General features: G+C 45.7%; 1 protein-coding gene and 1 pseudogene across 4 annotated transcripts, besides 1 other annotated feature; one reads left to right on the top strand and one right to left on the bottom strand.

The window, feature by feature from the left end:
• The first annotated feature begins 34203 nt into the window (after nt 1–34203).
• Nucleotides 34204–138170, top strand: Iqgap1 (IQ motif containing GTPase activating protein 1). Of its 4 annotated transcripts, none has more exons than XM_006540950.4 (39): nt 34213–34281; nt 40639–40705; nt 49804–49903; nt 81288–81444; nt 82791–82868; nt 84382–84458; nt 87188–87255; nt 88825–88938; nt 89817–89995; nt 91495–91579; nt 92186–92349; nt 93489–93573; nt 97400–97563; nt 97724–97884; nt 98303–98427; nt 100766–100929; nt 105545–105635; nt 105793–105960; nt 106575–106717; nt 109793–109963; nt 110675–110758; nt 110849–110920; nt 111011–111080; nt 111431–111639; nt 113336–113491; nt 114116–114279; nt 115543–115767; nt 119371–119511; nt 119600–119684; nt 120672–120904; nt 121668–121800; nt 122912–123014; nt 123652–123787; nt 124079–124166; nt 125762–125974; nt 126625–126791; nt 128762–128884; nt 132634–132742; nt 135808–138170. In XM_006540950.4, exons 1-39 carry the CDS (start codon nt 34222–34224, stop codon nt 135919–135921), a joined length of 5046 nt encoding a protein of 1681 aa, XP_006541013.2. In that variant the 5' UTR covers nt 34213–34221; the 3' UTR covers nt 135922–138170. The 4 variants fall into 4 exon arrangements, 2 of the variants coding, with proteins under 2 accessions (XP_006541013.2, NP_057930.2); XR_001785567.2 differs by lacking the exons at nt 34213–34281; nt 40639–40705 and adding exons at nt 46213–46612; nt 120062–120109 and having other exon boundaries at nt 135808–136977; NM_016721.2 differs by lacking the exons at nt 34213–34281; nt 40639–40705 and adding an exon at nt 46422–46612.
• Nucleotides 59569–60815: an enhancer, noted in NCBI's record as "VISTA enhancer mm170". NCBI's record gives its function as "enhancer in: heart[4/5]" and the evidence as "EXISTENCE:transgenic organism evidence [ECO:0001131][PMID:17130149]".
• Gm18392 (predicted gene, 18392) lies at nt 95666–96307 on the bottom strand (annotated as a pseudogene).
• Nucleotides 138171–143513: the final 5343 nt, after the last annotated feature.

Genomic DNA, 143513 nt, shown 5'->3' with positions numbered 1-143513 from the left:
TTTTTACTGAACCAAAGAGATAAAGTTCGCCAACCCTCAAGGCTGATTTATCCTTTCCGTTTTGGAGACAGGGTCTCATGTATCCCAGGTTGGTGTGGAACCAGGATTTGGAGCCAAGGATTTGTGATTTTGAACTCCCCAAGAACTAGGGTAGCAGGTGTGGGTCACCATACCTGGAAGCCCCAGCAACTTATTTTATTTTTGAGTTGAGGCAGTCTTGCTCTGTAAGCCAGGCTAGCTTCTAGTTTGTAACGATCCTCTTATCTGCCAAGTGCTACAGTTATAAATACACACCACCACACTCAGCCCCAAAGGGATTTCTAGTACCATGTGTTGGGCATCTCTGTCTTCTTTGCCGCATCACATAAGAGGTTAGTTACTGGTCCTCACTTTCCTGACAGTGAACTTGTCAGCCTTCAGGGCAGCAACCCTCCCAACAGCTAATTCTGTTTATTTCCCTTGAAGGACTAGGAGCTAGGAACCTGTGGGAGACTCTGTGTGTGTGGCATTCCAGTAGAACAGTGGAAATGTAACTCACAGGTGTTACATCTTCAGTTCTACATAGCTAAATGAGACATACATTTTTATATGTCTATAAATATCACATATAAAAGTCCATACCCTAATTTGGTTCATTTGTTTCTGTTTTGAATGTTCTGGCAAATGAGTCTGGGCTATTGTAAATACTAACAACCATTACAACCATACAATTAACCATTGAGCAACATTCAATTCCTTATTCTGTGTGTGTTTATGTAGTATGTATGTGTGTTTGTGTGTGGTGTGTATGTGGTGTATTTTTTTTAAGTTTTATTTATTTTATGTATGATTACACTGTAGCTCTTCAGACACACCAGAACAGGGCATCCATTACAGATGGCTGTGAGCCACCATGTGGTTGCTGGGAATCGAACTCAAGACCTCTGGAAGAGCAGTCCAGAAGTGCTCTTAACCAATGAGCTACCTCTACACACACATACACACACACACACACACACACACACACACACACACACTGTGTGTGTGTTTGTGTTATTGAGATTCAGACTACAAACAGCTCGGTTGCATAGTTAACATAGCAAAGCAGACCTGGCCTCCAGGTTCTCCCAGCATCCCTCAGTCTACTTGGCAAACCCTGCCCTCTACCCTGAACTTTCTAGCCCAGAGGTTGGGCTTCCCCTCCCCCAGAGGTTCTTTCCTATATAATCCAGACATTTTGGTCCCTGTTTCTCTCTTCTCTCCCTTCTCTGCATTTTCCCTCTCCCTGCATGTGTGTGCTCTTTCTCCTTTCTCCTTCTCAGTCTCTTCCTCCTCTCCTCTGTCTCCCACCCCAAGACCTCCTTCCTCGGGACCAGTGAACTTGCCTGAGAGAGGCTTCCCCAAAAGCCTGCCATTACTTACTCTAATCTGGATTGAATTGGCTCATTTCACCAGCAGAGAAATAACTTAGCCTGAGTGTGTGTGTGTGTGTGTGTGTGTGTGTGTGTGTAGGCCAGAGATAGAAGTCAGATGCCTTTCTCAATTGCTTTTCGTTTTAAAATTTTTGATCTGAGTCTCTTACTAAACCTGGAGCTTGCCAATTTGGCTAAAGGCTTGCCAGCAAGCAAGTCCCAAGTACCTCCTCTGTCTACCTCCTCAGCACTGGAATCAAATGTCTGCTGCACCCAGATATTTATTTTGTTTTGTTTGTTTTCTGAGACAGGTTTCTCTGTGTAGCCTTGACCTGCAACTCGCTCACTCTGCTCTATAGACTAGGCTGGCTTTGAACTCAGAGATCTGCCTGTCTCTACCTCTCAAGAGCTGGGATTAAAGTTGTGCACCACTATTGCCTATCTGCACCCAGGTTTTAAGTAGGTATTGGTAACCAAACTCAAGTGCTCAGTATAAAGCAAAAACCAGCACTGTGCTTTGGAGTTATGAGCCTTAGCATTGCACTGTGTTTGCTCTGTATTCATAAGCACATCTCTCGTCTACTTGGAATTCATTTTCATCCTGAGCATAAACACCATCAGAAGCTGAGATGAAGCAGGGCAGTGGTGGCACACGCCTGTAATCCCAGCACTTGGGAGGCAGATCCAGGCAGATTTCTGAGTTGGAGGCCAGCCTGGTCTACAGAGTGAGTTCCAGGACAGCCAGGACTGCACAGAGAAACCCTGTCTCGAAAAAGCAAAAAAAGAAGGAGGAGGAGGAGGAGGAGGAGGAGGAGGAGGAGAAGGAGGAGAAGGAGAAGAAGAAGAAGAAGAAGAAGAAGAAGAAGAAGAAGAAGAAGAAGAAGAAGAAGAAGAAGAAGAAGCAGCAGCAGCAGCAGCTGCTGCTGCTGCTAAGACGGGAGAAGTTGGTGTTTCAGGCCAGCTTTGGGTGCCTTGTGAGACCCTGTCCCCTGATAGAATAAAGTGAACAGCTAGAATCACGAGCAGACAGCTTAGTCAGTACAAATTCTTGCTATCAAGCAGGAGGACCTGAGTTGAGACCCAGCACCCATGTAAAAACTAGATATGGTCTATGCCTGCCTCCCCAACATTGAGGCGGGACAGAAAGAGCCCTGGGGTCTGCTGCCCAGTCTAGCCAGTTGGTGAGGTCCAGGTTCTGGGAGAGACCCTGTCTCTAAAAGTAGGGTGGGGAGCAGTAGAGGATGACATCTGACAGTGACCTCTGACCTTGGCCTCATCTGTGAGTGAGTGCATAGGCAAGTGTATCTGGATACACAAAAAAGAGAGAGAGTCGGGAACGTTTGTAGAGAGAATCGCTTAAAAGCACCACCTGCCAATAAAAAGCCAATGGCCAATGATCTGAGGCAGGAAATAAGAGGCGGGACATTGGCAGGAAGGCAGAGGATTCTGGGAAATAGTAAGAGAAAAGAGAGCCATGGGGGAATAAGAGGAGATGGGAAACAGACTGAGGAGACAGGGGTAAACCAGCAGGTGGAGGAACTCTGAGAGACTCTGAGGAGACAAGAAGGAAGGAGCCAGTGAGTACCGAATCACTAACCAAGTGATAGACATAGAATAGATTAAATGGTTAAATAAGGTAAGAACTAGTCAGAGAGTGAGCCAAAGCTTATGGCCTAGGCATTTAATAATAACTAAGTCGTCTCAGAGTCATCACTCTGAGAGCCGAGACTGGGAAAGGAAAACTTGGAATTTAAAAATTATTTCTACACTCACTTGTAAGTTTCCAGGTAAACAATGCACAGACTGTCTGCTTCTATGATGACCACCCTCCCTTCGCCCTTAGCTTCCTTTGGAGGAGCCAGTGTGAAGCCAGAGTAAGTCCTGTGCTCGGGCGCTAAGTTCCAAATTAAAGATTGAAATGTTTGCGGAGGAAATTGTGCAGTGCCGCGGAAGCTCTTAAGCACACATCAGGACTTCAGGCAGATCTCAGAGAGGAAGAGGCAAGAAATGAATCTGCAGAGTAGCCCGAGGCTCGGATCCCTGCTTACAACCATTGCAAGTTCCTCAGTCTCCTCCTCACTCCCCGGGCCAGCCAGCTGGGAGGAAAGGGACAGGCCTGGAACGAGGTGGAGCCGGTCACACCTTTTTGTCTGAGCAGACAGAGCACATCGAACAGCCTGGAAGCTGAAGGAGGAGATGTGGGGAATTCCCTGCTTGGAGAAAGAAACCCGCGGATTAGACAGTGATTTGGGGAGACCCCGCCTACTAAGGAGGAACCAGGATGAGGAACAAACCTCGGAGTCCAGACTGCTGGGGAGGAGTAGAAAGAACACAGAAGTGGTGGGGACAAGCAGTGCTCCCTCCTGGGCCCCGGGAGGACACAGAGCCGGAGTAAGGATGGAGCGGGACTGAGATGGAAGCGTTTTCTGATGTGATTGTCCTGTGGAGGCATAAATCATAGAGTTGAGGAAGTGAAGGGCCCATGGGTGGCAGAAACATCACAAACAAGTACACCGAAGTCGCCATGGGAGAGGGCAAGACAGGCACCCGGCAGTCAGGGTCCAGAACCATCAGAGAAAGGGCAGAGTAAGTCAGGAGCACATGTCTCTAGTTCCACCTACCTAAAGGCCACCCAAGAGTTTGAGGGCAATATACTGAGGGGGGTGGGGAGAGAGAAGAAAGCAGAGGGAGGGAGCTGCAGAGTGGCCTAGCTAGAGTAGAGGTTCTCAGCTAAGGCCTAGCTAAGGCCTAGCTGTGACCCTTTGTGCAGAATGCTGGGACAGCCTCGGAAAGTGGCCTCAGGTGAATGACACCAGTGTGCTGGTTTGAATAGGAATGTGTAGCTTTAATTTTTTTCAAATCCTTTTTTTTTTTTTTTTTTTTTTTTTTTTTTTTTTTTTTGGTTTTCTTTATAGCCCTGGCTATCCTGGAACTCACTCTGTAGACCAGGCTGGCCTCGAACTCAGAAATCCACCTGCCTCTGCCTCCCGAGTGCTGGGATTAAAGGAGTGCGCCACCACCGCCCGGCTCAAATCCTATTTTTAATGATGGTTCTTAAATGCTTTAACCTCCCTTGTCGCCCACCACCAGAGGTAGTGGGAAAGAAAAGAAACGTGGAAGTGGACCTGTTCAGAAAGGTTCTTTGGAGCAACTCCCATCTGTGTTGTCTGGAAATTGGCAGTTCAGTTCACAGGTTAGCAGCAGCAGGTTGATCCACTCACAAACACCAAGCAGTCCAGTTTGGTAGAGCAAACAGGAATCAGCAGCAGTGGTATTGCCCAGCAGAGACAGCCAGGCCTCAGCCTTGGCTGGAGTCAGCAGGAGGAACCCAGAAGGAATGCCAGGCAAAGTTCTCAGCTGTGCTTCTCTCAAGGAAGTGCAGATCAGTGAAGATGCCCGACGGGTTCTATACCCTCCCAATATCACGTTTCTCCACGGGTCTTGCCTCAGCATACGTCTTGTCTCAGCACGTGAGTCAGTCTCAGCTGACATTACTCTGCCGGTCAGACTGAGTCCGCAGAAGTGGCAAGAAGCTGGGGCACACCACCAGAACTTTTTTGGTGCACTCCTGTCTATGGAATCTCAACATGTGGAGCTCAGTAAGAGATGTGAGGTGGACCAATACACGCATGTCCTTAGCAAAGAATCCTTCATCACGCGTCCTTTCACGTGCTTTCGTTAGCAGAACATCTTTTCAGTGAAACATTCCTTCACAAGTCTGCCTTAGCCTTTCACCCGTGTCCACTTTGGGAAAACATTCCTTCACGTATTTGCACCATCCAACACAACTGACTTTCCAAAGGACCATTGAGTTTCCACTTCAGGAATGGCCCCCATAGGTTTGTGTAGATTCCTGTAGGGAATGGCACTGTTAGGAGGTGTGGCCTTGTTGGAGGAACTGTGTCACTGTGGGGTGGGCTTTTAGGTCTTTTATGCTCAAACTTTGCTCAATGTAGCACACAGTCTCCTGCTTCCTTCGGATCAGGACGTAGAACTCTCAGCTCCTTCTCTCGTATCAAGTCGTGATGATATTGGACTAAACCTTTGAAACTATAAACCAGCCCCAATTAAATATTTTTTTATAAGAGTTGCCGTGGTCATTGATGTCCCTATACAGCAATAGAAACCCTAGCTCTTGGTTCCAGAGCTCTTGGAGCCGCTTCAAGGATATTGGCAGGAATTTGACATTGGGCTAGGACAAGGAAGTAGACTCAAATGCATACAGCTGAGGAATGAGTTCTTTGTATCCTGACTGTCTTGTTAAGTCCCTGAATACTGTAATCATGGGACCTTTGTTTATGCCTTGTTTGTTCCTTGACTACTTTGTCTTTGACCTAGAACTGACCCTATTCTTTGCATGTGCCTAGAATGGTATAAAAGGGTCTAGAAAAAAATATACCAGCTTCAGCACTGGCTGGGGTCATGTTATAATGTTGTCCAGTTGTCTTGTCTTTTTGTAAGCCTCACTCACTCCCATTAGAGATGGCTCAGAGGTTAAGAGTACTGATTGCTCTTCCAGAGGTCCTTAGTTCAACTCTCAGCAACCACATGGTAACTCACAACCATCTGTAAAAAGATCTGACTCCCTCTTCTGGTGTGTCTGAAGACAGCTACAGTGTACTCATATACATTAAATAAATAAGTAAATAAATCTTAAAAAAAAATTAAGGTACAACACATTAGGATAATCTCTAAAGTATATGATGTTTCTGGGTAACCCTCAAAATAACAATTAAAAATACTTAAGGTTTTCTCTTAAATAGGCCTGGCTAAACTAAAGATCTTGGGGGGAAAAAATCTTAATTGTTTGTTTTTAAAGCAGCAGTGGTTAAAAATATCCTTAAAATCCTTAAAATGTCTGTCTTTATATATACACTCATATATAAACAAGGCATATCTAAGGCATGGACATGAGTCATCCTCTTAATGTTTTCAATAAAGAGTTTAATGTCTCAAGGGAGGGCAGTTGTCTAGCAGGAAAAACCCTTCCTGCAGTAGAAAAGTCATCTTTTAGTTAGTTTGTAGCCTCAAGCAACAAGGGCCCATGTTTTAGAACCAGAACTGGGATAAGGACCAAGGAGAGAACACTTGAACCAGAACTGTGTGGTTATGTATCTTTTCCCTAAAAGCAGATTTAAAAAATTTACGTTTTATGTCTTCAAGAAAGAATTAGGACCACTAATCATTCTTTCATTTGACCTGTGAGGCCATACTGATTATATTTTTGCCTTTTATCATCATTTCTTTCTTTAAAGTTTTTTAGTAAATCTTTTTTTGAATATATGTATTTATTTAATGTATGTGAATATATTGTCACTGTCTTCAGACACACCAGAAGAGGGCATCAGTCACCATGTGGTTGCTGGGAATTGAACTTATGTCCTCTGGAAGAGCAGTGCTCTTAACCACTGAGCCATCTCTCCAGCCCTTGTTTTTTGTTTTTTGTTTGTTTGTTTGTTTGTTTGTTTTGTTTTGTTTTGTTTTTTAAGACAGGGTTTCTCTGTGTAGCCCTGGCTGTCTGTAGACCAGGCTGGCCTCAAACTCAGAAATCTGCCTGCCTCTGCCTCCCAAGTGCTGGGATTAAAGGTGTGTGCCACCACTGCCTGGCTTCTTTAAAGTTTTTAGTTTTACTATGAGCAAAATGAAGTTGGACTGAGAACTTGAGTTACATGAGCAATTGCTCACAAGCCAACTGGACACTAAGTATATTATGTAGAAATAAAGTTTAACCACATGTAGACTGATAATTCACATACACAACCACCTCTAAGACTTTTTAATAAGCAAAGAGTTTCAATTCTATTATTTCTTGGGATTGTGTTTTCTATAATCCTCATTGTTAAGTCTCCAACCCCAGTCAAATGGCTGAGGTGCCTATTTAACATCAAAGTGGACCTGGCCCCCAGGTTCTCCCTGCAGTTCCTCAGCTCCTACCTGTTACAGAGCTCACCTGGCTGGTACACCCCACCCTCTGTGCTGAACTCTCCAGCAGGGAGTGGGCTGCTCTTCCTCTACAGTCAAGCCTTTGGTTACCTTCGCTTGCACTTTGGCCTCCTGGCTGCTGCACGTGGTTCCCTCTTCCTCTCACCTCTCTCCTCACATGGCTCAAGGAAGGTCGTGTCCACTCTGCACTCTCCGTTGTGTCTGACTCTGACCATGCTCTCCCTCGGATCTACAATAAATGTTCTCTTCCACCATACCTAGGAGTAGTCAATGTCCTTTCCTTTTTATTTCTGTTTCTCAGTATGAAAAGGAAATATGTATCTATTAATTTAGTTATAGTCCAAACTTACTTTAAAAAAAACACTGCATTTAGCAGTTCTATGTAAAAAAAAAAAAAAAATGGAAAAATCTAAGTTTTATGTTACCCATTATATAAACAAGAATGTTTTTAGAAAGAAATCCTTATAGAACTCTGTGTGTATGTATAACATTAACTGTTTATGAAACACTTAATACATATCATTTTAATAGGTTTTAAGGTGTTTAGAGTATTCAAATCTATAAAAGAAGAATTTATCAGGCCTTACTATATGATCACAATATTTAAATTTGAATCTATATATGCATTTTAATTGAGCATGTTAAAAAATTAACTTTAAAACATAAAAGAAATAAATTTAAAAAGAACTGAAATGGCCACTATGTATTAAAATATATAATACAGACTGCACAATGGCCCACACCTTTAATGCCAGCACTTGGGAGTCAGAAGCAGGTGGATCTCTGAATTAAAGGCCAGCCTGGTCTACAGAGTGAGTTCCAGGACAGCCAGGGCTGCACAGAGTGTCTTAGTATCATAACCAAGGCAACTTTTTTTTTTTACTCTCTCTCCCCACTTCCCCATCCCAAGGCAACTCTTATAAGGACAACATTTAACTGGGTCTGGCTTACAGATTCAGAGGTTCAGTCCATTATCACCAAGGCAGGAACATGGCAGCATCTAGGAAGGCATGGTACAGGAGGAGCTGAGAGTTCTACATCTTCATCTGAGGACTACTAGCAGAATATTGGCTTCCAGGCAATTAGGATGGGGGTCTTATAGCCCACACTACAGTGACACACCTACTCCAACAGGGCCACACCTTCTAATCGTGCCACTCCCTGGGCCCAGCATATAGAAACCATCACACAGAGAAACCCTGTCTCAAAAAACCAAAAGGGAAAAAAAAAGAAACAGTTACAGTTACACCCGCCAGTGACTCATCTTCATCTGGGTTTTAGTCTGGTTCTGTAAGGCAGTTTGACAAGTCGCCAGGGTTGTTTGAGATCTCTTTGAGGAAGGCGTGTCTCTCTGGCTAGCTAGCACCTTTCCTTTTCCCAACATGAGATTCCTGGGAAACAGCATTATCCTTGGAATCCATTCCTTCAAAAGTCTCCTAGTCAGATGGAGAGACAAGTGTGTCTTCAGAATGTTTATATCTGCCAGAACACTTACAGGAGTGGGGGTGTCAGGTTTTACATAAACAGCGTTCCCCAGAAATGCCAAGTGCTCCTGCGTCTGGCCCAGGAGTAGAGACTGGAGGCCTAGGAACAAGCTGCTGGATACCAACAGCATGGGGGAGCTCGGGGTCTCAAGAAACCCTGCTTCAAAAATAGGGAAAAGAGGAAAATTCCCGACTCCAGCCTCAGGTCTCCATGTGCACATGTAGACATATTGAACATGCATGTGCACACACACAAGGGGAAAATGAGGCGCTGTCAAGATCACTCGGTGTGTATGGGCACATGCCACCAACCCTGGACCCACAGGTTGGGAGGAAAGAACACTTCTGCCTCTCTCAAAAAGATAAAGACAAACAAAAACCTGTCCTTTCCTCTGCTATTTAGAAAGAGAGAAAGGGGATTACCCTAAGTCTCTTGGAGGAACTTCACCTTTTGATCGCCTGTGTTACTAAGCCTTACTCAGGACTTAAAGAGAGATAAGCTTTCTAACTTTTTTTTCCCCTGACCTAGGTGTCCCAGTGTCACAGAGTTGTGTCACATGTCCATGTAATTGTTCTGGTATAACTCCAGTTGTTTTCATATGTTGTTTAGGTCAAAAGATTTTAACACATTGTGGCCATTTCAGCTTTCTTCTTAAATTCATCTCTTTTATGTGCTAAATTATTTTGTGGGCATGCCCAATTAAAATACATTCACTCACATGTAAATGAATGTACCCACAAGCACACCCCAAACAAATAACAATACAATGTAACATAAAGGAAAAGGGATCTATAATAAGGGGAAAAAATGGCTGGAAAATCCATTTCCTATTTTTATTATAGGGACTTCTTACAATTAACTAGATGGTATATTGTTTCTTACTGGAGCCAGAGTTTTAGATGTTTGTTAAGGTCAAGTCCAGGCTGTGAAACAAGAGTTCTTTCATGTGCTCAGAATGAGTAATAGCTTAGAGTAAGGCAGGATTGAAGGTTAAAGATTAACAGCTCATCAGCTCTGACAAAAAAAATGGAGGCCAAAGCCTGTAGGCAGAACCCAGGCTGGGACTCAGTTTGCTCCAGGTTAGACCCAGAGGGCCAGGATCCTTCTGGACATTTATTTGCTCCTAAATAAGTTGTAGAAGCAAATTACTAAGTAATATTCATAGCATGATTCTACTCTCATTTAAAAAAAAATGTGTGTATTTCATCAATGCCATAGCTTTGTATCTACTAATACCTTACATTTTCATGCTCTGAGACAGGGTCTAAGCCGCCCACCCAGGTTACACCATCTGGTCATCTGGTTTTTATTGCTCCAGATTTTCCAGTCAAAAGACTGGGGATTAATTTTGAACCATTCTCTATGACTGTAATGTAAAAAAGATTTTGCTAATATAGTGCTGTTGGCCAGGTACATGTCTTTAATCCCAGTAGTACTCTAGAAGTGGAGGCAAGAAGATTTCTGTGAGTTCAAGGCCAGCCTGGTCCACATAGCAAGTTCCAGGCTAACAAGGGCTACATAGTGAGTCTCTGTTTCACACAACAAGAAAACCCAGGCTATTCCTTCCTTAGCGTGCCCCACTGTCAGGAGTACTTTCTCATTTCTTCCTACACAAATCAAAAGCAGACAGGTAGACAAACAGGCTTGGGGGATGGCTCAGTGGATAAAGCACTTGGAACGTAAAAATGTGGACAAAGTTCCAACCCGTGGAACCCATGTAAGAGCCCTGAAGGCCTGCTGACTTCCTGGAACCCCAGCATTGGGAGAGAGCGCTAGGAGGTCCCTGAGAGTAAGCTTTCTGGTTAGAGCAGCTAGAATTGAGGAGATCCACATTCAGCCAGAGGCCCGGCCTCTATAGAGGACAAATGAGGAGGGCACCAGATGTGAGCCAGGCCTTCATGGCCAAACACATAAATTCAAACATGCGTACACACATATGCATGCCAGAACAAAAAGAAAGAAATTATTGAAAGTAAAAGTGTCTAACTAAGACTGGAGGAAGCAGAGCACTAGGACAAGCCTGGGTTTCAACCCTGTACATTGGGAGGGGGAGGGGGAAATACATAAATGAATGAATGAATGAATGAATAAAAATGCTTGAGGGATGAGTGGGTTGCACACACCTTCAATCCCAGCACTTCCGAGGCAGAGGCTGGTGGACCCAGTCTGGTCTACAGAGCTAGTTCCAAGGCAGCCAGAGCTACACATAGCAACCCTGTCTCAAAAAGAAAAAAAGAAAGAAAAGAAAAATGTTTGAGACTTTTCTCTTTTAAGGATGCTCACCTGGCAATTTGTATAACATTACATTTCAGAAACACCATTTCCTTGGCCGGATTTCAGGGTCTTTCTCCACCTCACAGGGAAAACGCTCTCCTTTCTTCTGAAGTCCCTGGCTCCATCCCTATTTCCCTAAACAAGAGCACATCCTCCTCTATGCCCATCTCCAGCAACTTCCTCCTCTTAGCCCTCCCCCAGGGCGTGGTCCCCCTGGCAGTGCCACCATCTGTGACTGGTTTTAAAAGGAATGTTCTTTCTCGGGTTCTAGCTTGCCACCGGCCTCTAGGCCTCTATTCTCATGTGCTGTCTGTCCGTGGGATGGCAGCAGGAAGCAGGTAGCAGAATCTCATGAAATCCGACCTCTCTCTGTTCTGCAAACTTCCCAGCCACCAAAATTCTCCTCTTTGCCCCACTCCACCGCCGCCTTTTTTTTTTCCCCCAAACTGGATGTGAGGTATACCACTGAACACAATTTAGTGCGGTATAGGTCTCAGCACAGTGGAAACTCTTTCTGCAGGACCCAGCACTTCTCCAGCGGATGATGGGGGATATTTCTGATCCCATAGCCTTCAGGGATGAGCGACTTCTCAGCTACCATTGTCTTCAGATTCATCTGCATTAAACTTGGTGAAGCTGCACTTCTTTGCGTTGTGAATCATCTGTGGCCAGGCAACTTGAACTTGGCAGGGCTTCAGTCACGTGTTCCTTACTCTGCAGCTTGGTGAGAACTGTCGGTCGGGAGGTCGGGATGACTTGGCCAATATGAACCCTGGCCACTATGCTCAGAGGCTTCCCAAAAGCACTCGACACTGAAAGTGGAGCCTGTCAGCCCCACACAGCACAGCATCTTGTTGATGCAGATGGTGTGAAAAGGGAGTGACCTCTCTCGGATATGAAAGCCATTTTTCCCATAACCCTTCACAATGTATTTGTCGCCACTGGGAACGCCTGGGCAGAAGCGAGTGTCCCGTAGTGTCTTTGTGATACCTGTAAATCAAATACGCGAGATGTCAGAGCAGGGGCTGAAGAGATGGCTCAGCGGTTAAGAGCACTAGCTGCTCTTCCAGAGGACCTGAGTTCAATTCCCAGCAACCACATGGTGACTCACAACCATCTGTAATGGGATCCGATGCACTCTTCTGGTGTGTCTGAATACAGCTACAGTATACTCATATAAATAAATCTTGAAAAAAAAAAGATATCAGAGCAAGAGATGTGAAACTCACCTCAGAGCCCTCTGCAGAGATGATGCCCCAGTTACTCTACCCTGCCCTTTAAACAACTCGAAACAAAACCAAGACACCTTAGAGGTGCACACTTGCTAGCCCAGCACTCAAAACTGAGGCAGGAGGATTTTGAGTTATGGAGTTCCAAGTCTGCATAGGCTAAGCAGAGACACCTTGTCTCAAAACAAACAAAAACCCACAAGAGATTTATGTTTTGTTTTGGTTTGGTTTGGTTTTGGTTTTTCGAGACAGGGTTTCTCTGTATAGCCCTGGCTGTCCTGGAACTCACTTTGTAGACCAGGCTGGCCTCGAACTCAGAAATCCGCCTGCCTTTGCCTCCCGAGGGCTGGGATTAAAGGCGGGCGCCACCATGCCAGGCTTGTTTTGTTTTTAAATGCAGATGTGGGTGCATAAGCAAGTTTGTGGAGGATCAAGGACAACCTCAGGTGTCATCTTCAGGACATAGTCTATCACTTGTGAGACACGTTCTTTTGTTGGCCTGGAGCTCATCAATGGATTCTACTGGGGTGTAGGTGAGATGGGCAAGCTCTTTACCAACTAAGCCATCTCCTGAGCCCCAAGAGCTCCCGATTCTGATTGGCCCAAGTGTTTGTTTGTTTGTTAGTTGTTCTTTTTTGAGATGGGGGTGGTGGCTCAGACTGGCCTCCAAAGTGCTGTTCAGCAAAATAAGTGACCTTTAACCTCCTGATCCTTCTGACTCTACTTCCCAAGTCAGGCTTGCTCCATTCTGCCTGGCCCCGCTATACAGCTTTTTCTATTACAGTGGTTCTCAACCTTCCTAATGCTGTTAATACGGTTCTTCATGTTGTGGTGACCCCCAACCATAAAATTATTTTTTGTTGCTACTTCATAACTGTAATTGTGCTACTGTTATGAATGGCAATGTAAATGTCTATGTTTTCTGATGGTCTTAGGCAACCCCTGTGAAAGGGTCATCTGACACCTTCCCCCTCCCCCAGAGGGGTTATTGCAACTCACAGGTTGAGAACAGCTGTTCCATTACAAAAAGATATGCAGCAAAACAGTAATAGGGAGTTTTGGGCTGTGGGTTTTTTTTTCCTAAACAGACATGTCTCCAACCTTTCCTTACATGTATTTATAGTTTTAGAAATGAACTTATTATGTATTTATAAAAATAAAGCGTTCTGTTGGAAGAAATGAGAAACTTCCCTGGGGAAGGGCTGTGTGAGTTCAGCATGAGTCATTATTAAATAGAGACTCAGTTGTCTCAAAAGAAGGCAATGCATGAGGGTCACGACCGCTTCATCATGGGGCTCCCAGAACAGAGAAGTCTTTTTAAGAGATGTGGAGTTCAAGGGCAGGAAAGGAAGTTGGTTTTCAGTTCTTGGCAGGAGGTAGTGGGAAGTACCATAGAAATCTACCTCCCCCCACCAAATAGAGGGTCCTTAACTCTGTTATCTGTAAATAAGTCCCCCCTCCTTTCTCTTACTCCCTGACCCTCAGGGTCTTAAGTTGTTCAAACCAGCCTTAGACTTCTGAGCCCAAGGAAAATCCCTTCACTGTCTGGAGTGCCAGAGCCTGCGTACCACCCAGGCTTAGAGGGACAAGCCCACTAACGGAGATTCCCCACCACCACCTTTGTGTATGTTTGTATGTGTAATATATGAATTTGTGTGGTTGTGCTTGCTCCTGTGGGAGACGGTGAGTGACACCAGAGGGTGACATTTGCCTGTCTTCCTCAGACACTTATCATCTTTTTTTTATAAATAAATTTATTTACTTTCATTTAGGGTGTGTGTGTGTGTGTGTGTGTGTGTGTGTGTGTGTAAGCCACATGTATGCTTGAGCCTTTGGAGGCTAGAAGCAGAGTTTCAGATCCCCTGGAACTGGACTTCCAGGCATCTGGGCTGCCTGATGTGGGCTGGGAACTGACTTCAGGTCCTGCAGAAGAGCAGTGAGTGATCTTAGCCATTGAGCCAGCTCTCCAGCCCGGAGGGGATGCATTTAGGAAGAAATGTTTCCATTATTATACTATTGTGATAATCCTCATGTGACACATTTCCTCCACTAAACATTAGATGTTTTGTTTTCAATTTTACCTAGAAGGAGAACTGGGCCTGGCCAGATGGCTCAGCAAGTGACGTGCACTTGTCAAACAAGCCTGACTAACTTAAGTTCTGTGCCTAGAACACACATGGCCTTTGACTTACACATGCATACACAGACACACACAGATATACATGCTGACAGATATAGACACACAGAGATATGCATATATACACACACACACATAGACACACACAAATAAATATATTTTTTTTTATTTTAAAAAAGGAGAAATTGGGAGGGGATATGAAATTTTCAGAGGGGAAACTAGGAAAGGGGATAACATTTGAAATGTAATAAAAGAAAATATCTAATTTTAAAAAAGGAGAAATTAATTAATTTCCAAGTTATTCACATCGGAAGTGGCTCAAGTTAAAAGGAATTTAAACTAATTGTTCTATTTTTATTAATAGTAAAAATGAAAATAAATTATTGTTTCTAAATTTGTTCACTTTTATATGAATTATCTGAAATCTCTCAATGAATAAAATTAATAAATAATTCTTAAAATTAACTTAAAATTAATGTGTCTATTCAAAGGAATTTAAACTAGAAAATATTCCTAAATTTATGTATATAAATGTGTTTGTGTATATAAACATAAATGGTGTCCTTGGCTAGTTTTATGTCAACTTGGCACAAGCTAGAGTCATCTGAAAGGAAGAAACCTCAATAGAGAAAATACTTCTCAAAGACCAAGATGTTTTCTTCTTCTTCTTCTTTTTTTTTTTTTTTTGGAAAGATGTATTTATTTTATTTATATGAGTACACTGTAGCTGTCAGACACAGCAGAAGAGGACATTGGATCCCATTACAGATGGTTGTGAGCCACCATGTGGTTGCTGGGAATAGAACTCAGGACCTCTGGAAGAGCAGTCAGTGCTCTTAACGGCTGAGCCATCTCTCCAGCCCCCTAAGATGTTTTCTTAATTAGCGATTGAAGCAGGAGAGCCTGTCCATTGTAGGTGGTTTTATCCCTGGGCTGGTAGTCCTGGGTTTTATAAGAAAGCTGGCTGATATTGCTAGGACAAGCCAGTTAACAGCACCCCCCCACACACACACACCCTACGCCCCCCCAACCCTCCAGCCCCCCCAACACCCCCCCCCCCCAACTCCCGCCTCTGCATCAGCTTCTGCCTCCAGGTTCCAGGCCTGCTTAAGTTCCTTCCTATCCTGACTTCCTTTGGTGATGAACAGTAATGTTGAAGTATAAGCTAAATAAACTTTTTCCTTCCCAACTTGCTTTTTGATCATGGTGTTTCATTCAGGTGGTCCCTCCTGTCTCTGCTCTCTGCTTCTCTTTCCAGTACTGGGATTGAAGATGTATGTTTTTTTTTTTTCTTTGTTTGTTTCTTTGTTTGTTTTTTGAGACAGGCTTTTTCTCTATAGATCCCTAGCTATCCTGGAACTCAACTATGTCGACCAGGTAGCCTCCTGTGTGCTGGGATCAAAAGTATGCACCGCCACGCCCATGCGTAGCCACGCCCATGCCACTTTTCCTGCTGAGCCTTTTCTGAGAGCTAGTGGTGTGAACTCGGGTCCCAAAGCTTGTATAGCAAGTACTTTACCCACAGAGCTATCTCTTAGTCTCCCCTCACCCCCAAACTAAGTTTCACTAGCCCAGGTTAGCCTGAACTCCTATGTACTTGAGTATGCGTATGAACTCCTAATCCTCTTGCAAATACCGGAATTACAGATGTATGCCGCTATGCCAAGCTTAGGTGGAAATTTTTAAATGTCCAGTGCTTGATCATAGCCAATCAGGCGGGGCTGGTGAGATGGCTCAGTGGGTAAGAGCACCCGACTGCTCTTCCGAAGGTCTGGAGTTCAAATCCCAGCAACCACATGGTGGCTCACAACCACCCGTAATGAGATCTGATGCCCTCTTCTGGTGCGTCTGAAGACAGCTACAGTGTACTTACATATAATAAATAAATAAATCTTAAAAAAAAAAACTTATAAAAAAAACTTATATAACCAATCAGGCTAACTTAAATAAGAAAGTAATATTTAATAACTCATAAAACAGTGTTTTTGTATTTAGAAAGAAGCAGCTGCATTGAGACAACAGAAACGGATGAACTGGCGCTGCCCTTGGAGCCCTGCACCTGCAGCAGGGAGTCTGGCGCTGGTGGAGAAGCCCCGCCTCCTTCCCGGATCAAGCCGACAGCAAGCCAGGGGCTGTGTGATTGGTGCAAGCTGCTCTTAAAGGAGCACCAGCTGCCTCTCAGCTTCTCTGCTACAAAACCTCAGTGCCCACGAGAGTTGGATCAACAGGTGGCAAGGCGCTCATCCCTTGAAATTAAGATTTTTGTCTGCTTTAAATATATAAATAACATTTGCCACTACACCTTTATTTCTGACTGCTCTTAAACGTTTACTGTGTTCTGCATGTCTTGTTTATAAAATATTGGTTTATAATTTATAATTTATAACGTACATATTGCTCTATAAATTATGGTAATGATACCAGGAATAAAAATTAAGGATTTTTTAAATTCTATATTTTATTTATTTGCATTTCAAATGTTATCCCCTTTCCTGGTTTCCCCTCCACAAACCCCCTATCCCATGCCCCCTTCCCTCTGCTTTTATAAGAATGCTCCCCCACCCACCAACCCAACCCCTCCTCATCGCCCTGGCATTCCCCAACACTGGGTCATCAAGCCTTCACAGGACCAAGGGCATCTCCTTCCATTGATGCCAGATAAGGCCATCCTCTGCTACATATGCAGCTGGAGCCATGTGTACTCCTTGGTTGGTGGCTTAGTCCCTGGGAGCTCTGGGGGATCTGGTTGGTTGATATTGTTGTTCCTCCTATAGGGTTGCAATCCCCCCCCCCTTTTTTTTTAGAAGTTTACAGCATTAACAAAGGTTAAGAATCACTGGCTCTTGAAATTCCGCCCCCACCACCACTTCCTTTCAGCTTGCTTGAGCCCTGGCAAGGCTCCAGCAAGCCCTTCCTGTCAGCCCAACGTGCCAATAACAGCTTCCTCAGCCAATCAAGGTTCTTGCCATTTTCCCATCTTGTTAACCCCTTTCCTGTGCTGACACTGCCTTCGGCTTAAACCTAATCACACGGGAAACTGTTATGCTCTATAATGATATACCAGATAAAGGTCAGAAAGGGTGGTAGTCTCTTTATGGAGTATGTTTTTGGGGTTAAAAAGTTTTATTTTGATATTAGAAGAGCTTCAATTCAAAACTGACTTTTAAGGCTCAAACATAACAGAGATAGATAACCAGTATCCTTGTAAATGATCAAATAATTTAATCTGTTCAGAAATATATAAGAAGCCATGCTAAGAACTGATGCAGTTAATTTCAAGATTAAGCTTTATTTAGTCTTCTGTTTTATATTTTCAAGGTATAGTTTAGAGCAGATAACTAAAAACAGGTAGGTACTAGCCCTCAAACCAGTCAGAGATCTCCTGAATGTGGCATTTAGTATGTTTAAACTTACCACGACAGACAGAGACTCCCAAATCCTAACAGTGACCCTCCAAGGTATCCAAGAAAATATGGGCACAACCACAAAGGACATAACTACTGGACATAACTGCCCCAGCGCCTCGCCCACTGCCAGAGCCCGGCCTGAGCTGTGGACAGAGGACAACCAGACAACTGATTGCCACACTTTGCTTAAGATGAGATGAGGACAGTCTCTCCCAAGTTCCTCATCCACAGAAAAGGCCTCTTCATCTTCTGGGCCTGATGGCCAAAGACTGCCATTGTCCTTGATGCAATGGAGACCACAGGAACTTGGGACAAATGGCCAGGTCATGAAATATGGACTAGTTTCTGTCATTTTAACTGACACATAGGCCATTTAGATAGTAGTTTATCCTTCTCAGGTCTCTGATAATATTGATGGCTAAGCTAATTATAGCTTAACAGCTAGAGAACAACAGGCAACTAGCTCCTTCAGGTAGTTTGCTGCTGTGTTAGTTCATTAGTCTATTCACTAGTTAGATTTGTTTTGTTTTGAGACAGGGTTTCTCTGGCTGTCCTGAAACTCACTCTGTAGACCAGGCTGGCTTCGAACTCAGAAATCCGCCTGCCTCTACCTCCCAAGTGCTGGGATTAAAGGTGTGCGCCACCACCGCCCAGCAGTTAGTTTTGTTTTGGTTTGGTTTTTGGTTTTTCAAGACAGGGTTTCTCTGTTTAGCTCTGGCTGTCCTGGAACTCACTCTGTAGACCAGGCTGGCCTCGAACTCAGAAATCCGCTTGCCTCTGCCTCCTGAGTGCTGGGATTAAAGGCGTGCGCCACCACGCCCGGTTTGCCTGTTCTTGAGAATGGATTTGCCCCTTGGTCTGGGGATTCTTTACCTTCTGCAATTGCTCGACAATTTTAACTTCTGTCCGAGTCTATATTTGTCTCAGCAGATTTTCACCTGGCTGACAGACTCCATCCAGGAATCACCTGAGGACCGCAAGCTGCCCAAGCTCTGGATTGGCTGAAAACTGATGTTAACCAGTCCAGCTGAGGTGGGTACTTGCACTGCCTGCAGCTGGCTCTGTCCTCAGCTGTGCCTTTCTCCTGGAGGCAACCACAGGGACAACCCACGTTTGGTTGAGAATCCAATCCATGTAAAGCATGGAGCCAGCTTGCCCACCTCTTCAATGATGTGTCTGCAGAGTCCACAAATCGGGAGCCCCGGGGGTTTCCCTGAGTCATGCGGAAGTGTGATGGAGTAGCTCACCCTCTTAGTCAATCCTCTTGCTCCTCATTGGTGGTCCCTTGGTTTCAGTTCTCTTTGACCTTCTGACCTGCGCTCTATTTTAGCCTAAATGACGGCAGGGAAGAATCCGGCTCCCACTGGTGTGGTCATGTTCCTATTAATAAATCAGCGCACAGACGTGTGCTTCTCACAATGGCACTTAGTCAGAGCACCTTGGAGCTATGGGGACTTTAGGGTCACCTGCATGGAACAAGAACTTGACACGGAAAACAGGATTTCTAAAAATCGAGATTCCTGGGCTGGTGAGATGGCTCAGTGGGTAAGAGCACCCGACTGCTCTTCCGAAGGTCCGAAGTTCAAATCCCAGCAACCACATGGTGGCTCACAACCACCCATAATGAGATCTGACGCCCTCTTCTGACAGCTACAGTGTACTTACATATAATAAATAAATAAATAAATAAATAAATAAATCTTTAAAAAAAAAAAAAAAAAAAAATCGAGATTCCTATAGTTCTCTTCCCATCAATCGCATTACTCCTGCAAGAGCCTCTGCGTATGCAAATGGGGTCAAAACAAAATCCACGCCTAAAACTCTCTTATTAGTTTTTACCTACTTAATGACATCATTTTTATTAAGGCTTGTTTGTTTGAGTTGGGGAAATGTTATAATCCAGAGCAATGAAATGTGTTTCTATGGTTTGATTCCCTACCACTCCCCTTACCCCCCCCCCCAAACCCTCTCACCCACCTCCACCCACATCCTCTGTCTCCAAATGAAAAGATTAAGTAAGAGACTGAAGAGAGGGCTCAGTGGTTAAGAGAACTGCTGCTCTTCCAGAGGACCCACACTTAAAGGCCTTTCTCCTGTGTGTGGGTTCTTCCGTGTTTGATCATGTCTGACTTCTGACTAAAACTGCCTACAGTGAAGCCACAGTAAGGCTTCACCCCCAATGTGTGATGAAATTTGAGCTTCCATCCCATAGCTCACATCTATTGGTAATTCCAGTCCTGGGGAATCCGATGCTCTCTAACGGCCTCTGTGGGAATCAAGTGTGAACATGGTATGCAGACATACATGCAGGTAACACACTTGCATACATAAAATAATATCAGAATTTTAAAATTGCCAAGCACATGACTTTAATACCAGCACTTAGGAGGCAGAGGCAGGCAGATTTCTGAGTTGGAGGCCAGCCTGATCTATAGAGTGAGTTCCAGGACAGCCAGGGCTACACAGAGAAACCCTGTCTCGAAAAAATAAATAAATAAATAAATAAATAAATAAATAAAAATAATACATTACAAACAAAACAAAAGCAGCTAGCTGGAGAGATGTCCCAGTCATTCAGAGCACACACTGCTCTATCCAGAGGACCCAAGTTTGCTTTCCAGCATCCATGCTGCCTGTAACTCCCGTTCCAGGGCATCCGATGCCCTGTTCTGGCCTCTGCAGGCACCTGCACTCATGTTCACATACCCACATGCATATATGTGATTAAGATTTAAAACAAAACAAAACTGGGAGCTGGATGTGATGTGATGACAATAGCCTAAAGCTTCACAGTGAGACCCTGTCTCAAAACACACACACACACACACACACACACACACACACTCACACACACACACACACACACACACACACACACACACAGAGGCTGAGGACTCAGCTCAGTGATGGAGTACCATACAAACAAATAAGAAAGCCCCCTATGGCAGTGCCTGATCCTTAAGGCATCCTCCGAGCAAGCTCAGTGCTCCGTTGTTTTGATGTGGGTGAGTGAGCTTGTAGGGTTGCAACTGGGGATTGAACTCAGGTCTCCCATCTCCATTTTCTTCCTTCCCTTTAGTTTCTTCCTAAGCCTGGTTGATGTTTGTTTTTTTCCCCAACTTTACTGTGTCTGAGTTCAGAACTTGCAAGAAAGTAGTTACAGACTTAATGACTTAATACAACGGAAACTCTGTCCCAGTGAATTGCCGTTCAGGCATGAGTCACCAGCTGTCTCGTCGCCATGACGAGGCATAACGATGCTAGTAGATGCCTGTGGTTTTAGATGCTGAAAGAATCTCAGATGCTCTCTGTATGTGAGCGAGTGTTATGCAGGGAGCTTCTGTGTAGGTTTTGGCCCTTCCTTGTCCTCTTCAGCAGATCCTGCCTTCTCTTTTTCTTCCCCTGTCCCACCACCCCTCCTGTCATGTGTCCGTGTCCGTGTCCGTGTCCGTGTCCGTGTCCGTGTCCGTGTGTGTGTGTGTGTGTGTGTGTGTAGTGTATGGCTGACTATGGAGTGTATGACTCAGCCATACTGCCTGGTCAGCGAGCCCCAGGGAATCTTCACGTCTCTGACGCCCAGTGCTAGGATTCCTGGTATGTGTCTGACTTATTTGTAAACACGTGTGCTGAGGGTTGAGTTCTGGTTCCCCTGCCTTTGAGGCAGTGGCACCTCACACACACCTATACTTTTTTCTTCAGACCAATCTCAAGAGCCCATCCAGGATGGCCTTGAACTCAGTAGGTAGCCAAGAATAACCTTGAACTCCTGCCCCCAAGTTCAGAGGTACTGCCAGGTACACCAGCTACTCCACCACTCCTGCGTTCATCCCTGTCCTTCGCTGTACTTCAGCACACTTGGTAATGTTCCTCCACTGGTCACAATAAGGCTATGTGTGACGCTCTCTCTGTCCAGAATGTTCCTCACCAGATCTAAACATAGGTAGGCTATTTTCAGGCCAGTTTAGCTTAAACTCACCTCTTTACCAAGACTATTCCTGGCAATTGCATCTGCCTTTGACCTCTTCCCCTGGCAGTCACTGAGACAACCTTTCTTCTGTTCTCCTTAAATGTCTTGCACAATTTCCTGTTTATTTGTTCTTTGATAAATCCCATGAAAGGAAAAATCCATTTACTATCTCCATTCTGTCACAATGGGTGCTAAAGAAATGCTTGTTGGATGGGTGAATGAATGAGTGAGTGAATGAATGAATGAGTGAATGAATGAATGCTTCTGCTTTCAGTCAAGGACCGTGTGATTCTAGAAAAGCATTGAATGAGATGAGGCTGGGAAAGAGCGAGGATGGCACTACCATGTGCTTGGTTGCTCACCATGGAGTGTGGATGCTCTACTCTGAAGAACAGGGTTTGGCCATCAGCTATTCAGGAGCAGAGACATGGTCAGGACTGGGAAAGGTAGACTTGGCAAGCACGTGTAACTCCTATTACACAGAGAGAAGCAGAGGTCATTAAGACAGCGCCTGGCATATAGGTCTTTAATAGCTGGTCATGGTAAATACTAGGGACAGCTCAGCAAACCGGCATTGACAGGAAGTCATTCTTCTAGACTCTGCCTTCCTTTCCCTTTCTGTCAAACTTCCAATCAACATATTTATTCTCAGAGCTTTTGTCCAGACCCTTTACGGATTTCTAACCCAATCACACTCCTGGAACTGGTGTCTCAAAAGTCTTCTCATTTTATTTCTTTTTTTCGAAACAGGGTTTCACTGTGTAGCCCTGGCTGTCCTGGAACTCACTCTGTAGACCAGGCTAGCCTCGAACTCAGAACCGCCTGCCTCTTCTTCCTGAGTGCTGCCTGGCTTTAAGATTGTTTTTTGTTGTTTGTTGTATACTCATGTATACCAGGCTAGTCTCAAGCTCACTATGTAGCCCAGGGTGACCTTCCCTCCTGAGCTTACTGTTTCTACTTCTCAAATGATTAGATTTTCTTTCACTTGGTTGAGACAGGGTATTAGCTCCAGCTCAGGCTGACCTCAGGCCTATGGCAATCCTTCTGCCTCAGCTTCCTGAAAGTAGGATTATAGGTCTGACCCATCACACCAGGCTCAACAAGTTTTTATTCAATGCTCCTACTCACCCCTTCTGCCAAGAGTGAGGCCCCAACCCAGGGGTGTGTGTGGTGTGTGTGTGTGTGTGTGTGTGTGTGTGTGTGTGTGTGTGTCTGTGTGTGTGTGTGTGTATATGTGTGTGTGTGTGTGTGGTGTGTGTTTGTGTGTGTGTGTCTATGTGTGTGTGTGTGTGTCTATGTGTGTGGTGTGTGTGTGTGTGTGTGTGTGTGTGTGTGTGTGTGTGTGTGTGTTTTCTTGCCTCTACTGGAATCCTTCAGAACATGGCCTGGGGCCAACAAGATGGCTCATCAGGTATAGCTGCCTGACATGGTACCATCAAACCTGACAACCTAAATTCCACGTGGTGAAAGGAGAGAAGCAGTCCTCTGAAACTGTCCTCAGAGGATGCTAAACAAACAAACGCATGAAGAAATAAGTGTAAGGCGGAAGCCATGTGGTTTGATTTGATCTTTAAGGAATTTTAGATCCCGTAAGTTCAGCCCCCTCCCCTCCCAGAACACTCCTCTGACTTTTCTCTCTGTGACCTCCTCCTGTTCAGCTTGGCTCTCTTCTCTCCTCCGTTCCTTTATATTGTTGCTGCCAAGTCTTGTAGTAGTTGCCTCTATACTGTGTGTGTTTAAACCATTGTAAAAATACCTTCTGCTTGTTGAGATTTAAAAAAAAAATGCCGATTTACGCCAAGCCACAGAATGGGAATACCATGGGTCTCCCTGGCCCCTCCCCCAGCCCTACTCCCTAGATCTCAGCTCGGTCTGTTAGGCAAGCCGGGTCTTGTTTCCAGCTCTTCTTTTCCACTCCCATGGCCATCATCTGAACCACAGAAACAGCGTTCCATCTGGTCTACTTAGCTTTCCCTTTTGGTTCATATCAGCGAACCTGGAAAGCATTCCACACAAGTCCTACCCCGAACCCTACAGCTATGAGAACAGAAGAAAGAGATCCACATTTCAAAGCTGCTTGACTTTGGGCAAGTAACTTGACCTTCCTTAATTCCTCGAGTGTAAAATGAGGGTAGTCACAGTCCCTTCCTTATGGGGTTGGGTGACGGTTGATAGGATGACACACATAGCTCTGGACAGCACCTGGAACACTATCTGCTCCATAAATGTCAATGACCACAATGCCAGTGATGACACTCCTTCCCTCAGGTGAGTTACTGATCTCAGTGCTTACCATCTAGGTGAAGAAGCTGGGTGTGGTAGCTTATGCCTGGGAGGCAGGGGGATTGCTATAAATGTAAGGCCAGCCTGGACTATAGAGTGAGACCCTCTCGAAAAAGAAAAGGAGGAGAGAGGGAGAGAGAGGGAGAGAGGGAGGGAGGGAGGGAGAGAGAGAGAGAGAAAGAGAGAGAGAGAGAGAGAGGAAATGGCTCAGCAGTTAAGACCACTGGTCTGTGAGCCAGACAGTGGTGGCACACATCTTTAATCCCAGCACTTGGGAGGCAGAGGCAGGTGGATTTCTAAATTCAAGGCCAGCCTGGTCTACAGAATGAGTTCCAGGACAACTAGGGCTATACAGAGAAACCCTGTCTTGAAAAACCAAGAGAGAGAGAGAGAGAGAGAGAGAGAGAGAGAGAGAGAACGAACACTGGCTGCTCTTCTAGAGGACCTGGATTCTCAGGACCCACATGGTTTACCATTTGTAACTCCAGTTTCAGAGGCTCTGACACCCTCTTCTAGCCTCTGTGGGTACCAGGCATGGAACTGGTGGAGAGACATAAATGCAGGCAAAACACTCATACACACAAAATAAAAGTTGTAAGAAAGAAAAAGGAAGGGAGGAAGGGAGGGAGGGAGGGAGGGAGGGAGGAAGGGAGGGAGGAAGGAAGGAAGGAAGGAAGGAAGGAAGGAAGGAAGGAAGGACTGATCTAGGTCATGAGAGATAGGCAAACTTTTTTTTTTTGAAAGGCAGAGGAACAATGTAAACAGAATTACAGGATGGATGGAGCCCGTGAGAGGGCACAGTGGGTGAGGGTGTTTGCCACCGAACATAGTGACTACAGTTTGATCCCTGGCACCCACATGGGAAAGCAGAGATCTGACTGCTACAAGCGTTCCTCTGGCCTCTACATGTGCTCTGTGACATGGGAAAACCCCACATGTCCACACCCATTCACCCCTACACAAAATAAATAAAAATGTAATTAAAAGCAAAAAAGGGAGAGACCCTGTCTTAAAAGGCCAAATACCACAATGACAAATAGGAAAACAGGACATTCTCCTGTAGACTGTGACCTTTCTACTCAGACCTCATAAAACTGAGTTATAGCGAGTGGGAGTCAATCCAAGGTTCCTGGGCCCTGAACAGACACCAAAACCTTCCTGCCGCCCAACCTTTTCCCATGTCTGTATTGCTGGGAATTGAACCCAAGCCTCAAGTGCTATGAACTCTCCCCTACTCTCTACCAGTCGGTTAGATACATGGCCAGAAGGTTTGTAATGTTTACCGGTCTACAAACCTCTACACTTGGGTCTCTTGTCTGAACAGGCAATGCCCTCACATTAGCCACCCTCGTGTGCACATCATTTCTTTTCCCCTTCAGAAAAGAATGATTCTTTTCCCAGGGTGTGAACGTTTTTACAGCTCTAGTTCTTCCTGCCAATTCTTGTAAGTGGATCTACCACTTCATAATGTTATCAGCAGTAATAACTGACTACTGCTTGCACCACGCCCTCCTCCGTGAGAAACAGCCTTGCTTATTTAACAGAGAGGAGGACTCCGTGCTGCTCACATTGTACTTCTCTGAATACTTGTGCAGCTGAACATTCCTTCATGGCAGCTACTTTACTGCCTTTCCCCTGTCCAGGGTCGTGTGCACTTCCAAGGCAGGATAGGGAAACAGAAATGTGACCGTTTGATTTTGAGGAAGTCACCTTTTTTTTCCCCCTCCTCTCCTTCCCTTCCTGATGCATCATTTAAAAAAAAAAAATCCTGAGCTATACCCACACATTTTCAGAATTATTAGAAAATACAACTGAATAAACAAGAATTACATTACCTGTGTTCATCCAGGCGTGGTGCTGAGCACCTGGAATTCCAGATATTTGTCAGCTGAGGGCCAGCCTGGTCTACATAGTGAGTTCCAGGCCAGCTGGGGCTGCATAGTGGGTTATAATAAATATTTAATCTCAACTGTGGGTTTCTACACCACCTTAGATCATTCAGTTCCCAGATTAAAGACACAAAACCTTTATATTTATGAGACGCCTATAAAGCACTAGAGCTTGCAGATATCTACCCTCTAAGCTATTAGTGTCTACTTCCGTAGCTATAACCCCAAGTTATAACTTGCCATGTTCCATCTGGGCCGCTCTTAACTCCAATTGGCCAGCCCTCATGGCCACGTTTTTATGACTCACCTACCCTGTGCTGTCTTCTCCTTGCTACACCTCTCCTTTCCCCTCACAGTCTCTGCCTCAGACCCCACACTAGGGAACTAAACCTCAGCCTGCCTCTCTCCTGCCCAGCTATAGGCTGTAGGCATCTTTATTCAAGCAGTAGTTTTAAACAAAGGAGCAGGGTTACATGGCAGCACTTGCTGTACCTGACGATTCTCTCATCCCTTAGACGACCTTGGCCAGTAGTTAGCATCACAATACATAGTAATAGACCAGACCTCAACATAAGGACCCTGTTTCAAAAACTAAACTAACCAGGGCTGGACAGGTGGTCCCGTGGTTAGGGGACCCGACTGTTCTTGCAGAGGACCTGGGTTCAATTTCCAGCACCCATATGGTGGCTCACAGCCACCTGTAACTCCAGGTCCAGGGATCTGATGCTCTCTTCTGACCTGTGTGAGCGCCACACATATAAGCGGTACAATACACACACACAGGCAAAATATCCATATCCATAAAATAAAGAAATAAAATTAAAACCAAAACAACAAACAAACAAACTTAAACCAACCAACCAAAAAAACAGCAGGTAGAGGTAGATGGATGTCTGTGAGTTCCAGGGCAGCAATGCTACGAGTAAGACCTTGTCTCAACAAAACAAACAGGCAACAACAAAAAGTGGCACTACACCCTCAAAAGTCAATAACTACATAAGAAAATGAAAAAAGTATTTTTTTTCTTTTTTTTGGGTTTTTCCAGACAGGGTTTCTCTGTATAGCTCTGGCTGTCCTGGAACTCACTTTGTAGACCAGGGTGGCCTCGAACTCAGAAATCCGCCTGCCTCTGCCTCCTGAGTGCTGGGATTAAAGGCATGCGCCACCACGCCCAGCCGAAAAAAGTATTTTTAATTAAATTTTTTGACGTATTTATTGGGATGGCTGACAAGAAGAAAGAAAGAAAAAGAAAGAAAGAGAGAGAGAGAGAGAGAGAGAGAGAGAGAGAGAGAGAGAGAGAGAAAGAGAGAGAGAGAGAGAGAAAGAAAGAAAGAAAGAAAGAAAGAAAGAAAGAAAGAAAGAAAGTCCAAATCATTGGAAAAGTCTATCCCTAGCTATTGCACAATGAGACACACAAGTGAAAATAACTCAGAGAGGGGGTGGGGCTGGAGAGATGCTCAGTGCTATCAATAACTATCTTTCTCTCACGTCCCTACTCTAAAACAACCCTTTGCCTCCCCATACCCCAAGACCTCTTGCCCTAGATCTGCCTTAGCAGTATACCTTTGCATGGGTCCCCCCAAAGCAACCCCCCCCTTTATCCTGACAGTGGCACACACATTTAATCTCAGCATGCTGGAGGCAGATGGTAGGTGGGACTTTATGAGTTTGAGGTTAACCTGATCTACATAAAAGATTCAGGCCAGCCAGGGCTCTATAGTGAGACCTCATCTTTAAAAACTTGAAGAGAAAAAAAAAAAAAAAGAAGGCCCACACTGGGTTAGCAAACATGTTGGTTTGGCGGCTCACCTAGTTTTCTTCCTAACACGGGTGGTGAGTGTCTCACCCCATTGATCGGTGCTCTCCTTCACAACCTGATGTGATTTGCTAATTCATAACCAGCACAAAGGGGAAGAGTGTGATGGAGTCAAGTCTCTGGAATGTCTGGCATCAAGGAGCTGAGCGAAGAGGTGAGTTTCACAAAGATGGGGGCCGTTTTCAGAATCCTGGCCTGCTTTTCACAATTTCCTTCTCTTCAGTATACATTTTCTTTTCTTTTCTTTTTTCTTTTCTTTTCTTTTCTTTTCTTTTTAATTAGGTATTTTCTTCATTTACATTTCCAATGCTATCCCAAAAGTCCCCCATGCCCCCCCCCACTCCCCTCCCCACCCACTCCCACTTCTTGGCCTTGGCGTTCCCCTGTACTGGGGCTTCAGTATGCATTCATTCTTCAATCTCAGCCAACATTGGATGGCTTTCTGAAGTTTCTAGTAACAGTAAATTATGGCAAGGGACAAGGGATTATTTGGTGAGAGTGGTCTTGAGATGGCCTGGGTGAGGGCCCTAAAGCAACAGATTAGTGCTCTACCTGTCTTGTTTACATGGCTTACAATGAGCCCATCATCCTAGGGACAGTCCTTTGACTGGCTTGACCTGGCTCCACCTGAATGTCAAATGTTCTTCCAGGCTATTGATCCTATTCTCTTGACCAGAGGGAGTTGGCTCTAATGGGCTTTTACTGCTCCTATAACACCCCACTCTGGAGAGGTAACTCTAAAATCATTTCGGAATCACATCAAAGGACAGAGCCCCTAAACGTTTCTGGCATCTCTGTCCTCCAACAAGAATGAGGACACCGGCTCAGTCACAGTTCTATTGCTGTGAAGAGACACCATCACCACAGCAACTTTTATCAAAGAAACTACTCAACTCAGGCTTGCTTTCACTTTCAGAAGTTTAATCCATTTTCATCATGGCGGGGAGATTGGAGGCACACAGGCAGACACAGTGCTGGGGAAGTAGCTGAGAGTTCTATACCCAAATCCACAGGCAGCAGGAGGAGAGAGCCACTGGGCTGTAAGGGGGGAAATGTGTGGTTTGGTTTGATTTTTTTCAGGAATTTTAGATCCATAAATTGTACCTCTTATTCTTGTCATCCCGTCTCAGAGGAGGCGACTATAGCTGCATTATGCACTTGGGACAACTACCAACCTGGTTTCTTCAAGCTGGATGGTGGTGTTGAGGGTGGCAGCTGAAGCAGCTTTCCTCAGGAGAGGAGAGTGGCAACTTGGGAGTAAAGGCAGGTCATATTTGCATTACAAGCGAGGTAGGGAATTAGGAGGGGCCATAAGGGAAGACAGATTTTTGTTTTGTTTTGTTTTGTTTTTTTGAGACAGGGTTTCTCAGTGTAGCCCTGGCTGTCCTGGAACTCACTCTGTAGATGGAGGGTAGTTTGGTCTACATAGTGAGCTCCAGACCAAGGCTGCTGTCTCAATATATATATGTATGTATATATGTATGTATGTATGTATGTATGTATGTATGTATATATGTATGTATGTATGTATGTATATATGTATGTATGTATGTATGTATGTATGTATGTATATATGTATATATGTATGTATGTATGTATTATATAGTTCCTTTCAGGTGTGCTTTGGTTTTGAATGAGTACAAATAGCATCGAGAAGCAACAGTGCTCAGGAAAACCTCATTGAACCGATAATGTTTACAACATTCAGCAGAAGTCAATTTGGGAAGCCCTGTTAAAACCACAGCGCTGGAGCTACTACGGAGAGATGTTTTTATTCCTCTCCGTGGACTGCCTGTCAACAGTCTCTCTCTTTTTTTAACTTGTAATTTAGAGACTACAGAAACAATAATATCTACAAGAGCCTAAAAGAGAATGACATCAGCCGGCTCTTTCAATTCTGAGCCTGTCTGTCACTATAACTAGAGAGGAAAACCAAACCAAGGGTACCCAGGACTCCACAGCACAGAAACAAAAGCAACCAGCATGGATCAGAGGAGTCTTTATTTGTTTGTTTGTTTTTGTTTTTTCGAGACAGGGTTTCTCTGTATAGCCCTGGCTGTCCTGGAACTCACTTTGTAGACCAGGCTGGCCTCGAACTCAGAAATCCCCCTGCCTCTGCCTCCCAAATGCTGGGATTATAGGCGTGTGCCACCATGCCCGGCCTTTTGTTTGTTTGTTTGTTTGTTTGTTTGGGAGCAGAGGAGTCTTGAAGAGGGAAGACTATTTTATCTCCATCAGAGAAAAACAAGCTTGGAGACTGAAAAAACAGGCTCAGACCCAGCCTCTCACCCAACAAGCTCTTTGCCTCAGGCCATTGCAGTTGCCTAATGGTTAACTGCACCTGGCGATCTATCCTTTGGGTCCTGATTGGCTCTGTGCTTTCCAAGTCTCAGCCATGGGTCACTGCAAATTCACAGGGGCTGCCTGGAAGAGTTAGATTCTGTTGCTAGCTCCAGGGCTGGAAGCATTGGATAAGTCTCCTCTAGACAGCAGTAAATACATCAAGCAACACTGGTCAGGATTTAAACAAACCAACAAAACTACCATGGAGATCCCGCGCATTACCTCCTTAGTTTGATATAAAAATGAACTGACCTTATCGCTTGTCAATAAAGTTTGTTTTTGAGTCTCCTGTGGGTCTCCCATCCCCATGATCCCACAAAGCATCCAGGAAGGTAAAACCCAAAAGGAGACAATTGTTGGGATTCCTGAGTGAATGCCTGTGGCACTGGAAATTCTAGTAATTTCCTTGAGGGCTCAATGGTGTTAGAAAGTTCTAGGGGGGGGGGGGAGGAGGGGTGCTACCACTTTAGTTTATGCCATGTAATTGCATTAACCAAGAAGGCAGTGAGGTCATATGCCCGTTATCATACTGATAAGTCACCAGCCAAGATGGTGGCAAAGCCATGTGGCTACTGTTTGCTCTTAGTAGGCTCAGCTCAATAATAAAATCCCTCATCAGGGCACAGGAGCCTGTGGGATTCACACATCTCACAGATTAAATGTGGACAGTCATCCCCCTTTCTAGGAAGTAAAGAGAAAGTGGCCTTGGGATCATTTTGTCCCATTGCAGCATGGCATAGGCAGAGACCAGATAGAACTGTGACCTCTGACCTTCCTTAGTAGTGGAAATTTAGAAACCAACTTGTTAAGTATAGTTAATCCTAGCCTGGCGGTAATGGCTCATGCCTTTATTCCCAGCACTCAGGAGGTAGAGGCAGGTAGATCTCTGTGAGTTCAAGCCCAGCTTGGTCTACAGAGTGAGTTTCAGGACAGCTGCATACAGAGAAACCTTCTCTCACAAAAACAAACAAATAAACAAACAACAAAGATAGTTAATTCTGATTTAAAATCTTAACAGCATCATCTGATGCTTTTATCAGGTAGTGAAGCAGGTTCCAGGACCCACAGCCTCAAGCAGTGTTGGAACTAAGGACAGCTGGAGCTGACTCCTCTCCTTCCCCAACCCTTATCTATCCCGAGACTCCCAACTGAGGGAAAGAAGGGAGAGTCCTGCCATTGACAGAAGATACAGAATTAAATCTAGCATTATTTAGCTTCCTGCACAAGATGGTTAGTGAGCCTGAGAAGGGAAAAAGAGAAAATAAAAAGAGACTCTGGTTTTGTTTTGTTTTCTCCTTACTGGAAGACAGAGCAACATAGCCCCAAGACAAGACAGACGAAGATGATCAATGTTGTTTTCAGAGTGCACAGCACCAAAGCTGTTACTGGTGTCCCTTTGTGGTTGCCTGATGACACAGGGGAAACTGGGGTCCTCTCTTGAAGTTCTTAATCTCACCAGTAAGATAATTTAAGAATGGATTCAAATGGAAGCCTAATGACAATTTTTATTAGAGTTTAAGAGAGCCTAAATCAGTCAAGCCTATAAGAAATGTCTCATCCTGGAAGGATTCCCATTACTGATTCTAAAAGTTGTGGGCTGGAGAGATGGCTCAGCATTGACTGCTTTTTCAGAGGACTGGGTTCTATTGCCAGCACCCAAGTGGCAGCTTACAACAGTTTGTAACTCCAGTTGTAAGGGAATATGATCCCTTTTTCTGGTCTCCATGGGCAGTATCCATGTGAGTGGTACATAAGCACTCATGTAGATAAAACACCTATACATGTAAAAAAAAATGCACTCACACACATACACCCTGTCATTTGCCTGGGGACACTGCAATGGGGCCATTTGATGTGTCTCCTCCAAGGAATGGGATCTGAACACTTTTCCAGGTGGATTTGGAATCCTAGACAAGCCCTCAAATAAATGGGAGGGCACCCTACAAACTGTTGAAAAGAGAATATTCCTAGTGTCTTACAAAAGAAACACAAAGCAGGGCGTGGTGGTCCACACCTTTAGTCCCAGCACTCAGGAGGCAGAGGCAGGTGGATCTCTGAGTTCGAGGCCAGCCTTGTCTACAAAGTGAGTTCCAGGACAGCCAGGGCTATACAGAGAAATCCTGTCTCGAAAAAACAAACAAACAAACAAACCACCAAGGAAAGTAACTCATTAAGGCAATTTATTCTTACCAATGGGTATATAACCACTCAGACCAGGTGAGCAAGCACACTGGATTGGAACATCACTTAATTTTTATCCTAACACTGTATTTATTGGTGGGATCTGGACCTCACAATCTAATGTGATTGGCTAATCATAATGGGCATAAAGGGTGTTAGGTCTCAAGGAAACCCAGGACAAATGGCTAACTGGGGTGCCTGTTTAACATATTAAATCTCTCTGAACATCACCAATACCTGTTACAAAGTTATGGCTCCTCTCAGTGCTTCTCATTCTATCCCTTCCCTGAACCTCTCTGGCCCTGAGCTTTCCCTTCCCTACCCACAGCATCTCTGATTCCTATCTTTTCCCAGCCATTTTGGCTACACGGTCTTTTTGGTCTCTGGGTTCCCAGGTACCCTATTTGCTCCCTCTCGCTTCTCTTCCTCTCATGCTGCCTGACCCTCTTCTCTCCTCTCATGGTCCAGTTCAGTCCGGACCCTTCAAGATGCCTCTGGCTGTTTTCTCCCTCCTATCTACAATAACCTTCTCCTCAACCCATTCCTAGAAGCAGCCGTGTCCTCATTTTCTCCTTCAAATGGGGAAGAGTGGGATGGAGTCAAGTGTCAGGAATGTCTGGCATCCAGGGACCCGGCAAACAGGCAAGTTTTACAAGATGGGGGCCATTTTTATAATACTGGTCTTGGGCTGACCATCTTGATAAGGAAAGAGTGCTTCTCATGGGATGGGATACCACAGTGCACATCTGAAGGGCAGAGAATAGTTTGTTGTCAGTTCTCTCCATCTGCCATGTGATTATGAAATCAAATTTAAGTTACAGGGCTCTGTGATAAGCTCCAGCAAAGCATTCGTAATGCACGGGTTACTATTTAAATGCAAGCTGCTGCTTTTGTGGCAAAAGTTGCCTTTATTCTGACAAACAGAATACAGACACATGGTTTACTGAACAGAGTTTGTGTTGAGTACAGTTTTCTTTTTTCAATTCAGTTTTAACCGGGTGTGGTGGCGCACGCCTTTAATCCCAGCAGAGGCAGGCAGATTTCTGAGTTCGAGGCCAGCCTGGTCTACAAAGTGAGTTCCAGGACAGCCAGGGCCACACAGAGAAACCCTGTCTCGGGAAAAAAAAAAAAAGTTTAGTTTTATTTTCATTACATTGGTGTTTTGCCTGTATGTATGTCTGTGTGAGGGTATTGGATCCTGGAGTTTCAGACAGTTATGAGCTGTCATGTGGTGCTGGGATTTGAACCTAGGTCTTCTAGAAGAGCAATCAGTGCTCTTAACCACTGGGCCATCTCTCCAGCCTGAGGACAGTTTCTTAATGTTTTCTCTCTAGAATGATTTCAAGCTTCAGTGTGTGTGTGTGTGTGTGTGTGTGTGTGTGTGCATGTACATGTGGAAGCCATAGATTAATCTATGGTATCATCTTCAATTGCATCTCATGTTATTTTTTGAGGCAGAGTCTCTGCCAGGGAATTCTACTGTAGATTCTGACTTCCGAGTGCTCGTAACGGAATCTAGAACTTTGTGTATTCTAAGCAAGTGTTCTGTCATCAAGTCACATCTCAATCTTCTCGTCCATTCTCCTGGGGGGGAGGGGAGTATTTCATTTGTGTACTGTATAGAAATTCTCACTTACCTTATAACATTTGTTTGTGTAACTTAGTTAAACCTTTCTGATGGGTTTCAAATTAAGTATCCTGAGTGTTTTATCCATCAATATTTTGTTTGAGACAGAATCTCATCCTGTAGCCCAGGCTGGTCTAGATCTCCTTGTAAAATTCAGGCTGGCCTCAAACTTCCCGTAATCCTCCTGCCTCACACTCTCATGTACTAGGATTTCAGGTGTGAACCATGATTCCTGGTTCTTCCATTTCAATGTCACATGGGAAGAGGGCTATCTGCACCAGTTATATGAAGAGGGCTATCTGCATTAATGTAAGTCCTTATGTTTTCACTCATTTTTGCAGCATTAATATTCAGAACGTACCCTGTGGCTTATTCATTTTCCTGCTGTCATTCAGGTCACTTCAGGAGGGGTCAGTGTTACAGACATTTTTCTTGAATGTTTTGTATGGTACATCTTATGTAAACATTTCTCTGGGAATAGAGTTCTGAGGGCAAAGCATAAGTGTGTAACTGATCAGATTATTTTCAATTTATCAACCGAAGTGGTTGTATTGAGTTCCTTTCTCAGCAGCAGGCATCAGTAAACCCTTGATTTTGTCAGACCAGCAAATATGATGTGTGCAAAGTGATATCTTATTATGGGTCTAATATACATTTCCTTAATTAGTAGGAAGATCAAACTTTTACAAGTTTATTTCTTGTTCATATTATCTCTTTGGAGAATTCTGTGTGCATTAAGGAGCCATTATCAAGTCCCTATTAATGTGACAGACCCTGGGTTTAATCCTCAACATCATACTAAATAAGCAAATCAATAATAAGCAAGCAACAACAAGTATTTTGCTCTACTTAAAATATCCCTGACAGATGGGACGTTCTTTGAGCTCTGTAATTGGTCCTTTCTACATCTTGGGCTCAACTCATCGTTATTTTATCTGGTTTCACATTCATTTGAGTTCCTGTCTTCAGGGTGGAGAGTATGTTTAGGTTCTTTCTTTCCTCTAATCATATTTCATCTCTGCTTGTAAAATCTAAAATACATTTCATTTAAGACAGGGTCTGTTGTATCCAGGCTGGCCTTGAACTCTTGATGTACCCACAGATGACATTAAATTTAGGATTACCCTGCCTCTACTTCTACAGCTGGCAACCACCACCCCCACTTCCCCCATAAACAGCTACATCCCCTGATGTACTTTTTAAACAGGCTGTTCTTGAACTCACAATAGCTGAGACAGCTTTGAACTTCTGATTCTCCTGCATCTTCCTTCCAAGTGCTAGGATTATAACCAAGTACCATCAGGCATGGCTTACTTTAGGGTTGAACTTAAGGCTGTTTCAAAGGTACTGCCTCAGCCTGACTTTCCTGCCTCCTGCCTTACATCTTGGATTCTTGGTTTATAATGAAGTCTCACTCCTAATGCTTGACTCCTTGCTCTGCAGCCAGGATAATAAAATAGGTGGCTATTTTAGTTCCTATCAGATTCTTTCTACATAAAAAAGTTTTAAATTAGATCTATTTATTTATTTATTTATTTATTTATTTATTTATTTATTTCGTTAGATATTTGTGTGTGTGTGTGTGTGTGTGTGTGTGTGAGTGTGTGTGTGCTTGCTTCTACATGTGTGTGCACTCCCACATGTGCACTTGCTGGCATTCCCTCATATATGCCACAGTATGCATGTGGAAATGAGAGTACAATTCATGGTGGGTCCTGGGGATGGAAGTCAGGTTGTCAGGCTTGGTGACAAGTGTGTTTACCTGGTAAGTCTTCTCCCCAGCCCCTAATGAGTCATCACCCCCCGCCCCCCCCCAGCCCCGTCCTACTTCACACTCACAGAGACACCCACCCACCTCTGCCTCCCGAGTGCTGGGATTAAAGGTGTGTGCCACCACCGCCCGGCTCCTTATGAGATTCTTTAAGATGCTGTCTAGGGCTCCAGAAGCCAGAAGTTTGCTTTTATTTTCTGTGCAGGAATTTTGCCCTAAATCTGTTATTTCTGTCTGGGTGAATTGGACTCAACTGAGGAAAAGGAGAAACACGTAAATGTCAGGCCTTCATTTTGAACATAGGCCTCAGAAGATTCTGCTCTGACGGAGGCCAAGGCCTGTCAGACCTCGTGCTTGCCCAACTCCACTCTGTGGCTCTTTATCAACCTTAACTCAATAGAAGCCCATGACTCATCTGTCACATGTAGGCCCAGGCCAGGCTCCTAGAGACGCAGATATAAATGTGACAACTATCTTGAGGAGGACCACATAAACTGGTTGGGAGAGACAGAGGTACAGCTAAAAAAAAAATTTTTTTTTTTTTTTTTTTTTTTTTTTTTTTTTTTTTAAGATTTAACATTTTAGTAGGGCCTAACATCACAGGCCTTTAATCCAACACTCTAGGAGAGGCAGGGTGGATCTGTATGAGTACGAAGCCAGCCTGGGCTACAGAATGAATTCCAGGCCTGCCAAGGCTAATGGTCAGACGCTGCCTATCTCAAAGAAATTTAAGAATGTTATGTGCATGAGCGTTCTGCATATCATGGTATGTAAATTTGTATACCATGTATACATGTATGCTCGATGATGCTCTCAGAGATTGAAGAGAGCATCCGATCCCCCAAGACTGGAGTCATGGATGGTTGTGAGCCACCATGTGGGTGCTAGGAACCAAACCTGGAGCCTCTGCAAAGGCGACTTGTGCTTTTAACCACTCAGCCGTCTCCGGGCCCTGAGCCGAGACAGCCTGGTAGAAAGCCTCAGCCCAGCATGGAGCTGCCTCCCAAATTCTGGCATTCAAGGTGTGCACCACCACTGCCGGCTTGTCTGCTTTCTAAGAGCTTTAAGTGTTCGCTTGTTATTATTGTGCGTGGGCACGCACATGTGTGGTGGTCCCAGGACAACACTGTAGAGTTGGCTTTCCCTTTCACCTTTATGTCGATTTCAGGATTAAACTCAGATTGTCTGGCTCGAGGAGGGGGTCTTACCCACTACCCTACTCCAGTAGACCTGTTGTTTTGTTTTGTTTTGTTTTGTTTTTTTCTGGCAAAGGGTCTGTGCTGGTTAATTTATTGTCAACTTGACACACAAACTGGAGACACCTGGGAAGAGGGAACCTCAATTGAGGAACAGCATCCATCAGATTGGCCTATTGGCAGGTCTGGGGGATATTTTCTTGATTAATGATTAATGTGGGAGGGCTCAACTACTGTGGGTAGTTACACCCCTGGGCAGGTGGTCATGGACTGTATAAAAAATAACAAATTAAAAAACAAACCAACAACAGCAATAACAAGCAAGCTGAGCAAGCTATGGAGAGCGATCACTCTAAAGCAGCATTCCCTTTATGCTTTACAAACCAGTTCTGCCCGCAGGCTCCTGCTGTGCGGTCCAGCTTGGCTTCTCTTGATGATGAGATGATGAACTCCAATCATAAGATGAAATGAACCCTTTCCTTTTCAAGGTGGTTTTGGTCAATATGTTTTCCTTTTTCTGTTTTTGTTGTTACTTTTCTTTTTCCAAGATTTAAAAAAAATTTTTTTTAAATAGTGTGTGTATGTGTGGTGTGTGCCTGAGAGGCCCATGTCATGCATTTGTGAATGTCAGTGCAGTTGCCCATGGAGGTTAGAGGAGCAGGACCTGCCTAGAGCTGGGGTTAGGGGCAGTTGTGAGTTGGCCTATGTGAGAGCTGGGAATGGAACTTGGGTCCTCTGCAGGAGCAGCCTGCAGAGCTGTTTCTCCCTCTGCTTGGTCAGTGTTTTTCACAGCAACATAAAAGACTAGGAGAGGATCTTATGTAACACAGGCTGGTTTTGAACTTGCTATGTAGTTGAGGCTAGCCTTGAACTTCTGATTCTCCGACCTCCACCTCTCAGTCACTGGGATTCTGTGTGTGTGCTGCCATGCCCATCAGTACCTAGTTTAGCCAATATCAGTCCCCAAGAACAAGAAGTATCAAAGGAGAAAAGCACTCTAGCGCCTCTCATCCAGAGCATCCCCCATCATCCAGCAGCCCAAGGTACATAACAAAGAGAGGAGATGACACTCTCCCAGGGGCACGGCATGCTTCCAGAGTCCACTTTGACTTTAGGAAACATTCACAGTGTTTCCTAAATGACTTCTGCTCCTGGAGAAGACTGGAGTGAGGACAGCCAGGCAGTCAGAAGGGCCATATTCACATGGTCACACCCACATGTACCCTCCTGATTTCCTGGCTTTGTTAACTTCCCTTCCATAACTCTCTGTCTCTCTCTGTTTCTGTCTCTCTCTCTCTCAGTCTCTTGTCTTCCCCCAGCAGTTCTCAACCTGTGGGTCTCAACCTCTTTCAGGGTTGAATATCAAATATCTGGCATTTCAGATATTTACATCACAACTCATAACAGTAGCAAAATTACAGTTATGAAGTAGCAATAAAAATAATTTTATGGTTGGGGGTCACCACAGCATGTGGATTAAAGGGTTGCAGCTTTAGGAAGGTTGAGAACCACTGCCTGAAAACCTTAATCAAGCAACATTTCTAGAAAACCTCTTTATATGACCTAGTAAAAAGTTTTTACTGAGGTGTGGTAGTATATACACCTGTAATCCCAGTACTCAGGAAGTAGAGGCAGGAGGATTGTCACAGTTTGAGACCAATTTGGTCGACAAAGAGAGTCCTAGGCCAGCCAAGGCTACATAGTTAAACCCTGTTACAAACAAATAAACCTGAAAAACAAAATGAAGCAGAGATGTGAAAGGACTGAGCGAGGAAAGGTGCTTGTTACCAAGTCTAGGATGTGGTAGAAGGAAAGAAGTGATTGATCCCTGAAAGTTGTCCTCTGACCTCCTCATGTATGTATAAGTACACACACACACACACACACACAAACACACACACACCACCACCACCACCCCCACCACCCAACCCCACACTATACAGCAAATAGTAACAGCAAAGTTCCTGGTATGGTGGCACACACCTTTAATCCCAGCACTCAGGAGGTAGAAGCAGGCAGAGCTCTCTGAGTTTGAGGGAAGCCTGGTCTACAAAGCGAGTTCCAGGACAGCTAGGACTGGTCCACAGTCCTGTCTCAAAAACTCTGTCTCAAAAAACCAAACTAACCAACCAACCAACCAACCAAACCAAACCAAAAACAAATAAACAAACAAAAAGACCAAAACCAAAACCAGTAAAGCAAAGCAAAGCAAAACAAAACAAAACAAAACAGCAAAAGAGTACCATCACTAAAACTGCAACACAACACAACACAGCACAACAACAGCTTTAGTCCCAGATCTCCGTCACAAAACTGGAAAGTTCCTTGAGAGTACTTTGACCATCTGTGGCCACTACATCTTCTGTCTGTTTGAGACAGGGGCTCACTATCGGACCCTGGTGGTCTGGAACTCACTATATAGACAACTGCCTCAAATTTGTGACAATCCTGGGAATAAGGCCTGCACCACCACACCTGGCTTGTGACCATCATATTCTTTGCTGAGGCTTCACAGATCTGTCAACAAGACTTGTAAGGTGGCTGCTGCCTGGAAAGACACAGTGTATCCGTGGAGAACAGAGCTCATTCTTGGAGGGTTTGGGCCAAGTGCAGTTTAAATTCTGGCAGTGTTCATATTTAATCTTCAGAAAAGGAGTTAATCTGTCAGATCTCGGTTCCTTGAATTGCAGAATTCTACACACACTCACACACACATGTGAGAGCACATAGACATACAGACACACACCACATACACAGAGATATACACTAAATAAAAATTTCTTTTTAAAAAATGAGATGGTACATATCAAATACTCATAAGAGGACCTAAATGGCTGGGCATATAGTGCATGTTTGATGTGTATGAGACCCTGGATTTGGTGGCCAGAACTACCAGAACAATGTCGTGTTACAGAAAAAACAAACTGCATCAGAAGGCCAGTGCTACGAGTTAGCTATTGATACTTATAATTCATTGACATCCCTGGAGACCTGCTGGGGCAATCTTGTCTCAGAACCTGCTCCGCACTGAACTGTGCTATCTCTGGCTCTAATTACTTCCCTTCTCCCACACTTTAGAGAGCCGGTAGAACAGAAGTCTATAACAAGGCAGGTGCATTGACTCGTTTTATGTGAGTCTACCTGCACGGTTCGAGGGTGGGGAGCCTGAAAACACCACAGCTGCTCAGTCTGCACAGCTGGATGCCTCAGTAGTCCTAAGTGGTGCTGACTTCCTGGGTGACTCCTGGACAGCCCTGGTCTTCAGTCTGCATTGGGAGGCTGAGGCAGCTGCATGCTAATGGCAGGGACAGTGGCTTTGACCAGACAAAGGAGATCAAACAATTGACACCTTTTGTGGAACTTCCCTGGAGGTGGACCATCCTGGGAGGTCCTGCCCACCCTGGGTGGGCTTTCTTCCTCAGTTGTCCTTCATGGAAATATCCTATAGACCTTCTCAAAGAATTTTTTAGTTGAGTCCGGAGCCAATCAAATTGGCAGTTAAGATTAACCATCACAGAGCACCTTTGATCCCAGCACTCTAGAGGCAGAGGCAGGTGGACCTCTGAGTTTGAGGCCAGCCTAGTCTAGAGAGAGAGAGAGAGAGTTCTAGGGCTTCAGAAAGAAAGGCTGTTTCAAAACTACTCCTTCCCCCAATATTAACCAACACAATTTGTCTCTCCCTCTTTCTGATGTTTTTAGTTGAGATGTCAACAAAGACCAATGGCGGAGCTCGAAGGAAGCCTTGGTGGTGGTGTCCTGTCACTTGGTAGGTGCAGCTCTCTTCCTTCCACCTCTAGAATTATGTTATCCAGGGTGTTCAGTGAACAGGACAAAGAAATGAACTCTACTTGTGTAACCAGATTATTATGGGCTACCTCTAATCTGTCAGAAAGAAGCAAGGGGCTCAGCTAGCTCATAGTTTTTATTTATACAAGCTTTTCTCATTAGTTTATTTGACAGTGCTATTTAGGAGCCACCTCAGACTCCTCTTCAAATATCCAAAATGTCCCTGGAAACTTATATTAGTTTTCTATCAAAATCCAAGTACGTGGCTGCTTCCTCTCTTCCTCCTTCTCCTCCTCCTCTTCTTCCTCCTCTTTCTCTACCACCATCTTCTTCTTCCCATTCCCATTCCCATTCCCATTCCCATTCCCATTCCCACTCCTATTCCTATTCTTCTTTGGAGACAGAGTCTTGCTATGTCGCCCAGATTGGTCTCAAACTCACAGCAATCCTCCTGCCTTTATCTCCTGAGCACTAGGATTATAGGCATGAACCACCATGCCCAGTTTATCAAGTTCCTGGGGACTAAACACGGGGTTCTAGCATGCTCTCTATCAACTGAGCCACATTCCATCTCTGATGTCACCCATCTTTAAGCAATGATAGGTTTCTTCTCTGTGCGCTTTTTTCATGTGGTGCTTAGCTATTTGGCTTCCGTCTGTTCGCTTTGTGCTGATTCTCCACCTCCCTTGCTCTCAGAAGCACATACATGTGAGCAGCTTTCCATTTAATTTTGGGGATGTATGATTTCTGAAATGTTATTGGGAACCCAGTAAGGAAGTGACTGAAGGAAGGCAGCAACATCCCATTTGGGGCTGGGACGTTAAGTGGGAATACCCCAGGCAGATGAGAAGCTAAGGTTATTCCAGGCTATCTTAGTCAGGGTTTCTATTCCTGCACAAACATCATGACCAAGAAACAAGTTGGGGAGGAAAGGGTTTATTCGGCTTACACTTTCCACATTGCTGTTCATCACCAAGGAAGTCAGGATTGGAACTCAAGCAGGTCAGAAAGCAGGAGCTGATGCAGAGGCCATGGAGGAATGTTCATTACTGGCTTGCTTCCCCTGGCTTGCTCAGCCTGCTCTCTTATAGAACCAAGACTACCAGCCCAGAGATGGTCCCACCCACAAGGCCTTTCCCCCTTGATCACTAATTGAGAAAATGCCTTACAGTTAGATCTCATGGAGGCATTTCCTCAACTGAAGCTCCTTTCTCTGTGATAACTCCAGCTGTGTCAAGTTGACACAAAACTAGCCAGTACACAGGCCAAGGGAAACCTCTGTCATGGGTGCTTATCTCTAGCCATTGTGTTAATATTGCCCATTCCCATCAGCTTATAGATCTCTTGAGGTCATGAACCCATGTGAGTTCCTAAAATGACCAGATAGCTCATTATTTTGCCATTTGATGCCTACTTATGGATTGATTTGGTATGTAATGAACTTTCTTTGTGTTTGTGTTCACTGTGATATTGTATTTCTAGTATTTCACTGTAAAGAACATAGAGACGTAAACAAACAAGGTCCACAAGTCCAGTAACCTCACTACCTAGAGAGACTACTGTTAATATATTGTCCTGGGTGCTTCTCTTTTCTTTTTTGAGACAGGATCACATCATGTAGCTCTGGTTTGTCTAGAACTCTCTATGTACACCAGGCTACCCTGGACCTCATAGCTATCTGCCTGTCTCTGCCTCTAGGCATGAAAGACAAGCACACCATCATCCCCAAATCTCTCCCTTCTGACCAAGAGAGGTTCTTGAACCTATTATTCTTCTGTCTTAGCCTCCTGAGATCAGGGCTATACAGATGCATGTCACTATTCCTGACTGTTTTCTTTCTTTCTTTCTTTCTTTCTTTCTTTCTTTCTTTCTTTCTTTCTTTCTTTCTTCCTTCCTTCCTTCCTTCCTTCCTTCCTTCCTTTCTTTCTTTCTTTCTTTCTTTCTTTCTTTCTTTCTTTCTTTCTTTCTCTTTCTTTCTCTCTCTTTCTCTCCCCCTCTCTCTCTCTTTCTTTCTCTCTCTTTCTCTCCCCCCCTCTCTCTTTCTTCTTCTTCTTCTTCTTCTTCTTCTTCTTCTTCTTCTTCTTCTTCTTCTTCTTCTTCTTCTTCTTTTTCTTCTTCTTCTTCTCCTCCTCCTCCTCCTCCTCCTCCTCCTCCTCCTCCTCCTCCTCCTCCTTCTTTCTTCTTCTTAGAAAGAGTCCGAGGTATCCCAGGCTGGCTTCAAACTCAGTATGTATCAAAGGCTAGCCTTGAGCTCCTGATCCTCCTGACTCTTCCTCCCAAGGACTGGGGTTATAGGTGTGTATTACTGCCGTTGGATGTCTTTATATTTTAAAGCAAAAATGGTATCATAATTTGTGAGTTCAGAATTTATCTTCATTTAAACATCACTTCAGAAATCCTGATGTCTCTTGCTCACCCAGCTTCCCACTAAAGAACTGCAGATTCTCTTCTGCGTATGGTGGCATGTCTCAGACCACCCACACAAGTTGAAAACACAGTGAGCTGAAAAATGTGCAGATGCCACGGCTTAATCTCTCTGCCCAGAGTAGGGATGCTATCCTTCAGCACGACATCTGCTCACTATCTCTAGCCCAAGGAAGAAAATTACAACTTAAAATTTGAAGTCTGGTTCCTATTGATCATGTATCTTTTACAGCATCAAAAAAATTGAAAAGAATCTCTTCATTTGTTACTTTGTGTTGCTACAAGTTCTTACTATGTGACTCAAGCTGGCTTCAAATTTGCTATTCTCCTGTCTTAGCCCTCCCACGTGCTATGATTAATGTATGTGTACCTCCATGCTGAGTGGTGATTAGAGCCATTCTAAGACCAGGGGCTATCAACTCTAATATCCAGTTCCGTATTCTCTATTCTTAATTGCCATTTATAGTTCAAGGGCAGCCCACCTATGGACTCATATACTAGTAAGGTAAAAAGATGAGCTGAAATAGTTACATGTCACTCCTGATCCTCCTGCCCTCTCTCTCCCAAGGAACCATTACCACAGACTTTGTATCTGTCTCTCTACAAATCCCAGGCTGGAAATCACAATGGAAGGCAGGCCAGGCTGGAGTGGCCCTAAAGAGCTTCAACCCTGTGCTCAGTGACCTTAGACCAGAATTGCTCTAATTTTCATAGCAGAGATGGCAGGACTAATTCTCACATTCAAGATGGCTCCTATTAACCTAGAATTGTATAGCATAGGACCTGGACTGCCCTCCTTTGAACCTCACGAATTATACACCTAGAGCTGTACACACACACAAAAAACCCTCATCCTAACATAGGAAGACACCTGTCTCTTTGTCCCATGTGACCCCTTTACTATTAACCTACAGGTAGTTCTCGACTTGCCATTAGATAATTGGATAAATTAAAAAGAAAATCAAATATAGTTTTGTAGACATTCTTTTAAATGCTTGAAGATACAGAAGTAACCAAGTTACTGAGTGTAACCCAAATTGTTTGGTTTTCAAAAAGCTACTGGTATTGTCTGGATAGATGCCTCAGAGACGGAGGGAAAGCAGTGGCTGCTCTTCCACAGGACTGGGGTTTGATTCCCAGTGCCCAGATGGGTTACAATTGGCTGTAACTCCAGTCCCAGGGGATTTAATCCCTTTCTCTGGCATCTGAGGGCACCAGGAATGCACATGGAACAGAGACACATGAATAGACAAAGCATCATACACTGGGGCTGGAGTTAAGAGCTGATAAGGGGACCTGGGTTTGATTCCCAGTACCCACATGGTAGCTGACAACCAACTGTAACTCCAGTTTGAGGGGATCTCCTACCTTCCACTGACCTCAGATGCCAGGTAACCACAAGGCACACATACGTACATAGATAGAACTAGGGCCTCATGCATGCAAGGCAAGTAAGTGTTTTGCCTCTGAGTTTTATCCCCTGCCCTCTTGTATGCTTTCTCTTTCCTGTTTCTTTATAGACAGAATCTTGTACACACCTGCCTACCCCAGGTTTCGAACTTGCAGTGAGGACTTCTGCCTCTGCCCCAAGAGTACTAAGATGACTGGTGTAGTGCAGCTGCTTATAGATTGTAAGTTATCTTCTTCCTTTAGGAGCTCAGGGCTATGGGTGTAGCTTAGTGGCAGAGGGCTTGACTAGCGCATGTCAGGGCATGGGCTGTATCCTAAGCACTATATAAAGTTCTTAACTTTTCATTTATTTATCTTGACACACAGACACACTCTCTACACATTTCTGGCTGTCCTGGAACTCACTATGTAGACCAGGCTGGCCTTGAACTCACCGAGATCTGCCTGCTATTGTCTCCTGAGTGCTGGGATTAAAGTCGTGCCTCAACATGCCCAACTAAGAAGAAAGTTTGTAAGGAAAGAGCTAGTAAATTGAAAATGGCTGGAACAAAGAGCCTGGAATTGGGTTGTAAAGGTGCCCACCTGGCATGGGAAAGTACACAAACTGCACTGTGAAGGGAGTAACAGGAAAAATTACATCTATGACAAGAACTCGGAAGCTGGGTGTGGTGGCACATGCTTTTAGTTCTAGCAATCAGGAGGAAGAGACAGGTGGATCTTCAAGGGTAGCCTTGCCTATTTAGTGGGCTCCAGGACAGCCAGAACTACATAGTGAGACTTGTCCCCCTTCCCAAAGAACTCCGTACTTTGGAAAGAGCATGCTGGCAATCATGATGATCTGGTTGGCACAAGTGAGAATAGAGATTATGATGATCAAAAAAGTGTTATCACAGGTGGGGACAGAAACAAAACTAGATGCTTCAGAAATAGAGGTGAGTCGAGGAACCTGGGGTGTGTGTGTGACTGGTGATGGAACACTTCCAGAGAGTGGGGCAGGAACAGGATCAACGTTTGACAGGTTTTAGTGTCTGTGAGAGGTCCAAAAATGCACGTTAGATAGTTTGGAACTACTGAGGGGCTTCTAGATGGTCTGGATTGTAAGTAGAAGCCATCAACTGTTTATGGTGAGGGTAAGAGTCCTGAGAATGGGACTTTTACTTTATTATTATTATTATTATTATTATTATTATTATTATTATTAGAGCCAGTGATTCACTCCAATCCAGGCTGGTTCAGAATAGAATTCGGTTGAATACTGGCACTTTAAAAGATCACAAGGGTAAAGAGACGAGGCATCCTTATTAATAGGGTCAAGATAACCCCCCTAAGATCTTGCAGATTGTAAAGAGCTGATAAACAGCTCTTCCGCGTGAGCATCGTCATCCCCCAGTTTAAGAGATTGAGCAGTTCTATTCTTTAGCACTGTTGGGGAGAACAGAGGTCAGATTGACAGAATGTAGCAGAGAGTAGGAGTGGGAGTCTTTCCTGACAGTGGGTCCTACTTGCTTCCAATAATCACACTCTGGGCCACTTGCAACGGCTCCTTGAAGGAGCCGCGGTGCAGAGGGGGTTAACTCAGTTGTCAGGAGAAGGCAGGCGCCTAAAAACATTTGGATTTCAAGCTGTAGACATTGGCGGCCTTTTAGTCAGAGCCGCAGATAGGGCGACAGCGGAGGAGTGTCGGGACAACGGACCAAGCCGGCCTAGGGACTCGCTACAGCACCCCGCCTCCTCGCTTCCGCAAGTGGAGAGCGAAGAGGGCAGGGGCGGGTCCTGTAATACTGACCACGCCCCTTCCGCTCGCTCCGGGGAGCGCAGCTGGGCGTGGACTCAAGGGCGGGGTCTGCGGGGCGGGACCTGCAGGGTGGGGCCGATGGCGCGGGGCGGGGCTCTGAGGACAGCGACAGCCCGCGCACTGGGCAGGAGTTACTGCTGCTACGGTCGCCCGCGTCTTCAAGGTCTCTGCGCTTCCTCACCGGAGACCTGGACTCGGCCGCCATGTCCGCCGCGGAGGAGGTTGATGGCCTGGGTGTGGTCCGGCCGCACTATGGCTGTGAGTGCCGAGGGCTTGGGGGTGCGCGGGCGAGGGACCAAGCTCGGGTTTTCCCAGGGGCTCAGCCGGGCGGGTGCGCCGGGTGGCTTGGGACCGCACGGACCCGGAAGAGCAGCTGGCTGTATGGCTGGTAGCAAGGTTGGCGCCCGAGCCTTCTCGAGCTCCGGAGGCGGCGGGTAGAAACCTGGAGGCCTCTGCCTTCGCTAGGCGCTGCGGCAGGGGAGCCCCACCCAGCTCCTCCACCGGTTAGTTCTACTGAGATTGGGGAAGACGGCCTAGGGTGAGGTGGCAGGAGAACTGACTGTGCAGGGCGTGTCCTGGGCACTGGACCCAGGGGTTCTGCTCGGGCGTGGTGGGAAGGTGCTGCCCGGATTGCTGCCTGCGAGGGTGACCCAGGGCGCAGACCCGCGCAGCCTCAGGCTAGCTGCGAGGTGCAGTTTTAGGCAAGCAGCTTATGCTTTCTCCTGCTGGGTTCTTTCTTTAGCATTTCAAAAGTAAAATTAAAACATAAACACACCCAAACCGGCTCCCCCCACTTCCTCATTTTCTGTGACTATCCCTGCAACCTTAGTAAACTAACCAGCTGTACGTGGGATAGTAGTTACAAGAGGATCCCTTTGAGTCCCAGGTTTAGATTTTATGTTTTGGGAAAAGTACTTTCTTAAAGGATACTTTAACACATCCAGTTATGCATTGGATAGTGTTATAATGTGTGCTACGTTTGTGAAATTAGGGATGAAAAAGATCAAACAGTGCCTTCAAAACCTGTCCGAGAAAGAGACAGGTGTACAGAGATTGATAATTAGATGAGGGGTTGGGAATTTAGCCCAGTGGTAGAGTGCTTGCTTAGCAAGTGCAAGTCCTCAGCTCCAAGAAAAAAACCAATAAGGTGCAATAAAGATAAACGATGCATGAACTAACTCTAACTGGGTATAAAGAGTAATGGGGGTGAAGAGAAGGGACTTAACAAGGCCATGGGAAGGTAGGTGCTGACTTTTAAACAGAGGCTTGGAGGATGCAGTGTGGGGCAGGGTGAGCAAGACATGACTTTGAGAGGGCAGACACAAACTAAATATGGTATTGGAGAACATAGGGTTACTGTACGTGGAAAACCGAGGGCATCGAAGTGCAGAGGTGGAATTGAAAGGGAGAGGAGAAAAGTAAAAAGGATTTCCCGAAGTAGCCCAGGCTAGAGTGAGAATAGCTCTGATTGCCTTCCCAAGGAGTTATCCCTTGGGAAGACAGTGGAGAAGGCAGATGGCTACAAGGTAAAGTCCACAGGCCCTGGAGTCAGGTGGGCTGCAAAGGCCCTTGATTAGCCCTCTGACTGAGTTCTTCCAGCCTCAGTATCCTCAGCTGTCAAATAGTGGTGATCACAGGATGGGTCTGGGCTAGAGTAGGAGCATGTGTGTAAACTGTGTAGTCCAGGAGCTTCGGTTATGAAGAGAGGGGAGAGTGTGACCAACAAGGATAGACTATAGTTGATGCCTCTTGAAGCTACAAGAAAATGTAGTACATATATATTTAAAACACTTAAAATTTTGGTTCCTTGATAATTTCTTTTTTAAAGATTTATTTATTTATTTTATGTATATGAGTACACTGTAGCTGTACAGATGGTTGTGAGCCTTCATGTGGTTGTTGGAAATTGATTTTTTTAGGACCTCTGCTCGCTCTGATCAACCCCTCACTCAGGCCCAAAGATTTATTTATTATTATAAATAAGTACACTGTAGCTGTCTTCAAACGCACCAGAAGAGGATGTTAGATCTCATTATGGGTGGTTGTGAGCCACCATGTTGTTGCTGGGATTTGAACTCAGAACCTTTGGAAGAGCAGACAGTGCTCTTACCCGCTGAGCCATCTTGCCAGCCCCACATAGCATGTGTTTTTTTTTTTTTTTTTTTTTTTTAAAGATTTATTTATTTATTTATTTTATGTGAGTACACTGTAGCTGTCTTCAGACACACCAGAAGAGGGCATCAGATCCCATTATAGATGGCTGTGAGCCACCATGTGGTTGCTGGGAACTGAACTCAGGACCTCTGCAAGAGCAGTTTTGACTCTTGACCACTGAGTCTACTCCTTGAGAATTTCATAATATAAAAAATGAAATGTGATCATATCTATCTCCTATCTCTTCCCTCCAGTGATTTATCTGAAACTGTATCTCACTGTATAATTCTGGCTGACCTGAACTTACTGTTTAAGACAGTCTGGCCTTGGACTCAGAAATCTGCCTGCCTCTGCCTTCCAAATGCTGGGATTACAGGCTTGTGTTATCACACCTGGATCTTTTTCTTTAAGGAAATTCTTTTATGTGTTTGGGTGATTTACTGGCTTGCATAATGTCTGTGCACCATGTGTGTACCTGGTACCTGCAGAGCCCAGAAGAGAATGTCTGATTCTCTGAAACTGGAGTTATAACTCATGAGCCTTCCTGTGGTGTGCATGCTGGGAATTGAACCTAGGTCCTCTGTAAGAACAGCCAATCCTCTTAACTGCTGAGCCATCTCTCCAGCCCCTAGGCTCTCTAAAATAAAAAATAAAAAAACCCCACTAAGTTCAGCTAGTGCTGTCCCTGTGTGTATGCGTATCTTGACTGTCCATCGGGCATGGGCAGCTAGCTAACCAGTGGCCTCTTTCCCATATGTACATAAAGAAATGATTTTATATGTATGAGTGCATGCATGTATGTATGTGCAGGACATACATACCTGGTGTCCTGGAAGGTCAGAAACAGGGCATTGGATCCCCTTGAACTAGAATTACAGATGCTTGTGAGCAGCCTATAGGTGTTAGAAACCCAGGTCAACAAGTGCTCTTAACTGCTGACATGTCTCTATGACCCCTTACCACCCCCCACATATAATATATAATATATAATATATAATATATAATATATAATATATAATATATAATATAATATATAATATATAATATATAATATATAATAATGTGTATGTGTGTGTATATATATATATATGTGTGTATATATGGTAAGATGAATGTAGTTGAAACCATATGGTTTGTTTTTAGGAAAATCATTTGTAGTGCCCCTGGCTACCCATATATCCACTAGTTAGCCTGCCTTTCTAGGTGACTAGCAGCAATTTGATGGTGGTGGCCTTCATTTATTGCTGAGGAAAGTTACAGAGCTTGGTGTTTACACTCTTTCCTTTCTGTTTTAGCCGTCCTGGATAATGAGAGGCTCACTGCAGAGGAGATGGATGAGCGGAGACGGCAGAACGTGGCTTATGAATACCTTTGTCATCTGGAAGAAGCAAAGAGGTATGGAGGGACTAGTTGGAGAGTGGCCTGGGAGAAGGAGCTGATGTGCTGTGCCTTTAAAAGAGTTGTTTTCATTTCTGTGTATGGTTTCTGGTATCCATGTATGGCTGCCAGTGGAGGTTAGAAGGCCTTAGATCTCCCTGGGGCTGGAGTTACAGTCACCTGATGTGGGTGGTGGCAGCCCAGCTCTGGTCCTCTGAAAGAGCAGCAAGTGTTCCTAACTGCCGAGCTGTCTACCCAGCCTCCACAGGTGGCTCTCTGTGTGCATTATGTTTTAGGTAAGAGTGTTGGCGGCTGGCAGTTGAAAGGGTAAGTAGGTAGGATAAGTGTAGAGTGTTTATTCATGGGAACAAGTGGGCCGTGGTGGGTTATGATGAAACACTCTGTCGAACACTTGTGCCTGCTGAAAGATCTCCACAGTTGTGTTTTTCAGCCTTTCTGTTTGTAGTGGTTGTTTTGGGTACTGCCAGCTGTCAGAAATAACGTTTTAAGTTAGGGTTTGATGTTCTTGATCTTCTCAGTGGTTCCTAATTCTTCAGGGTTTTGGTTTGTGTATTGAGCCCCATCTCCTGGTGACTCATGGAGTGGGTATTAGGTTTAGGGGGCTGGTAAGGGTGGAGCTGAAAGGGGCTGAGGACATACCTGAGTGGTAAAGTACTTGTTGAGTGCTCAAGGTCCTGGGAGACACCCAGTGCCAGAAGAAAACTGCAGAACCTTCTTACGAGGGTCATGCCGTAGCTATAGATCTGTCCACCAGCAGCATGGCGAGGCCTTTCCGCAAACTCAATGCTGCCACACATTTTTTTTTTTTGAGATGGGAATCTCAGCCCTAGGCTGGCCTCAAACTCATCCTGCTGCTGAGGCTTCTCTGGTCCTCCCACTAGCATCTCCCAAGTGCTGAGATTACAGGCATGCGCCACCACACCCATCTCCTCTGCATTCTTTATGAGGAGGATACTCAGCTGCTGTTTATCTTCTCCAGATATCTCAAGACCTTGTGATCTTAATTTTAGGGTGTCAGTTTGTTATCAGTGGTTCCTTTTGTTGTGTTGCTTACATTTCTTTGCAAGGTTCCAGAGCAGATAAACACAATTATAGGTCGTGTACACTGAAGAATAATGGGAGATAATTGTCATCCAGGCTTAGTGAAAACCAGGGATGTTTTAGATGATTAAAACAAGAGTGGAAATTTGATTTGATTGTCAAGAGCTGGCCAGGAAAGTTGGCAGTAAATATGAGCTCCTAGGCCCAAGAAGCCCTTCAGAGCTCCCTTTTCTTTAAAGATGACAAAAACTGCCCCAGATATGGTCCCCTTGGCACCCTGCCCTGGACTCTTTATAAGACTGAAGTAGCGGCTTCCCTGGAACTGGAGTTGAAGGAGATTGTAGGCCAACCTAGGAGTTCCTAGGTGCTAGAATGGGACCTGGCTCTTAACTCCAGAGCCATCTTTTCTGTCCCCTATTTGTCTTTTTGAATCTCAGCTGCCTCTCTGAGTTTAAAGCCTTTTCAGAAAGTCAGAGAAAGATATTAGTGGTAAGGTAGGTGAGGATTATCGATAATGACACTAGTCTTCCCCAGTTGTCACCACCACTGCCACCACCTCCTCCTCTTCCTCTTTTTCCTCCTCTTTTTCCTTCTTCCTTCTCTTCTTCCTATTCTTTCTTCCCCCCTTATCCTTCTCTCCCTCTCTCTCTTTTTTTTTCAAGACAGGGTTTGTCTGTGAAGCCTTGGCTGTCCTAGAACTCACTTTGTAGACCAGGCTGCCTTTGAACTCAGATCCACCTGCTTCCGACTCCTGAGTGCTGGGATGAAAGTTGTGTACCAGCACTGCCCAGCTGACACTTGTCTTCGAAATGGAAGCTTAGTACGATGGTTTTGGTAGTGCCCAGGGAGGGATGAGGCATAAAGAGCAGTTGCTGCCCCTCCGAGCTGCTTTCCCCATGTGATGGCAAATGGAACTGCAGGGAGCAAGAGAAGAAGGTACTGTGAGAAAAGGGACATTTCCTCCTAGGAAGTTTGTAAGGGGATACAAACACTTAAGTCCTCTGCCACTTAAATTGTGAACTTCTCCTTGTGGAAGGTCAAGGAATTTGTAAGCTGCAGCTGGTCTCAGAAGCCATCTTGTGTGCTCCCTTGAGCCATCGGGAATGAGAAGGAAGACATCAGCTTGCTGAGTCCCTCTCCTACCTGTAAGAGTTTTACTTTTCCAGAAGTGCTTGAGGTTTCGAGCCTTGTGCCTGCTAAGTGTGGGGCTCCATTCCTGACACTAAGTCAACTTCTGTCCCGACTAGCCACCTCATTTCAGTGAGAAAACCAAGGCCTGAGCTTTCTTAGCCTACCTGTAGCTTCTCTTTTAGGGGGAGGGGTCATGTAGCCTAGGCTGGCCTGGAGTTCACAATGTAGCTGAGAATGACAGAGCCCTGAGCCCAGTGCCAAACAAAGTTGTCTGCCACTACACCTGGCATAGTTTCCCATAGTTTTCTGGCTAAGGAATGTTCATTGTTTGCGCAGTGGTCCTCAACTGGGTATGTGGTATGTGCATTAGAATCTCTTGCGAAAGTTTTTACAAATGCGGATAATCTGGGTTTTACTGCCGAACACTCAGTAAGTGTCCTACTGCCGAGCCATACCCCAGCTTCATACCTAAATATTTCAAATACCTTAAGTGATTTAGATCGGCTTTCTTACCCTAGTTGAGAAGTAGGATATTCGTACTTTTAACACGTTTAAATTTTCTTTGAATGGTTTTAGACTCTGACCTATTAGAAGTTAATGATGCTCTTCACACTTTCTTTCCGGGTGCAGCGCTGGCAACATTTTATTTGCAGTACGTTAGAGCATGTCCTTCCTGACAGGCGTGTTTTCCGGGATAGAAAAGTAGCCTGATTATGCAACCCATCGAGAGACCACTAGTCCCTGAAGGGTTTTTCAGTTGGTTGTTTACTTTAGGCAGTAAAGATGTTTATGATATTCTTATTTACTTCCTTCTTTACTTAAAGCTCTGGGCATAATAGCTGTGTATTGCCTTGTTATATTCTGGCAATGTGGAAATGTTGCCTGGTTTATTTTAGGGGAGTAAATGGTATCAAATTTGCATTCTGTACTGTTCTCCCTGCACCCCCCCCACCCCCCCCCAAAAAAAAAACATTCAACAGCCACCTCTGGTTAGAAAATCAGTTATGGAAGAGAGTGAAGAAACCTGGCAATGTTATGGTGGGAGTAGTATTTCTACCGTCGCCTAATGTGATGCCTGCTGGCCAGTCCGCATCAGCCAAGATCCTCTCCCTGCCCCGTGCCTCACCTGGGCAGCTGGGTGGTGTCTGTGTGCTCCCGGGGCTCATTTTCCCTCAAGCAAAAGCCCAAGTGGCCTTGTTGGATTGGCCTGGTCCTATTTCCTCCCAATTTGGAGGAGCCCCAAGGTCTGGAGTTTACATCAACTTGGAGGCCAGGAATAAAGATGAGAGAGATCCAGGGGAGAAAGGCTCCCTCATACTTCTATTTATAACACCTCTGCCCCTCCTGCTGGAGGCTCTACCTTTAGTACAGAGGCGCTATTGTGTATCCTGAGGCTCTCTTTCTCCTGTACCTTTCACAGAGTTTGTTCTTGGGGAAATGAGGAGTTTAGAGAACGAGACTGAATGCATGGAGACTGTTGTTTGTCTGTATGTCTGTGTGTAGAAAGTAGAGGATGCTGCAGGTATGGGTTTGGGTTTGTAGTTTCCCAAAAGGTTAAGTGAGGACATTAAGTGTGAGTTTCAGAAAACTGTATACTGGGAATGGTTGAGACTCTAATGCAGAGATTTCTGCTTTATTGTTTGAAAAGTGGCTTCAGTATGGAACTTAAACTGATGCTCTAATAAAATATTTTAGGATGCCAAGATATAGCAGAGCAAAGGCTGTCAAGGGATGCTCTTTAGTGCTTACACCTATTTCCTTACTTATTTATGTGTGTATTTATGGCTCTTCCGATTGGGCTTGACGTTTATTTTAGCTAAGGAGTAGCTGTATGAGAAAGGGATGCCATTTCATCTGTTGACGGAGGTGACATTGACCTGTGAGGTATGAAGGTACTCAGGTCTTGAGACGAGAATGTAACAGAGACGAATCAGAAGGTGGCTTAGGGAGAAAAAGAGAAGGAGGCAAGAGAGAATGTACTGGGTAAGCCAGAGGAGTCGGAGAGCATGAGGGGCAATGCAGGCAAAGGAAACGTCAGTTAGGGTAACGGTCACACAGACAGTTCATTCTATACTCGTCAGTCATCGATTTAGTCGTGTCTTTCAGGGCCTTTCTGGTGGATCCCTTTGAGTCTTCCCTGGGCTACCTTCTTCCTGAGCACCCACAGCCCAGCTTACAGAGTGAGGACACTCCCCCAACTCCCTCTGTAGAAAGGCAAGTACAGGCTGTGGCTGGCTGGAGATTGTCTGAGACTACGTGATATTAACAAGAGCTTAGCATTAACTGGAAGCTCTTTACTCCACTTGAGGGGAACTGGAGAGGTATTTTGGAAAGAAAACAGCTTTTGAAAACAGATTCCCTTTTGTGTGTACATCTTTGCTGTTGGCATAGAACATTTTCTGGGTTGGCCTTTTGAGATGCCTCTCCAGAATGGTATTAGAATTCCAGAAAAACATCTGGATATTTCCCAGTTCAGACTCTTGATTTTGAAAACAGAAGTTGGGATATTTAATTTAGGCAAAATCCCTAAGTGTATAGGCAAGGTACCTAGGAAAACCAGCATGCCTACCAGCTTTTGGAGTTTTAAGATGGAGAAGTATAGCTTAAGGCTGAAGGAAGAAGCAGTTGTGCTACCCACAGGGTAACAGCACTACTCACAGTAACAGTGTTACTCACAGGGTAACAGCGCTACTCACAGGGTAACAGTGTTACTCACAGGGTAACAGCGCTACTCACAGTAACAGTGTTACTCACAGGGTAACAGCGCTACTCACAGTAACAGTGTTACTCACAGGGTAACAGCACTACTCACAGTAACAGTGTTACTCACAGGGTAACAGCGCTACTCACAGTAACAGTGTTACTCACAGGGTAACAGCACTACTCACAGTAACATGTTACTCACAGGGTAACAGCGCTACTCACAGTAACAGTGTTACTCACAGGGTAACAGCGCTACTCACAGTAACATGTTACTCACAGGGTAACAGCGCTACTCACAGTAACAGTGTTACTCACAGGGTAACAGCGCTACTCACAGGGTAACAGTGTTACTCACAGGGTAACAGCACTACTCACAGTAACAGTGTTACTCACAGGGTAACAGCACTACTCACAGTAACAGTGTTACTCACAGGGTACCAGCGCTACTCACAGTAACAGTGTTACTCACAGGGTAACAGCGCTACTCACAGTAACAGTGTTACTCACAGGGTAACAGCGCTACTCACAGTAACAGTGTTACTCACAGGGTAACAGCACTACTCACAGTAACATGTTACTCACAGGGTAACAGTGCTACTCACAGTAACAGTGTTACTCACAGGGTAACAGCACTACTCACAGTAACATGTTACAGGGTAACAGCGCTACTCACAGTAACAGTGTTACTCACAGGGTAACAGCGCTACTCACAGTAACAGTGTTACTCACAGGGTAACAGCGCTACTCACAGTAACATGTTACTCACAGGGTAACAGTGCTACTCACAGTAACAGTGTTACTCACAGGGTAACAGCACTACTCACAGTAACAGTGTTACTCACAGGGTAACAGCGCTACTCACAGTAACATGTTACTCACAGGGTAACAGCACTACTCACAGTAACATGTTACTCACAGGGTAACAGTGCTACTCACAGTAACAGTGTTACTCACAGGGTAACAGCACTACTCACAGTAACATGTTACTCACAGGGTAACAGTGCTACTCACAGTAACAGTGTTACTCACAGGGTAACAGCGCTATTCACAGTAACAGTGTTACTCACAGGGTAACAGCGCTACTCACAGTAACAGTGTTACTCACAGGGTAACAGCACTACTCACAGTAACATGTTACTCACAGGGTAACAGCGCTACTCACAGTAACAGTGTTACTCACAGGGTAACAGCACTACTCACAGTAACATGTTACTCACAGGGTAACAGTGCTACTCACAGTAACAGTGTTACTCACAGGGTAACAGCGCTACTCACAGGGTAACAGTGTTACTCACAGGGTAACAGCACTACTCACAGTAACAGTGTTACTCACAGGGTAACAGCACTACTCACGGTAACAGTATTACAGGGTAACAGCGCTACTCACAGGGTAACAGCACTACTCACAGTAACAGTGTTACTCACAGGGTAATAGTGGTACTCACAGTAACAGCTACTCACAGGGTAACAGTTTTACTCATACAGCAACAGTGCTACTCACAGGGTAACAGCGCTACTCACAGGGTAACAGCGCTACTCACAGGGTAACAGTGCTACTCACAGTAACAGTGTTACTCATACAGCAACAGCACTACTCATACAGCAACAGCGCTACTCATACAACAACAGCGCTACTCACATAGTAACAGTGCTACTCACAGCTACTCACACAGCACAGAGCTACTAATGTGAGTTTTCTTTCCTAGTATAACTGTCAGTCACTTTTACCAGAGTCCATTGTAAACTTTACAGATGTGAAGCTGAGGCAGATGATGTGTCACAGGCTTCAGTCCTAGCACTGGGGATGGATGCAGGAGGAACAGACAGGCCAGCCTAGTCTACACAGTGAAATCCAGGCCGGCCAGGGCAATAAAGAGACTTTGTCTTCTAAAAAAAAAAAAAAGGTGAAGCTGGGGCTGGAGAACGGCTTAATGGTTACAGGGATTAAAGAACACTTAAGTTCAGATCCTCAGAAAAATGCCAGGTGGGTATGGCCTGTCTGTAATTCCAGCCCCAGAAAACAGTCGAACACTAGCCATCTTCTCAAGCTCTGGGTTTGATTGAGAGACCCTGCCTCAATGAATAAGGTAGCAGAGTGATGTCGGATGATGATTCCTGTGATAAACCTTAGGCTTCCATGTTCACAAATACACATGTGCGTGTGGCCCCATATGTGTATACATACATAAAGAGAAATATGAATACACACACACACACACACACTGGAAAAAAAATACAAACTGTGAAGCTGTCTGGGTAGCTCGAGTTGTAACTCCAGCCTTTGGGAGGTAGAGACATGGAGGACTAGGAATGAGAGTCACTGTCAGCACCATCATCTCCAGCATGAGCCACAGGAGACTCAGAGAAATATGGAGCTGGGTGGCATGTGACCTGAGCCCTCGGGGAGACTGAGGCAGGAAGATCCTGAGTTTGAGGGCAGCCTAGACTACATAGCTAGGTTCTGTCTAAACAAAACAAAACAGGAGGCTTGTGGGGTTGTGCATGCTTACCTAACCTCAGGATTTGGAGACTGAGGCAGGAAGATTAAGAATTTGAGATCAGCATGGGCTTCCAAGTGAGACCTGCCTCAAAACAAACAAACAAACAAACAAACAAACAAACCAGAGCAAAGTGAAACAATTTTAAAAGTCTCTGAGTAGTTACTGTCATTGCTAAGTCACACAGCTGCCCCCATGTTACTCACAACTGCATAAAGCACACTGAAAAAGCCTGAAACTCCTTGGAGTCTTGGCTGCTGAGGTAACTGGGCCATGGAGAAGAATGTTGAGATGCTTGGGTGAACTGGAAAAGATTGGGACTTTGAATTTGAGCAGGTATAGGCTTTGATTCCGGCTTTACAAGCTGTTTAACCCCAGGCAGTGAGCTGCATGACTCTGCAGAGGGAAAAAAATGTTACAGAGTTGCTATGGGAGTCAAGTAGTAGCCCCGAGAGATACAGAAAACACTCAACAAATGCATTTTTAAGAGATTTACTTCTTTTAGTTTCTTTTACATGAGGGTTTTGCCTGCCCATACTTGCATGTGGGTGCTGGGAATTTTAAACCCACATCTTCTGCAGGAGCCTTGAGCCATCTCGCCAGGCCCAATGGATACATTCTTTAACCTGGTCTGTGGCCAAAGGGAGATGTAAGGATGGAGGGATAAGACACGTTAAGCACGTTTTACCAAGTATGTAGCCTAGGTTGCTATGAATGTGGCCCAACACATTCGGGCACAATCTTATCACAGTGGTGGAAGTTAGACACTCCTGTAAGGTTGGGAGCCCTCGTTTCCACTGGAGACTTCAGTGATTTTTGGAGAGGAAACCCAGTCACAGAGAAGAGTGGAGGTGGAGGGAGTAAGGAGGCTGCCCTTTTATTGACTACTATACTGCTGTATCTAGCATCCCTTTACACTAAGATAGCAATAAGGGACGGCAGGGATCGAGGGATGCTCTGTGTCAAGTGCATAGTTTTAGGTAGTTGTATCATAAGTTCAACATTTTTAAAAGATTCAGTTTATTTTTATAGACATGTGCACATGTGTGATGGGGAGGTCAGATGAGGGAGTTGAACCTCCTGGAGCTGAACTTGTAGGCACTTATGGCCTCCTGTGTGGGAGCTGGGAACTGAACGCATGTCCTCTCTAAGAGCCATTGAGCCATCTCTCCAGCACCACAAATTCCAAAATTTCTCACTGTTTTTAACATCTATATAAAATTTATTTAGATCTATGCCAATTTAAAACATTGCTTTGACTATTGGCTACTAAGCTGAACATTTTGTTACGTTTTTGTCTATAGTTTTATTTTTATATCCAGATTTTCTGTTGTTGTCTGCTTATCTTTTATGTCGTCTGCTTATCTTTATGTTAACTTTTGTAAGCTCTCCAGTAGTGTGTCTGTGTGCACGTACATGTGTGTGTACGTGAGTGTATGCACATGTTTTTGTGGGTGAGAGTGCACATATGCTCATATATGTGGAAGCCAGGAGACAACTCCAGGTGTCAATTCCTCAGGCAAATATCCACTCTTTTGGAGACAAGGTCTCATTGTCCTGAGGTTATGTCAAGTAAGGCTAACCCTGAGATTACAAGCTGCTACTATGCCTGGCTTTTCCCTTAGGTTCTGGGTTTGACTCAGCTCTTCAGTTTGTAGTGAATGCCTTCCTGCTCTGCTTCCCTGTGCTCTGGTCACAGGTATACTCAGCCTGCTAACTTCTCTGTGATTTAATAACTTTACTTAAGATTTTCTTTAATTGTGTGCGTGTGCGTGTGAGACCCGGTCTAGCTCTGGACTTGCCTGTCATGGTGAGTTAAGGACTTCTCTTGACTGCCCAGCACTTCACTTGCTTTATCCGTTCTTACTGAGAAACTGCAGCAGTTTTATTTTGGCTCCTTCTCAAGAACTGTGACTTGTTAATTTTTTTACTTTTATAGAATTTTTGTTCCTTTCTGATTGGCATTGTGTTAGCAGTTTTGTCTGTAATGTGGGCTTTTCAGTGGGCCTCTTTTAGATGTGTATGTGTGAGAGACAGGCACCTTACTTCCAAGTCAGTCCTCAGTCAGACTCTTTTTGATTTATAATGTATTTTAAAAGCTTTCCCCCTCCCCTTTTTATTTCTTTTTTTAAAATTTATTTTATTTGTTTACATTCCAAATGTTGCCCTCTCTTTTATTTCTTAAAATTAATTTTCAAGTTAGCACACACGGTAATGGGGTCATTGTCTGTTGTCATCTTTCTGCAGATGTGTCATTATATTTTGTTTTTCCATGTGCCCTCTGCCCTCCTCCTGGCTGGTCCCTTCTTGCAATATCTTTTTATTTATTTTAGCTCTAGGAAATTATCCATTTTACCTTTAATAATTGCTTCTGATTCATTAGTTCTGTCTTGAGGGTGAGCTGCACAATCTCTTTATGGCTTCTCTTCATTTCATTTGTTTATGTAAAGTCATAGCAACCAAGTTGTGGCGTAAATCATCTGCAGTGGTCATCCTAGGTGTGTGTTCTGCTGTCTGTTTGCTGCTGGCTTGGTTTAGTTCTCTCTGGTTCTGTTGTCTGACTTCTTAGAGCGTTCATTTTGACCTGTAAAGTCTTTCTATTCTTGTTAGTAGTTAAGAGGGCCTTCATTAGTTCATGAAGAGCAGAGGGGTGCATAGCAGTCCCCCCAGAGGTGGAGAAAAGGAGGCTCATGGGAGGCGTGGGTTTGACATTTTACAGTTCTCCTTACAGACAGTGTGGAGGTGGACGTGACCACACACCAGTGTTAACCCGGCGGCTGAGTGTACAGACTGTTGACCAGTCAAGATTGAGAAAGTCTTTGAGAGCTAAGCAGCCTGTTCATTTGACCTAATTTGGTATATATTTCTCCTGGATTTAGAGATCAAAGCAGTGATTGTGCTCATGTATTTTAAACCCCATGAGACAAAATGGTGAAAATGTATTTGAAGTCTTGAGTTAGCTTATTCTAGGAATTTCATTTCCTGGTCTTGCTGGGTGATCTGTTTCTGATTCTTTATAATTTATTCTGCTTCACTATGAACTAGTTCAGAGATACCTGTTGGTAGATAGCAGGGCCAGTTTTGAGTACTAGTAAATGATATGATATTAGATGGACCTCTGGTTGCTTCTAATTGGAGTTGCCTAAAATAACCCTGTGACAAGTATTTGTGTAAATAAAGTGCTGGTAGGCAATGTGAGACCTTCAGGAAGTGATTCATATCACTCTGCTGTTTGTTTAATTTGGGACTCCGTTGCTTAGAGACCATATCTTTGAGGAGGCTGAGTGTGAAATACTAGCTGAATGCCAAGGGCCAGGGGCTACCTGATCAAATTAATCACAGCCCTGCTTCTTCACTTTAGTTTTAGAAGGCTCCTTATAGTGGCTTGGCAGTGTTTTTATTACAAAAATTAATATAAAAAACATATAAATGAAGGATCTGGCTAATGATTTAATTTGAAATGCAAATATTTACTTAAATTTGAATTTTCAGGAAACATTTTTTTTTTGGATAGAATTGGTTATTTCTACCAGGCATTATATATATATATATATATATATATATATATATATATATATATATATATATATATATATATATTTTAAAAGATTTATTTACTTATTATATGTAAGTACACTGTAGCTGTCTTCAGACACTCCAGAAGAGGGAGTCAGATCTCGTTACGGATGGTTGTGAGCCACCATGTGGTTGCTGGGATTTGAACTTCGGACCTTCGGAAAAGCAGTTGGGTGCTCTTACCCACTGAGCCATCTCACCAGCCCCAGGCATTATATATATGAAATTTAATTCATTTTGTGTAAGACAGCTAAAAGAAAACAAGATCCCCATGAAACCCAGATCCCCTGCTATTTGCAACAATATGAAATTTTCCCCGTGTGTCCCAAAGTCAGTGACTTCCTCTTGCTTGGTCCCCTCTCCCTTGTGGTCATCTGTACTATTTCATGAGCCCTTTCTCTGTGTCTACAGTGCACTGAGTACTTTATACACTGATCTGGTCAGCTCTCTGGATGCCCCAGGAGGGGCTTGTTATGTTTATTCAGCAGATAAGACAACAGAGCTCAGAGAAACTAATCCCTCATGTAGTGGATTTGCAGTTTACCAGAACTCCGAAGCCCTTGCTCTGTACCACATGCCCTCACTGCTTCGATGTGGCCGGTATGTGTATAAATAACCACAACAGTTGTAACTATCACTAAGTACACTGAATGATGATGCCGCTTCAGTGGAACCTCACTGTGACAGAGGCATGGAATTCAAAACACGGGTTCCAAGGCTACTTAACTGTCTGTGTAACTCCGGCCTAGGTATGTGTCACACCAACTATTGCCAGTGCTCCTGACCTCTGCAGACATGGAAGGGGCAGCAGTAAGGTCGAGGTTCTGAAAGATCCTGACAGAATGTAAAAGGTCACAGAAGCCCTGAAATTGGCAAGATAGATGTCACTGTTAGCAGAACTAGCTTCACTGATTTAGAAAACTAGAGGTGCACAATGCTCTGTCCACTCCTTGAACCTGTGTGTCTGCCAATGTTTTGACCATTCCTTGAACCCATGTGTGTGCCCACTGATGAAGCCCATTGCCAGGTGTTTGTGATATTGGTTGCTGAGAAAGAGTCAGAAAATCTCCCCAGCAACCACAGCCGGGCCAATCCTGAGTTGCTACACCTGCACCAGACTCTTTCCTTGTACCCCTCCCATACCCATTTCTTGAGAATAGACATTGTTTAGATCTGGAAATCCCCTACTCTCCCCTTCTCCTTTCTCCCCTGAGGGCCTATAAAAACTGGGACCTCTTTCCCCTCGAGGTCGACTCCTCTACCTCTGCATGGGATATGAGTCGTCCCCAGAGCTCTGGCTTTCCCCGAATAAAGCCTCATGTGGTTTGCATCAAGCTTGGTCTATCGTGAGTTCTTGGGTGTCCGCTATTGTCCTGAGGCCTGAGCGAGGGGCTCCTCTTGGAGTCTTTCAGTTCCAGACAACTGGTGTCAGCTGTCATATGGCCGAGGACTGGAGCTGTGTCTGCTCATTAAAGTCTCATCCACCCTCAAATGTCCAGTTTGTCTTTTGGTTTGTTTTTTATATTGAGAACTGAACTGAGAGTCTCACAGATGCTGGGCAGATTACCTGCTGCTAAAACACACCCCAAATCCCAGTGATTAGACAAACCAGTTTGAAGCAGGGTCTCCTTAAGTCGTCTGGGTAGCTTCTGGTTTCAGTCCGCTGTGGTTCAGGAGTAGGTTGGGTTTACAGGCATGGTCCACCACACCCATTTCGTCACGTATTTGTGCTTTTAACTGGATTGTTGGGCTATTCCTCACCGTTTTTTTTTTTTTTTTCCTACGTTCTAACCTGGTCTCTGCCTTTGGGTTTAGCTTGTGTCCCACCAGACTGTCCTTTGCTAAATAGTGACCTCATGCAGACAGGAGTGGCAAGTTGGATTGGAAATTGCCTTACATCGTTTTGGCAAGAGCCGTGTTTGGGGGGTGTGGGTGGAGGAAGGACTTGTCTGAAGGCCTCTATTTCTTCTTTACTGAGAATGCTTTCCTGTTGACTCACTGGAAATCATAACGAAAAGCAGAGGAACACTGGAAAGGCAGCTGCCAGCCCAGGGCTGTGCTGCTGCTGGGCAGCTGCTGAGGGCCTGGGGAGACACCAGGCGCCAAGATTGGTGAGATTTTTGAGGAGAGAAAATAGAAGGGGATTCTGGTATTATTGTGAAAGGTAATTTTTCAAAAAGTATAGTTATGGCCCAGATTGAACTTTTCTTTTTTAATTCAAAACCAGAGTGTGCCTGGCTGTGGTACATAATTCAGAGGGGATGGGAGATCCAGAGAAGAAAAAGCCCACCTGTCTCCTCGGTCCTGTTTCTCCTACCCTGTGCCATCTTTTCCAGTTAGATGGCTGTTAGCATTGTCCCCTGTGTATGCCATATGTATTATAAATATTTATTCCACGTTACCCTTTACACTTTTATTTTTGTAAGGTGTTTATAGTAATAGCATCTTAAGACATGTTTGAATTTATTAATCTTATTTTTTAGCTTCTGAAGTCCTCTTCAGGCCATTTTCATACAGTCCTAGTATATATATGAAATTATAGAAAATCATTTGAGTTTGGAGAGATGGCTAAACAGTTAAGAGCACTAATTGTTCTTCCATAGGACCTGAATTTGATTCCTGGCACCCATACTGGGTGGCTCATAGTTGTCTTAATTCTACTTTCCTGGGCATGACTCCTTTGGCCTCTTAGATGCCTGTAATGATCTTGCCCATGTGTACTTCACAATTAATGAAAGCAAAATAATAGCAAAAAGCAAAAAGAAAAAAAAAAAAAAAGGAGGGGGGTGTTGTTCAATGTAGCCATGTTGGGAAGGGAGACAAAGAAAGCTAGCACCACGGTTCCTAAAGTCCTAAAGTCCGTCCTCAAAGGGTCTGCCCTAAAGGTAGGAAGCAAGATACATAACTAAGCAGTCCAATAAGATGTGGTCCAGCCCACCATCTCAGCTCCAAGCCTCCTGCAGGGTCATCTGAGGGGCGCCAGATATTTTTCCTGGAAACATGTGGATGCCCCCAGGGTGGCATTGTTTCCTCTTTTAGCAGGAAGGAGTCCTGGGAACTCTCCAGTTTCTTGGGGTCCATTCTTTCAGTAATCTGACAGCCAAAGATGGAGCACACACCTCTCTTTAAGAGCATATCCTGCTAAACAGGTTCATTACATACTCATACATACACACAGCTAAAAATCACCCAAAACTAAGTCTTAAAAATACTCCCTTATGGTTTCCTCCCCTTCTCCCTTCAGTAATGGAGCTTGAACACAGGGCCTCGACCATGCTAGGCAAGTATTCTGCTGGGCTTTACTTCCAGGCGAGCCCCTGCCTAATAGTGTTTTAAAATATATATATACATGTATATGTAGCATCACTTAATATTTACATGTGTATTATAATATATTAAATATGAATGTATGTAATATATATATATATACATACACACATGTAACATGTAAGTGATAAAACTGGACATGTGTATATATGTGTACACACATATATGTAGCGTTTTAACATTTCATTTAACTCTTTGATTCATTTAGGATTTTGGCATGAGGACTTGGGTAGATATCTTATTTATTTTGTTTTGTTTGAGGCTTGGTCTCACTATGTAGCCCTGGGTGGCCTAAAACTAACTCACTGTGTGGACCAGGCTGGCCTTGCACTCAGAGATTCACCTGCCTCTGCCTCCTGAATGCTGAGATCAACAGTGTGTACCCGCCTTTGATCCCAACATATCCAACATGTGTATTTTATTCTGTTCTTGTTCAGACTTTTGGATAATATCTTCAATTTTGTGCATCACTATTAGCTGTCTTAAAAAACAGGCAGAGGAATGTGCTACATATATATATATCTTTAGTATCTGAGTTGAGATCTTAAATTTAGTGTGTTTGTGTTCAAGAGAGAGAGAGAGAGAGAGTGTGTGTGTGTGTGTGTGTGAGAGAGAGAGAGAGAGAGAGGATCTAAATGAAAGACTTTCACTGTTTGGGAAATATAATCGCTGGGCTGTTGCCCATCATCTTTAGGACACTGTTTTTGTCAATTACATGATCTCATGTAGCCAAGGCTACTCCTGGTTCTCCTACTTGTACCACCTAAGCACTGGAACTACAGGTGTGTGCCGTATGCCTAGCTTCTTGAGGCACTGTAAAGGACAGAGTTGTGAGTTCTAAGAGTTAGGATTGCAAATGTACTAATCCTAATTATTTCAAACAAAAAGAAAACATATCACAAAATCTGATCTAGTGAACTAATTTCTGACAAAATACAGGAGTGGCAAAATTCCAGGGTACATTATCAGATAGCTGTCTTCTGAGGACTTAGTAAGACCAGAATGACATGATGCTAGGAGCCACCCTGGCTCCTCACTGTGGACTCCTTCGGAGAGCCATGCTGCAGAAACGTCTACTCTTGAACAGGGTCACCACATTGGTGAGTCAGAAAAACATGTAAAGTCTAGAGTGTAGCAAGGCATTTGCAAGTGTGTCTTGTGATACTTTGCAGAGAGATTGGTTAAATATGAATTAGATTTCAGTGTAATTAAGATGATTTATAGCTGCCTGAGTAAACCAGATTTAAAAGGGCCCTTAGAGGGGCGTGGCTGCTGGAGGGATATAGGTTTCTTTTAGGGTAATGAAAGTTTCTGGGACTATATTGTAATAGTGGTTGTACAACATAGCGAGTATAACAAACCAAAAACACCACATTGCTTATGGTTAAAAAGGGTGAACTTGCAAAGTCTGGCTCAGAAAAAGGGCGATTGGTTTTGTTTGGTTTTGCTTTTGAGATCTGTGTAGCTCACACCAGTCTTCCATGTGTTGTGCACTGAGGATGGGTGACCTTGGCCTTCTGGTTTTTCTGTCACTGTCTCTCCAGTGATTGAGAGCTAAGCAGGGCTTCATGTGTGTCAGACCAGCAGTCTACCAACTGAGCTGCGTACCCAGCCCCGGCTTGTTTGTTCCTTTGGTTTTTTTGAGATAGGATCCTATGTAGCCCAGGCTGGCCTCAGACTCCTTGTACACTTAGAGGATGACCTTGAACTCCCGATCCTCTTTCCTCTACCTTCCTAGTTCAGGAATTACAGGTACGAGCCACCTGTCATCCCTCCCAGCTCTAGTTGCTGGATTTTAACGCAACGGAAGCTCTTTAGGGCCTCTTCTCACAAGGGATGTGCCAGTCAAATTTGGACTGCTAGAGAAGTGGTTAACACAACAAACTGTGTTTAAAATACACCAGGTTACCACAGTGTAATAGGATAATGGTTTACGTTGTGGTAGAAAAGGTCTAACTGCAGAGTAAAAGAGAAGCAGCATTAGTAGGAAAAGCAAACGACATCAGAGATACTTGTTAACCATTAAGTCTGGTGACCTGCATTTGACCCTTGGAAGCACTGTAAAGGTGGAAGGAGAGAGCTGCCCCAGACCTCCCATGTGCATTGTGGCCTGGGATACACATACGTACAATAATTGCAAATTAAAAACAAATCACGAGGTGGACAGGACAGCACCCAAGGGATGATGTTTGAGGTTGACCTCTGGCCTTCACACACATGTGCAAGCATGTGCAGATGGACCCTTTCTAAGAGCACATGCACAAAGTCGGAGCCACTGTGGGAACCCACGTTGTAGGAGACTTTCAAACACAGATCCACAGTTCCAGGGAAGCTTCTTCCTGTGCTCTAACCCATTTCTGCAGTTATTAAAGATTCTCTGTAGATTCTCTGTAGATCGTACGCACGTATATGGATGTTTTGTCTGCGTGCCCATGTGCACAAGAAGAGAGCATAGAACCCACTATAGACAGTTGGAAGATGCCATGTGGGTGCTGGGACCTGAATTCAGTCTAAACAGCTGAGCCATCTCTCTAGCCCCTGTTTCTGAAGTTATTTAAAGATAAGTTTTATTTTTATTTTTTGTTTTATTAATAATTGTTTTGAATGACATGATATTTCGCTGCCTGTTTTTTTTTTTTTTTTTTTTTTTTTTTTCCTGATGTGGAAAAGGGATGAGAAAAAATGTTTTATTGACTTAAAACAAGTGAAAAGCACTTTTGAACACTTGCATCGTTCAGGACAGTTTGTTCATAGTACCGAGAGCTGTGAAACACTAAGCCAGCCTTGTCTTTAGGAGTCTTCCATAGAGAGCGGCAGAGCTGGCTCAGCTGGCTCAGCAGTTAGCTGCTCCTCTAACAGTTCTGTTCCCAGCTCCCTGTGAAACTCGAGCTGTAGGGCAGTCTGTCCCTGCACTTATGTGTACAGATCCGATACACTTAAAAGCAGTACGTCTGTGTTAAAAAGAGGTCTCCATATTGATTGGACAGACAAGACATAAGCATTGAAAAGTTACCCAACAAGAAAGAATAAAAGGCCTGACTGTCACAAGGCCACATGTGGTGGCTGTGGGATGATGCAAACAGTTTCTGTGTAAAAGTTTAGAGAACAGGGACGTCATTTGGTGGTAGGGTTTTGAAAGAAAGGCCAAGATTGTGAAGAAGAGCAGGAAAACATGTCGTCCATATTTTTGGTGCCCCTCCCCTTCCCTTTTGGCTTCCAGTTGCACCTCTGACCACAGCGCTGCTCCGTAACCAGGCGCCCAGAGCCGTGGCTCAGTTCAGAGTGCAGTGTGCAGCGCAGGTGCTGTGGTGGCTTAGCGGTATGATGTCATGCCTGAGCTGTAATTTTCTGCCTCTTATTCGTTTCTTGTTTCTTATCATTTGGTCAGGGGTAGTATGTTCCTTAAGCAAGACACGGAGAGATCTTCCAACAGTTAGAGCACTTTGACTCAAAGACAAAGGAGGGGCTGCCTTTATGTAAGTAAGCACTGGTTTTAGTAGGTGCAGATGTAGAAACTCTAGGTACAGCAAAGTTTAGAAGTTGGATGGTGTTATTTGTGATCGTGGGGAAGGTGACTTTGAGGCTTCCTTGGAATTGGCAGGGATGGGCGAGGCTGACCAGGAAGTGTCGACAAGCCTTTATTCTTTGCCGGCAACTCCATCTCTAGCTTCCTGTATCATGGCTTCTCCATAAAATTCCTCAAAATCTGTTCCCCCAGCAGATTTCCTGTGCCATCTTGGGCTCCCTTCCTATTCTTTCCCGTCTTTAGGGCCTCCTCACAGTGTTGTTTTCTAACAACGCAGGCATGAGAAGGCACTCACTGTGTGCTCCCTCAGGCCTGGCCTCTCCTGGTGATTGTCTTCTTCCTCTGTGTCCTCTTCATCCCAATCCAGAGGCTGCAGCTGGTGGGCCTTTCTCTTCTCACTGATCGTTCTTGCCAAGATCAGCAATGACCTTGGCTCTGTGTCCAGGGGAGCTTTCTTGTCTCACTGTGCTGAGCGAGCCTTGTGTCTGTTCCCCATGCCACGCCCTCTCCCTTTTAACTGAGGGCAGGCTGGCTGGCTTTCTTTCTTTCTTTCTTTCTTTCTTTCTTTCTTTCTTTCTTTCTTTCTTTCCTCCTGCTCCTCCTCCTCCTCCTTCTTTCTTTTTCAGATTCTGGATTTTGAATTGTGTGTAAAAAATGTTTCTTTTCTGAGAACATGAACTCCAGAGTTCTCTGGACACTAAGGGAGTGCTGAGCTTAGGGCTCCTCTCTGTAGCTTTCTTAGAGCCCTTCACACCCCTCTCTCTTCCTCAACTGTTGCAAACCTTACAGGAAAGAGCTGTGTCCTTAATAAGATTCATAGTTGGGCTGGAGAGATGGTTCAGAGGTTAAGAGCACTGCCTGCTCTTCCATAGGTCCTGGGCTCAATTCCTAGCAACCACATGGTGGCTCACAACCATCTGTAATGGGATCCGAAGCCCTCTTCTGGTGTGTGTCTGAAGACAACTACAGTGTACTCATATAAATAAAAATAAATCTTTTAAAAAAATCCATAGCTAGCCACTCCTCCTAATTTGTTGTTACCAAGTCATAGATTTGAAAATTAAAATTTTGGTGTGTATTACTATATACTCTAAGGTGTATGTTACCTTATCCCAGGGCTCTCAGAAATACTGTTCTTATTAAGAAATGGGAGCCTGTTTTCTCTCTCCTATAGGAGCTGCTTATCCTTTTTATCCACTCTCCCTTTTTGGGAAGAGTTCTTGGGGTGACTTTAGGTAAGCTCCCTCCACTGAGCCCCGGGTCACAGCTACAATAACTGATCTAGAGTTGCAGACACTTAGCTATTGTCTAGGTTTCATTCAGTTTCCGTTTTTGTTTTTGTTTTCGTTTTTAATTATTTAAAATGAAACATTCTGGAAGTTGGCTCAGTGGGTAAAGGTGCTTTGCTTGCCTTGCCGCTAAGCCCGACACTTGAGTTCAGTCCCTGGAACCTCCTCTTGCAAGTTGTCCTCTGACCTCCGCACATACTCTGTGGCACACACATAAACAAATAAATAAATTCAATGAAAAAAAAGATTTGTAGACTTTAACTTAGATGACATAAAATTCATTTGTAATATTCAGTGAATTGTTAGTTTTTACCAACCCAGTCAGACAGAGGACCCGTTGCTATGAGAGACACCTTTTCTGATCCAGCTCTTAATAAAATCATTTGCTCGCTGAGCAAAGTGGTGGCACACGCCTTTAATCCCAGCACTCGGGAGGCAGAGGCAGGTGGATTTCTGAGTTCGAGGCCAGCCAGGTCTACAGAGTGAGTTCCAGGACAGCCTGGGCTATACAGAGAAACTCTATCTCAAAAAACCAAAAAAAGTATAGATGCCATCCAGAGTTCTCATTTTGCTCGTTAGCCTGGAAACAAGCTTTTGTGTTTTCCCCTCACTACTGTAGAATTTTCTTTCATCTCATGCCTTCTCCTCTGCAGGCCCCTTCTTTTTATTCCTACTGCTCAGAATAATCTTTTAAAATCAAAGTTCAAAGTTTTTTGTTTTTTTTTAAAGACTGGCTCAGGTAGTTTGGCTTGTAGCTAAGGGTGACCTTGGACTCCCAAGCCCTTTTTCCCTACCTCCCAGTGCTGGAATTACAGGTGTTTGACACCACACCCGACATTAAATCAAATTTTATCCCTTCATTCCTGTTTCAAATACGCAAAGAGTTTGCACATTTTCTTTGTCTCCTTCAGCCTGACCTGTTTCTTCCTATGAAACCCCTTTTCTGGTCCCCTCAACCCCAAAGGCTTTCCCTGGGAAGCGGGCTGCCCAGGGAGCCTCCTGTGACACACAGTGCTTGCTGTCTTCGGCTTGCTGGTTTTCTCCCTGGCCTGTACCTGGCACACACTGTCGATTTCCTCAGGCCGCTTGCACACCCAGGGGTTGCGTGTAAGGGTGGTTTAATGGAATCCCCAGTATAGGACTAGCTGACCATATTTGGGAGGTTTCTAGCATAGGGTAATCCTGGCCTGGAGTTCCACTGGGCAGGATGGGTGTGGCAGCTTGAGTTTCTGCTCCTGGAGGAACTGATTCTCAGCGGTTGGGGCAGCCAGTTCCGGCATTGGTCGGTTCCCCTTCTGTATTGCACAGAGCGGGGAAACCACTGAAGTCATGTGCTCTGCAGAACTTGTTCCACTGGTTTCCTCTTCACAGACCCCTAATTCAGATTCCCACCCTGATGCTTTTCTGCATATGTATGCTCTTGGTCCGGGCTTGTTTTAGCCTTGCCACTGTAGCGTTCTGGGATAGGCACGGCTTTGTTTCCCTGGTGGCAGAATGGGTAGGGCCAAGAACTGAAAAATGTTATCAGTAGGACCAGGTAGACAAGTATTATGTAACCACGGAGCTCCGCCTCTAGAAGATTTATTTCTGGGAATTGAGCAGTCTTACATTCTCTCTCTCTCTCTCTCTCTCTCTCTCTCTCTCTCTCTCTCTCTCTCTCCCCTCCCCCCCCTCACACGCACATCCCACACACGAATATATAGCTAACTTACTTATTAACACACACACACACACCCCACACAGATATATAGCTAACTTACTTTTTTTTGTTTTGTTTTGTTTTTGTTTTTAGAGACAGGGTTTCTCTGTGTAGCCCTGGCTGTCCTGGAACTCACTCTGTAGACCAGGCTGGCCTCGAACTCAGAAATCTGCCTGCCTCTGCCTCCCAAATGCTGGGATTAAAGGCGTGCGCCACCACTAATTTATTACCACACACACACACACACACACACACACACACACACACACAAACACAAACACACACCACATGGATATATAGCTAACTAACTTATTACCACACACACACACATATATAGCTAACTGACTTATTACCCCCCCCCAACACACACACGGATATATAGCTAACTAACTACTTCCCTCCTAGCTCTTAGTGTGTATGACCTCCACTCCTCACACCAACTTTAGGAGGTGTTAGGTGTTGCTCCTGTCCGTGTTACAGACGGGAAACGGAAGTCCAGTGGGGTCAGATATCGTGTCATTCTTGCTTACTCTTGCTTCCTTCCCTCTTTGCTCAGGTAGGGTAGGGCATGTTCCTATCTTAGCTGTTGTCACCTCCACTCTTCCCAGGCCTGCTTTCTTTATTGAGTCCTCCATCTTTGTTCTTTTCTTGTAGGCACGCCTACATCTTCCTCACAATGACTGAACACACACAACCCTGGCCCTGGATTTCCCCCCATCCTGGACTGATCCCCACTCCTTCCCCACTTCTTGTACCCCCCTTTCTGTATGTCGTGTCTCTTATCAACTCATACATCTATGGAAGCGACATCTTAGACACTCGCCATGATAGTGTCTGTCCAGGTGGCGGGCCAGCAGCCTTCACCTAAAAGGCAGTCTCAATGAAGACAGCTAGGTTCCGATCACAGGGCCTCAGGAAGGCCAGCTGAGCTAATTTACTCTATCCTCCCCCTTCTCCCCCCTCTCTCTTTTGTTCTCTCCCTCTTCTCCCTTCCTCTCCCCAGGGTCTCTGTGTAGCCCAGGTTGCCCTTGAACTCAGAAATCCTCCTGCCTCTGCCTCGATAGTGCTGGGATTGCAACTCAGTTCTGTTGCGGTTTTGGACTTGTGTCCTTTCTACAGCGGTGTCCTGAGTCTCCGGACAGGTGAACCAGAGTTACCTTCCCCGGAGATGGCCCTGCTGGTGCTTTTGTCTGAGTCCAGCCCCTTTGGATCAGAAGAGAGTCCTTATTCTGGATTCCCATTTCTCTGTAGTATCTGAGGGTTCAGTCCTGTCTGAGGGTCTTCTCTGGGTTGTTTGTTTGTTTGATTTGTTTTTAAGCTCGAATCCTGGCTGTGGCTGGCAAACTCTTCTCTGCTTTAACTTGAAAACGATCTGCCGCTTGCCATTGCCAGTTGGCCTTTGCCACCACCACTCCAGTATTTCCCACCTTTCTGTTCACTGCGAGCTGACTCCTGCTCCAGAGTCCCTCTACAGAGGCCCTGGAGGAGTTTTTCATTTTCTGTTCTCTTTGCTGTCCCTTTTTTACAGCGTCTGACGGCGGTGATGACAGCCAGATTCCTGGAGTGTTTCTCTTCTTTGATTACCACCACATGATCCCCTCTTGATTTCTCGTCTTTTTGCAGGGACTTTCCACCCTCAGAAGGTCCCGTCCTTGGCTATCTCCCCGTTGTATTTGTCTTTACCTTGTCCCTAGGCTTGTAGATGGCCTCATATCCGCTTGGGTTTCCAGGTGCTTGCAGGATGTCACTCTGGATGGCTGTCCCATTGACATTTCAGGCCCAACATGCACTTGTCATCCTCTTGTCTCCCTGTCTCGGTGTGGCTTCATGGATCTATTTAGTCATCCATGCCACAAGTCCCCAAGTCATTTTTAAAAAAATAAAACCTTTTCTCTTTCCTTTTATAGAAGTTTCTTTAAGTTGCTGTAGATGGTTTATGGGGCCAGATTTTTTGTTTTGTTTTGTTTCTTTCTGGGACTGTGTGATAATGTGGGATTTTCCCACAGAGTGAATAATAAGTTATTATTTTTACTATTTGGCAGTCGGGCAGATGGTGATATTGTTACCTTAATTTGCATTTAATGGATGACCAGTAATACTGAACATTTTTGTGAGCACTGGCTATTTCTATTTATTTTATAAGTTGCCTGCTTGTGTTTCTAGCTCATTTTTTTAGGGAAATATTTGTCATTTTAAGTGTTTAAAATATATGTATAAACCCAGGAAATTGTTCTATATTTCAATTTTACCTCTCCAGTTTATTTTTGTTTTTGTTTTGTTTTGTTTTTTTTTTCTGTTTTTTTGGACCAGGTCTTGGCTGTGTAGCTGTGGCTGGCTGGAATTCACCATTTCAACCAGACTGGCCTTGAGCATAGAGGAAAAAGGCCTGGGCCACCATGTTTGTTGTGGGGTATTTGGGAGGGTGGCGGTCAGTAGTGGTTTTCTTTGCTTTTGTCCGTTTTAGAGGCAAGGTCTTGGTGTGTAGCCCAGGCTGACTGGTCCTACCTCATCTCCTGAGTACAGGGTTGTAGTGAGGGTTACAGACACGTGCTATATTGCCCTGCTTTGCTTATTTATTTTTTGTTTTCTGAGGCTGCCCCCAGCTTGTCCTGTAAGCCTGGAATCTGTAGGCCAGCATCATTACACCTAGGTGGATAGTGGGAAATGATTTCTTTAATTTGTTTAGTGTGCATGTGGGTGTCTGGGTGCGTATGCGCCATCTGCTCAGTGGAGAGACAGCTGGGGAAGTTGCTTCTCTTCTTCTACCATGAGGGTTTGGGGCATTGAACTCCAGCCATCATGCTTGTGGTCATGTGCCTTTACCCGTGAGCCATCTCACCTCATCTCCTTCCCTCTGATGTCTGCCTGTGTCCTCTTGTTTGTAAACTCTTTTCCTCTTTAAGATTATATAACTTCACACATATATGTATGTACACATTTAAATCTCTAAATCAACCTTGGTTTTCATATTAATTGCAAAGTGTGTGGTCAAAAGTTAGCTCTAAGTTTTGGGCATAGTGTACTTACTTCTAATTCCTGAATTTAAGAGGCAGAGATGGGAGGATTGGGAGTTTGAAGCCAGCTTGGACCCTGTCTCAACATGCACCCTCATAAAGAATTTCTTAAAAATCATCTTGTAATTACACAAGCGCTCAGTTTTCCTACTAATTATATCAGCAGCAGTCACCAAGGTTTCATCCTCGTATGGCTTCTCTCTGAGGGCTTGAGGTCGGGAACTGGGCTGCTGCTGGCGTGAGGAAGCCCAGTGCTAGAGCTTGAGCTTGTGTGGGAGGGTGAGTGTTCAGTAGGCTGTACCTGTCGCTGTCCCGGAAGGAAGGACTATGTTGTGGACTCGAGGGCTGTGGACATCTTCAGCAGTTAAGAGCAAGTTGTTCTTCCAGAGGACGTGGGTTTGAATCCCAGCATCGGCATGGTGGCTCACCACTGTAGGGAACTCTAGTCCCAGAGGATCTGATCTGATGATATCCTCTTCTGGCTCCCACAGACACTGCAGACACACAGTGCACAGACATACATGCCAAATAACCACATGCATAATAGAAAAAAAAGACCGGCTTAAAGAAAACAGTGTGAACTTCGAATCATGGTCAAGCGAGAGCTGCCCAGCGGTGCTCTTGGGTGACTTTCCGTTCAGTTTGTGAAGCGAGGCCAAGCTACTTAGTTTCCTGAGGTTGATGCAAAGATCACATGAGGCGATGCGTGCATTTAGTTTCGGAGCTGCCACATGGTGTTAGATTTTTTTTGTTTGTTTGTTTTTGTTTTTGTTTTATATTTACAACAGGCCTTTCAGTCTAGTACTCTGTGAAGTAGTTCCAGATAGATAGAACTTTGAATATAATTCCCATATAGGTTACATGCAAGTAGTTTGAGGAGAAAATAATGAATATTTATACCGTTTGTGAGAGGAGGAACTCTACTTTCTATAAAAATAGCAATTTTGTCACTAAGCTGTATCTGTGGCTGAATCCTGATCACATGTAGGATATTCTTAGTCATCACTTGGTATGATATTTTCTGAACTTAAGGAAAAAAAATAAACTTTCTGTTCTGTTTTTTTTTTTTTTTTCCTTTTAAAGACAAGGTTTCATTTGTAGCTCTGGCTGGCCTAGAACTCACCAAGTTCAATTTCATTGTGCCTTCTGAGTACTGGGATTACAGATGTGTGCCACCATGCCTGGAAGGAGGGTTCTATTTTAGTTTATAGTTCGAGGGTGCAGCCCGTTATGGCGACAGGAGTTTGAGGTCACATTGCAAGCTCAGTGAGTGGAATGATGTCCACTGGTGCTCAGCTGGCTGTCTCATTTTGATCAGCCTGGGACGTAGGCTGTGAAGTGGTACTGCTCACAGTAGGATGGGTCTTCTCATCTTAGCTAACCGAATTGAAAAATTCCCTCACGGACACGCTCAGAGGCTCTCTCCTTGTGGCTGTAGGTCTTGTGTTCAGTTGGAGAATGTTCAGAGATGGGTGGGAAGGATGTGAGGGTCCCGAGGAGCAGGCCCCACACGCCTGTGCCTTCTCTGTGCCAGCCGGTATTCCTAGCAATTATATATACTGTGTCATCATCCAGAACGCTCTATGGGCATGCGCTATTATTATTCTTTTTACGGGAATACTTGACGGAACTGGAATCATTGTACTTAACGGAAGTATCAAGTAGCGAGTGTGACTCACAGGAGGAAAAGGCACAGACGTCTTTAATCATCTGCCAAGCACTGGGCTAGACTCCAGTCACAATCTTACTGAATTCTTAACAACAAACCTATTTGGAGGTTTTTGCTACCATCCTCTGTTAGCAAATGAAGAGCAGAGTGCCATGGCACAGGTCTCTATAAACCACCATGTGATCCTAGTACTGAGGAGGACCACAGGTTTGAGGCCGACCTTGGCCACACAATGAGACTCCGACTTAAAACAAAAACCAAGAGGAGGAGGACTGGTTGGTCAGGTGCTGGGTGTCTTGTTAAGTGTGGATCTTTCTAGGTTCCCGGGTGATGCTGGTCACATGATGCCCTCATCCTTCTGCCATGTTCCAGAAGGCAGCCTGAGTGGCCTGCAAAAAGCTGGTGGTGCTGGTGTCAGAAAAGCTTTCTGGCTGCTGTGTCCACAGAGGAAATGCTTTCCCTCCAGTGTTTTTGATCTCTGTGTGTGGCAGTGCCTCTCATGCTTCACTTTAGCTGTTTGGGAACACTGTTTGAGGCGGCATCACCGGGGTTGCGGAGAAAATTTTGCATTGGCTGATGAATTATCTTTTATGCATTGATTATTTTTTTAACCATTTTTTTATTCCCCATTTATTTGTCTATGTTTCACAGTGCTGGGGATTGAACGTAGGGCAATAAGCGTGCTATGCAAACTCTCAACTGCTGAGGCACAGATACTAACTTTTAAATGTATCTTAAATGAATTTATAAGGACAAATTAAAATGCTTAAATTAAAAATAATATTACATGTATTTATTCATGTATTTATTTGGGGGAAGGGTGCATGTGCCATAAGTGTGTGTGTATGTGTGTATGTGTGTATATGTGTGTGTGTGTGTGTGTGTGTGTGTGTGTGTGTAGATCAGAGGGTAGCTTTTGAGAGTGGTTCTTCCACCGTGTCCTGGGGATCAAACAGAGTTTGTCAGGTTTGGTGGCAAAGTACTTTTACCCACTCTACCCTCTTGCCAGCTCTAACTGCTGTATTTTATGAGAGAGTTTGTGTCTGAGTTGAGAGTTATGGGTGGGTCTGCTGTTGAGATGAACTGTCTGACCCAGTGTTAAAGAGACAGTCCTGGGGCATTCCCAGCCTTCCCCTGCATGGGATTTCTGACACTTCCCTCTGTGTAGACCCCTGTGGTACCCAGTTCTGCTGGATCCTGTCTCATGGCAACAACAACAGTGGTGCCCTGTGAGAAGAGTTCCAAACCAAGAGTGGGTTCATCTTTGCCACTTAGTAGCAGTGACCTTGGATAAGTCATCCATAATTTGTAAATGAGGGATTGTGCAAATAAGGTACAACCTTGGAGCAGCCTCTTGGGCAACCAAAAATACTTGTTTATATATGTGAGGGCAGGAGAAATGGCTTAGTGGTTAAGAGCAGTCGGTACTCTTGCAAAGAATCCTGGTTCAGTTTCCAGCACCTACATGGCAGCTAACAACCATCTGTAATCCCCAATTCCAGAGACTCTATCCTATGCCTTCTTCTGATCTGTGTGGGTACCCAGCACACACATGGCACCTGTACACACAGGCAGGTAAAACAGCATACACATACAACAACTGAAAGGGGCAGTGGTGGCACATGGCTTTAATCCCAGTTCTTGGGAGGCAGAGGCAGTCAGATCTCTGTGAGTTTGAACCCAGCCTGGTCTCAGAGAGTTCCAGGACAACCAGGGCTACATGGATAAACCCTGTCTCGAAAAATAAAAACATCATCATAAACAACAACAGAATATTAAAAACTATTTCCCATTTCAATGTTTTTTTTTTTTAAAGATTTATTTATTTATTATATGTAAGTACACTGTAGCTGTCTTCAGACACTCCAGAAGAGGGAGTCAGACCACATTACAGATGGTTGTGAGCCACCATGTGGTTGCTGGGATTTGAACTCCGGACCTTCAGAAGAGCAGTCGGGTGCTCTTACCCACTGAGCCATCTCACCAGCCCCCATTTCAATGTTTAAGTCATCCTTTTGGTTTTGCTAGAGATTAAACCCTGGGCTTAACACATTCTGAATATGTGTTCTATCTTTCTAAAGTTCTTTCCTCCTCAGAATCAATTCTAACACTATTCAGTATTGTTTAATGGTTAGAAATGTTTATATATTTATAAACATAAATACTAATAAAAGTGACGAACCCTTTGGTGGGCTCCTTATTTAACTTAAAAGTCCTGAGAAACTACATAATAACATGGAGAATAGTCATACAGTTTTGGAAAATGTTGGGTGATATTCTCTAATGTTTATTTTATGTTCAAAATCAAACAACCCAGAGAACAAAATCAAAGGGATCTGTGCTAAGGCCCTCTCGGCCCTCAGACTTTAGGACGCTGCTGTGATGGCAGAAGAAGAGATTTCCTGTGAGCTATGGAGGACTGATAAGAGTCTAGAGGTTGAACATAAAAGTTACAATAGCATAGCAGGGTCTGGTACTGTACTCTTGTGACTGTAGTACATTGGAGGCAGAGGCAGGGAGAGCCTGTGTTTGAGGCCAGTCGGAAGCCTGGGCTTTGTTAGAGATTCTGTTGGTCAGTCAATCAATCAATCAGTTATCAATCCACCAACCAATCAATTCTGTTGGTCAGTCAATCGATCAATCATTCAGTCAGTCAGTCATAATATCAAGACACTGTACTTAACATTCATAATTGGAGTAATACAGTATGCTGGCTGGTTTTATGTCAGCTTGACACAAGTTCTAGTCATTTTGGAAGAGAGAACCTGAACTGAGAAAATGCCCCCACCAGATTATTCTGTGGGCAAGCCTGCGGTACATTTTCTTGGTTGACGATTGGTGTGAGAGGGCCCAGCTCACTGTGGGTGGTGTAACCCTTAGGCTGATGGTCCTAGGTACTATAAGAAAACAGGGCAAGCAAGCCATAAGGAGCAAGCCAGTAAGCAGCACTCCTAGATGGCCTCTGCCCCACTTTCCGTTTCCAGGTTTCTGGTCTGAGTTCTTGCCCTGATTTCTCTCTGTGGTGGTAAAGTAAACGCTTCCTCCCTGAGCTGCTTTTGGTTATGCTTTATCACAGCAATAAGAAGCAAACTAAGATGCACAGAATCCTACTTTTCCCAAATCTGATTTATTTTATTCTCAGAAACAAACCATTGAGGAATAGCTGACTCGAAGGTGAGCGGAACATGCGGTGGTTGTCGTATGTGGGGTGTTTGGAAGCAGTGCTTGCATTTCCCTCTCTTTCTATTCTGACTTCTGCCTCTGCTATCCGGCCACCAAATCACAGTTGGCTTTTCTAACTCTGGGCTGGGGTGCTGTGTCTAGTATCCTACCTTACTGCAGGGAACTTGTAAGTGTTGGCATTAATGAGGACTGCTTTATAGCTATTGGACCACGGAGGGCAGAGACAAAAGATTATAGGAGATCACCTAAGTCAGTCCCGCCTTTTATTTTCAATCTGGTCTAATAACTTCAGAGAGGAGGAAGATCTAATCAATCACCTAAGGGAACTGTGGCCCTCTCACTTGGGCACATGAGCCCATTATGCTATTATCCACAGTCTGCCCTATGGATTGACATCATATCAAGCAAAGAGTAAATATTTTTTCTTTGTCTATTGTGTGCTGCTGCTTTTGACTTTAGCTTTTGTTGTGAGGCTTGTTCCTGTTAATGAGAACCCAAGTTAGAAGGTCCCCTGAGAGCTGGGGGTGCCAGCAGCTGTTCGTCAGAACGATCCTGTTCACCCTCCACTCCCCAACACTGGTTTCTGAGACAGGGTCTCTCTCCATAGCCTTTGCTGTCCTGAAACTCAGTATGTAGACCAGGCTGATCTTGAACTCACAGAGATCCACCTGCCTCTGCTTCCCAAGTTTGGGATCAGAGCTGTGTGCCAACACAACTGGTCATCCATTTTCTTTTTAGCAGTAAACTCTTAGAAAGAAAATGTTGTGGCATGCCCTGTGGTGACTGCTCTCTGTCCCACAGCAGCCAGCCTGCCTGTCTTCCTTTCCTTTCCCTTTCCCCTTCCCTTCCCCTATCCCTTTCCCTTCCCTTTCCCTTTCCTTCCCCTTTCCCTTCCCTTTCCCTTTCCCCTTTCCCTTCCCTTTCCCCTTTCCCCTTTCCCCTTCCCTTTCCCTTTGCCCTTTCCTTTCCCTTTCCCTTTCCCTTTCCTTTTCCCTTTCCCCTTTCTTTTCCCTTTCCCCTTTCCTTTCCCTTTCCCCTTTCCCTTTCCCCTTTCCTTTCCCTTTCCCCTTTCTCTTCCCTTTCCCCTTTCCCTTCCTTTCCCCTTTCCCTTTCCCTTCCTTTCCCTTTCCCCTTTCCCCTCCTTTCCCTTTCCCCTTTCCCCTTTCCCCTTTCCCATCCTTCCCCTTTCCCCTCCTTCCCCTTCCCCATCCTTCCCCTTTCTCCCTTCCCCCTTCCCCCTTCCCCCTTTCCCCTTTCCCTTTTCCCCTTTCCCCTTTCCCCTTTGGTCCAGCAGATCAAGCAGCGTCTGATGTTTGGATTTCTTCCCAGTATGGACAAGAGAATGAGGATAATGCTAGCCGTCATAACTTGAGGGAATAATGTTAAGCTATGAGTTCTTACTCCCGGTTCATTAAGTCAACGAAAGCTCTGAGGTTATATGGAGAATTTCAGTATATGAACATTTGGAATGTGCACTCTATAGCTTCCCTTGGAGATTCAAGAGACTCGGGCAAAAAGTGGTTAAAGGGCTGTCAAGATGGCATGACAACAAGTGCATGAAAGTGTGATAATCCCAATTCAGTCCAGGGTGGTGGGGGTGGGGGCACACTGTGGAAGGAGAGAACAGACTCCAGCAAGTTGTCTCCTGACATCTACTCAAGTGCCATGGCTTGTGCTGCTTGTACACACAGACACATACCATGCACACACACACATGCACGCACACACACATACACATGCACATACACACACGCGCGCGCACACACATGCACGCGCACACACACAGACATGCACACAGACACACACAGACATGCACACAGACACACACACAGAGACACACACGCTCACATACACATGCACACATTTACTTACATGTGTATTTATTTTAAGTGTTAAAAAAATGAAAAGAGGTTAAAGATCATTACTATGAACAATTTTAGTTATCTGCATTTCTGTTAGAAATTTGTTTGGGGCTGGAGAGATGGCTCAGTGGTTGAGAGCACTGACTCTCCTTCCAGAGATCCCGAGTTCAATTCCCAGCAACTACATGGTGGCTCACAGCCATCTGTAATGAGACCTTATGCCCTCTTCTAGTGTGTCTGACAGCTACAGTGGACTCACATACATAAAATAAATAAATCTTAAAAAAGAAAGAAAGAAATTTGTGTTTGGCTCCCACTCCCTGAACTCTTGAGATTAGATTCCAGTGGGAAAGTTTCCATTTCCCTTCTGTAGCCATGCCTTTCCTGCCTCCAAGAAGCCACTTAGAAATAATTCATTATTCAAAAAAAAAAAAGGGGGAAAGCGGGAAAGAGAATTTGTTATTTAAGAGAAAGCTTGTTATTTTCTTTTTCCTTGGGACTTTCCTCCTTCAGAATTTTAGCTGATTGACTGTTAAAAGCAACCTTAGTGCCTGAGCCTAGAAGGTCACCGCCCTGAAAAAGCCACCAGTGACAGCCAGTAAGTGGTTGAGACAGTGGCTTCAGTTGCAGATGGATCCTCCCAGCCTTGCTAAGAGCTAACAAGGACTTAGAGGCAGAATTTGAGGTTCATGGAGCGGCCCCATGCCGGTGGAAAAGGTGGCTTTTGTCCTCTGCTTAAGGTCCCAGCCGCAGCTGGAAGCCTGTCTGTGCTGAATGTGTTCGAGAGCGGTCTTACATTTGGTTCAGGAGAGTAGAAACTGAAGTCCACAAAGGGTTTCTGACCGTCCTTTTCTCCTGTGCAGGTGGATGGAAGCATGCCTAGGTGAGGACCTGCCGCCCACCACAGAGCTAGAGGAGGGCCTTAGAAACGGAGTCTACCTTGCCAAGCTAGGGAACTTCTTCTCTCCCAAAGTGGTGTCCCTGAAGAAAATCTATGATCGAGAACAGACCAGATACAAGGTGAGTCCTTTGCTTGGTGCTTAGAATATAACTGTGAGCGTGAGAGGGTTAGCACGCGTGTTCTGTGCGGCATCTGTGGAGAAGTCCATGCAAGGTGTGTGCTGGTTCCAAGCAAAGCCCACCTTTAAGAAGCCCAGAGTACAGAGTAGCACACAGTGAGCACTGCGGAGACGCTGTCAGCCAAGCGGTTCTGGTAGCACGTTAATTAATTAATTTCTCAGTCCTGGATGATTTATATTTTCATTCTTAGAAAGTAGAGGAAGTGACTGGGGGGAATTACCATTGTCACGGAGAACTAGGCACTGAAGTGTAGCTATGGTGACTTTGGGAAAATTCCTCCTGCAACGCTGGAGGAGTTCAAGATAAAATGAGAAAGAGCCTTAATGTCAAAAAGCTTAAGTGAGTGGACGGACTGAGTCTGTGGCCATCCGGGAAGAGGAAGAGGATGGCTGGGATGTTGAGAAGGACCAGATTTCCCATCTCTAGAGCCCCTGACAGGAACTTGCCCCTGGATTAGTTTGAAAGACAGTGGAGGATTGCATAGCCAGAGTGAAACGAGCTGACTTTCAGGACTGAGCCGAAAGCCACATGAGCTTAAAGCTACAGACTGTGAAAATGGTTTTTATGTTTTAGGTTTAAATTCATGTCAAGGAGGTATAGGTCCTTAGCCAAAAATCACTATATGTATTGATCATCTGAAATGAGAACAATCAGAGTAAGAATGATTAATGTGGCCCACAGTTCCCTGGGGTCTGTGGTCATTTTGCTCCAGTCTTTCTTGGCTATAGCAGGGAGCAAAGCTCACAAGACTTGCCTCATGGTGGCTGAGGAGTGAGGGGACTAGGGGAATAGGACACTGAACGAGTGACCCACTCCCACCCCGCCGGGCCAATCAGCTATGAACTTAGTCAATGGATCAGTCACTGATGACGTTAGGACCCTCATCACATTACAGTCACCTCTTTGCACTGTTAGCTGGGGACTATCTGCTCAAACCCCACACTAGCCTCCATGGTTTGTGTGTGTACCTTCTCGTCAGGCTCACAGCAGATGCATGAAACCACTATAGATGAAGTGACTCAGACTGCAAGGTTGAATGGCTTGCCAACTGTCACCAGCAGATGTCTACGCCCGAGAACAGAGTCTCGGGTAGTGTGATTCCAGACACCAAGCTATAAGCACACTGCTGAGGGAGGTTCACCAGGCAGTTTCTAAGTGAGAGGAGGGCAGAGCACAGCTTCCTGGTACTGAGATGGGAGTGTAGTGACGCTTAAGGGAGGGAATGGTGTAGCAACTCACAGCACATAGCGCTTGCCAACAGCGGATGCTCTTGTGCTTGCTTCCAGGCTACCGGCCTCCACTTCAGACACACGGATAATGTGATTCAGTGGCTGAATGCCATGGATGAGATTGGGTTGCCTAAGGTAAGCTGCGGTACCCACCCGTGCCGCTGCCAATTGGCATAATAGCTCTCATTCAACCTGCAAAATCATTCTGCAAAGCAGTCGGTGATCTGTCTGTCCTTCCTTCTGTTCTTCCTTCCCTCCCTTTATGCCTCTCTTTGTTGTTTTTGGGATAGTAGCTCAAGCTGTACTCTAGGCTGGTTGGAACTCACAATGCTTCTGCCTCAGCTTCCAGAGACTAGGTTTATAGGTATGCAACACCGTGCTACCTAATTTTGGCCTGCTCCTTCTTAATGATAAGGGTTCTTTTCAGTTTGACTCAGGAAAAGAATATATATATGTATATATGTGTATGTGATATATATATGTATATATATATATATGTTCTAGGTTTTTGGAACTGAGAAAGAACAAGGGTACAGGTGAGCTGTGGAGTGCCGCACAGTGAGTGACCAGCCTCTGGTGCTTAGCAGAGTGAGTGCTCAGGTCTTGGTTACACGTGGGTCTGCTGAGCTGACTCAGATGCTGAGCTGACTCAGACGTGGATTTCCATCTGTGTGAGAGGCCAGCTTTCATCCCCACTTCCTCAGAGCAAGCTGCTGGGCTGCTCTTCTCTACCAAGGGTGCTTTTGAGATTTCTGTCCCACAAATGTCAGGAAATGCATTGCACCAAGTTGCTATGGTTACCTGGCTTTTCTGTGTACCTATACCTCCTGTTCCTGTTTTCTGTAATGTAAAATGCACACTAGTGTAAACTACTACACTGTGAACCTGTGACTTCCTGCCTTTCATACAGTGTTGTCATCTATGAGTGATGACAATTTAGTGTCCTTTGGATGGTATTTAGAGTGTGTTTATGTTTGCAGTTGCTAAGGTTTTTTGTTGTTTTGTTTTGTTTTATGGTGTCACTAGAGAAGGGCCCAGGCCTTAATGGTAGCTAGGCAAGTGCTCTACCCTTGAGCTGTGTCCTCAGCCTGCACTGGTTGATGTTTTCAGACAGTCTCACTGGGTTTCCCAGGCTGCCCTTCAGCTCACTATGCATCCAGGCAAGCCTTGAGCTTAGTCTCTAAAGTTTGGAGATAACCTAGACCCTTCATCCAGTCCCTCCCCAAACTTTCTCCATTTATCTGAAATGCCTCTTTTATCCATCCACCATCACAACAACTTTGTAGCCTGCTTCTCCAGCTTCCTTCTCTAGTGAGTCAGCATAGCCTGGCTCCCGCCTCCTGTGCGCTCTAAGCTCTGCTTTTATCCTTCTCTCCAAAGCCAGGCTCCATCCTTGTCCCACTGGTGTGGCTTTGGACATGATAGCAATCGTCTGATTTCACCCTACTTAACTACCTGGTTTCTGTTACTCTCTGCCTTGCAGAGAGCTTTAGGCTCTCTCCTCACTCTCCTGCAAATGTTGATGTTACTGCTGTGTTCAGGAAGATCTTTTCCTGAGGTCTGGTCTGTCTTAGTAAAGGTCTTTCTTTATTCCTTTCCTGATTCTTCTAACCAATCCATTCAGTCTACTTCTTTGATTTCTTCCTAGATTTTTTACCCAGAAACCACAGATATCTATGACCGGAAGAACATGCCAAGATGCATCTACTGTATCCACGCCCTCAGGTAACCAGGGCTTCTTAGCAAAATAAGTCACCTAAGGATAACTGCGCAGTCCAGCGTGTATTTTTTGTCTGTGCTGCAAGAATGAAAGGGGTTTTATATCAACTCGAGGATTTTCAAACAGAATAGAAGGCTATTATCCTTACCGAAACACCTGTGTTTTTCTAGGGAGCAGAGAGAAGGGATTTGTTTATCCCCGTAATATATTATTGTTGCAGAAACACGGTATTAGCTTTCATTTTTTTTATCTGGCACCTCTCTGAACTCTGCATCTTAATCAGGGTGTGATGTCCTTTATCCATTCAGCCAGCTGGGACCTTCCATTGTTATTTGTTCATTCAACAAGTAATTTTTATACCAACACAAATATGATAGGAAGTAAAGCATAATTTCATGGAAAATGACTTAATTGCAAGTTCCCACTTCTTAGAACCAGCAGGGTACTGAATTAGCAAGAGACAGGGCTGTGTCTGAAGAGAGGGTAGGGGAGAGGAAGATAAACACTTGGGTAGTTGGGAATGGTGGTATAATGTGTTATCCGATTCCTTCATGGCTCTAGGACTGGGAAAGGTTGGGGAGGAAGTGGGACGTGAGGGTGAGATTTGTTTGCTTGGATTCCGCTTGCTATATATATATAGCCTCAGTGTTAATTTTACAAGTGAAAAGGATAGCAGGGACCTGTAAGAAGCCGCTTATCTCATACCTTCTTCCACCGAGCTGCCCCATCTCAGTGCTTTTATGAAACTTGGGTTGGAACCTAGGTATCACCAGCATCATTGTGAGCGTGCAGAAGAGTGACTGCAGGTGGCTAGTACATTTCTGTGTTAAGAGCGTAATGAATTCAAATGCTTGTGTCTGAGCCAAAGCCTGATTAATTCTCGGCATTGTGATTGGCTTGGTGTGCTGAGGTCTGTCTGGCGATAACCTTGTAAAGGCCATGCCTACAGTGGCTGTCTGAACTTGGCAAGCACGGGAGGCTAAGCTGGCAGAATTCCTCTCTGCTCCTTCTGTAGCCTCTGATGTAGCCTGCGTCCCAAGCCTTCAATTCTTTGAAATACAGAGATGAGGAGTTCCTGTGCCTTCCTAATGATGGGATCAGAACAAAGGGAGGAAGTCCGCCATTGTTCTCCACTGCTCTTGCTTATGCAGTCTTTGCTTAGAAAGCACAGGCAGGGCAGAGTGTTCTGGCTTGGGATTCATGGTTTCTTTCCTCCCACTTGGTGTTTTTCCTGAAAGGTAAGTTGGCAGCCCTTGGTTGTATGCAGGAAGAGGGTGTTAACCACTCAGGACCTCAACAGCAGCTCTCGGGACAGAGTACCACCTCACTGCTGTGTGGGACTGTGTGGGACGCCCTCTTCCTTTGGACCAGCAGTAACACAGGACCCTCCCTCCCCCAACTTGATGTAGTGCTGGAGTCTTACCCACACCTGGCCCGTGGCAGGCAAGTGTGCTGTCACTGAGCTATGCTCTGGCTCTGTACCAGAGGTGGTTGTTCCATCGCGGTGGTACTCAGTTGTTTTGTGGCTGACGTTCCGTTCTCTGGGGTGTGTGTGCTTTCCTTTCTTTCCCTAAGATTTTATCCTTCTGAGCCCTGATGCTAGCCTGGAGTTAGAAGGATCCGTGTTCTAGGTCATCCTCGGCTACATAGTGAGTTCCAGGCCAGCTAGGACTGCAGAGTGAGACCCCACCACCACCATCACAAAGGAAACCAAAGTAAAACCCCACTGATTCTGATTTTGGTGTTAAATAGGCCCATAATCCTTTACCTTACATTAAGAAAAATAAAAACCCTTCATGTTGTGAAAATTGAGTTTAAGTTAGTGTGAGTTCATTTGTTGCTAAAACCTGGTAAGAATTAACTGAGATTATCTAGAATATTTATCTATAGGCATGGTTATTTTGGAAGATACCTGGATTTATAGATTAGCTGCAAAACTGTGGATGACCCTGTTGCACTTTTTAAATTTATTTGAAAATTATTTTATTTTATATGTGCACAAGGGTGTGCAGGTCAGGTTCAGGGCATAACTTATAGGAGTCAGTCGGTTCTTCTACCATGTGGACCCTGGGGGTTAACTTCAGGTGTGGTGGGGAGATGCCAGGCCAGAGCAGTGGCCCCTTCTGATGTGGTGTGTTTGTTTTGTTTCTGTGTCTTGCTGAGCCACTGTCTGTAATGTCGTCTGATGTCTTCTAATTCATTGATTCTGATCTGCCTGAGCACTAGGACCAACCCAATAACACAGGCTTACAGGCATTTCTCTCTCAACGGTGGGTGGGTGAGGTTTGTCTTTCCCTTCATGGAGTCTAGAGTCCTGTTAGTCTCTAAAGAACAAAGATAAAATAGCACAAACTCTTAATTAACCTGCGTTGAGCTTCTGTGGCAGTGACAGGAATTCTCACTGAAGCAAGAGTCACTGTCTGAGTCATTTTCATGAGGCTTGTTTAAAATGTCTTATTACCTAAAACTTACGAGTGTGAAGGACTTACTGGTGTGAATACCATGTTATATTAACATCTATGTCTCGGCATACATTAGCTTTGGGCCACAACTGGGACATGAAATTCCAGCCTAAGGGAAATCTTTCATCCTATTGTACCTCTCACTGTGACACGAAAGTATGCTGGGGTAACAGTCCCGGTGAGGGGGGCCTCTCTTCTCAGTCTCACCCCTCCACCTGAGCTACAGCTGCTGTGGCACGAGGCCTCACTCTTTGCATGTTGGTGTCTTCTAGTTTGTACCTGTTCAAACTGGGCCTGGCTCCTCAGATTCAAGACCTGTATGGAAAGGTTGATTTCACAGGTAAGGAGTTCAGAGGCTTGTGGAAAATGTATGACTCATTCGGTAATCGCCTGGAAAGTTCAACAGTGCCTGTCTTAAAGGAGAAGGGCTCTAGGAAATACTCCACACGGAAGGTGGGCGGAACATAAGTGATCTGCCCTTGTCAGTGTGGGGGGAAGAGCAGGGCCTGGGAATTGCAAACTGCTCTTTCGCTACATGGGGACGGCTGGTGGATTTAAGGTTTTTGGTTTTTTTTTTTTTTTTTGGTTTTTGGGGTTTTTTTTTGTTTTTTTTTTTGTTTTTTTTCCCCCGAGACAGGGTTTCTCTGTGTAGCCTTGGCTGTCCTGGAACTCACTCTGTAGACCAGGCTGGCCTCGAACTCAGAAATCCGCCTGCCTCTGCCTCTGCCTCCTGAGTGCTGGGATTAAAGGCGTGCGCCACCACGCCCGGCTGGATTTAATGCTTTTATACGTACTTTTGTATGTGTGTCAGCTATTTGAGAATAGTGACATCTAAGATGTAAAATGGTAGTATGTGGGGGCTAACGTTAATCGTGTACAGGTTGTTTTTAAAAAGGCTTTATAACTAGCACCTGTTGGAGAAGAATTAAGGGGCAAAACTGGAGAGTGAGGTGACTCAGAAACATGTTTAGCTATGTTAAAGTCTAAACTTGTTTGGTCCGTATTTCTTGTGTATCGTAAGTGATAAAATGCCTTATAGAGGCTTCGGAGACTGGAAATGGAGAGTCAGACAGTGAGGGACTGATAGCAGACGGCCTGGTGGAAGTGTGTGCACCGAGACTATTGTAAGACTAGAACCAGAAAACTCGGCGGCTCAGGCCTTCTCTGAGAACCAGTAACCTTAATCCTTCCCAAGAATGGCGTTTCCCATGACACCCACTTCCCATGACTTCCCACTCTTAAAGGGTTCTGTACCTCTCAGAACCCCACAGTGTGGACTGAGCCTCTGTCATGAGCCTTGTGGGAGAAGCCACAATCCAAGCTGTAGTTTTGTGTGTTTGCTATGGTCAGGTACTTGAAGCGGTGAGGGCCAGGGGAGAGAATGGACAGTGGTAGCACTGGTCAGGAGTAGGGGTCAGATCTCTCAACTGCTGCTTATTTATTCGGCCTTGGAGTTTGAAATTGGTATTATTATATCTATAATGGTTTTCCTTCCAGGAAACTCATTTACTAGACTCAGGTCAAAGCCTCCTTTATCATTTGGCTTTGTGCCTACGAAAGGAAACTGAGTAGCAGACATTGATTTGGATACCAGAGCCTGAGGTAGCAGGTTGTGACTTAGTCACTAGTTCCCCGTAAAGCCTCTGTTCATCTGTAGATTACCGTAGGGAGGGCTGGGAGTAGCAGTTCTTAAAAACTATGGCCCCTGGGTCTTTTCTGCCTTGTAGTTGTTTTATGCTATTGGTAATAGTAGTGGGCAGATGTTTATTGTTGGCATGTCGTCTAGCAGGTACTAAGTGCTTTCCTACTGTGGCTCCTTAATCCTTAGTTAGAGGCAGAGGCCATTTTGTGCCTTGAGTTGTGAAAAGGTGCTTAAGTTGCTTGAGCAGGTCTTCATCCTTTTCTGCAGAAGAAGAAATCAACAACATGAAGATCGAGCTGGAGAAGTACGGGATCCAGATGCCTGCCTTCAGCAAGATCGGGGGCATCCTGGCTAATGAGCTCTCAGTGGATGAAGCTGCGCGTAAGCGGGGAGCTTTGCTGGGCTGAAATGGGCATACTCAAGCTGGCTATTGTTGCGATCATAAAAAGAGAAAGAAATATAAGAGTATATCCTATGGGGGAGTGAGGGAAAGGGGTGCCTCCTCAGGCCTGTGCCAAGGCATCCCTTCCCCCTGAGGGACCAGACACAACGATGACAATATAGCATAGAGTAGAGTTTATTCAGGGCGTGGGGAGGGGAGTCAAGAGAATAGTAGAGGCAGAGAAAGGCAGAGAGGAGAAAGTAGAGAAGTGGGGCTGGCCATGACCACCAGAGAGAGGGGTGAAGGGAATGGGGAGGGAGGGGGCAAGCGGAAAGCAAGAGTAAGACAAGAGAGGCAAGAGAGCGAGGAGGGGGCAAGCAGCCCCTTTTATAGTGGGCCAGGTAACTGTGGGGTGGAGTCCAGACAGAATACCAACAGATATACTGTGCTGGGGTTGGGCACAGCACGAGCAGCTTTGCTAGCAAGCTTTGATCTGTGAATAGTGTAGACCCTGCACTAGCCTGTGCTATGGTTGTTTGGAAGTAGATTATCCATTTTTATTAAGGGCCCCACATTTTGGTGCCTTTGGGGGCTCTTTCTCTTATGGTATTTACTATGTAATTCAGGGTGAACATTTTTTCATACCAAATATACTTGGCCAGGGTAAATTATGAATATTCAGCATGGTGAAAATTTGCTGTGTGCAAAGGAGGAGATGTGGAAGGAGGGCCAGCTGGCTGTCCCTCCAGCCCTGGGCAAGGGGTCTACGATGTCTGTGGCAGCTGGTTGCAGTATCATTTTGTCTGTATAGTGTGCACCTATTGCCATCTATAATTACAGTATGCTGTGTCTTGATTCAGTTTCTTTGTTTTTTTAGTACATGCTGCTGTTATTGCTATTAATGAAGCGATTGATCGCAGAGTTGCAGCTGACACTTTTACGGCTCTAAAAAACCCCAATGCCATGCTCGTCAATCTTGAAGAAGGCCTGGCTCCCACGTACCAAGACGTGCTTTACCAGGCCAAGCAGGACAAGATGACAAACGCTAAAAACAGGGTACAAATGCAATGTCTTTTTAATTGGCTTGTGTTCTTCCATGTTTGGTAAATCTGCATTTTAAAATCCATTTTATTGAGATGTAATATATGCGCAGTACAGTTGGCCCATTTTGAGTGTACAATTGAGTTTTGATAGATATGTATGTGTTTATTTAACTGTCCCTGACAAGAGTTCTGCTGCCCACCTGCCATCAGTCTGCCTCCCCACCCCACCTCCAGGAAATTACCCGTCTGTTTTCTTTTTACGAGACAGGGTTTCTCTGTGTAGCCATGGCTGTTCTTGAACTCATTCTGTGACCAGGCTGTCCTTGAACTCAGAAATCTGCCGGTCTCTGCCTCCTGAGTGTGGAGATTTAAAGGCAAGAACCAGCATGCCAGGCCCCAGTCTGTTTTCTTTCTCACTACATTTTACCTTTTTTAGAAGGTAAAATTCCATAAATGAAATTCCCTAGTACATAGTCTTCTGGCATTGAACTTGTTTTGGCCATTTCACACTTGTATGTGGTCATTTAACAACAGTTTGAATAGTGTTCTTTTGAAAGATGATATGATATCGCTATGGTCCTTCTCTATTTTCTTCTCTGGGATGAGATGTATTTTTACTATTGTCATAAGTATGTGGAAGTTAGCAGAATGATTCCAGTCAGTAACGGTAGGCCAGCCTGAACCACAGATGAGACTCTGTCTCAAAAACAAAACCTCTGTGGTGCATACCATTGATTCCAGCACTGGGGAGGCGGAGGCAGTGGGTCTCTGTGAGCTTGAGCCCAGCCGGGTCTACAGAGTACGCTCCAGGACAGCCAGGGTTCCAGAGTGAGACTGTTTCAAAACAAAAGCAAGGGCTGGTGAGATGACTCAGCAGGCAATCACAGAATCACTAGAACCCATGCATGTCAAAGGTGAGAGGAGCAGGGCAGTGGTGGCGCACTTGGGAGGTAGAGGCAGGTGGATATCTTGAGTTGGGGGCCAGCCTGGTGTACAGAGTGAGTTCCAGGACAGCCAGGGCTACACAGAGAAATCCTGTCTGGGGGGGGGGGGAGTGAGAGGAGTGTTAAAGGAACAGGAGTGTTCTCAGGCTGCCACTCGTGTACACCACACCCGCCTCTCCATCATACCTGTATACAACAGTAATAAATGAACAAAGACTCCACACACCTTTATTTAGTCCTGGTACCCACAGAAGGCCTCTGCTTTATGGCAAGGATGCAGCTCAGCCCTCTGACCTTAGTAGGCAGGGTGGTTCCTCCAGGGGCTTCCTTCCTGGCTCCTGCCTCCTGGCTCCTGGCTCCACTCTGCAGGAACCCATTACTGTTTGTACCAAGTGTACCTGGTGTTTAGGGATAGTTGTGTAACTTTGCCACTTACAGAAGATCTGGACTCCATACTTAGACTTGTTCTTGGTTTTGTCATGTTGGTGGGGTGGGAGGAAGCACACACACACTTCTCTGGGCTCTTCAGAGACCCGGGCTCATCTCTACTGTTCTTACTCCTCCTCAGACGGAAAACTCTGACAGAGAAAGGGACGTTTATGAGGAGCTGCTCACACAAGCTGAAATCCAAGGGAATGTAAACAAAGTCAACAGTAAGTATTGCCCCAAAGCAGGAGAGTAGCTGCTTCTAAAGATACCTGAATTTTTTTTCTTTGTGGTGCTAGGGGCATGCACTTTACCACTGAGTTACACCCCAGCCCAAGGAAGTTCTTTTTTTTTTTTTTTTTTTTTTAACCCCTAAGGCTTTTAGTGAGGAAACTCCAGAGTGCAAACTTAAAAGGTTTTTTTGTTTCTAAGCAAAATTTTCCAAAGCTGTAAATTGTCACGGAAGACTTTCTGTTCTGTGTCCTTTTCACAGTTTGGAAGCATCATTGGAAAAGACGATATTTTGAGTATTGTGGGCATTGCATGTGTCTGGTTTAGCGGGGCCATCTTGGTGCCAAGTCATTCACATCTGGAAGCATCTAAGTAGGCCTGGAATGTGGCAGGACTTAGCCTAAGGACCAGTCTGCTTGGAGATTCTCCACTTAGTGGCATTCAGGTTCTCTGACTCTAGACTCTTGAGCTGCTGAGCCATGGCAGCCCTGGGACTGGGGCTGTTTGGTGTGCAGTCTGGAGCTGAGGTTGTCTGGGGGAAGGAAGATTCTCTAGGCTGTTGTGTTACTGTCAGTGGTTTTACCCCTTTGCTCTCCCCTCAGCATCTTCTGCCCTGGCCAACATCAGCCTGGCTTTAGAGCAGGGCTGTGCAGTGACCCTGCTCAAGGCTCTGCAGTCACTGGCTCTGGGCCTCCGAGGGCTGCAGACCCAGAACAGCGACTGGTACATGAAGCAGCTACAGAGTGATCTGCAGCAAAAGAGACAGGTGGGCATGCGGGTGGAGCTGTGGGCTTCCTGGCCTTCTTGGTTCTGTGCTGTCCTCCAGGTGTCTGTGTCCCTAGCTTCCATGCCATGTCCGCCCTGGTATCTAGTCCTTACTTCCATGCCGTGTCTGCCCTGGTATCTAGTTCTTACTTTCATGCTGTTCCCACAAGTGTCTGGTCCACACTTCCATCCTATCTATCCCTCCAGGTATGTGGCCCTCGATTCTATGCTGTCCCGAGGGCTGGTGGTGCTTTTAATCTCAGCTAGCATGTACACTCTCTAAAGCCGCATTTCCCTGGAGATGGGTGAATACTCTTTGAAGATGCCCAGTGCCTCCTCTCTCCATTGCTCACTCCCAGTCCTCCTCCAAGGAAAACCTCTGTAGGCAACCTTAAGTTTTTCCATTTTTACTTCAGGAAATTCTACTTTAAAAATATTACCCCACATCTTGCAAACTTTAAAAGCCTCAGTACAGGGGAACGCCAGGGTCAAGAAGTGGGAGTGGGTAGGTAGGGGAGTGGGGGTGGGGAGGGTCTGGGGGACTTTTGGGATAGCATTTGAAATGTAAATGAAGAAAATACCTAATTTTAAAAAATTAAAAAAATAAAAATAAAAAGATTAAATTTAAAAAAAATGTAATCACAATAAAAGTGCTTTAATGATGAAAAAAATATTACCCCACACCAGTAGTTTCCCTTGACTGACACTGGAGAATACTTTAGGTGCTGCAAGATTGGATCTTGTGGGATTAGACTTGTAGGCTTTCCTCTAGGAACAAATAGAAAAGGTTTTGTCTACTACGTAAAGACAAGTATACATTTTACAAATTCCCAGCATACATTGGTGGGAATGTACAATGTGGTAAGCCACATTAATGCCTTTGTGAGTCCATAAATATTTATCTATAAAACATTTTAGGGCTACACACACACACACACACACACACACACACACACACATATTAATAGCCGCTCTACCCCAGATTTGGCAAGGGCTTTGGGCTCTATTCAGTGTGGCTGCATTAAGCCTGGAGCTTGCTTAGTTCTTTGTCCCTTGTGACTGCTGGGAAGAGGACTTTCATTCAGGTCTAGAGGCCTACGCATGAACAGCCATCTCATCAATATCCTTTGCTTTCCTTAGAGTGGCCAGACTGACCCCCTGCAGAAGGAGGAGGTACAGGCCGGAGTGGATGCTGCCAACAGTGCTGCCCAGCAGTACCAACGACGTAAGAGACCCTTAGCTCCAGGCCACAGAAGTGTTCAGGGGAGGGCAGTTGTGGCTTTATGTCATTAAAGGGTCTGAAGTTATATCACCTGCCACCTGAGCCTACTAGTCATGATGCAAAACTCAGTGTCTTTGGTGGCAATAGCATTCTTCTGGTTTTAAAAGCAGATCTAGGGTCTGGGCACATTCACTATGGCTGATAAACCCTTTTGGGTAGTTAGGGAAGTATCTGGAGAAGGCAACATTAAAGGGTGGTAAGTTTTAGGCTGTGGAAGAGGAAAGAGCACCCCTGATCATAGGAGAAAGGAATTGGGGCAGACAGTGCTGCAAGGGAATGGTGAGTTCCAAGCAGGGGCTCCTGAGAATTCTGGTACCTGTTTGGCTGAGTTGAGATGCAGTTGAAGGGCGGCCTTACTAGAAGGCTCCTGGGAAAGGAAGGACTGTTGAGCTGGGGTAGTGGAAGCACACATGACCAGTAGTGCAGACTGACAATGGAGTGAAGAGGGAAGTGTCTTTTCTAGACCCAAGCTGGCTTTTACTGAAGAGCTAAGAGCAAGCACATGTCAAGGTAGCCAGGGAAGTGGGGTGCAGAGGTGTAAGCTGTGAATGATTGGCGACATGGCCCTGCGTCTCCCATCAGCCCTGGGGTGAGTGATGTGCTCTCCCCCGCATGCTTGGTCCTGCAGCACTCCTGCTCCTGGGCTGTGCTGTTCCCAGGTCCAGCTCGAGAAACGCCAGGGGTTGATTGGTTTGCTTGTTTTGTTTTGTTTGGAAAGGAAAGTTTATTTCATCTTATATCTTACAGTACATTATGAATGGTAGTCAGGACAGGAACTCAAACATGAACTTGGAGGCAGGCACTGAAGAAGAGGTCATGAAGGAATAGAATTACTATCTGTGCAGACTAATTTCTTATTCCAGCTGTTCAGGATGGCACTTGCAATGTAAATCATCAGTCAAGAAAATACTCAATGATCTTTTGCCTACTACACAATCTGATGGAGACAGTTTCTCAACTGAAGTTTCCTTTTTCAGTTTGATTCCTGTTAGATTATATTTGATAAAAAAAAACAAAGAATAGCCAGGCGTGGTGGCGCACGCCTTTAATCCCAGCACTTGGGAGGCAGAGACAGGCGAATTTCTGAGTTCGAGGCCAGCCTGGTCTACAGAATGAGTTCCAGGACAGCCAGGGGAACACAGAGAAACCCTGTCTCGAAAAATTAAAAAAAAAAAAAAAAAACAATAAAACAAACAAAAAAAACCCCAAAGTATACGAGGAAGGGAGGGAGAGAGGGAGGGAGGGGAAGAGGAAGGAAGGAAGGGAGGGAGGGAGAGAGGGAGGGAGAGAGGGAGGGAGGGGAAGAGGAAGGAAGGAAGGGAGGGAGGGAGAGAGGGAGGGAGGAAGGAAGGAAGGAAGGAAGGAAGGAAGGAAGGAAGGAAGGAAGGAAGGAAGGAAGGAGAGAGAGAGAGAGAGAAAGAAAGATTGATTGGTTTTTCAATTTTTCTCAAAGAACCAGCTCCTGGTTTTGTTGATTCTTTGTATAGTTCTTTTTGTTTCTATCTGGTTGATTTCAGCCCTGAGTTTGACTATTTCCTGCTGTCCACTCCTCTTGGGTGTATTTGCTTCTTTTTGGTCTAGAGCTTTCAGGTGTGCTGTTAAGCTGCTAGTGTGTGCTCTCTCTAGTTTATTTTTGGAGGCACTCAAAGCTATGAGTTTTCCTCTTAGCACAAAACACCAGGTTTTTTCTCTTACTCCTGAGGACTGCAGGAAAACAAAGGGCGCAGTCCACTGCAGAAGTGGCCCTTCCCTTGAGCATGCTCAGCTGGAGATCCTGGGCAATTCAGGGAGGCTGAGGGCCTGGCCTGTGGGCAACTGAAGTCAGTCCTGCACAGAGGGCAAACATTTTAGGGAACCAAAGGTGCAGACAACTCTGAAATAAAGTAACTTTCAAAACCTGGGGGTTTGGCTTCTCGGAATGAGGAAGAGGAAGACAGGAGGAACTGCCTCTAGCAGTGGGGCAGATGTTTTTCTGAACTTGGCCCTGCTATCTGAGTGCATATGGCTGACAGTCTAGCACTAGCAAGACATAGGCATTGTTTGCAAACTGGAGAAGCTCTCATATAAAGTGTGGCAGAGGTGCCAGCTCTTAATCAGCTCAGGAGACAGACAGGTAGAGGTGACTATTGGTTTATAGGTAAACAGATCCTTAATGCCTGTAGCCTAGATGGCAGAATCAACCTACAGGAAACCCAAGCACTGTATGAGGATATCTATTTAAATACATATGACTCAGTGCCTACTCTCTCTGGCCCATGAGGTCACCTCAGGCTCCTAAAGCTGCCTTTCAACCACAGACCAGACAGTGCTAGTCCGGCATAGTCTAGCTTGAAATTAGGTGCCAGGTAAATCAGTCACTTGCCTGAGAGCAGATATTGGGTGATAGCCAGCTGGCACAGGGTACCTGGCATGATGGCCTGCTGGTCTGTACGGCCTCCTGTGCTGCCTGTGGGCTCTGTGTTTCAAACTTAGGGGAGGATCCTTGTTCATAGAGCCCAGTCCATAGGCTCAGAGTTGGGCAAACAAGAATCCTTAGGGTAGGTGGTTTGAAATGTGGGTGCTTGGCTCTCTAGATCTTCAGTTCAGCCACAAGCTTGGTGCAACCCTGCAAGAGGCCTGTGTCCACTCCATGGCCTCTGCAGCTACTGCTCAGCAGTAAAGCCATTCTCTGGCTTTCTGCACTCTGTGCCGGGCTCAGCTTTGGGCCTGGCTTCATCCCTGACCAACAAGACCCTGTTCTGCTCCTACTGGAGTCCATGCCCCTGCTGCTGCTACTGTAGCCCACCCCCACTGCAGGCTGCCACTGCCATCTTCAATGAGGGTTTTAGAGAAAAGTTCCACAGCAAGCATCATGGTGGATACGATAGGTACAGACTGGAGCTTTATTCTATAAAAGTTGGGACCCCCTAGCCAGATCTGGTGCCCCATACCTATAATTCCAGAAACTCCTGAGGTAGAAGAGTTCCTGTGAATAAAGGCAGACTAGGGCCACACAGTGGTTTTTTGTGGGGCTGGGGTGGCAAATGGGAGTGTGGGTTTCTAGCGAGATGTTTAGCAGGCCAGACGTTCCTTGCTCAAGCTTGAGGACCAGGGTTCTAATCCTAGAATCTGTGTAAAAGCACAGTGGGCATGACAGCTGCCCTGTAATCCCAATGCATAGTTGGCAAGATGGATGGGCAGATGAGCCTGAAACAAGCGGGGACCCTGCCTCAGTGTCTCAGAGAGTGGTCAAGGCACCCAATATCAAAGGCCTCCACACGTGTCCTGCCACATGCATCTATACACGTGTGAACATGCATATACACATATATTCCACAATCCTTTTAAAGCAGGTTGTGAGGGGTTGGTGTGTGGTGTTGCTGGCCCTGGGGTTGAAGGCACTTATTGCTCTGTAGAGGACCAGGTTCTGTTCCCAGCACTCCCATGGTAGTTACAGGCTTACAGCCACCTGTAACTCCAGTTCTAGGGGACCTGACACCCACTTCTTATCTCCATGGACACCAAGCACACACACACACGTAACCAAACATCATACACAACATAAAAATAAATCTTTTTTAAAAAGCAGCTGGACATGGTTGTGCACCCATTTAATCCCAGCACTAGAGAGATAGAGCCAGGTAGATCTCTGTGAGTTCAAGGGCAGCCTGATCTACATAGTTCTAGGGCAGCCAGAGCTACATAGTGAGACCCTGTCTCAAAAACCAAACAAGGCACTGTTTCTGCCCAGGGCTCTCAGCCCACTGCCCGCTGACCTGTTTTCCCTCAGGGTTGGCAGCAGTGGCAGCAATCAACGCTGCCATCCAGAAGGGCATCGCTGAGAAGACCGTGTTGGAGCTAATGAATCCTGAAGCCCAGCTGCCCCAGGTGTATCCATTTGCAGCTGATCTCTATCAGAAGGAGTTGGCCACCCTGCAGCAGCAGAGCCCTGAGGTCAGTGAACTGAGCCTGCATTGTTTGGAGCAGGATGGGGTGGAAGTGAATTTAATACCCACATCTCCATGGGCCTGGGAGAAGCTTTCTCCAGAAACTCAGCTTTCCCTTGGTGTCGGGGAGAGTCCCTCCTCACTGTCCTCTCCTCCCATCCTCACAGCATAGCCTCACCCATCCTGAGCTCACTGTTGCTGTGGAGATGCTGTCATCCGTGGCCCTCATCAACAGGGCGCTGGAGTCAGGAGACATGACCACTGTGTGGAAGCAGCTGAGCAGCTCAGTTACGGGCCTTACCAACATCGAGGAAGAAAACTGTCAAAGGTGGGGCCACTGCATGGCGGCTACCTCTGACCTCTCATGTCTATACCAATTTTCACTCCAGGCTTTGTGTCTTCATACTGTGACTTCATAATGTCAGTACATGACAGACGCCATGATATTTGGTTTTTGTTGGTGCTGGGGTTGGAACCCAGGCCTCATGCTTATTGAAGAGTACTTTACCACTATGTTCCTCTCAGCTTGGCCCTCTTGTCTGTCTGTCTTTGGATGAGTCCCTGCTTTTAGAGTTGGTCTGCTAGAACTTAGAGACTAAATGTGTGTTTACATTTTAAGGTCACTCTGCAGTCCCAGAACTTATATCAAATACTTCCCATATTCTAGAACATTTATTCCTTGAATAGTCATTCTGAAGGGCTTGGGTTTTTTTTCACCCTGTCTTTTTTGATTTGGGCTGGGGCAGGTATCTCGATGAGCTGATGAAGCTGAAGGCTCAGGCACATGCCGAGAATAATGCATTTATTACATGGAATGACATCCAGGCGTGTGTGGACCATGTGAACCTGGTGGTCCATGAGGAGCATGAGCGTGAGTAACCGTCACGTCCCCTCAGATATGTTACCGTTGAGATGGTGTGGTTTGGGGCTGGGAGATGGCTCGGTCAGTAAAGTGCCTGCCCCCTAGGCATGAAGACGAGAGTGCAGATCTCCACCACCCAGGTAAAGATTGGGTGTGGCAGCAAACATCTGTCACCCCAGCACTGGGGAGATCCGAGGCAGAGACATGACACTCCCTAGATGCTCATCAGCCAGCCAGCCTAGTGACTGGGGAAAAACCTGATGTTAGCTTCTGACCTGAGTGCATGTCCACATACTGCACATACACCTACCTACCTGCAGCAGGCAGAGGCACACGGTGCTCACACACACACACACACACACACACACATACATACACAAGAGCTGGTTCTAAATACTACTACAAGGGCTTTTGAATGAAATATCGAAATACAAATGTTTAAATATTCACACATGTTTGTATAATTATATAAAACTCAACCAGCTAAGGTTGGGTACTGTTTTCAGTACACTTATTATTGGCTATGTGTCCAATACATAAGTTTTGGACCAGTAGTGGGGGTGAATACCTTTAATCCTAGCACTCTGGAGGCAGTCTCTATGTGGATTGCTCAGTTCAAGGCCAGCCTTGTCTATACAGTGAGGTCCAGGACACAGAGCTGCACAGAACAAAAATAAATAAAAATTGGGGGAGGTGAATCAAGCATGATCTGTTATAGCTATAAGTTATAACGATATAGCATGTAACTATATAGTATATAACAAGAATTCTAATAAAAACTGCCTGAATTGTGACATCTGGAACAGGTTGAGGGTGTAGTCTTCCACAAGTCCACTTGTGGTCAGACACCAGCTGCCAGTTCAAACTAGGCCTCTCTTCTGCAAAGTTGAGGATTCCCTCTGCCTCCTCAGGTTTAATGGCTTGCTAAAAAGGCTCATAGAACTCACAATCATGCGATACTCAGGATTACAGTGTGATTATAAAGTTGAAAGCCAGGGAGGGTTCTGAATGCAAAGCTGCTGTGGCCTCTCCTCCATGTGTCAGCCTCCTGACAATAATCACTGGTCAGGGACTCACCTGAGCGTTGGGTATCCAGAGTTGACTCTGTTACCTACACATGATTGGCTGATTACTGACTACAGGTCTGGCAGTCAGGAGGCCAGGCTGAAGCTACGTGACTCTTTAGATCCTGTGTGGTCAGCCGTGCCTGAAACCGTCCTGAGGCCCACCATAGGATGCTTCCATTGGCACCCGTTCAGGGGTGGTGGGAGGCACCATAAATGACAGATGCTCTTCAGCACAGCACAGTCCTCCCCAAAGGAGCCTCGCTGCCCGAGCGGGTGTTTCCAAGTCTAATTTGAATCTCCTGTGAGAAACACTTACTGATTTGTGGGAAGAGATCAGCGAGGAATGGAAAATCCTGGGCTTAGATCTTCACTCTGCCCTTCATCTGTTGTGTAATCCTGGGGAGGAGTCTCCACACCTCTGTTTCATTCACAAAGAATGATGGATGACTCTGATTGCACATCTGAAGGTTTCTGAAAGCTGTGAAGCCAGTTTAATCTCCCCTCATCCCTTCCTCAGCACGTGGTGACCCAGGCTCCAGTGTCAGCACTCAGGAGTCCTGGGCAAAAGCCTACCTGCGCTGTACAGTGTGACTGAAACTAAAAAATCCCCACCACTTTAACACTTTAAAAATGAAACAGAAGAACCCATGCTCCTGTAGGAATGGATAGGGTGAGGGAGTTTAGATTAAACAAATATTAAATTATTTTTTGAAATACAGTGCTGCTTGGGGCTGGAGAAATGGCTCAGCGGTTAAGAGCACTGACTGAGCCGGGCTTGGTGGCGCACGCCTTGCCGAGGCAGGTGGATTTCTGAGTTTGAGTCCAGCCTGGTCTACAAAGTGAGTTTCAGGACAGCCAGGGCTATACAGAGAAACCTTGTCTCGAAAACCCAAAAAAAAAAAAAAAAAAAAAGCACTGACTTCTCTTCCGAAAGTCCGAATTCAATTCCCAGCAACCACATGGTGGTTCACAACAATCCGTACCAAGATCTGGCTCCCCCTTCTGGAGTGTCTGAAGACAGCTACAGTGTACTTACATATAATAAATAAATAAATCTTTAAAAAAAAAAAAAGAACTACAGTGCTGCTTAGTTGTAGTTTGAGTCATGATTGCTCTCAGCTGAGCTCACGGAGTTAGCATGGTTTTTCGCTGATCTTGAACTTGTGGCCCATATGATTCTCTTTTGCCAACCTCCCGAGTAGCTGAGACTCTAGGATTGATTTTTCCCCCCCCCCCAAAATTTCTAACTACAACATAGCCTCTTGTCTTTGCGTCCTTAGGGATTTTGGCCATCGGCTTGATTAATGAAGCCCTGGATGAAGGGGACGCTCAGAAGACTCTGCAGGCCCTGCAGATCCCTGCAGCCAAGCTCGAGGGCGTCCTTGCAGAAGTGGCACAGCACTATCAAGACACGCTGATCAGAGCAAAGAGAGAAAAGGCCCAGGTGAGCCACCCCCCACCTCTACCTCTCCATCCCCCATCCTTGCTGAAGTTGTTAATTGAAATATAAGATCCTGAACAAGTCAGACAAAGTATTCAGTTGTATAAACTTTCAGAAGCAAATGTACCTGTGTGATTAATGTATAGCAAGAGTTATCAGCACCCCAAAACTCTCACTCATGTCCCCTCTGTCCATACCCATCCACTCCCCATTTGGTGGCCCCCACTATTGCAGTTTTAGACACTATAGTTGACTTTAGCCCTGTATTTAAGTGCATCCATACACTGTGTGCATCTCTGTGGCAGGCCTCCTTTCTCTAACACGCTAGTGACGTTCATCCACACACTGTTGTTGTGTACAATCCTGCTGTGTTATTGTTTTCTGTTCCTGGAAGTTCTAGATTCCGGGTTTTTGACTTCTCAGTTGGTTCTTCTTTGAGAAGCCTAATCCGTACCTTTTGGTCGATAGATGCCTGTAAGTGGTGCTGCTCAGTGATGGAAAGCTTGCCTCTCGTGGATAAGGCTGTGCGTCTCGTCCCCTACACCTCAAACAAAACCCAAAACCAGTCATGTACAGATTTAGGACAGCCATTAGTGGGTCAGAGGAAGAACATAGAAGCTGAACTTTAGTGGAGAAAACCATAACTCTTGCTTTACAATACTTTTATTAAGATATAGTTCACGGGGCTGGAGAGATGGCTCAGTGGTTAAGAACACTGGCTGCTCTTCCAGAGGTCCTGAGTACAATTCCCAGCAACCACATGGTGGCTCACAACCATCTGTAATGACATCTGACGCCCTCTTCTGGTGTGTATGAAGATAGCTACAGTGTACTCATTTTATACATAAAAATCAAAACAAAGATATAATTCTCATACCATGTAACTCACCATTTTAAAATGCATGTCAGTGGTTTCCAGTATAATGCTAGAATTGTGAAACACTCACAATCACTGTTAGGGTGTTACCATCCACAGAAGAAACCTGTACCTCTTAGGGGTCCCTCATTGCTCAGTCTCCCCCAGCCCCAGGCAACCATCAGTCTCCTGTTCTATGGGTTTTGAATTCAGAACACTTCATATGATGTATTGACCTTTGTGTTGGCTTCATTTAACTTTGTGCAAGTTGTAGCCTGTGAGTGGTGGCATTTGAAGCATTTCACTTGCTGTGGAAAGGAGAAAAGGCGTAAGGTGACTACAGGGAGCCTGGAGGAACATCCTGGCGCACACACTGCACTTCGGGTAGAATTGTCTTTTTTTAGGCATTTGTTAGCTTCCAAGTCCTACAAACCATCTAGGGAATAGCGTTAAAAATAGTTATTGAATTCTAAATTTAGCAAGCATAAAATTGTACTTTAAATTTAGTCTGTAGCTGGGTGTGGTGGCACATGCCTGAGCCCCAGCTCTGCCGAGGAGAAGCCACATCAGGAATTCATGCTCGCTCTCGGCTACACAGTTAGTTCAAGGCTAGCTTGGGCTCCATGAGACCCTGTCTCAAAAGTCAAAAACAATCAAAACCCCACATAAAGTATTTCATGTGCAGTTCTCTCGGTGCTGTCTTTGTGTCTGTGGTGATCCCGGGGCTGAGAGAAGTTTTCCAGAGAAGCCGAGTCTCCTGGGCCCTTATTTTGTTGTGCATCCTTTGTCACTGGCTCGACGTTACCCTGCCACCCTGTTGCAATACTCACTTCTCTCTCCCCTTTTCTTGTTAACTTTCCCACTAGAGCATCAGAACTGACCTGTCTTCAAGTTGACTTTCTCCCTCCTCGTACACAATCAAATCTGCTTGAGTTATTGTACTTTCTGTGTTTAAGAGTGTGGTTTCTCTCTGTTGATGCTCCTAGGTAATGTTGTCATACTTTAGTGCCTGCCGCAATCCCCACTAATTCTTTAACATATATAAAATAGCTGATCCGAGTCTTGGCCCACAAGTTCACCTTGAGGCACTTCAGTGGTAGCATCTGTCTGTCGTCTGGTGGGTTTGTATGTCTGTCCAGTCCCTGCATGCCTTATTTTTGTTGTTGCTGTGTGTTTTATTTGGCAACAAAACATTCTACTGATAATGTGTTAACTGCAGAAATCAGATTCCTGCCCTCATGCATCACTTATTTGGTGTTCTAGGGTTTTTGTTGAGATGGGGGCTTGCTTCAGTGAGATTGCAGGTGCACAGCTGTTCAAGGCGTTTCTGAATTCTGTGAACTGTCTTTGTCATGTACATGCAGGAAAATCTCCCTAATCAGCTTGTGATTTGCTAACAATTGGACAGGTGTCCTTGAATCCCTAGACCCTGTAAAGCCTCCCTGCCCTGCTGAGGGGCCTCCCTGCCCTGCTGAGGGGCCTCCCTGCCCTGCTGAGGGGCCTTTGTGCTTTCCGCTCAGTAGGCAGGCTGTTTACAGCTGTGCAGCTTTCTCTCCAGGCTTGGTCAGACACGGAGCTTAGAGCTTTCGATTTTATTGGAATATAATTTGCAGGCCATATGATACATCATTATAAAATTTGTGTCATTGCCTCCCCTATGTTCACAATCACTTATAGAAGAGTCTCTGCACCCCATCTGTACCAGGTGTGGCCCTCTCGGTTCCCATCCAGGTCAAGGGTCTCACAGCTCACACCTCTTCTCCAGATTTGCCTTCTCAGTGTTTTTGGTTAGTGGTGGTGGTGGTGGTGGTGAGACTGTACATTATCACCACAAGCATCAGTGATGCTAAACAGCTGGGGAAGGCCCTGGTCATCCAATGAGGATAAGGGATGGGGGGGGGGGGAAGCACTGGTGACCTCCCAGGGAGCACCAGATAGGTTGTGGGAAGATGGAACAGCACCGAGCTCACGTTCTTTCTCACTCAGTGGGAAATGCCTTTGTGTCAGCTCTTAACTGTTACAAACCTTCCTTCATCTTGTCAGCTTACAAAAGCTAATCCATGCTATTTTTAGCCAGGATTTTTAGTGAGAAGTTTCTTAGAAGTCCCGAGTCTGCCATTTCATTTCTTTCCTTACTTGAAGTTGGTGCCTTTGGAGCACTTTGTAAGAATGATCACCAGTCCCTGGGTAGGAGAGTCTTAATGCCCAAGGTGAGCATCACTTTACTATTATGTACATGCGTGACTTTTAAAACTCTCTTCCCATCTGTATACACATGCTTGTGTGTAAGCCACCAGGAACTAGTTAGAGCATATGCCAGACCAATTTCTCTTCATTCTCTTGCCTTTCATACCTTAGCTCCATTGTTTGGTCCTTATGTGTGAGGATTATGTGTGAAAGAAAGGTTAACCGTAGCTCTTTGTTTTACCCTGCATGGGGCAGTGGGGGATAGGACTGTGAATAGTCAGAACGCTTGCAGAGCGCTCTCTCCCTGCAGGGGAAGGCTCTCCCTTGGCCTCCCAGCTCTGCTGTTAGCTGATTCTTCTTGGAATGCATGTGAGATCAGCCTAGCAGTGAACCCGCAATGGCTGGATTCCAGCCCACGGAAGTGCCTTTGCTTTGGTCGTAGCGTTTGTGGGCAGTTTCTCTTGCAGACTAGGACCATCCGCCCTGTTGCCTCTGACTTCTCAGCTCTTGGAGTCACAGCCTGTGGCTGCCGCATTGTGGCTTCACCCTGCAGTTGATGTTAGCATTTACAGTACTTTGAGGACTCGGAATTGTGTGTGGCCATTCCCCATCTTCAGTATATGTAACATGAACACATGAGGAAAAATATTTGAAGGGAGACAAGAAACCAGCAAAGGGGGGGGGGATCAGGGAGGGTGGGGGTGAATAATAAAATGGTATATGCATCAGAATCCTATATTGAACCCTTACATGTTAGCTTAAGGAAAAATAAACTATAGCAAGAGTGAAACAAGCCAGTTCTGCTCCATCACCTCTGACACAGGAGCCCGCTCAGACTGTACAGCTTTTCTGGCTATCTCGTCACCATTTATTAGAATCCTGTGTGTGGACATGTGTGTTTAGTTTCCAGCAAATGATTTTAAAATGAAAGGCTTAAGCAGGGCATGGTGGCATACACTTTTAATCCCAACTTTTGGGAGGCAGAGGCAGAGGCAGGTGGATCTCTGTGAGTTTGAGGACAGCCGTGTCTACAGAGTGAGTTCCAGGACAGCCTGGGCTACACAGAGAAACCCTGTCTCAAAAAACAAAGCAAAACAAACAAAAAAGAACTCTTGCAGTAGCAGTAACTCCAGGTTTTAAATCTGAGAAGGAAAAGGATCCGGTTACATAAGACATAAGCGTTGGTTGTATTGGAGAATTTGAGCTGCCTCTGTGTGTGTTTCAAGGGCAAAGGAAGCTTTCTGGACCTTGTGTATTAATACACATACTCTGGCCTTTGTCATACGGTACAAGTCCCTGGGCCCCTTCCCAGTGTACCTGCTCCTGCGCCCTCCACGGCTGTCAGCTTCCTGAACAGTTTGAGTGGCCTTCATTCATTCATCCATTGCTTACATTGGAGCCATTTCCTGTTTAACTTTAGGGCAGGGTATTTGATGCCTGGCTCTTTTCATTCACTTAATCCACGGCTCATCTGTGGAGCTTTTTCTTCTGTAGCTGAGCCCCAGAAGGCCCTCATCACACATACCCTGATGTTCACCATGGCTTTCGTACTGTTTTGCTTTCAATCATATGTAGGAAACACAGGATGAGTCAGCTGTGTTATGGTTGGATGAAATTCAAGGTGGAATCTGGCAGTCCAACAAAGACACCCAAGAGGCCCAGAGGTGTAAGTATCCATGTGTCTGTTGTCTGGCTCACGTGTAGGTGGAGGGTGAGGTCAACAGGTGCTGGGCAGGGTAGCTGGCCAGTAGGTATGCTGGGTGAAGTCATGTGAACACAGACAGCCCCTAAATTGCTCCATTAATAACTCTCTTCCGAGACAGTTGCCTTAGGAATCTCTGCCATCAATGAAGCAGTAGACAGCGGTGATGTTGGCAGAACCCTGAGTGCCCTACGTTCTCCCGACGTTGGCTTATATGGAGTGATCCCCGAATGTGGGGAAACGTACCAGAGTGACCTTGCTGAAGCCAAGAAGAAGAGACTGGCAGCAGGTGGGTCATGGGGGGGTACATATGTCCATGAGCTAAGCCCTTGAGCATATCAGGAGACAGATGTAGGCCAAGATACGCAGTGTGGATAAACAGTATTTAGGCTCACTTTGCAGGAAATAGTCCTAAACTCTGAACGCTTGTAGATAGCTGCGTGAACTAGACCAGTTTTATTGAGAGCGTGGAAAGGATCCGAGATACTTGGCTGTTCGCATTTCCTAGGATGTCAGCAGCTCTGACTATCTGAGTCTGTGGACGGCTGACAGAAGTTCACAGCAGAGAAAATGTTGTAGCTCTCTCATTCCTGAACGGTAGTGCTGAAGGGTGCATGGCCCGTCTTTTCTGGACGGTGTTTTGACTGCAGGATTTAGACAGAGGAGTTGTAAGAATAGTATGATTGGTTCTGTGATGGACCCTCCTAGGCAATATGACATGCATGACATAGACCAGACATTACTCAGCCAAGGCCCAGGGGACACACGAGATGTTCCTTTACTGTTGGATCCAAGGAATAGGTTTTAGAAAGTGTGTAGGTTCTCAAAGCTGACCAGAGTAATCAGTGTGGGGGTGTGGCTCTGGGTTACTGTCTTTCCCCCTCTGTTTTCTGCCAACAACAGGAGATAATAACAGCAAGTGGGTGAAGCACTGGGTGAAAGGCGGGTACCATTACTACCACAACCTGGAGACGCAAGCAGGAGGATGGGCTGAGCCCCCAGACTTTGTGCAGAATTCTGTGCAGCTTTCTCGAGAGGAGATCCAGGTAGGCCACCTTTCTTCTCACAAGAAAGACCTGAGAGAAAGTGCCTCAGGGTTACTCTTGGTTCAGAGGAGAGATGCTTGTGGCTGGTAGTCCTGGACTCCAATGTAGACTGGGCAATGAGTAATTCTGAAGTAATCATGCTTTAGTGGTTTTGGAGGTGATGAAGTCTGAGATGGAAAACATGTCAGTTGTACAACTCAGTGAGTTTCACTCTGTGGTTCTTAAAAGTTGGGTGGCCCAGGGCTCTGCCTCCTGGCCTTTCATTGTTGGGGAAACATCAGGCCCAGAACAGAGCCAAGGAGTGCGGGCAGAGACGGGGCTCTAGCACAGTACTGTCATGTTAGGGAAAGTTTAATTCTGTCCTGGAGGAAGGCAAACCAAGAGACATTTTAAACAGGTGAGGAAAGAGGAAAGAATGTTTGGGACGGAGAGGGGAAAGTCACTGAGGGTGGAAAAGCCAGGACCTTGTGTGGAAAGATACACATGCGGCTGTCTGATGGGGGTGCAGCCGAAGGGACCGCAGTGAGGGAGGGACCAGTGCTGGGCTGAGGACCTCCTTAGGCACAGCCAGGCCTAGACAGTGCTTTACATGTGGGTCCTGAACTGATGTACAGGACGGGAGTGATGGTCCTCCCTGACTTTAACACATGACCTAATCTCTTACTCCTGTAAAGCCAGTGACTGGCAAGGACTGCACCCCCCATACCCGACTCTGCACTTGTCATTGTATGGGACAGGCACCCTTCAAATGCCCTCAGGAGGGAAGTCTCTCACCGGCATGTTATTGCTTAATGTCTGTTACCATCCTCTCTGGTTCCCGCGAGTCTCACAGTTTCTGTTATTATACTTATCCAAATCTAAAGTGCTGGGTGTGGGGGTTGATCCCGAGGGTCTAAGGCAGAGCTTGGGAGGCCACATTTCTAACAAGTTCCCAGGCAGTGTTGCTGCTGATACTCTAAGGACTGCTTGTGAGTATTGGCCCACATACAGAGCATGTCTTCCTTACCCAGAAATAAAAAAGAAAAGAAAACCAACCAACCATGACAATTCACATCTTCAATCCCAGCTCTGTGGAGGCAGAAACAGGCAAAACTCTGTGCATTTGAGACCAGCTGGTCTACATAGTGAGTTCTAGAACATCCAGGGAGACAGACAGACAGACAAACCCTGTCTTCTAAAAAAGAAAAGAGAAGGCAAAGCCCGTAAGGTTTCTCTGATTTGACCTAACCTGCATTCACACCCTGTCTAAGTGCCTTGCAAGTTAGTATGCCCCAGGACTCTCTCTGTTGCCATCCACTTGTTAGCTCCCAGGGGGAAGCCTGGCATCTTTAGTGAAAATGCCTGCCTTGGTATCTGGCACAGTCTTCGCATTGTCAGATGCCGTTAGGAAGTCTCTGCAAACCCTCCTTGCAGTTCTTTGCAGACCTCTGCCTCTGAGGCCCCTCAGAATCTCTCCTGCTGCCTTGTCTCTGCTTCTTCCTTGGCCATCGGCCCTCTGTCACTCCTTCACCTTATGGGGTGATTAGAGAGGACACTGTCAGGCACCAAGTCCAACACCACCATGGTCTCATTTGAACCTGTGACCCTGTGTGTTGTGACCCATACCGCCATATCTTAGACCTTCCCCACACCAAGAAGGTGACCTTCCATCTAGAAGCCCAGATACTTCAGCCAGTGAGGCAGAAGAATAGAAACTGAAGTAAGGGGTTAAAAGGGGCTGGTGACACTATGGACCTCAGCCGTTCAGGGAGGGTATGGTGGCCTCGGGACATCAGAGCTCCAGGAGCCTGCAGGCTTGGTGCTCCCTCATTAGAACATCCTCAAGGACAGCTTGGAGTGCTGCCCACCAGAGGGAAGCAGAGAGAAAAGGGAGAGCAACAGGACGTGCTCTCAGCTCCCCCTTGTGAGCTTTCCAAAGCACTTAACATACCGAAATTTTGGTGTGCATGCTAGGGCCCAAAAAAAAAAAAAAAAAAAAACGTCTCTAATACTAAGGAAAGAAAGAACAGGCACTTTGGCAGGTAATCGGGTACATGGACATTCCTAAACCTCCTCGCAGCTGAGCTGCTGCCTCAGTCAAGCCCAGTCCCTCTTACTGGGGTCACAGTAGAAGCATTCTAACTCCCCTCATTCTACTCGCCTGCAGATTCTTTCCCAGTGTGCTTGTGTGTGCACACGTCTGCATATGCATATATAATCCTATAACCTACACATATAGCCTATATATAAAACATATATAACCTGTAATTGTGGTACTTGGGAGTTTGAAGCAGAATGATAAGAGATAAAAGCTAGCTCAGGCCACATACCAAGACCCCCATCTTAAAAACAAAATAAAAATAACTGTGTGTGTGTGTGTGTGTGCGCGCGCGCACGTACGTGAGAGGGGAGGTGTTTGTGTGTTGGGGGATGGCACACATGAAGACAACTTTTTCTCTAGTCTGTTAGCTGTTCTACCAACCGTGCTTTTTTTTTTTGTAAGATTTATTTATGTATATGAATGTTTTATCTGTATGTATACCTGCATGCCAGAAGAGGGAGGGCATCAGATCCCAGGGTAGATGGTAGTAAATCACCAAGTGGTTGCTGGGAATTGAACTCAAGACTTCTGGAAGAACAGTCAGTTGGGAATTGAATTCAAGACTTCTGGAAGAGCAGTCAGTGCTCTTAACCTCTGAGCCATCTCCAGCCCAGTGCTGTTTTTAAAAATAAATTTGATGATTTTATTCCTCTATTCAAAAGTTTTCATCAGTCGAAGCCCCCTGGGCTGCTGAGCAGTGTGCGTTGGGGGGTATCCTGCATACTTTACTTGTAGATTTTTCACTAGTGCTTTGTGCCAGTGTGGATGGGGGTCATGGATACAGGAATGAGGAATGAATTAAAGGCCTAGCTTTTAATTACTGAGTTACTAATTAGTGAGTCAGCCTGCCCCTGGGACCCACACCTGAGGTCTTCGTGCCCAGTCCTCAGCTGACTACTTGGCCATCGGTGGATGGAGAGTGGAGGCAGCTGTGGGCTCAGGTGATGCTCTGTGTCTCTTCTCTTGTCCCCGAATGTGACCAAATGCTTTTTCAGAGCTCCATCTCTGGAGTAACCGCTGCATATAACCGAGAGCAGCTTTGGCTGGCCAACGAAGGCTTGATCACCAAGCTGCAAGCCTGCTGCCGTGGGTACCTCGTTCGACAGGAATTCCGATCCCGGATGAATTTTCTGAAGAAACAGATCCCTGCCATCACCTGCATTCAGGTACTTCCTACAGCGAGCGGGCCTCTAGAGCAGGAGGAATAAACTGTCACTCTAAAACTGAATGTGTGAGTGTGTTTCTGTGACCTCTTCTCTCATATGTGGACAGTAACCTTCTGTTTGTGACATTACATTACTGTGCTTTGGTAGCAAGAAGCATTAGTGAGCACCACGTCTGTGGATTGTACCTGCACCTCTGTAGTGCATATGATAGTGATATATCCTAGTCACAGTAGATAAAACAATAGCGCTTCAGTAACAGTAATGGAGAAATTGAATTAGGAATTTGGCTCCATTGCTGCTAGACACTGTGGGTCTCTTACGTTTCCTTATCTGTGAAATGTGGTACACTACTGTGTATCTCCCTCACCTGTAACAGTAAGGGTGTCAAATAAGTGAATCGATGTGACTCACTTTAAGATGTGACAAGTGTGGACGAGGGATACAGCTCAGTGCAGAGCACATGCAAAGTGTACACAAGGCCAGGCATTAGGTCCCCAGCACCAAAGCCCCCAGACAAAACTGTGTGTGCTGTTGTATCAATGTCAGGGAAGTAGAACATGACGGCTGTGATCTCAGGGAGGTGTGGTCTCTTCCTACAGCGTCATCAGGAAATTGTGCTTGGAGAATAGCAAGCTGAGGGTTTTGTTTGTTTGTTTTAACTTTCACCGATTCTTTGAAAATAATGCCATGTATACTGTGCGGTGCCTTTAGTCACAGTGGAGAGGATACAAACAGAAGAAGGCATATCAAGATCGGCTGGCTTACCTGCACTCCCATAAAGACGAAGTTGTGAAGGTATGGTAGCCCAGCAGGGTTTGTCCATGTGGGGTGCAAGCCTGACGTGTTAAAAAGGCCGCTCTAAGTTCCAGGATCCCTTTTCCACAGATTCAGTCCCTTGCCAGGATGCATCAAGCTCGAAAGCGCTATAGAGATCGCCTACAGTATTTCCGAGACCATGTAAGTAGCCTAGGACAGCAGGCTGCTCAGGTGGCATCTTCTGTGTATGTGATGGCCAAATGAGTAAAGAATTTCTTCTTTGTCCCTTAGATAAATGACATTATCAAAATCCAGGCTTTCATTCGGGCCAACAAAGCTCGTGATGACTACAAGACTCTCAGTGAGTAGCCATGGCTCAGCGGTGAAGAGTTGAGGCAGTGCTTGGGAGCCCTCAGGTCCTGGGCGCGCTCCACGGATCTCTTTGGTTGTCCTGAAGGCAAGGCTTGGGAAGGGAGCCACTTGTGATTAAGCCCCCTTGCTAACACGTGGCTAGCTGTCTTGCTGCTTGCCGATGTAGCCCCTGTGGTAACAGCAATAACCCGACTACGGACTGCACTTGACGATTGTCTGAGCACGTTCAAACCTAAGCATTAATATCTCGTGTGTCACTAGAGCTTTGAGACAGTACTGACCCGTCTCAGACTTTGGAATGTTTCCTGGTAACTCAGTGATCCATATTTTCTTTGTCAGTCAATGCTGAGGACCCGCCTATGATTGTGGTCCGAAAGTTTGTCCACCTCCTGGACCAAAGTGATCAGGACTTCCAGGAGGAACTTGATCTCATGAAGATGCGCGAGGAGGTCATCACCCTCATCCGTTCCAACCAGCAGCTGGAGAACGACCTCAACCTCATGGATATCAAAATCGGACTGCTGGTGAAGAACAAGATCACGCTGCAGGTGTGCACGGGGCCTGCCTCCCTCTTCCCAGCAGAGGGTGGAGTCCAGCCTTGTCTAACAGGGAGTGTGGAGTCCAGCCTTGTCTAACAGGGAGTGTAGTGGCTGATATATATATATATATATATATAATTTTTTTTATAGATAACCCTTTTCTAATTCCACCAACTATCATTTTCTGTTCTTTTTTTGCCTACTTAGAAACTAAGACTCCATTTCCAGATTTTTTGGTTCAGTGAATCATCTCATTTGTCTGCCTGTTATCTATGCTTTTATTATAAATAGCATCCCAGTGATGTCCAACTATACTGAGGACTGGTTAGTTTACGACAAGTTCTCTAACTGCTTACCGTCCTATCCACATGGCTAGGACTGCAGACTCACCACTCTGCCCAGCTGACATTGTTTCCAGAATTTTGTTCTGGGTGATTTTGTCCTTTAGGGCTTTAACTTTAGATATTTCGAGTTTAGGGTATTTATTAATTATTTCATTTATTTGGGGGTTGGATACGTGTAGATGTCACAGAACAAGTTGCAACTTGTTCCCGTCTAACATGTGATATCGCCCTGGTTGCCGGGCTTGGCAGCAAGCACCATTACCTATTGAGCTTTCTCACCAGCCTCCCCCACCCCCATTTATTTGTTAGTTTATATGTCTATGTTTTGCCTGCTTATCTATCTATGCATGCCTAGTGCCCAAGAAGGCCTGAAGAGCGAGTCAGATCTCCTGGAACTGGAATCACAGATGAATGTGAGCTGCCGTGTGGGTGCTGGGATTTGAACTCAGGTCCTCTGGAAAACAGCCAATGCTCTTAAGCGCTGAGCCATCTTTCCAGCCCCCACCAGCCTTGTTTGTTTGTTTGTTTGTTTGTTTTTAAACCTTGGTTGTTCATTTGTTTCTTCGTTCTTTACAGTGTGGGAAATTGACCCAAGGCTTCACACATACGAGGCTGAGCTACATATCCAACTGCCCCTAGTTGCTTCCTACCCAGCTTTGTGTAAATTTTACTTAGTGACAGTATCTTGATCCGTTGTTCACATTGGATAACCTGGTAGCCCTTTTTCTTGACCTCTTGAGTAACTAGGATTACAGACGCGTGCCATCATGCACAGCTAAAGAGTATGTTTATGTGTTTGTTTATTGTGTTGTTAGACCTGAAGCCAGGGTATTGGGCATGCTGGTTGGGCACTCTGCCCCTGAGCTGTAGGCCTGTCCCTTAAGATATGTATGCCCTTAGTTGGTGGCATGCTTGAAGCTGTGGGTTTCCCCTCACAGACTGCATAAACTAGGCATGCATGGTGTTACATGCCTTCAGTCCTTGCCCTTGGGAAGTGGAAGCAGGAAGATGTTCAAGGTCACCTTTAGCCACAGAGTAAGTTGAAGGCCAGCATAGGGACAGGAGGCCCCCCCCCCCTTTTTTTTAAGAGTCATGATTTTTAAGATCAACTCCTAGAAATTGACTTGCCAATTACATGGACATTTTCCCTCTGATCCCATGGGGAAATCCATGGCGTGGGTTCTTCACACAGGCGGGTGGCAGTAGGAGCTTGTGTTGTGGGAAACAGGATGAAATCGGCCGTGTGGTGGGATGGGCCAGCGTGGTGCATGCAGCTGGACAGGTGCACAAGTCCTTCCTCACAGCGCCCGTGGTCTCGTCTCTGTCAGCCTTTTGATCAGCCTGTTGGTTTTTGTTTCTAGGATGTGGTTTCCCATAGTAAAAAACTTACCAAAAAAAATAAGGAACAGCTGTCCGACATGATGATGATAAACAAGCAGAAGGGCGGGCTCAAGGCTTTGAGCAAAGAGAAGAGGGAGAAGCTGGAGGCCTATCAGCATCTCTTTTATCTCCTGCAGGCAAGTGGCTCCTGGGTGGCTTGTGTACAACCTGGTTGACTGACTTCTCCGGGGGAACCTCCCACAGATCCCTGTAGGAGTCCTACCTGGTTTCCACTGAGGGATATGTGAGGGGCTGTCTTGTTTTCCTTCTGTAAATTGCAATCCTTGAAGTTTTACAAAGCATGAGCTTGGGAGGGGTAAGTTCAGGAGGCCTCGACCTTAGCCAAAGAGCTACAGGCAACTATGCTGAGAGCAGGAGAAACGGCCTTCCCCAGGGGAGAGTGGACTAACTCGTTATCCAGTACCAAACAGTCAGCCTGAAGATACACACACACACACACACACACACACACACACACACACGGACACACACGCACACACACTCTCACACACATGAATACACACTCACACACACACACACGCAACACTATACAGACTGAGCAGGTTGTAACTATGTATTTATAGATCAACAATTAAAGAAAAAGAGGCCATGAGTTTGCGAGTGTAAGGGTGGGTGTATAGGAGGCATTGTGGGAGGAATCAGAAGGGAGAAATAATAAAATTATACTTTCAAAATTAATATTTAAAAAAGACAATGAAAAGACAAGCCTAGAAGTTTCTGATGTGTTGGCTTCTTTTCAGACCAACCCTACCTATCTGGCCAAGCTGATCTTTCAGATGCCACAAAACAAGTCCACCAAATTCATGGACTCTGTGATCTTCACGCTGTACAACTATGCATCTAACCAGCGGGAGGAGTACCTGCTGCTGCGGCTCTTCCAGACAGCTCTGCAGGAGGAGATCAAGTACGGAGAGGGAGGGCGGGTGGGCCTGTCGCCAGAGATGCTCACAGTTCAGACGCAGGCAACCTTTGCCTTTCCTTGGTCTCAATTTATGAGAAATACTGTTTTTAAAGTATCTACTTTTTAATAGCTAGTATCAAGTATTGTTAGCCTCCTACCATGGCCGTGCAGTCCTGAAATCCCAGCATTCTAGAGGGTGGGCAGGAGGCTGATAGTTAACAGGATTAATGCCCAGGACAGGTCTTCACACCACGGTGTCTTAGTTAGCTTTCCATTGCTGTGAGGAGGCACCGTGGCCAAGGCAACTCTTATAAAGAACAACATTTAATTGGGGCTGGCTTATGGATTCTGAGGTTCTGTCCATTATCATGGCGGAAAGTGTGACAGTGTCCCGGCAGGCATGGTGTTGGAGGAGCTGAGAGTTCTACATCTTGTTCTGAAGGCGAACAGGAGAAGATTGACTTCCAGGCAACTAGGATGAGGGTCTCAAAGTCCAGCCCCACAGTGACACCCGTCCTCCAGCAAGGCCACTCCTCCTAATAGTGCCACTCCGCAGGCTAAGCGTACACCACACAAAGCATTACTGTGTCCAGTGTGGTCACCTGTCCATCCCTGTCTAGTTTCCCCATCATTTAGAGGCACGGAAGACCTTTTAATCTTGCAGCTGAACTAGACAGTAGCTAAGTCTCAGCAGTTACTACTATAGCATAGTTGTTACAGTTATGAATGACTCTTGAGAGACAGCCGGGAGTAGCTGGCAAGATGGCTCAGTGGGTATAAAGTGCTTGCTACCAAGCCTGATGACGTGAGTTCAGTCCTCAGAGCACATGGTAGAAAGAACTGACTCATTCTCTGACCCTCGCATACATTCTGTTCTAGATAAATAACTATACATAACTTTTAAAAGGAAGAATGGGCTGGTATGGTGGCTGTAATCCCAGCATTCAGGAGGCCAAGGCAAGAAAATCAGAGACCCTGTCTCAAATGAAACAAGTATTGTCAGGAGGCAATGACAGAGGCAGGAGGATTAGGAGTTTGAGGCCAGCCTCAGCAACATAGACTATCTCGGGGAAACGATGTGACAGTACTGGTCCCGATGTGGAGCTCCGGCCATGACTCTTACACCCGAGTGGGCAGCTACCAGAAGGTTCTGGGAATGCTGGGAAATGCTTCCAGGGGAAGACTTGACCTGTTTCCATAAGAGCATCTATAGGTCGATAGATCCTGAGGTTAGTTTAAATGTTGTTTGTGTTTGGCATCTCATAGGTCAAAGGTGGATCAGATTCAAGAAATCGTGACAGGAAACCCTACGGTTATTAAGATGGTTGTAAGTTTCAACCGTGGTGCCCGGGGCCAGAATGCCCTCCGGCAGATCTTGGCCCCTGTCGTGAAGGAAATTATGGATGACAAGTCTCTCAACATCAAAACCGACCCTGTGGATATTTACAAGTCTTGGGTTAATCAGATGGAGTCGCAGACAGGAGAGGCGAGGTTGGTGCTCACAGCCCCTTTCTTTTGTGTTTGCTGTTTTCGTATCTGTTTAAAAAAAGCAGTTCCTTCTGATTTGCAAAGTAATGATTGTTCAAAGGACGTTTCCTGTCAGGCATGATGGCCCATGTCCACAGTCTCAGCACTTGGGTTCTAGAGGCAGAAAGGTCAGTCTTAGCTACACAGTGAGTTCCAGGCCAGCATAGACTACAAAGAAATACACATGCGCGCGCGCACACACACACACACACACACACACACACACACACACACACACTTTCCCTTTGAGAACTATGCTGTAAGTCGTCAAATTGATAATTCCCCTGTTTAGCAAATGCATGTAGGATCAAACCTAACAGTGAACGAGGCATGGATAGCAGAGCGCAGTGGGTAAGGCTCTTCTTCCTGTGTGATTCTGGAGAAGTGAATTTCCTCTCAAGTCCATGTGAACATGGAGAGAACCAGCCCCACGTGTGCTTTGTGCCTCACACCTCTCCCCATCACCATCGTCATCACCACCATCATCATCGTGAATGAAACAGACTTCTCCCCTTACCCATTCATAGCTTACTAGGGAACAGAGACAACAAACAGGTAAATAAAAGTTACAACCAAGGAAAGGTTTTTAAAACTTTCTGTAAGGTATCTACCCGAGTACAGGAGAGCGCTAATGCTGGCAGGCATTAGGGAGAACCGTCTGCAGAGGTGGGACTTCTTTTAGCTGGACCTAGAGGATGAGAAGGTAAGTGCTAGGTGCGGAGTGTGCGTGACTGACCGCCCTGCCAGCTGGCTGAGGGCCTAACAACCGGAAAGGATCTGGCTGTAACTGAAGCAGTTGAACAGCGAGGGGCCCTTGGCCCCGTGCAAGAGGGAAGGGCGTGAGGGTGAGTGGTGATCTCTGCCTGGGTAAAGCTAAGCCAAATGAATGTCTTAGTTATGGGAGAAGAACCTGCCAGGGTAAACTCTGTCCACCGCAGACAGACACAGAGCAAAGGCTTGTCCATCACATCTGGGCAAAGCTGAGAAAAGCAAGTGCAGAGAGCTGAGCCGCTGCTTTTACTCAGGTGGGGGAGGACCAGAGACAAGATGTGCGCAGCTGGGATGGGTTAAATGGCATCGAGCTCACTGGTGCTGGGTGGGGTAGCTCTTCACACCACTTGCCATTTGACCTGCAAGCCTGGCATGGTGGCGCATGTGTGCAAAGCCAGCCCTGTGGAGGATGAGGCAGATAGACTCAGAGTTAGCTGCAGAGTGAGACAACCAAACCATACCAAGCCAAAAATGTGTCACCGCAGGTGAGCCACAAAGCCTTGTGTGGCATTAAGGCACGCCATTGAGTTCAGTGTTCTGTCAGTCTGTCATTGGGATTCTGATCTTTTTCTGGGCATCATGAAACTTTTCTCATGCTGGGAATTGAACCACTCAGCTAAGCTCTAAGCTCTCCCGACTGCCTCTCCTCGCTCTGCCTTTGTCTGTCTGGGAAGCTGGGCTTGTCACCCAGGCCATTCTTAGATAGCAGCCTCATGAACACAGCTCAGGGTCACTAAGTTATTTTCTTAGATGATCAATGAGTCAGTTGGTCATTTACAAATCAGAATCCTACTGGCCAGTTCAGGATTTTTTTTCCTTCTTGTTGCCTGTAAGAAACTAGTGTTTCCTGATTTCCATAAAATGGAAATTGAATGCTTTTTCAGTACCAGTGCCTATGAGGTGTGTGAAGCCACCAGCATGTAAGCATCATGGCTCCCAGCCTTTCCCATCTACTTAGCCTCCCAACACAGTGCTTTATTGTAAATTACAAATGCCGTCCTGGAACTCAGTCAGTGTGCTATGACAATCATGCCCTGCCTGCTTATCTCGGCTTGCCATAGTGACCAAACCCAACCTGCCACTCACTGGTAGTTGAAGCAGATGAAATTTAATCTATCAGAATTCTTGAAATAGAAATCACTGGGCTCAATCAAGATGCCAGCAAAGAACATCTATCCGTTCCTTGGCTTCTTCAATTTCTGGTGGCCTTTGGCCCTGACTGACCTGTGGCCATGTGATTGTAATCTCTGCCTCCCTGGTTGCCTCTCCTCCCTTCTGCATACTAACTCTCCCTCTGTCCCTCTTATTAGGTCACCTGGTTTATATTTAGGGAGCACTTGGATTATACAATAATCATTACTCCTTTGTTAACCTTGAGAATACCAGAAGCCTTCTCCCTGTATTTGTCTTCTTTCAGCTCCTTGTCTCTATTTCCTTCCTGTTAAGTATAGGCCCATGTTGTAGCACATCTGTCATTCTTATGCCAGTCTCAGCCAGTCTGTCTGTCTGTCTGTCTGTCTGTCTGTCTCTCTTTCTCCTTTCCTTTTAGACAAGTCTTTATCCTAGGCTGGCCTTAAATACCCTATGTAGCTGAAGCTGACTTTGAACTCCCGATCCCTTCACCCCCACCTCCCAGGCATGAACTGTAGAGCCTGATTTATGTGCTGTTGGGATTAAACCCAGGGCTCAGTGTGTGCTAGACCGACAGTCTGTCCACTGGCCCATACCCCAGCCTCGTCTGAAGCCCAGTGCTTCAGTTCTGCGTCTGGCTGTCTCCCCTGACATCCAAAGGTGCCACGTCATTGGCTATGCTGTGTCTCCAGTGCCTGTGGGTGTGCCTGGTCTGCATGGCTGCACCCTCGTCTCTGTTCATACTCATCGTTTCTGGGTCAAGCTGGGACGCTGCTTTCCCACGTCTCTCATCTGTGTCTGTCTGTCCATCTTTAATTTATTTTTTACGATGAGCCTGAGTGGTCTTTCTCAGTGTATGTCTGTATGTCTTTGTGTGTGTGTGTATGACTGTGTTGGGGTGGGGGGTGGGGAGTAAGTGAGCCCATGGAGGTCAGAGGATAACTTTGTGAAGTTGGTTCTCTGTCTACGTTTCTGTGGGTTCTGGGCATGAAACTCGGGTCTCCAGGCTCCATAGCAACACCTTTACCTGTGAGGCATCTCCGTGCCCCAGAACTTTTACCTTTCAGTGGCTACTTGCGGCTTCTGAGCAAGTCCAGACTTAGTGCATATAGGATCCTCCAGGGCCTGATCCGTGTTAGCTTTTTCACTCCCTTTTCTCTTCCTTCTGTTCCTCCTTTGTATGTAACACTGCACGTACCCCCAGAAGACCCTTCTCCTCTGCTCTCTTGTCCTTGGGGTCGGGCGCCTTCCTTCCTTTCTCCGGGCTGAGAAGAGGCTCTTTCTCTGACCTGCAGCAGTTCTGATCAGCTCACTGTTTATAAGCATTGCTAGGGGTTAACCTGGGGTCATGGGTATGCCAGGCAAGTGCTATATCACTGAGCTAACCTCTAGCCCATATAGTATGTTGATGATTACCTACCTGCTCATAGCCTCTGCTGCTGTGAGAGACTCAGGAGAAGGTATGATGGCTCCCCTACATTTTGTTGCTAAGTGCTTATCAGGGTGTGACACATGATACAAGACATCCAGATCACAGCTTGTGCAGAGGAGCCTAAGTTAGCTAAGCTTCCTGGATCCTTCTATTTATAAACAAGACAAGCTCCTGCCTCGAACTATTCCTGGGGGTCGATCTAACATTGCTGGGGGTCATTTCTGTTTTCTCAGCAAACTGCCCTATGATGTGACTCCTGAACAAGCCTTGTCTCATGAAGAAGTGAAGACGAGGTTAGACAACTCCATCAGGAACATGAGGGCCGTGACAGACAAGTTCCTCTCAGCCATCGTCAGCTCTGTGGACAAAATCCCGTGAGTGCCATCAGTTGTGACTCCAAATAAAGCCTGGCTGGTGGCATACTCTGTGGCCTGACCTCACTCCATTTTGTCCATCCCACAGTTATGGGATGCGCTTCATTGCCAAAGTCCTGAAGGATTCCCTGCACGAGAAGTTCCCTGACGCTGGTGAGGACGAGCTGCTGAAGGTAAGACTCTGAGAGCTACCGGGTGCCTGCCCTCTGCTGTCAGATGCCCAGTGACCACAGACCAGCAGGAAGTGCCTGAGTGTCCTCCACTGTGAGCCTCACGAGCAGCTGTAACTAGAAGACGGTGCCTTCTAAGCAGATAGTTTCTGTTCATCTTCATCTTTAAAGGCACTGTGTACACTAAGTATAGGTAGTGGGAAGTTTTCCTGAGCCCTCTTTTCTCTGGAGCATTGCTCCCTCTGCTGGTGGCCAGGTGAATAGCAGCGAGCGCAGTGCTCTGCTGCGGATTCCCTGCTAACTCTTCTTACTTGGCTATACTCCCTCCTACTTGTGTTTTTACCTTTTAAATCTGAACGCTTCTCTCTTCTCTCTCCTAGTTCTGTGCTTTCCTACAGTGAGGCCTCGATTCTAGACTTTCTGTCCAGGTGAATTCATTTTATTTTTTTTCTGGAACTCTAGGGGAGATTCCATGATTGTCCTTGCGTTCCCCTGTGGAAGACATGTGTGCTGAGTGAATCTCATTTCATAGGCATGAACGTGGCCTTTGCAGTCTGTGGCATGTGGGCCGTGGGGGTTAAACAGACAGTAGCTCATCTAAGGACTTACTTTCCCTGTGCTACATGGCTTCCAAAAAACCCACCTACAAACCCCACAGAGGTGGTCGACATCAGCCTGGGCTGCTGCCGTAACATATGAACTGAAGGCGTCCTGGAGCGTTGGATCACATACCTTACAGTGCTATTTATATGTTCTAAATCTGTCCCTTTTTTCATCTCTGGTGCTAGTTTTCAGTTCTCTTCCCCCCTTCACACATCCCCCAGTTTATTTGGAATTTTAGGTCTTGAGGTATATGTGTGCATGTGTGCATGTTGCTGTATGCTCTTTGTTTACTTCCTCACAGGATTATATCTTCTCATTTTCATTGCTAGCAAAGCCAGGTGTGGTTTCCTCAGTGGGCTGCTCTTTAATGCCGTGCTTCTATTTCAGATTATCGGTAACCTGCTTTACTACCGATACATGAACCCAGCCATCGTCGCTCCCGATGCCTTCGACATCATTGACCTGTCAGCAGGGGGCCAGCTCACCACAGACCAGCGCAGAAACCTGGGCTCCATTGCCAAGATGCTCCAGCACGCGGCGTCCAACAAGATGTTTCTGGGCGATAATGCCCACTTAAGCATCATTAATGAGTATCTCTCGCAGTCCTACCAGAAATTCAGGTAAGGGACAGAGTAGACGACTCAAAGGTCTGTAGGTGTGTTTTCATCTGAGTGGTTAACCTTCTCCTCACTTCCCCAAGTCCTGAGTTGCAGGATGTGAGTGTGTGTATGCGTGTGCATGTGTGTGTGTGTGTGTGTGTGTGTGTGTGTGAGAGAGAGTATGAGTGTGGTGTGTGTGTGTGTGTGTGTGAGAGAGAGAGAGAGAGAGAGAGAGAGAGTATGAGTGTGGTGTGTGTGTGTGTGTGTGTGTGTGTGTGAGAGAGAGAGAGAGAGTATGAGTGGTGTGTGTGTGTGTGTGTGTGTGTGTGTGTGTGTGTGTAAGGCTCAATGGCTCCAGAAATGGGTGCGTGCATCAGGAAGATTCTCATATGCAGTAGATAGTAGTATTTGATATAAAAGGAGTGTCTGTGCATTAAGCCCATGCTCACTATAATCAAGAACTGCAGAGTGCTCTTGATATTTGGAAATTAACACTTACTTTTGAATGTAGTGCCTGGAGCAGTTCCTTAGAGGTGAAGCGCACAGGTGTGTGAGGGCCATTTGAAGTTGTGCTTGAATGCTTGTTGTGGGTGGAAGCAGAGCTGGCAAGAGAACTGTCTCAGCATCCCCAGGCTGCCGGGCAGGAATTGAACAGCAAACACGTGGCCACTTTTCTAGACTCCCACTGTCGTGTGGCTGGTTTGTCTGAACACAGCACTGGAGGGGTCTGTGTGCCCTTTCCTTAGCTGCCCTGCCAATGCCACCTGCTGGTGTTTACTTTCAGACGGTTTTTCCAAGTGGCTTGTGACGTCCCAGAGCTGCAGGATAAATTTAACGTGGATGAGTACTCTGACCTAGTCACCCTCACTAAGCCAGTTATCTACATCTCCATTGGCGAAATCATCAACACCCACACTGTAAGTGCTTCCCCTTAATTGCTTAGCTGCATCCCTCTGCCCTTAATGACTCCCTGGCACCTGCCTCCTCTCTGATGGACGGCCAGGCATCTCGCCTTGCTGTGATCTTAACTGACACCACAGCGCCTTGGCTTTTTCTCTTCCTTTGCTCTGCTGCTCTTTGGTGGTGCTAGAACTCAAATCCGGGGCCTACTGTGCACTAAGTGCTCTGCCCCTGAGCTGCACCCCAGCCCTGCTTCATACTCAAAATATCTACTGCTCTGCAAATTACTCCTAAGCCTCCTGCCTCAGAATCATCCACACTGACACTGAGAAGTGATGTTTGCCAGCCCTGTGACAGGTATCCTGATCCACAATCCCTCGGAATGGACTCCCAAAGTGCATTGTGAGCACAGACGTAGTGGCTTGGTGAAATGCTCTCTCTTATACCAGCCATTCGCCTTACTCCTCTCACATGACCTAGAACACCAGCTTCTTCCTCTCTGCCTGTGGATTTTTCTTTTGGAAGCTCTCTGTATAGACTTTTTAAACAGTTTCCTTCTCCCTTTGGGGACATGTAAATCAAGAATTACATATATGATGATGTATGTACATGTTTGATGGCATTTCATGTCCTGTCCCCTCTGAAGACATTACCAGGGATCGTAGCATGCCTGGGGCTTTGTTGAGTGGCAGGAAGATAATGGCAGTGTGGCTCTGGGTGCTTTTTCTGAGTAAGAAGATACTGCATGTTGGCAGAGTTTAAAACCCAGCACTAGGAAAAAACAAAACAGCTAGCCAAAGCGACCTTTGTCCCTGGGACACTGAGAAAATCCCAGTATATCGCTGAGCAATTCAGTATCGTTGGATTGGTGCTTGCCGGGTGCAGTGATGACTTTAGTTTGCGTCCCATGCTTTCTTACATGGGAGCATTGGATCTTTTTTGACCAGGCCAGGAGTTTTACAACACGAGCGGTTGGTTCTGTGAAGCCCAGTGTGCTGCTCAGGGCCTCACGCTGTTTACTAGGTTAGCTTGTTTGTCCTCTGGATGTGGCAGTTTCGTTGTTTGGTGTCTTTTGGTGGGGACAGAGGGTTGAGGGTGAAAGTGGGACCAATCACTGGTTCGTTACAGCTCCTGTTGGACCATCAGGATGCCATTGCTCCAGAGCATAACGACCCCATCCACGAACTTCTGGACGACCTTGGGGAGGTGCCCACCATTGAGTCCCTTATAGGTAACGATCTTAACTAACTAGCCACTGAAAAGCTGAGAGAAGGACTATTGTCGTTGTACCTCTGATTTTGCCCTGTAGCAAATTCTAGACACATTGTAGGAAACAAACCAGCATAGGCCCCATCTGGGAGGAGCTGAGTCCAGTACAAGGTATTTCCAAAGACAAAGACAAATGTTAGCATATGTAATTTGAAAGTATACATTTTCCTAAAGAAAAGACTATTTTGATAGAGAATTTTGATGTTACATTGTTGAATTTTTTTTTTTTTGATAAGGGGGTCAGAGTTGGGTGGAGGTGTATGTCTCACTTTATAGTCGTATCTGGCCTGGAACTCGCTAGAAGACCAGGCTGGCTTCAGACTCCCAGCGATCCACCAGTCTCAGCTTCCCGAGGTCAGGGATGAGAGTTGTGCATCACCGTGTCTGGCAAAATGATCCCCACATTTATGAAGCTACCGTATAATGGCTTTTCCTTAGCCATTTGGCATATTGGCTTTTACTTCCCAGTGAAAACTGCCTGCCACACTAAGTGTGTTGGTTTATCAAGAATCACATTGGGCCTGAACCATATTTATTTGTATTATTTTCCCTCCAAAGTGTTTATTGCATTGATTCTTTCTACACTCCCAAAACTGCAGGAGAAAGCTGTGGCAATTCAAACGACCCCAACAAGGAGGCTCTGGCTAAGACGGAAGTGTCTCTCACGTTGACCAACAAGTTTGACGTGCCTGGTGACGAGAACGCAGAGATGGACGCTCGGACCATCTTACTGAAGTGGGTACTGAAGGGAGAAGGGAGTGCCTTGAAACTGTATTTGCTGGGCCTCACTTGCCCATCACAGTCCTCAGCACCCTGCACGGCGTTTGGACTTAGTTTGCTGGTATTGTACAGTCACAATCTTGGGAATTCTTCCCTGCCCCCGCTCCACTGTGGGTCCCTGCTCCTTGTGCAGCACCCCTGTGGAAAAGCATCTGTGGGGTAAGGGTGCTTCAGCTGCTGCTTAGATCCGGTGACAAGGAGATAGAACATACCACCATGTTGAAACACATTCCCATCTCGTTACAGTACAAAACGTTTAATTGTGGATGTCATCCGGTTCCAGCCAGGAGAGACCTTGACTGAAATTCTAGAAACCCCAGCCACCAATGAACAGGTACAGATGAAGGTTTCACACTCATCTTCTTAAACATGATAAGCTTTTCTGTGACAGTTGCGTTCCTGAATGGGGTCAGTGGGACAGGGAAGGGATTAGACCCTAGGGTGAGCATGGGTCTAACCTCGGGACAGTAATAATTAGGGCTCATTTGTCTGGGAAGTTGGTGACTCCTAAATCCAGATGGTGCATTCAGGGCACGACAGCCCCTTTCCCTTCAAACAGAAGAGAAATGGGGAGGGAGGCGGAGAGGGAGAGGGAGTGAGTATAAAATGAACAAGAATTTAATCTGGGGCACAATCAGTCTGTCTGGTAATTTAATGATTGTTTTGCAGTTGTAATTAGATGTAGTACCTTGGTTGTGTATATACAAGTGCAGGATGTGGCTCCACTCTTAAATTCCAGTTAGGAAAATAATGATACATATATCTGAAATCATAGTGCCATTAGAAATTAACTATAGTATTGATTATTAAAATGCCGGAAGTTGCTGGGTATGGTGGGCATGCCTTTGATCCCAGCAAATATCTCTGTGATACCTAGCTAGTTCCAGGCCAGCTAGGGCTACACAGTGAGAAGCTGTGTGTCAGGAAGTCACAACAAAAGAAGCAGAGCCCAAGCCACACACTTAAAGGCCTGAAGGATTTGAGTGTGATGGAAACCAAGAGAGCCCACAAGAACAGCGGGGCTGGGGAAGCAGGGATGCACTGAGAGAGATCAGCCTGAGTCTGGGAGGGCAAGGAAGGAGTCAGAAAAGCCGAGCTGAGAATGGGATTAAGGAGGACTCCAGAGCTGAAGTTGTTAAAGAAGAATCTATGGACTTGGCAGTATGTGATATAATCCTAGCTCCTTAGGAGGTTGAAGCAGGAGGAGTGCCACATTCAAGGCCAGCCTGTGCTATCCAGCAAGACTTTATCTCAGTGTTTTTATAAAATGCAGGGGAAAGGGAAAGGGTAAGGAAGGATGGCGGAGTCTGAGGAAGGATGGCAGAGTCTGAGGAAAGATGGCAGAGTCTGAGGAAGGATGGCGGAGTCTGAGGAAGGATGGCGGAGTCTGAGGAAGGATGGCGGAGTCTGAGGAAGGATGGCGGAGTCTGAGGAAGGATGGCGGAGTCTGAGGAAGGATGGCGGAGTCTGAGGAAGGGTTCCTTGTTGCCAACCAGTGTTTGTAGCTGCTTGGGAACAGAGGGCAGCAAGAGCCTGCTTCAGCTCAGGCGGCCTGTTGGGAGGAATTAGCAAGGGTTTACTGGACATGGCTGGTACATTAATTTGTGTAGTTGTATTGAGCCACATCTAGAATAAAGTAACAGGGGCTTCAACATCCTGAAAAGCTGGGAAAGATAAAGACAAAGGACATTGTAGCTCGGCATCCTCTCCTGACAATTCCTAGTGTCAGGGAGGCTGAGCATCTGGAGCCACAGATGTGCTTTGCTGGGGGAATGAGACGTCTTCCTTCATGCTGTTCTTTGTCCGGCATTGCTAGAGGGAGGAAATGTCTGCAGGAATATCTGCGTGCAGATATGCTACGTATGTCTAAGTTCAGGGCTCTGTGGTGAACCGACAGACACAGTTTTTGTTGTTGTTTTCCACCTGTAGGAAGCTGAACATCAGAGGGCCATGCAGAGACGGGCTATCCGCGATGCCAAAACCCCTGACAAGATGAAAAAATCAAAGCCCATGAAGGAGGATAACAACCTCAGCCTCCAGGAGAAGAAAGAGAAGATCCAGACTGGCCTAAAGAAGCTAACGGAGCTTGGGACGGTGGACCCAAAGAACAGATACCAGGAACTCATCAACGACATTGCCAAGGTACAGCACCTGTGAGCAGTGGTGGCCTGGTGCAGCACCTGTGAGCAGTGGTGGCCTGGCCTCATTTCCAGATGTTTTAGGAGCTCTGAGATGTGGCCCCTGACTCTCACACCAGGACTTCGCCTCTGGGGTGGACTTTTTTATGTGGTCTAAATTAATGGGGAGACAGCCTTCGTTTACTAGAGTTTCTGGTGTCTGAATTTTTAATTGCTCTTAAAGAATCCTCCAGACCCTTTTTATGATTGCTATGGAATATATAAAGTTGGTAGTTGCATGACCAACTAGATTCGTATGCCTCACCCCAAGCCAGGGCTCAGGGTTCTAATTTGACTGGGGTAATGCTCTTGCACTAAGGAACTTGGTTCTTTCTTTTCCCCCTCTCAGGAAAGAGTGTTTATGAGGTCTAGACCAGCTTTGTAAGTAGAGTCTAAGCACACAAAAAATCAGGGTACACACTTCCCTGTTGCTAGTGGATATAGGCCGATGCGATTGGCATCTCTTTTAGGTTTCGAGATCAGGTCGCTGCCTGTTAAGAACAGCTGGCATGTTTGAGTTCAGCCCAGATATGTTGTAGTGTTCATGAACGGCGATGGTTCAAGAGGCACGGGCTGCCTGTCATCTTTTTCCTAATTTTCATGGTTGTGCCTCAGGATATCCGGAATCAGCGGAGATACAGGCAGAGGAGGAAAGCTGAATTGGTAAAACTGCAGCAGACGTACTCGGCGCTGAACTCTAAGGCCACCTTTTACGGCGAGCAGGTGGACTACTACAAGAGCTACATCAAAACCTGCTTGGATAACTTGGCCAGCAAGGGCAAGTGAGTCTTTGTTTTTCATTATTCCAGGGTGGGAATTAGGGGATGGAGAGAATTAGAAACAGCTTCTAACGTGACAATGAGACAAGTGTTTTAGTTTTTATTAAATGTCCTGTTGCTACCGGGGAGTGGTGGCACATGCCTTTGATCCCAGCACTTGGACAGGTGGATCTCTGAATTTGAGGCCAGCCTGGTGTACAAAGTGAGTTCCAGGACAGCCAGGGCTACACAGAGAAACTCTGTCTCGAAAAAACAAAACAAATGTCCTGTTGCTAATGTGGGGAGGGAAGGGGAGGGAGTGTGTGTAGATGTCAAAGGACAACTCCAGGGCTGGTCCATCTGTCTGCCCCGACTCCCAGGACCTTCTGAACTCTGTCTCCAGGCTCTTGCGGCAAGGGCTTTACTGGCAAAGTCATGTTGCTGGCTTGAGGTTGGATTTTTCTTTCTTCTTTTTTGAGATAAGCTCTCACTGTCTCCCGACTGGTCAGGAACTCAGTCTGTAGACTAGGCTGGGCTCAAACTCAGATATCCTCCTGCCCCTGTCTCCCAGGTGCTGGGATTAAAGGTATGTGTCACCGCCTCACTTGACTGTCACTGAACTACAGCACCCAGGACCTACCTGCTGCATCACTTCTTGGTTTTGCTTCTGATGTCTGCACAATTGCCTGGCTCCATCTGTTGGTGTGATGTGGGGGAGATGGGAAGGGGCTTGGAGATGCTTATTTCTAAGTACTTGTTGTAAAGTATTGGTTTAGTCTAGATGTCAGTGAATCCTGGAAGGGGACCATCTAACTTGGCTTCCAAATCTCCCACTAAGCATGATGGTGCACACCTGTAATTCTAGCATGAGTCAGGCTGGCCTCCAAACCGACCAACCTCTGAAAGACTTTATAAACATTTAGGCTCCCGATGCCTGTAGGCAGGATCACAGGCTCCAGGGAAGGCTTTCCTGTGCTGGTCACAAACCTGAGCCTGCGTTTTACAGGGAAGAAACTGCAAGCTCCCACCCTTTTCTTCTTAGAAATTTCAAACCTCAGAACGGTTGAAGGAAGAAGACACCCATGAGCCCTTCCCATGGATTCTCTGGAATTTAAATTGTGTTTCCTACACCCCGACCCTCTAGCTCACATGCGCATCCTTGGGTGGGGGGGATGGAGCTAGTATGTAGAGGTGGTCCCCTACTACCCTGGAGCCTTTAGCGGCGTGTTCGTCCTTGTTGGGGCTGTCTTTTGTGCTTTCTGGCTTTCTGATGAATTCTGTGTCAGGTTTAATTTGTAGTTTGCTCTGTTCAGGCCTAGAGTGAAGATCTCTCCAAGCTGCCCTAACTTCATTTAGAAACCAAGGTCTAGCTGTCCTCCTTGCCCCGTTGACATTTTTAGGTCTTCTAGGCAGACACAGTAGGTCTTCACTTTGAATGGCTGAATACTGTGTCATATCGAGGAACTTTTGTTTAATCTTTAAAAACAAAGCAAAGCAAAACCAAACCAAACAAAACAAAAACCAAAACCAAAACCGATGGATGGAGTTGGAGAGTGGCACAGTGGTTAAAATCCCTGGCTGCTTTTCCAAGGCAACCAGCTTCAATTGTCAGCACCCACGTGGAGGCGCACAGCTGTCTGTAACTGAAATCCCAGGGACTCCGATGCCTACGCAGGCGTACAGGCAGACAAAGCACTTACACACATAAAATAACAAATCTCAAATTTTTACTTAAAATGTCTGCACCAGCTTCTTTAAAATGTGCTGCTCTGCCAATGTAGGCGTTTTCTGAGAGTAAACTGGAAGTGCATGGGCGACAGAAGTTGTCTGTCACGGTCAGTCTTCAGTTGTCTTTGCTGAGGACCACCCCCACTCACACCCCGCCCACTTCCCTGCCACCCTGTGGAGGCCCATCTTCTCCCCATGGTTACTTTTCTTAGCTTTGATGTCCCTGATGCCCATTAACATCCCTGTCTTTTTCCTAATCTTCCCAGGGTCTCCAAAAAGCCTAGGGAAATGAAAGGCAAGAAAAGCAAAAAGATTTCTCTGAAGTACACAGCAGCGAGGCTGCATGAGAAGGGCGTCCTTCTGGAGATTGAAGACCTTCAGGCAAACCAGTGAGTGTTTGCTTTGTATGTTACGTAATGTTTCTGTGTGTGTGTGAGAGAGAGAGTGTGAGTGTGTGTGTGTGAGAGAGAGACAGAGACAGAGACAGAGAGACAGAGAGTGTGTGTGTGTGTGTGAGAGAGAGAGAAAGAGAGAGAGAGTGTGTGTGAGAGAGAGAGTGTGTGTGTGTGTGTGTGTGAGAGAGAGAGAGAGAGAGAGAGAGAGAGAGAGAGAAAATGAAGCCAGGTGACCAGTGTCAAGTGCTCTTTTCCTCTTCACACTCCACCTTATCGTGTGTGCACACATGTGCTAGTGTCTGTGTGTAAGTGTGCCATTGTTGGGCGTGCTGTTCCTCTTCCCACTGCGTTGTTTTTGGGGCGAGGCCTTTCACTGAACCTGGAGCTCATCTGTTCTGCTAGGCTGGCTGGCCAGCGAGCTCCTGGGGTCTGCCAGTGCTCACCCCCCTCACTCCCTGCTGTGGTTGCAGGCTTGCGCTGCTGTGCCCAGATGTTTACATGGATGTTGGGCATCTGATCTGAGGTCCTCATGCTTGAGCAGAGTGGACTTCACCTGCGGAGCCATGGCCTCTCATATGTCCATTCTGACTTTGTTCTAGAAGCTGGTTTTAAAATTTGAATTTATCACATCATTATCTCATTTTTCTTATTTCTCTTTCTAGGTGGCTCTTTTATGTATTTTATACATTTATATATAAATGTTTTTTAATGTGCAGAGTGACATTTTACAAAGTTCTGAGTGCTGGGATTAAAGGCACGCGCCACCACCACCCAGCTGAAAATGTCTTTTTTTTTTTAAGGATTTATTTATTTATTATATGTAAGTACACTGTAGCTATCTTCAAACACACCAGAAGAGGGCATCAGATCACATTACAGATGGTGTGAGCCACCATGTGGTTGCTGGAATTTGAACTCAGGATCTTCGGAAGAGCAGTCTCAGTGCTCTTAACCGCTGAGCCATCTCTCCAGCCCTGAAAATGTCTTTTTTAAAATTGCGTCTATTTTATATGTGTGCACCCGCATACACCATGATTGATATATCCGTGGAGCTGGGTGCAGGAGTTGGTTATCTCTCTCTGCCTCATGGGTCCCAGGGATAGAACTCGGGTTATCAGGTTTGAGGACAGGAGCCTTTATTCCCCAAGACTTTGCCACCTGAGAATGAATTTCTTTTCCTCCGTTATGGGCAATAGACATTATATCTATTATTAAAAATGTCTCTTTTATAATAATTACAAATTTCCTTTGTTGGCCTGGTTTAGAACTAACTCACTCTCTCTCTCTCTCTCTTTCTCTCTCTCTCTTTTGTTTTGTTTTTCAAGACAGGGTTTCTCTGTGTAGCCCTGGCTGTCCTGGAGCTCACTCTGTAGACCAGGCTGGCCTCGAACTCAGAGATCTGCCTGCCTCTGCCTTCCAAGTGTTGGGATTAAAGGCCTGTGCCACCACGCCTGGCTTAAAACTCTTAATTATACTTTTTGACTATGTTATTGTAACTGTGATAACACTTATATGTCAGCCAGTGCTTGCATTAGATTGAATGAGGGCCACCTTTTTTTTTTTTTTTTTTTTGAGATAGTGCCTGGCTCTGCTGCCTAGGTTGATGTGGCCTCAACTTATCTCCCCCCTCAGTCTTCTGCACAGCTAGGGCTACAGGCACACAGCATCACGCTCAGCTTTTGGTTTGTGGTGGTGGTGATGAGGCCTCACTGTGTAGCCCAAGCTGACCTTCAACTCATATCCTCTTCCCTGAACCTTCTCTGTGCTAGGATTACAGGCATACACTGCCACTCTGGGCCATGATTGCTTTTTAAAATAGTAAATGCCTACGGTTGAATTTCTAATCCAAGAGTGGTTTTTAAAGCCTCCGGCAGCCACCACGCTCTTTATGGGCCTTGCATCTGACTGCATTAGTTACCTCACATAAGTGAAGCTGTGGACTTTTTATCTATTGTCACTGGCTTGGCCATTCACTTAACATAATGTCCTAGAGATTTAACCACATGACAGGATTTCCTTCATTTTTAAGGCTGAATAATATTCTATTGTCTGTGTGTACCACATTTTGTTCAGCCCTTCATGCATTGATGGGCAGGTGCTGTTTCCGACTCGAAGCTATTGTGAGCAGTGCCGCACCAAACAGGTGCGGACCTCTCCCTGCGTGCCTGCTTTCTTCCTGTGTGTACCCACAAGTGGGGTGGAGGGAGGGCCACATGGTAACTCACGTTCTGGCTGTACGTGCTCTGCAGTACTGTTTGTCATTGTGGTTGCAAATCATTCTGATATATTGTTGCCATAGTGGTTGCAAATCGGGCTGATACCTTGTTGCCATAGTTCCAGCAGGACTGGTGAATGTGGGTAAGAGCCCAAGCTACTGCTCCCTGCCAGCCATGATCGTATAAAATACCTCCGTAAGGGCTGGAGAGATGCTCAGTGGCTAAGAGCACCCCGGCCAGAAAGCTGACAATCATCTGTAACTCCAGCTCCGGGGGTCCGATGCCTGATTCTGGCCTCCATATAAATACATGCTCACACACGCAGACTACACACACACACACACACACACACACACACACGCACACACACGCACTCTTTTTTTTTTTTTAAGTTTATGTTTCTTAGATTTCTGATTGAGGGGTTGTGTTTTTAGCAGGTTTGATTTTGGTGTGATTTGAGTATGGCTTGTGATTCCCCCCCCCCCCCCCCCCCCCCCCCCCCCGCCAACCCCCGGTCAGTTTTTCGACTGATTCTGTTGTGGTGTTTGGTTTTTGTGTGGTTGTTCTGACATTTGCAGTCCCCCAGTCTCTGACCTAGATTCTTCCCGTCTGTCTGTCATCATTTCCCACTAATCTTCCTGTGCCCCTCTGTTTGCATCTCTTCTCTCTCATTTGCTGCTATGGGCATAGACACTAAAAGACTTACCAAGTGCATTCACACTAATTACTGCACAAAGCAATTATCCGTAGGAAGGAGGCGTTCCAAGCAGGTAAGGTGAAACCACCCCGTTTCTGAGCACGGATGCTGTGAGCGCTCCTTTATCCCCTTGGAGACCTCTTGGGCACCCTTACTGGTTCTTCACTGTCTGTAGTGGGCCACAGCTCTACGGAGCTCTGCAGATGTGGAGTGATTGCTCTGTTCTCCTGGGGAGCAGCATAATCGTACTTATTGCTGGTGCTGTGTGGTTTCCTGCCTAGGGCCGTGTGTACTCATCCTTAAGTACATACATTCTCAGTCCAGTAAAGCAACCTTGCTGACCCCTCTGCTTCCTCACTCATCTCTCACAATCCTCAAACACCCTCCCCTTCCCCAAGAACTGGGTTTCTCTGTGTAGCCCTGGGTATCCTGGAACTCACTCTGTAGACCAGGCTGGTCTCAAGACTCAGGTATCTCCCTGCCTCTGCCTCCCGAGTGCTGGGATGGCAGGTGTGCGCCACCACACCCTGCTCCTTTTCTCACTGACTTTTGACTGTTGCTTCAGGGCGGGGCCATCTGGTCTCACCATTTCAGGCTTTGGTGGCCTTCTCATGGGCCGTCTTGGAACAAATTGCAAGTGCTTCAGGGAGGGGTGACCATTTCTCTCTCCAGGTGTCAAAGCAGACACCACAGCAGGATGCTTTTGCCAATGGCGCTGCCGCTCCAGGCGAACTTAGGTCCAGAATCTACCCCTAGTGCCCCCTCCCCCATCTCAGAGTCTCATTACCTAAAAACTCAAAGCTCACACATACGGTGTTGTGTTTCAACAGATTTAAAAATGTTATCTTCGAAATTGGTCCAACAGAAGAAGTTGGAGACTTTGAAGTAAAAGCCAAGTTCATGGGAGTTCAGATGGAGACTTTCATGTTGCATTATCAGGTGGGTGTGCACAGGCTCAGGCGTGACGCTCTCCGATGAGGTGGGAGAAAAGATAAGGGAAAGCCTTTGGGGAGAGCTTTGTGTATTCAGAGAGCTCGGTGGGCGCCTAGTTGGGAGAAGCTAAGGGCTTGGGGAGTTGGGTGTGGTCTGTGTCCTCTGAGAGTCGTCCTGTGCGGATGCTTTAGAGTGCTCTGACACCTGAATCTTCACTCCAGCCCTGATGAGCTGGTGCCCTGGCCTTGAAGGAGGTACCTAACCACCAGTGTTAGCAGTAAGAGATTCTTTGCTGCTCTGTACTTGAAATCTCTCTTTGTTTTCATTTTTATTTGATATGGATACCTTTTGTTAGGGATATTACTAAAATTTGTGAACACATTGCCTCGTTGTAACTCTGAATCACATTTTAAATTCAAAATTAACTCTGTAGCCGTTTTATAACGTAGCTGCCCCTAATTTATTTTTAAGTTTCTTTTTTTTTTCTTTCTGGTGCTTACATTTGACCCTCAGCATTGTGCTTGCAGGCTGTTTCCCACTGAGTTCAATTTCCAACCCCAAATACCTGATTTTGGGGAGTGGGAGGAATCTTATGTAGCCCAAACTATCCTCAAATCCACTATGTAGTTGAGTCTGGCCTTGAACACTTGACTCTCCTGTTTCTCCCAAATGCTGGGATTATAGATATGTGCCACCATGCCGAGCTGCCTAAATATCTATTTTTGCACATTAAAAAATGTACCAAATAAGGATGGTGACACGCACCAGTAATCCAGCTCTCAGGAGACAGAGGCAAGAAGATTCAGAGTTTGAGGCCAGCCTGGACTTCATTGTAATTCCTGGCCAGCCTGTATAGTGAAAGCAATCTTCAAAATCCAAAGCCAGAAATAATCAGACAATTGAAAGGATTCATGAGCGGTGTCCAGACCCAACTATGTGTGTACCACATAGTAGACCTCTTACGGTTTTTGTTGGTTGGTTTCTTTTTCTTTTCTTTTTTTTTTTTTTAAAGATTTATGTATTTATGTATGTAGCTGTCTTCAGACACACACCAGAAGAGGGCATCAGATCCTATTACAGAAGGTTGTGAGCCACCATGTGGTTGCTGGGAATTGAACTCAGAACCTCTAGAAGAGCAGTCAGTGCTCCTAACCAGTGAGTGACCTCTTCAGCCTGGTTGGCTCATTTCTTTTGCAGTGCTGAGAATCAAACTTTGAGCCTCACACATGCTCTACTGCCAAACTGCTCTTCCATGTCTTGCCACACCCTGCCTTGCTTGCCACTGCCGTGGTCTAGCAAACCAGGCTGGTGCCTCTCTGTGAGCAAGCGTTCCGCCTTCTGCACAGGATGCTCTCCCCTCCTGGAATCAGCCTCCCTCCCTCTGCTCCCTACCTGCCTCCTGCCTCCATCAAACAGTGAGCACTGGCCCGCGCTGCCCCCCTACAGCCGCAGTGATGGCCCTTCCCCTTGACTCAGCAGCCCTGAGACATCCTCTGTTGACAGTGCGAGCTGACTCATTTCCCTGCCACCCCCAAAACTGGGAACTCCTAAGACAGTATGTCTTAGTCATCTGTACCTCCCTGTTGGTAACCAGTAGTCTCTCAGCGCATATTAATTCAGTAACTGTGAAAGGATTTCTTCACACACTGTAACTAAGCATACTGCATACAGTCCCTATTCCATTGGTTTCACTGCCAGTGCAGGCCAACCAGTCTGCTAAGGAGACTGTACACTGCTGCTCGGATTCAGGAACTGGTCTGCCTCATAGGTGCCTGGGGTTAGGGTTAGGCTAGGCAGAGAGGACACACCATGGTCCCCATCCTTGGGACACTGCGGTCCCTTCATGCCCTTCCTCACCACCACTCACCAGTTTAGTGGTAGTGACGACAGTGCTGTCGTAAGCCGCCAGGACTGCAGAGAACATTAGAAAACAGCCGATCATACCGATCACCCCAGAGCCAGCTCTTTCCTGATGGCCTTGCCACCCAACACTTTGAGCCTCAGCAGCTCATCTCTAAAGTTCAGATAATTATGCTTCATAAGGTTTTTGTAATGCCTTGAAAAAATAGTGTGTAAGGTGCCTAACCGAGGCCACACACAGGCTCGGTGCTGGATGGTTGCTCCTCCTGTTGTACTTGCATTTACGTTAGACAACCTTTCTCATGCGGAGTTGAAGTTGGAGTCATATTCAGTTTACAAGAGACCCTGGGCTCAGTCTCCTAAAAACAAAGGACTCCAGTAGACTGCAGAGCTGGAGATGTAGTTCTGTTGGTAGAATGCTTGTTTGGCAGGCACAAACCCCTGGGTTTGATCTCAGCACTGTAGAAACTGAGCCAGGCAGCACATACCTGTCATCCCACCATGGGGTCAGGAGTATTCGGTCAGCCTGTGCAAAAGTGCCAGGGGTGGAGGCGGGGCGGGGGCAGAGCAACTGGTAGGTACTGAGACATTACAGGTCATTCTCATTTTCATTTCTCATTCTCATTGGCATATTTCATAAATTGAAATGCCTTTACTTTTTCTATGTGTATTAAAACCTCTAACCTACATCTGAAACAATGGGGAAATGCCATCATAACTTCTTTTTGATTAATCATTCCTTTACATTTCAAATCATATCCCCCTTCCAGTTACCCCTCAACAAATCCCATCCCATCTCCCCTCTCCCCTCTCCACCCTCCCCTTTGCCTCTTGAGGATGATGCTTCACCCACTCATCCATGCCCTGCTCACTGCTCCAGCGGCCCCTACCGTTGTAACTTTTGAAATAAGCTTTAAATGTATTTTAACTGAACATAACTCCTAATTTCCCTTTGTGTTTAGAATCTTTTACTATAAACTAAATGATAACCTAAGACTAAGTTGTAGGCTCCCTGTTGCTCCAGCACCCAGGGTAGCTGGCCCCAGGGCAGTCGTGCCCCGTAAAGCTCTGCACTGAGAAGTGTGTCTGACCTGCTGCACCATTTCACACCTGGCACAGAAGTCCTGCCTCTCCTCTCCTGGATCGTGGGGTCCTTCCTTTTCTTGTTCTGGATTCGATGGTGAAATTGTTTTGTTTTGTTTTTTAAACAGGACTTGCTGCAGCTACAGTATGAAGGAGTTGCAGTTATGAAATTATTTGATAGAGCTAAAGTGAATGTCAACCTCCTGATCTTCCTTCTCAACAAAAAGTTCTATGGGAAGTAATGGGTCGCTCGCCGCCCAGAAGAGTTAACAAAAAACGGCAGCACCTCACGGCTGTCTTTCTAGGATCCTCCATTATTCCTTAGAAGCAAGGACCTGGTCCAGTGGCGGTGCCTCAGTTCACACTCCCTCTGACGGACGGACGGACGTCAGTGCCCTCTCCCTTCTCCTTGTGAAGCCATAAGCCTGACTTCCCCTCAGCCCTGCTCCCTCATTTTCTCTCATCATGTAGGAAAGAGTGGGACCCCCTCCCAACCCCTTTCTGTTAAAGCCTCCTAAGTGGTCATTACTACTTTGTAGACATTGGTATTTGTTTTACTTAGCAATAAGAATGGTGAAATTCAAATTCTCGTTTAGAAGTGAAAGCTGTCAGGTTGATAGCAAGCATGCACATCAAATTCACCAGAAGTACAACCCATCGGCGCAGTCAGAGGATGGAGTCTGATGTCTTCCGGCTGCTGCCTTTGTGGGCAGAGCTAATCCAAGTTACTGTTCTCTGTTCAAATGAAGCAGCTTCAGGAGAAAAAGAGCAATTACTTTTGAATTCTCCAATAAATCTGGACAATGCCGTTAGCGAAGAGCCCTTCCTGGTGAAGGCAAACCCATGGTCACAGCAGGCCATTTAGAGACTGAGTGGGCGGGGCACTTACCATCCCTTCCACAAAGGATAGCTTCCCCCAGCTCAAAATGTAACTGTTTCTAAACTGTATTCCAAGAGTGCCTTACCAAAGTATAAATTTATTTCTTAAAATGTGAGTAATAGGAATTTTAAAGATTTATATAATGCTTTTGAACACTCTGAGAAAGGGTTGTTTTTTTTCATTGGGTTAATCTGTATATCTGAATTCTTGAAGCTTTTCTCTAGCCTACAGTAGGGTCGATCTGCCGAGCTGCTGAATAACCCTGCTTGATTTTAGCAACAAGAGACAATCCATGCCATGCTTTTATCCTGAGAAACCTGGACCCTTAGGCTCTGACTAACAAAGACAGTTCAGCTCCAGACACTGAACTTGGAATCCTTTGTCTTTGGATTAAAAGTCATAAACTTAAAAAAAAAAATCTCTTTATTCAAAAAGATAGTTAAATCATGCTACTGAGCCTATGATGTCGTTGATGTTTGGTTCGGTATTCTTGCATAAAACTTAAAAATTAAACGAACGCTGCAGAGTTTACTGATGTATATCAAAGGCCAATAAGCTCTTTTAATTGGTGACAGATCATGCGGTATGTCCCTATTACAAATGTAAGTCTTGGAGAAGGGTCCTTCATGGTGTCCACATGTGCAGGCTCAGGTAGAGGTCTCAGTGAGTGGACACAGGTAGCTGTGGGTGCCGAGAAAGGATCTGCCACCACCCTGACATTGTGTTTTGGAACAGAGTTTTCTGAGAAAACATTTTCAAGTTAAAGGAAAATGCTAAGTCTGGCATGGTAGTCAACACCTATAATCTCTGCACTCAGAGGCTGAGGAAGAAAGATCACTGAGTCACGGCCAGCCTGGGCTACATAGCCCCGCCCTGTCTCCAAAAAAGAGAGAGAAAGAAAAAGGAAAAAAAAAAGAAAAAGATCCTGTTACAACCCTCATCACCTCAAAAACAAGGTTAACAGAGGGGTCAAGTGAGTCTTTTTTTTTTTTTTTTTTTAAAGACAGAGGTGATGGGGTCTCTGTCGCCTTGGCTGTCCTAGAACTCTATGTAGATCATGCTGGTCTAGCGCTCACAGAGATCAGAACTCTGTGTAGATCACACTGGTCTAGAACTCAGAGTCTGCCTGCATCTGTCTCCTAGTGCTGGGATTAAAGGTGTGAGCCATTATACCTGGCTTTCAGGTATGTTTTCTTAAGACTGCCATCACAAATGTCCCGGGGCCTCCTGCAAGACAGTAATGAATCCAGGTTATAGTGCCTTCGACGTCTCGGTTCCCCGGAAGGATGCTCCTTCCCTGAATATGCAGTAGAGCTGTGCCACATGCCCTTTGAAGATCTTCATGGCTGCTGTGAGACCCTGCTTTGGCAGCACCGAGTCACCTGGTGAGCCTCAGGCTGGCACACCGAAGTTGTGCCGTGCTTACGTTATTTATTAGCTGTAGCCATTTCTGTCTTGGCTCTCACTTCCTCTGCCCTTCCCTCTGAGCAGCCATAGTGACATTTACTATGAATTTACTTCCTCCCAAGAATTTGGACTGGCCGTCAGACTGTTGCTACATACAATTGCCTTTGTATCTTCGTATGAAATAAAAGGTCATTTGTTCCTGTTTGTGTTTATTTTTCTTGGTTTTATTGTTAGTTCCTGTTAGACGGAGTTAACTAGAGTAAGATTAAATCACCGCCCACTCCTTTGTAGTCTTTTTAAAAGAAGAGCAAACCAAGCCTGCCTTTGGATCACAGACTATCTCTTTTAAATTTTATTTATTATGTGGATATGGAGGTCAGAGGACAACTTGGGAGTCAGCGCTCTGCTCCCACCGTGTAGGTCCAGGGATCAAATTCAGGTTGTTGGGTTTAACAGCTCACTGGTTGTGGGCCGTTTTTGTTTTTTAAGATTTATTTATTTTACATATATGGGTGCTCATACACTGCATGTCAGAAGAGGGCATCAGATCCTATTGTACATGGCCATGAGCCACCATGGGGTTGCTGGGAATTGAACTCAAAGCAACTAGAGGAGCAGTCAGTGCTCTAATTGCTGAGCCATCTCTCCAGCCCCCAGTTATGGACTAGAGTCATTTTAACATGGTGTTTAGCCTTTTAAAGTGTATTATGCTTAATGTAGCCTCAACATAAGAAATATAGTGACAAGCCACACATGATGGCACATGCCTTTAATCCCAGCACTCGGGAGGCAGGCAGGGCTGGAGGCCGGGTGGTCTCCAGAGTTCTAGGACAGCCAAGGCTGCACAGAGAAGCTTTGTCTTGAAAACCCCAAAAAAGAAAAATGTAGTGAGGGACAGACTGTTGCCATGTAATTGTGATTGACTATGAAGGTTTAAATTTGCCACCAGATGTTAAGCGTTCATGGGGAGTGTTTGGGGGGGGGGGCTTCTGTCACATGTAAGTCACCAGAAGTGACTAGGGTAAGTTGGATATGGAAAAAGTTAAGCAATTGCAAGAAATAAAAACAGGAGTTGGGAATGATGCTGGGGAAATGGCTCAGTATGTAAGAAACATCGTGGCACAAGCATGAGTTCAAATCCCAGAATGCACATAAGACTCGGCACAGTAGCACATGTCTATAAGTCAGTGTTCCTATGGTGAAATGGGATGTGGGGTCAAGAGGACCCAAAAGCTGGCGAGTGGGCCAGTGAGCTCTGCATACCATGCAATACGAGACCCTGTCCCAAGGTGGAAGGCAAGGGCGGGCACCTTGAGCCCTCCGACCTTACAGGAGTGCCGGTACACATGTACACCAATGCTCACACACTTTACACAAGAATACATGTCTCCAAGTATCTCACTGTATGTGTTCACTAGCCAGATGTCTGAAGCCAGTGGCAATATGATAGAAACAGAATAATCTTACAGAAAGCAGAAGCAGCAAGCTGGGATGGTTTCTGCGAGAGTGGCTGCAGTGACCCCCCCCAAAGAAGAATGCCATGGTCAGACTATGGCTTTCCTGACAGGGGGCCTTATGGGACACACACCTGCTCTGAGCCCCAGTTTTCTCATTCGGAAACACATGGTGCCTCTGCACTGGCTGGTCATTGGACTATGGCATCTGTTATGGTTATTGGACTATGGCATCTGTTATGGTTATTGGACTATGGCATCTGTTATGGTCATTGGACTATGGCATCTGTTATGGTAATTGGACTATGGCATCTGTTATGGTTATTGGACTATGGCATCTGTTATGGTTATTGGACTATGGCATCTGTTATGGTCATTGGACTATGGCATCTGTTATGGTTATTGGACTATGGCATCTGTTATGGTCATTGGACTATGGCATCTGTTATGGTCATTGGACTATGGCATCTGTTATGGTCATTGGACTATGGCATCTGTTATGGTCACTGGACTATGGCATCTGTTATGGTTATTGGACTATGGCATCTGTTATGGTTATTGGACTATGGCATCTGTTATGGTTATTGGACTATGGCATCTGTTATGGTTATTGGACTATGGCATCTGTTATGGTTATTGGACTATGGCATCTGTTATGGTTATTGGACTATGGCATCTGTTATGGTCATTGGACTATGGCATCTGTTATGGTCACTGGACTATGGCATCTGTTATGGTCACTGGACTATGGCATCTGTTATGGTCATTGGACTATGGCATCTGTTATGGTCATTGGACTATGGCATCTGTTATGGTCATTGGACTATGGCCATCTGTTATGGTCATTGGACTATGGCATCTGTTATGGTCATTGGACTATGGCATCTGTTATGGTCACTGGACTATGGCATCTGTTATGGTTATTGGACTATGGCATCTGTTATGGTTATTGGACTATGGCATCTGTTATGGTTATTGGACTATGGCATCTGTTATGGTTATTGGACTATGGCATCTGTTATGGTTATTGGACTATGGCATCTGTTATGGTCATTGGACTATGGCATCTGTTATGGTCACTGGACTATGGCATCTGTTATGGTCACTGGACTATGGCATCTGTTATGGTCACTGGACTATGGCATCTGTTATGGTCATTGGACTATGGCATCTGTTATGGTTATTGGACTATGGCATCTGTTATGGTTATTGGACTATGGCATCTGTTATGGTTATTGGACTATGGCATCTGTTATGGTTATTGGACTATGGCATCTGTTATGGTTATTGGACTATGGCATCTGTTATGGTCATTGGACTATGGCATCTGTTATGGTCACTGGACTATGGCATCTGTTATGGTCATTGGACTATGGCATCTGTTATGGTCACTGGACTATGGCATCTGTTATGGTTATTGGACTATGGCATCTGTTATGGTCATTGGACTATGGCATCTGTTATGGTCACTGGACTATGGCATCTGTTATGGTCATTGGACTATGGCATCTGTTATGGTCATTGGACTATGGCATCTGTTATGGTCATTGGACTATGGCATCTGTTATGGTCATTGGACTATGGCATCTGTTATGGTTATTGGACTATGGCATCTGTTATGGTTATTGGACTATGGTATCTGTTATGGTCATTGGACTATGGCATCTGTTATGGTCATTGGACTATGGCATCTGTTATGGTCATTGGACTATGGCATCTGTTATGGTCATTGGACTATGGCATCTGTTATGGTCATTGGACTATGGCATCTGTTATGGTCATTGGACTATGGCATCTGTTATGGTCATTGGACTATGGCATCTGTTATGGTCATTGGACTATGGCATCTGTTATGGTTATTGGACTATGGCATCTGTTATGGTTATTGGACTATGGCATCTGTTATGGTTATTGGACTATGGCATCTGTTAGCCTGGGCTCTACATTGTTCTGCAAAGAAGACAAGGGAATTAAAAAGTGGAATCATTGAGTACAGAGAATTAGGCTGGCAGGAATGCTCTTTCACTCCCTGCAATGACCTGAGTAAAGGCAACTAGAGAAAGGAAGGGTTTATTTTGGCTCAGCGGAGTGCAGTGCACCATAGCAGAGAAGGCATGACAGCCTGGAGCAGCATGGTTGGTGGTGCCAACCAGGAAGGAGAGAAGGGGACATCTGTTTAACTGGCCTTTCCTTTCCCATTTTTTATTTTGTCCAGGACCACAGCACACGGGAAGGTCCTGCCAGACCCCAGGGTGGGTCTTGCATCAGTTAAATCTCTCTGGAAAGTCAAAGCCAGCACCTAAGAGCATTTGTTACTCATGCAAAGGACCTGAGTTCCATTCCCTGGACCCAGACAAGAGCTTACAACCAACTGTAGCTCCAGTTCCGGGGGATCCAATGCCCTCTTCTGGCTCCACGGGCAGGAGACATGCATGTGATATACAAACGCAGGCAGAACACACACATGAAATAAACGGGACATACGCAAGAGCTGTGTCTCCCAGGTGATTCCAAATCCAGTCAGTGAAGTTGCCATGGAGCTGACTAGTCAAAATGAAGGTCTCCCCTCTCCCTCAGCTGAGAGGAGCCATCCCAGGAATGGTGGGGATCAAACCACCCCCCTCACCCCTACCCCACTGCTGCCAACTTAACCCTAAATAGATCTGGGAAAGCTTATATCTTCTCTCACACGTTTTCATTTCAACTTTGACAGGTGATTTGTTTTTGTTGGTTGGTTTTAGATGGTCTCAAGTAGCACAAGTTAGCATTGGATTCATATTACCAAGGGCAGCTTGAACTCGGATCATCTGCCCCACCTCTACAAGGCGATGGAATTACAGATGTTGGCCACCATGCGCAGCTCACTTCCAAGTGTTTATGTTTAAATTGCAAAGTCTGAGGGCTGGGGTGTAGCTCAGTGATAGAGGGTTGTCAGTGTGTTGTGGATTTTGAGGTAACAATCGCTGTATACAGGTATCATCGGGGTTGGTTTGCTTGTTGTGTTTTGTTATTGTCTTAATACAGGGTTTCACTGTGAGTGCTGGCAGGTCTGAAACTCAGAGCTCTGCCTGCCTTTGCTTCTCCAATGATGATATTAAAGATGTGTCCCACCATATCATACAGTTTGAAAGGCAATAAATGGAACTCTGGGAGAGTTTAAGTCCCTTTTGTTCCTCTCTTGAAAGTCATGGGTTTTGAGCCGGGCAGTGGTGGTGCATGCCTTTAATCCCAGCACTCCCAAGGCAGAGGCAGAGGCAAGCGGATTTCTGAGTTCGAGGCCAGCCTGGTCTACAAAGTGAGTTCCAGGACAGCCAGGGCTATACCGAGAAACCCTGTCTCGAAAAACAAAACCAAAAAAAAAAAAAAGAAAGAAAGTCATGGGTTTTATTTTCTTGTTTGTAGTGCTGGGGCTAGAACTCCGTGCCAGCCTTCTCCCACCAAGTGACACCGTGGCTCTAGACTCCTGTTTCTGTTCTGCATCTCTCACAGTGGGTTTTTTTTTTTCCCTGATAATTTTTATAATGTTAGAGAGTGAGCCAATGGCCCAGAGCATAGTAGGCAAACACTCTTACTATTGAACTACATCTCTGGCCCTTTAAAAATAACTTATTTATTTGCCAGGTATGGTGGCTTTAGCCTTTAATCCCAGCACTTGGAAGGCAGAGGCAAGCAGATCTTTGTGAGTTCGAGGTCAACCTGATCTACAATGAATTCCAGGACAGCCAGGAATACATAGTGAGACCTTGTTTTCAAAAAACGAAATATGTATGTGTGTGTATATATATGTGATAGACAAACCAAACTTTTTTTTTTTTTTAAGCAGTTTTTATTTTGAGGCAGGGTTTCACTAAGTTGACCATGGTAGCCTTGAACTTGTTCCATAGCCTGGGCAGACTTTGGACTTAGCATCTGCTTGCCTTGGTCACTCAAGTGGAGTTAGGGGTCTGCCCGTGATGCCTGACTAAAAATATGTCTTATTTTTAGTTATTTTGTCAGCTACTTGTAAGGACAACAAAGCAGGGCTGGCAAGATGGCTGAGCTGGTGCAGGTACCCGCCACCAAGCCTAATGGCCTTCGTTTGTGCCTCAGGACC

Source organism: Mus musculus, chromosome 7, assembly GCF_000001635.26.
Source record: "Mus musculus strain C57BL/6J chromosome 7, GRCm38.p6 C57BL/6J".
Taxonomy (NCBI): domain Eukaryota; kingdom Metazoa; phylum Chordata; class Mammalia; order Rodentia; family Muridae; genus Mus; species Mus musculus.
This window is presented reverse-complemented; position numbering and strand designations above follow the sequence as displayed.

Coding starts and splice junctions, on each gene's coding strand:
- Iqgap1 (XM_006540950.4), top strand. CDS start 34,222: ATGTCACATGGGAAGAGGGCTATCTGCACCAGTTATATGAAGAGGGCT. Junction 97,885..98,302: donor GAGGAAGAAAACTGTCAAAG/GTGGGGCCACTG, acceptor GGGCTGGGGCAG/GTATCTCGATGAGCTGATGA. Junction 123,015..123,651: donor CACCATTGAGTCCCTTATAG/GTAACGATCTTA, acceptor CCAAAACTGCAG/GAGAAAGCTGTGGCAATTCA.